The 123263-nt window shown below is 37.4% G+C and overlaps 15 protein-coding genes and 2 long non-coding RNA genes across 24 annotated transcripts; 10 read left to right on the plus strand and 7 right to left on the minus strand.

The window, feature by feature from the left end:
- The first annotated feature begins 9181 nt into the window (after window positions 1–9181).
- Window positions 9182–13513, plus strand: LOC112164243 (putative pentatricopeptide repeat-containing protein At1g12700, mitochondrial). 3 transcript variants are annotated; one of them, XM_024300467.2, is made up of 2 exons: window positions 9182–12680; window positions 12769–13513. In XM_024300467.2, exon 1 carries the CDS (start codon window positions 9368–9370, stop codon window positions 11306–11308), a length of 1941 nt encoding a protein of 646 aa, XP_024156235.1. In that variant the 5' UTR covers window positions 9182–9367; the 3' UTR covers window positions 11309–12680; window positions 12769–13513. The 3 variants fall into 3 exon arrangements, with proteins under 3 accessions (XP_024156235.1, XP_040361574.1, XP_040361575.1); XM_040505640.1 differs by having other exon boundaries at window positions 12863–13513; XM_040505641.1 differs by having other exon boundaries at window positions 12873–13513.
- Window positions 13514–14828: 1315 nt separating this feature from the next.
- On the plus strand, window positions 14829–19159 carry LOC112167618 (pentatricopeptide repeat-containing protein At3g22470, mitochondrial). Of its 2 annotated transcripts, none has more exons than XM_024304660.2 (2): window positions 14829–16693; window positions 18040–19159. In XM_024304660.2, the coding sequence occupies exons 1-2, from the start codon at window positions 15966–15968 to the stop codon at window positions 18077–18079; spliced, it is 768 nt and encodes a 255-aa protein (XP_024160428.1). In that variant the 5' UTR covers window positions 14829–15965; the 3' UTR covers window positions 18080–19159. The 2 variants fall into 2 exon arrangements, with proteins under 2 accessions (XP_024160428.1, XP_040361502.1); XM_040505568.1 differs by having other exon boundaries at window positions 18055–19159.
- Window positions 15546–15944, plus strand: LOC112164244 (pentatricopeptide repeat-containing protein At1g63400). The gene has a single exon (XM_024300468.1). The coding sequence runs from the start codon at window positions 15546–15548 to the stop codon at window positions 15942–15944; it is 399 nt and encodes a 132-aa protein (XP_024156236.1).
- An 11518-nt stretch (window positions 19160–30677) lies between the features above and the next one.
- Window positions 30678–32432, minus strand: LOC112164245 (histidine--tRNA ligase, cytoplasmic-like). Its single transcript, XM_024300469.1, has 4 exons — window positions 32364–32432; window positions 31659–31838; window positions 31323–31391; window positions 30678–30797 (listed from the first exon to the last, which is right to left on the minus strand). Exons 1-4 carry the CDS (start codon window positions 32430–32432, stop codon window positions 30678–30680), a joined length of 438 nt encoding a protein of 145 aa, XP_024156237.1.
- A 188-nt stretch (window positions 32433–32620) lies between these two features.
- On the minus strand, window positions 32621–33154 carry LOC112202730 (V-type proton ATPase subunit C-like). Its single transcript, XM_040505421.1, has 3 exons — window positions 33018–33154; window positions 32868–32936; window positions 32621–32679 (listed from the first exon to the last, which is right to left on the minus strand). The coding sequence occupies exons 1-3, from the start codon at window positions 33129–33131 to the stop codon at window positions 32635–32637; spliced, it is 228 nt and encodes a 75-aa protein (XP_040361355.1). The 5' UTR covers window positions 33132–33154; the 3' UTR covers window positions 32621–32634.
- Window positions 33155–38799: 5645 nt separating this feature from the next.
- LOC112166965 (ER membrane protein complex subunit 8/9 homolog) lies at window positions 38800–42950 on the plus strand. Its single transcript, XM_024303902.2, has 5 exons — window positions 38800–39100; window positions 39190–39336; window positions 39428–39487; window positions 42392–42555; window positions 42651–42950. Exons 1-5 carry the CDS (start codon window positions 38894–38896, stop codon window positions 42679–42681), a joined length of 609 nt encoding a protein of 202 aa, XP_024159670.1. The 5' UTR covers window positions 38800–38893; the 3' UTR covers window positions 42682–42950.
- Window positions 42951–43007: 57 nt separating this feature from the next.
- On the plus strand, window positions 43008–45151 carry LOC112166964 (pentatricopeptide repeat-containing protein At5g66520). The gene has a single exon (XM_024303901.2). The coding sequence runs from the start codon at window positions 43133–43135 to the stop codon at window positions 45011–45013; it is 1881 nt and encodes a 626-aa protein (XP_024159669.1). The 5' UTR covers window positions 43008–43132; the 3' UTR covers window positions 45014–45151.
- On the minus strand, window positions 45143–49913 carry LOC112164247 (oligopeptide transporter 1). 3 transcript variants are annotated; one of them, XM_040506635.1, is made up of 8 exons: window positions 49659–49913; window positions 48631–48745; window positions 47953–48389; window positions 47707–47804; window positions 46703–47275; window positions 46341–46608; window positions 46042–46224; window positions 45143–45952 (listed from the first exon to the last, which is right to left on the minus strand). In XM_040506635.1, exons 2-8 carry the CDS (start codon window positions 48728–48730, stop codon window positions 45332–45334), a joined length of 2280 nt encoding a protein of 759 aa, XP_040362569.1. In that variant the 5' UTR covers window positions 48731–48745; window positions 49659–49913; the 3' UTR covers window positions 45143–45331. The 3 variants fall into 3 exon arrangements, with proteins under 3 accessions (XP_040362569.1, XP_040362568.1, XP_024156238.1); XM_040506634.1 differs by having other exon boundaries at window positions 48631–48803; XM_024300470.2 differs by lacking the exon at window positions 48631–48745.
- A 1138-nt stretch (window positions 49914–51051) lies between these two features.
- Window positions 51052–54668, minus strand: LOC112164248 (oligopeptide transporter 1). Its single transcript, XM_024300471.2, has 7 exons — window positions 54574–54668; window positions 53539–53981; window positions 53344–53441; window positions 52522–53094; window positions 52159–52426; window positions 51891–52073; window positions 51052–51672 (listed from the first exon to the last, which is right to left on the minus strand). Exons 1-7 carry the CDS (start codon window positions 54647–54649, stop codon window positions 51052–51054), a joined length of 2262 nt encoding a protein of 753 aa, XP_024156239.1. The 5' UTR covers window positions 54650–54668.
- A 5442-nt stretch (window positions 54669–60110) lies between these two features.
- On the minus strand, window positions 60111–63930 carry LOC112201978 (oligopeptide transporter 1). Its single transcript, XM_024342904.2, has 7 exons — window positions 63661–63930; window positions 62689–63131; window positions 62491–62588; window positions 61715–62287; window positions 61360–61627; window positions 61092–61274; window positions 60111–60906 (listed from the first exon to the last, which is right to left on the minus strand). The coding sequence occupies exons 1-7, from the start codon at window positions 63734–63736 to the stop codon at window positions 60286–60288; spliced, it is 2262 nt and encodes a 753-aa protein (XP_024198672.1). The 5' UTR covers window positions 63737–63930; the 3' UTR covers window positions 60111–60285.
- Window positions 63931–74730: 10800 nt separating this feature from the next.
- Window positions 74731–77897, minus strand: LOC112164249. Its single transcript, XM_024300472.1, has 3 exons — window positions 77743–77897; window positions 75314–76198; window positions 74731–75154 (listed from the first exon to the last, which is right to left on the minus strand). Exons 1-3 carry the CDS (start codon window positions 77895–77897, stop codon window positions 74731–74733), a joined length of 1464 nt encoding a protein of 487 aa, XP_024156240.1.
- A 2707-nt stretch (window positions 77898–80604) lies between these two features.
- Window positions 80605–84526, plus strand: LOC112165936 (DNA-directed RNA polymerases I and III subunit rpac1). The gene is made up of 9 exons (XM_024302646.2): window positions 80605–80906; window positions 81084–81266; window positions 81799–81925; window positions 82032–82157; window positions 82275–82474; window positions 83184–83279; window positions 83360–83453; window positions 83635–83754; window positions 84312–84526. Exons 1-9 carry the CDS (start codon window positions 80733–80735, stop codon window positions 84413–84415), a joined length of 1224 nt encoding a protein of 407 aa, XP_024158414.1. The 5' UTR covers window positions 80605–80732; the 3' UTR covers window positions 84416–84526.
- A 1862-nt stretch (window positions 84527–86388) lies between these two features.
- Window positions 86389–87422, plus strand: LOC112164250 (albumin-2). Its single transcript, XM_024300474.1, has 2 exons — window positions 86389–86559; window positions 87027–87422. Exons 1-2 carry the CDS (start codon window positions 86389–86391, stop codon window positions 87420–87422), a joined length of 567 nt encoding a protein of 188 aa, XP_024156242.1.
- Window positions 87423–89290: 1868 nt separating this feature from the next.
- On the plus strand, window positions 89291–91626 carry LOC121053160. The gene is made up of 4 exons (XM_040519753.1): window positions 89291–89424; window positions 90559–90630; window positions 90752–90868; window positions 91410–91626. The coding sequence occupies exons 2-4, from the start codon at window positions 90574–90576 to the stop codon at window positions 91596–91598; spliced, it is 363 nt and encodes a 120-aa protein (XP_040375687.1). The 5' UTR covers window positions 89291–89424; window positions 90559–90573; the 3' UTR covers window positions 91599–91626.
- A 793-nt stretch (window positions 91627–92419) lies between these two features.
- Window positions 92420–94653, plus strand: LOC112168432. 3 transcript variants are annotated; one of them, XR_005800769.1, is made up of 4 exons: window positions 92420–92501; window positions 93185–93340; window positions 93456–93510; window positions 94253–94653. It is a non-coding gene; the product is annotated as an uncharacterized LOC112168432 (long non-coding RNA). The 3 variants fall into 3 exon arrangements; XR_002924233.2 differs by lacking the exon at window positions 92420–92501 and having other exon boundaries at window positions 92885–93340; window positions 93456–93553; XR_005800768.1 differs by lacking the exon at window positions 92420–92501 and having other exon boundaries at window positions 92885–93340.
- A 24144-nt stretch (window positions 94654–118797) lies between these two features.
- LOC121049298 (protein FAR1-RELATED SEQUENCE 5-like) lies at window positions 118798–119835 on the plus strand. Its single transcript, XM_040506024.1, has 3 exons — window positions 118798–118999; window positions 119100–119478; window positions 119658–119835. The coding sequence occupies exons 1-3, from the start codon at window positions 118798–118800 to the stop codon at window positions 119833–119835; spliced, it is 759 nt and encodes a 252-aa protein (XP_040361958.1).
- Window positions 119836–119997: 162 nt separating this feature from the next.
- On the minus strand, window positions 119998–120419 carry LOC112168470. The gene is made up of 3 exons (XR_002924247.2): window positions 120320–120419; window positions 120150–120232; window positions 119998–120065 (listed from the first exon to the last, which is right to left on the minus strand). It is a non-coding gene; the product is annotated as an uncharacterized LOC112168470 (long non-coding RNA).
- Between the last annotated feature and the right edge of the window lie 2844 nt (window positions 120420–123263).

Consider the following 123263-nt stretch of genomic DNA (forward strand, 5'->3'; position numbering starts at 1 on the left):
AACCCACATACCCACATTCATAGGCATCACCCAGAATTGCATGCACCGAAATTCAAAACCCAATCAATCACACCCAAAATTCAAGCTTACCTTCTCTTTTCTGTCTTCTCCCGAATGTCTTCTTCTTTCCCTTCTTCTTCTCTCTCTCTCTCTCTCTCTCTCTCTCTCTCTCTCTCTCTCTCTCTATGGAGCGAAGAAACATAGAAGCGAAAGATGAAAGCGGTGTAATCGATCTCTCTCTCTCTCTCTCGAATCAGTCGTCTCTTTCAGTTTCAGATTGGAAATCGCATCCTTCTTCCGCTCCCGTCGCCTAAGCTCTTCTCCCCTCTCTTTCTCTGTCTATCACTGTATGGAAATGAAACCATCTGTCTCTCTATCAGAGCGAAACGAAACCATCCCTAGCCACGTCTCCTCTCTTTTACTCTGCGTCGGCAAACCCCAGTTTCTAAGTTTCTATTTTCTCTGTAAATCATGGACAATATCAAGGGCAAAATGGGAAGTTCGAAAGTTTCCCCAAAGATGAACAGTAACACCCCTTCGCTTTATTAATAGAGATATGCATTCTGCTTTACCCTGTTTTATATATATTTAATAGCATCATAATGGTTGGTTTGTAACTACTTTTTCTCCCGATTAAAGCTCTAGTAATGTCAACATCACTTGCAGTTCAGTTGAAACTTTGTTAATACTTGGTTCCTTGTTATGATATTTTCCTTGGCCTTGAAATTGATGTAATTGAACCATTATGCATCACTTGCAGATTGTTCCAAGTTATTAGAGTTGACTTTCGTCGGAAGAGTTGTAGCACCCTGCAACAGGGATAAGTGCTGAATTGCTGATATCTATGGTGGCAGATTGTGCTCGTGCAACTTCGAAAGGGCATCACAGATTTGGAGGACATGCAGCTGGAAACAAAAAGAGGTTTGTTCTGTCAGATTCTGAAGAAAGGATGAGTTGGAGAGAGGAAAGCTCTCTGAAATTGACATGAAAAGAGAAGAAGATGTTAAACCATAATTACATGCTCACAACATATGCACATAAATCATAAAAGGATTAAGGCTTACCTTCAGCAATCATTGGCATGGATTCCATCTTATGCTGCAAACACGAACACTGAATATGGCCTTCTGTTACTTACCAACTTGCTTCTCAATGGACAGAACAATATGCAAAACGTCGGTAGTAATCAGGGACCAATTCATCTGTATATATAGGAGACTTAACCCTCAAGAAGCTTCTCATTAAAGCTATCCATATCGGTTTAGGTTTCCTAGTTAGATTCTTAATGTATCACAACTTGTAGCCTTCCTTGTAGACTAAGCAATAGATTACTATCCTTAATGAATTGATACACTATTCATTAAGTCACTAGTATTGATTTACTGTTTGTATCCATGTTAAACTAGGATTGATATTAAGCTAATCATCAATTACTTTATGATGATATGTGTTATGTCCATATTTGATCTTACAATCTCCCCTTTGGACTCACACATATCATGCTCGATGATTTGCACCAGAGAACATCAAAACCTACTTAACTTACTGAAGTGCGCACCAGATAACAAACTCAAATCGAAAATCCATTCCAACATGGTCAGATCACAGTTACTTATGCAGAGCAAGAAACACTATACATTTTAACAAAAATGCAGAGTTTCAAAACCACAAACATAAGCTCCTGCAATCCACATATGTCAAACCAGAAGTGATACAATATATGTTAATGTGTATCAACAAGTAAACATATATTAGGTCCTTCTTTATGTTTCCAAAACCAGAAACTCAAGCAAATTTATTGAACACTGATGGCTTAAAATTATTGCTTGAACCTCAACATCATGCTATACATGATTTAAGCCATCTGATAGCAAGTATGATATTCAAAACAAGATGATAGTTTCCAAAACAAAACAATAAAGCTGTAGCAAAATCATAACTGGAAATACCTCAAAATTTTATTGATAATAAAAACTGTCATTACAAAGAAGTTGTGATAAACAAAAATAAAAGATCACAACTAAAATACAAGAACTCAGAAAACCTTGGAATTTTAAATGCTCCAACTGGACTAACTCTCTACTGAACCTAAGCATCTAAATTAGCTAAAATTCCAATGCTTGCTGTATGTTTCTGGAATGCTGCTACTGACAATGCCTTGGTGAAAGGATCTGCTAGTTGTGAATTTGTGTCAATACTCAAAACAGCTATTTCACCATTCTTTACTCTTTCTCTAACACTGTAATACTTTAGATCAATATGCTTGGAATTATTTGACCTTTTACTGTTCTTGCAAAAGAAAACTGCAGCCTCATTGTCACAATAAATTACAAGTGTTCCAGCCACAATGTGACTCAATACTTTGGTCTGCATGAGAAAATTCCTAATCCAAAGTCCTTCACACACAGTTTCATATACTGCAATAAATTCAGCTTGCATAGTAGAAGTTGAAACAAGTGTTTGTTTCATGGTTTTCCAAGAAATAGCACCTCCTGCAAGCATGAACACATATCCACAAGTCGACTTCTTAGAGTCTGGATAATTCCCTGCAAAATCCGAGTCTGAGAATCCAATGAGTTTCAGATCCTCCACTTGCCTATAAACTAGCATGTGACTTTTAGTTCTCTGCAGGTATCTCAACACTTTCTTCCCAGCTACCCAATGTTCATGGCCTGGATTAGATTGGAACCTTGATAAAATCCCTACTGCAAAAGACAAGTCCGGCCTAGTGCAGACTTGTGCATACATGAGACTTCCTACAAGTCTGGCATAAGGCTTTGACTCCATATTTTCCTTTTCAACATCACTATTGGGACTTTGCTTCTTGGTTAACTTATCTCCTTTGGACATGGGACCTTCTCCAGCTGCACACTTCTCCATACCAAATCTCTTTAAAACTTTGGTAATATAATTGTGTTGAGACAAACCAAGTAGTCTCTGTGCCCTATCTCTTTTAATCTCAATACCTAGTACATAGGATGCTTCTCCTAAGTCTTTCATGTCAAAATTCTTTGAAAGAAAACTCTTGGTATCTTTAAGCAATTTAATGTTACTGCTAGCCAAAAGTATATCATCCACATAGAGTACCAGAAAAATAAAATTGTTCCCAACTGTCTTCAAATAAACACACTCATCAACAAGATTTTCTGTAAATCCAAAAGTAGAAATCACAGAATCAAATTTCTTGTACCACTGTCTAGAAGCTTGTTTTAGGCCATAAATTGATTTTCTTAATTTGCACACTAAGTTTTCACTTCCAGCTTGTACAAAACCTTCTGGCTGCCTCATATAAATCACTTCATCTAGTTCACCATTCAAGAAAGCTGTTTTAACATCCATCTGGTGCAGCTCCATATCAAAATGAGGCACCAAAGCCATGATTATCCTAAACGAGTCTTTTGTAGAAACTGGAGAAAAAGTCTCAGTAAAATCAATGCCCTCCTTCTGTGTAAAACCTTTGGCAACTAATCTTGCTTTATGTCTCTCTACATTGCCATTTGCATCTCTTTTGGTTTTGAAAACCCATTTACAACCTATAGGCTTCTGGTTGGGGTCAGGTTCAACTAATTCCCAAACTGCATTTTGACTCATGGAATTAATTTCTGCTTCCATTGCTTGTTGCCATTGATGAGATTCATTACTTTCAATGGCCTGATTAAATGTAGTTGGATCATTGTCCTCTGTACAGTCCATTTCAATTTCTGCTTCTTGCAGATAAATAATGTAGTCACTCTCTTCCCCCCCATAAGTTGGTTTTCTTGCTCTCTGTGATCTTCTAGGCAGAGCCACTGGAGGATTTTGAGGTTCAGTTACATGGCCAGTTACTTGACCAGATACAGTTACATGGTCAGTGACATGGGCAGTGACTTGACCAGGCACAGTTACTTGGTCAGTTACATGGGCAGTGACTTGGTCAGTGACATGGTCAGTGACTTGGTCAGTGACTTGGTCAGTGACTCGGTCAGTGACATGGTCAGTTACTTGGCCAGTTACTCGACCAGGGACAGTTACTTGGTCAGTGACATGGTCAGTGACATGACCAGTGACATGAACAGTTACATCTTGTTCTAAAGGCAATACTACACTTATATTCTCATCTGACACAATTTCCTCAAAATCTGAGGTTAAATCCTCAAGATTTGTATTGTGAACTTTTTCACTTAGAAACTTTACTTGATGTGTTTCAAAAATTCTAGGTGAATGATGAGCAGAATATAATTTATAGCCTTTAGATTTATCTGGATAACCTATAAAATAGCAACTAACAGTTTTGGGGTCAAGTTTATTCAAGCTTGGATTATAAATCCTAGCTTCTGCATGACATCCCCAAACATGACAGTGATGAAGACTAGGTTTCCTGCCACACCAAAGCTCAAAAGCAGTATTTTCTATGGCTTTGCTAGGTGTCCTGTTGTAAATATAATTTGCAGTTTTTAAAGCCTCACCCCACAAAAATTTAGGCAAACCAGTTGTACACATCATACATCTAACCATGTTCAAAAGAGTCCTATTCTTTCTCTCTGCAACACCATTCTGTTGTGGATTATAGGGTGTTGTGTATTGAGCTTTAATTCCATTGTCTTGCAAAAACAAGGCAAATGGACCCTTTTGTTGGCCGGATTCAGTGTACTTTCCATAGAACTCTCCCCCTCTATCTGACCTCACTGTTTTGATTTTCTTTTCTAGTTGATTTTCTACCTCAGACTTAAAGATTTGAAAGGCTTTCAATGCTTGTGCCTTTTCTGAAAGTAGATAAATATAACTGTACCTAGAAAAGTCATCAATGAATGTGATAAAATACACATTCCCACAGATAGTTTGATGCCTAAATGGTCCACATATATCAGTGTGTATGAGTTCTAATAAATTTTGGCTTCTATAGGCAGTCTTCTTTCTAGTATTAGTTATTTTTCCCTTAAAGCATTCAACACAGTCTATTAGATCAGAAAAATCAAGTTCATTTAGGATGTTGTTTTTCACCAAAATTTTCAGTCTCTCTTTTGAAACATGGCCGAGTCTTCTATGCCATAAAAATGCAGACTTTTCATTTAGTTTGGTTCTTTTAACACCTGTTAAAGTGCTACTACTGTTTGTGTTATTTTCAACAAGTAAAATTTCTTGTTGAGCCATTGAACAATTTAACTGTAAATAATCATTCATAATAACACCAAAACCAATTTGAATAGAATTTTTAGAAATAAGAATTCCATTACTATCCATAACAAGTCTACAACCAGATTTTACTAAAAGAGAAACCGAAACCAAATTCCTTCTCATGGAAGGTACATAAAAAACATTGTCCAAAACTAACAATTTTCCTAATCCTAAATCGAGCTTTAAGGTTCCAATAGCCTTTACTGCCACTCTCATGCCATTTTCCACACACAGGTTCACTTCATCACTTTTTGGGATTCTCCTCCTTATGAATCCCTGCAAAGAATTAGTAATATGAATAGGTGATCCTGAATCTATCCACCAAGACTGTGGTTCAACATTTATAAGATTAATTTCTAAAGAAAAAACTGTATTAGAAAAAATCTTACCCTTTTTGGCTAACCAATTTTTATAGCCAGTGCAGTCCTTTTTCATGTGTCCTACTCTTTTGCAAAAGTAGCACTTGAACCTAAATGGCCTGTTTTCCCTGGCCACTGCAGCTGTTGAACTCTTAGTTATGGCTTTGATAGGCTTGAGCTTATTCTGGGGCTTTTTCCTTTTAGGCTTCTCAATGAGGTTAATGGTTGTAGCAGGTTCCTTTTCTTCCTTGATCCTAGATTCTTCATCCACACAGATGGATATAAGTTCATCTAGAGTCCAGTTTCCCTTTTGAGAGTTGTAACTGGTCCTAAGATGACTAAAACTGTTAGGCAAGGAATGTAGCGCATAATGCACTACCTGCTCATCCCTAACCCCCATCAAGAGCTCCCTGAGTCTGCTATTTATATTGATCATCTTCATAATATGCTCTCTAACTCCCCCTGAACCCATGTACTTCAAATCATGAAACTCCTTGGTTAGCCTAGCAGCTTCTGCCTTTTCACTTTCTTTAAACTTAGCACCTATGAGTTCCAAAAAATCTGATGCTAGCTCAGGTTCTTCTATACTTCCTCTGACAGTCTTGGACATAGAGGTACGAATGAGGTTCTTAGCCATTCTATTGGATCTATGCCACTTCTTGTAAAGATCAGTTTCCTTCTTAGTGCTCTTTTCAGTTAACTCTTCAGGTTTGTCCTCAGTGAAGCAATAGTCTATGTTCTCATGCATTCCCATATAGTTCTCTACAGAATCTAGCCAAGCTCTATAGTTGGTTCCAGTTAACATCAAGACACTATTCAAGTTCATGTAAGAGTTACCTAAGGAGCAAAACAAAAATTCGTGTGAGTTCTCAATTTGTAAAGTAAATAACTTTAAGTTTTCTGTGTTTTATTTAGCTTTAAGCAACCAAAACAAGAACATACAGAAAACCTAAACAATCCATACTTGCATTCATATCAGTCCATAACCAAAAATAATGTTAAGCAACACTTTTGAGCATAAGCATAACATCCTGGAGTTCTTTATCAATATACCATGTTCAATGAAAACAAGTTATCCAAAGAAATTTATCCACATCTTTAGACAGAAGAAAAATTTCTAAGTATCCGTATTTATTTTCATCAAGCATGCATATTGCTGTTTTGTATTCTAAAATCATACTTGACCACTTCTTTGGAAGATAAAACTGAAGCATAGTTTTAAAACACAAAACACAATTTCAGTTTTGTTATTCAATCAGGTACTTGATTAGTTACCTGACCAGTTACTTGGTCAGTGACCTGGCCAGTTACATGGTCAGTGACTTGACCAGTTACATGGTCAGTGACCTGACCAGTTACTTGGTCAGTGACCCGACCAGTTACATGGTCAGTGACCTGACTAGTTGGTCAGTTACCTGATCATTGTTTTCTGCCAACATCAATGAAGAATGCTTTGTGCATCATAATCACTTATGCCAACAGAAAACCACAAAACCCATGAGCTTTTAACTTTATATTCTACCCAGATTCATCCTTGTAAGAAAATTAAGCTCTCGTATCTGTCAATTTTAATAATGTGTAAAAAATTCTGGGAGATTTTTGTTCTTCATGCAATTTTTACACAATCACAGATACAATACCATATCATCAATCAATTCAACATGCATATTCAAGCATAACCAAAATTGATTTGATTCCAAGAAACCACAGAACAATCAAGAAATTGTAAATTTCATCCGGTCACCATCTACTCTAACCTAACGCACGCCGGGAATGCTACTAGTGTTCTTGAGCACAATCAAAAACTCAATTATCATGCTATGAATCGAAATCAATTTCACAGAAAAACCTGTTTTTGCTTTTTCCCCAATTTGCTGCTAAAAATCACAGCGGAAGCGTGAATTTGATAATTAACCAGATGCAGCAATCGACTTAAGTAACTTACTTTGATCAGTTACATGGTCAGTGACTTGGTCAGTTACTTGACCCGTAAAGCAAAAACCCCTTCCTTTTTTTTTTTTTTTTTTTTTTTGTGTTTGTTTTGCAAAACCCTAAAACGATTTTGATACTTATGAGCCTATGCTCTGATACCAATTGTTAAACCATAATTACATGCTCACAACATATGCACATAAATCATAAAAGGATTAAGGCTTACCTTCAGCAATCATTGACATGGATTCCATCTTATGCTGCAAACACGAACACTGAATATGGCCTTCTGTTACTTACCAACTTGCTTCTCAATGGACAGAACAATATGCAAAACGTCGGTAGTAATCAGGGACCAATTCATCTGTATATATAGGAGACTTAACCCTCAAGAAGCTTCCCATTAAAGCTATCCATATCGGTTTAGGTTTCCTAGTTAGATTCTTAATGTATCACAACTTGTAGCCTTCCTTGTAGACTAAGCAATAGATTACTATCCTTAATGAATTGATACATTATTCATTAAGTCACTAGTATTGATTTACTGTTTGTATCCATGTTAAACTAGGATTGATATTAAGCTAATCATCAATTACTTTATGATGATATGCAGTGGCGGAGCCAGAAATTTAAGTTTACTGGGTCACAAAATAGTTCATAGAGTCCTAACGAAAACGTATATCAAATTTCTATGTCTATATAAAAAAAGCTTTAAAAATTACTTCAATAAGCTATTTAAAAAAAAAAAGTATATAATTGACAAAATAATTGGCTGAGAATTGTTATTGGTGCTAATATAATTTTTTTTAATGATTTGTATTAGACTTGAAAACTATAAGTACAAAGGAAATAGAAATCATTAAGTATAATGTGGAAAAAGTTTAAAAATTAGAGATACTATAATATAATATCGTATATTAGAATATAATATTGTATATATTTTTAATGGATATTAAATTTTTAATGAAAATCTGTGAGTGAAAAAAGAATCTATAAAGAGCCATGTGGGGATCGAACCCATAACACCATAGTGGGAAGACTTGCTTGCTACCAACTGGGCTAGGCAACCTTAATTGTATTTGCTCCCTTAATATGGTATATATCATTTTAACAATCAAAACTGGGGCACGGGACCCAGTAGGCCCCTGCCTCCCTCCGCCCCTGATGATATGTGTTATGTCCATATTTGATCTTACAGAAGAGTGTGGAATTTGCATGGAGGTGAACAACAAAGTTGTGTTGCCTAACTGCAGTCATTCATTGTGTTTGAAGTGTTAAGAGGACGATGATATCTCTATTCTCTACAAGGAACTGTCAAACGAAGAAGTGCAGCAGGGAGATGATGCGGAGACCTTGTGTACGTCCGAGTAGAATAAGAACAAAAAGCACAGCTGAATGAACAAAAACATGCACAAGGCATTACTGGTTGAACAAAAAGAACCGCCTTTATTTGTTTACATACTGTTGCATGCTTATATACCTAGCTCAACCCATTAGTAGATTAATTGAGTTTTGTTTCTAAGTTTTGGTTGACTCATACATAATTGATATTATTATTTTTGGGTCTTCACTATGTAGTTGCCTTGAAATGTTTCGACAAGGTTGTTGGGTCTTGGGAGGGAGTGTGTTCACAAGACTCTTTGCTTGTTTTGACATGCCAACCTAGAGTTCTCCCATGACATCTCTAAAATGTCAAACCCCTATTTCTTGACATTTTCCAATGACACAATCTCACCATCCATGAGTCATGATTTTTAGAATGTGCTTTACTTAATGGACCTCAACAATTTAGACTCGATTTTTTTTCTTGATTTTTCGATATTTTGACTTTGAAGGTCAAATAGTTTGTAGAGGTTGAGTTCTTGTGCTTCAAATGGCGGCACTATTGTATTGTTTTTGGTTGATATTTGCTTTTAAATGCTATGTTTTGCTCTGAAATTACTTGCAAGAAAAGTAGAGTGCCGATCGAGGTAGCTATACCCTACTGGGAAACCCATTCTTTCCTAGAATCAAGGTGCCACGTGGGCTTGAGAGCATTAGTAGGGCAACAAGATCTGAAGAGTAAAAAGATCGAAACCAAACCCATTCTTGAATGTGAAGATGATGCGCAAAAGAGTTGTGCTTTCTTGTCTTCCCTCTACTCATCCTGTTGCTGTTCCCCTCATCAACAATTTCATGGCTTTGTTTCATTCGAGACCGAGACAAACCCATCTAGGAAATCGACCTCGGGGCCCAAAGTCACCAATCTTGAGGATGCCTTGAAGGTGTTCGATGAAATGCTTCACTCCCGTCCTCTGCCTTGTGTTATCCCTTTCACTCAGATCTTGGGTCAACTTGTCACATTGAAACACTATTCTGCACCTATCCCTCTGTTTAAACAAATGCTTCTCTGTGGAATTGTTCCTAATCACTATACTCTCTCTATCATCATCAACTGCTATTGCCATTTGAATCAAATGGGTTTTAGTTTGTCTGTCTTGGGACAATTCTTCAAATTGGGTCTTCAACCAAATGTTATTACCTTCTCCACTCTAATCAACGGCTTTGTTCTCCACAATCAAGTGCCTGAGGCTGCACGAATTTTCACCAAAATGCTGCAGGCAGGTCATTGTAAGCCCAATGTGGTTACTTTTAACACTCTAATAAAGGGCTTTTGCATGATCGGAAACAACAATGCAGCTATTCAGTTACTTGGGAAGATGGAAGAAATAGGATGCGAGCCTGACACAGTTTCCTATAACACCATCATCGACAGTCTTTGTAAGGATACACTAATTGATGAAGCATTCAACCTCTTCTCAGAAATGATTACTAGAGGTATTGCTCCGAACGTTGTTACTTACACCTCTTTGATTCAAGGAGTTTGCGATATAGGCCAGTGGAAACAAGCTACAAGGCTGTTGGATGAAATGTTGAGTAAAGGTATCTTTCCAGATGTAGTCACCTTCAATGTCTTGGTTGATACACTTTGTAAGGAAGGGATGGTTGTGGAAGCCAAAACTGTGGTTGACATGATGGTTCAAAGACATGTTGAACCTACTGTGGTTACATACAGTTCCCTTACGGATGGTTACTGTTTGCGAGGAGAAATGGACGAGGCGAAACAAGTTTTCGATCTAATGGTTAGCAAGGGCTCCATGGTTAATGTTCAGAGTTGTAGCATATTGATAAACGGATATTGTAAGCAGAAAAAGATCGATGAGGCCAATAAGGTTTTTCAGGAAATGACTTGTTGGGAGCTTGTTCCTGATACCATAACTTATAACACTCTTATTGATGGTTTTTACAAAGCAGGGAGAATACAAGATGCAGAAAAGTTGTTCTCTGAGATGCAAACTTGTGGCCAACTTCCAGATGTTCAAACTTACACTATTATACTTGATGCCCTAGTTTGCAACAAACAACTTTCTAAGGCAATAGAATTGCTTAGAGAGATGAAAGACAAGAAGTTGGAACTAAATATTATAGTTTACACTGTTATCATTGAAGGTTTGTTGAAAGCTGGAGAAGTTCAGTCTGCAAAAGATCTCTTCTATAGTTTATCATCAAAAGCAGTTCAACCTGATGTGTGGACATATAGTATAATGATTAGCGGACTTTGCAAAGGAGGCCTATTAAGTGAAGCAGAAAATTTGCTGAGGGGAATGGAACAAAAAGGCTGTTCTCCAAATGATTGTACCTATAACATAATTATCCGAGGTTTTATGAATAACAATGAGATATCAAGGGCTATGGAACTTATTCAAGAAATGCGTGAGAGGGGATTCTCTGCAGATGCATCAACTATGGACTTGATTGTTGATTTATTGTCAAAGGATACAGTAGATCCTGTATTATTAGCATGGCTTAAAGATTCAGTCTGAAGTTATTTGAATATTTGAAATAACTAGGAAATTCGAAACTCCTGCAATCCTGCTCGTTTAGCAACCTTGGATGTTCTGTGAATCCTGTTTGTAAGTCCACCATTGAAACACAATATCAGTTCTTGTTGCACTCCAATTTTGAGCACATTTGTTTTCTATTCCATTGTGTGTGTGTGCGCGAGCGCGCACACGTGATAGACTGAATGTTTAGTTGCTGGCAATAAGAATATCTGCAGAAGTATTTCTCATTCAACTGGTAAGACAAGAAAACTGACATTGCATTCATTTCTCTCTTCTAATTCATCTGTGTTTAATATCTATGTCCTAAAGGGGCAATTGATTTTCACATTTTTGTTTAATTGTGAAGTATGTCCCAGAACCTATGACTTGTACATCAGTTTGCAAAACGAACATCCAAAAACTCTTTATTCAATAAAGGCCTATATTTTTAATTTGAGCATTTTGGGATATTCCCGGATTTATTGCTAATATTAGGCTCTTAGCTAGGAAAGATATGGATAACCCTTACCTTTTGGCAATGTTTCGGTTCCTTGATGATTGCTTCAGGTTTTTTATTATCATCCAGTGCATTTCTACATATTACTCGATCAATGCCTCTGCTTATGTTCAATCGATTATGGAGCTTGTGGAGTATGGTTTGCACAACCATATTTGTAGGCTGGAATGCAGATTTGTGAACGAGAGCAATAATACTTCTGTTCTGCTCTGGTTTATGCCTTTTGTTGAAAAGAATGGAACTGTTGAGCTGAGCATGCTAATTATGTTAGGCAATTGTAAACTTTAGTATGAGTAGTCACTCTGATCTAGAATTTCTAGTCAAGAAAGGAAAAGACTTGCTCGGTTGACTGCTTCATCATCACTGAACTATAATGTGGTTTTATTCTTTAGCAGCAGGCCCCAAATTAGGGATTGGAATAGGGTATTGACTTTCCATTTGTTTCATTTTCTCTAGTTAGGTATTTTGATTCCCTTTGCCAGGGTTTGGCACCTACTGATTTAAGGTCTGCCATCTCTATATATATAGAGTTTTTATATTAAAAATCAATTTTATCTCAATTATCATTTTCATCTTCCTCTCCTCTCATTCTTTCTTTACAAAAATGTTAACAAACGAGCACTTAATTTTCTGCGAATGTCTTTTTCTTGGGCATGTTTCATAATCTTGAAGTCCAATTTTTCAATTTTTAATTCTTCATCTGCGTTTATCTTTACATTCCATCTCCTTCTTAAATGTATTAATTTGTTTGACGTCTGATTTGGCTGTTGCAATGTGGTGGATTGGCAGACTTATCTGGATGGAAAGACGACCATGTCATTTACGAAAGGAGGGCCAGCATCAAAGAATTTTATGGTGAGTCAGGTTCAAAGTAGATAACTTTACTAATGTAGTAATTTATAGTCAAATGCTTAACATTGTAAATTTGGAAGTTCATCTGCAGTAGATGAACTTGTTTGCCCTTGATATGTGTTGTGCTCATATGCTTTTCCATTCACGGACGGGTGATATTTCCTTCTTTGTTGCAACTACGGAAGGGCATCACAGATTTGGAGGACAGGAAACAAAAAGAGGTTTATAATGTCAGATTCAGAAGAAAGGATGAGTTGGAGAGAGGAAAGCTCTCTGAAATTGACATGGAAAGAGCAGAGGAGTGTGGAATTTGGATGGAGGTGAACAACAAAGTTGTGTTGCCTAACTACAGTCATTCATTGTGTTTGAAGTGTTAGAGGACGATGGTATCTCTATTCTCTACAAGGAACTGTCAAACGAAGAAGGATATCTGTGTAGCAAGGAGATGATGCGGAGACCTTGTGTCCGAGTAGAATAAGAACAAAAAGCACAGCTGAGTGAACAAGAACAAAAAGCACAGCTGAATGAACAAGAACACAAAGCATTACTGGTTGAACGAAAAGAACCGCCTCTGTTTACATACTGTTGCATGCTTGAATACCTAGCTCAACCCATTAGCATGAGTGATATTGATGACTAGTAGAATTGAATTCTGTTTCTAAGATTCAGTTGACTCATTCATAATTGATATTATTATTTTTTGGTCTTCACTATGTAGTTGCCTTGAAATGTTTTGACAAGGTTTTTGGGACTTGGGAGGGAGTGTGTTAGACAAGGTCGTGCTCGTTTTGACGTGCCAAGAGTTCCCCACGACATCTTTAAAATGTCAAACCATATCAAAGGCCATATTTCTTATCAATGAATCATGATTTTTAGAATGTACTTCATTTGATGGACCTCAACAATTTAGACTAGATTTTTTTTTTCTTCATTTTTCAATATTTGACTTTGAAAAATCAGAAAGAAAAAAAATCAGATCGAGATTTTTTAGGTCAATCAATAGTAGAATTGCTTAAATATCATGATGTACTGATGGAAAGATTTTAGTGATGAAATAAAATTATATGAGTTTAGATACACATTTATCATGGTCTTGGATAATTTTTTTTTTTTGAGTCTACAAAAAAGTTAGGTCTGATTTTCACGGCATACAACATCTTTATGTGTACTTAGCATCGTTTGGATCACAACTCCACCGACTTACATTATCAAAATTGATAAATGTATAAAAGGAAGATGTTGGGGCTAACATTGAGCTGATAGGTTGAGAAAAGTTTGGCATAACATTTTTACGACAGTAGCTTTGTAGTGACAATATATAGTATACGACGCTCTATAATATTAAAGTCTTGAAATAGATGCTCATAAGAAATATGGGTAGTATGGAGGGAACCTCTTTTTATGCCACAATAAATCATCTGCAGTATTCCTCCAATCTCAGGATACCCTAAATGAGGCATATACCTAAGACAACACCCATAAAACCTATACAATGTTCAGTTGGACCATAGATTAATGCTCTAACAAATAAAGGACCTCTAATCTTCCTCTAGATAAACAGACCCTGTACAAAGTAATTATCATTTGATAATGGACTTTCAATGCTCAAGAGTGGATGAGATAAATTGCCTTCGAGGCTTATGTGCTCATTTGATCAAACCAGTTGAACATATAGAGTACTAGTTCATCATATTGCAAATAGATTTATTACCCTCTTTTCAAATTCTACTTTTTTATTTTTTTTTTCTTTAAAAATAACATGTTATGAGTAGGACAACTAAGATTAAAAACATCTTTTCAAATTCTATTTTATTTACTAAAGAATAACATACTATGAGTAGGACTCTCAGCTAAAATTAATATGTTTGTTTTTTATTATGAGATAAAGTAGGTCTATAGTTTGCTCAATGTAGATAAAAATATAAAACTCATATGTAGTTAGAGTTCCTTATAATTGCAGTTGTATCTGCCTAAGTTTTATCTGTTAAGCCAAGTTTATTGTATCTTGTATATAATTTTATGATTAAGGTCTAGGGGTTCTTTTACAAATGTTTTTGCAAATAAACGTGTGAAGTATAGTCATAAAAAAAAAAGTGTGAAGTATAAGAAATCCAAGAACGTCAAAATGACCCTTTCTTTCCGAGGATTGATCGAGGTGCCTCGTCGGCTAGAGACTAACGGCGTAACTGTTTAGTTAGCAACAAGGTCCGAGAAGTTAAAAGATCAAAACCAAAGACAAAGCTGAGAGCAGAAAACTCAAAGCAATTCTTGAATCTGAAGATGATGCGCAGCCGCAGCACAAGAGGTATGGTTCCTTGTGTTCCCTCTACTCATCTTGTTGCTGTTCCCCTCATCAACAAGTTCATGGCTTTGTTTCATTCGAGAGAAACCCATCTAGGAAATCGACCCAATATTATTGTGAGTAATGTTGAGGATGCCTCCAATGTTGTTCCATCAAATGCTTCACTCGCGTCCTCTGCCTTCTTCTGTTATCCCTTTCAATCAAATGTTGACTCAACTTTCCAAACTCAAACACTATTCAGCAGTCATCTCTTTGAATAGGCAAATGCTTCTGCGTCGAATTGTTCCTAATCACTATACTCTAAACACTATCATCAATTGCTATTGCCATTTGAATCAAATGGGGTTCAGCTTATCTGTCTTGGGTAAACTCTTCAAATTGGGTCTTCAACCAAATGTTATTACCTTCTCCACACTAATCAACGGCTTTGTTCTCCACAATCAAGTGCCTGAGGCTGCACTAATTTTCACCAAAATGCTAGAGGCAGGTCATTGTAAGCCCAGCGTGTTTACTTTCAGCACACTAATTAAGGGCTTTTGCAAGATGGGAAACAATTACTTGGGAAGATGGAAGAAAGAGGATGCGAGCCTAACATAGTTTCATATAGCACCATCATTGACAGTCTTTGCAAGGATACACTAATTGATCAAGCATTGACCCTCTTCTCAGAAATGATTAGTAGAGGTATTGCTCCAAACGTTGTTACTTACACCTCTTTGATTCAAGGAGTTTGCAATATAGGCCAGTGGAAACAAGCTACAAGGTTGCTTGATGAAATGTTGAATAAAGGTATCTTTCCAAATCTCTTCACCTTCAATGTCTTGGTTGATACATTCTGTAAGGAAGGGATGGTTGTGGAAGCCAAAACTGTGGTTGACATGATGATTCAAAGAGGTATTGAGCCTGATACGATTACATACAGTTCCCTTATGGATGGTTACTGTTTGCGAGGAGAAATGGACTAGGCAAAACAAGTCTTTGATCTGATGGTTTCCAAGGGCTCCATCATTGATGTTCATAGTTGTAGCATATTGATTAATGGATATTGCAAGAGTAAAATGATCGATCAGGCTAACAAAATTTTCAAGGAAATGCATCGTATGGAACTTAGTCCTGATACTGTTACTTATAACACTCTTGTTGATGGTCTTTGCAAATTGGGGAGAATACAAGAAGCAGAAAAGCCGTTCTCTCAGATGCAAGTTTGTGGCCTGCTTCCTGATGTTCAAACTTATGCTGTTTTACTTGATGGCCTGTGTAACAACCAGCAACTTTCTACGCCAGTAGAATTGCTTAGAGAGATGGAAGCCAACAGAATGGAACTCAATCTTGTAGTTTATAATGTTGTTATTGAAGGTCTGTGCAAAGCTGGAAAAATTGAATCCGCAATAGTTCTCTTCTCTGGTTTATCATCAAAAGGAGTTCAGCCTGATGTGAGAACATACAATATAATGATTGGTGGACTTTGTCATCAGGGTTTGTTAGTTGAAGCAGAAAAGTTGCTGAGAGAAATGGAAGGGAAGGGCTGTTCTCCAAATGGTTGCACCTATAACATCATTATCCGAGGGTTGTTAAATAACAATAAGACATTATGGGCTTTGGAAGTTATTCAAGAAATGGTTAAGTGGGGTTTCTCTGCAGATGCATCAACTGTGAAATTGATAGTCGGTTTATTGTCCAAGGATGAAGTTGATTTGAACGCTATTAAGCTTAGGTGCGTCAATTACTTCACCGCTCCAAAGTTTTTAATTTCAGTTGCTGTTTTTCATTTCACTTAATTAGATTCAGAATTACATATTGGAATTTAGACTCTCTGTGCTACAATATTGGATTTGCTCCTTCCACTTGCTTAGTTTGTTAGTGGTCTTGGTCTTAGTATTTGCAACTACAGTTATGACTTATGAGTTATGACCCTAGATTTCTTTTAATGGTCTTAAATCTAGGCTGCCACTGTGTAGTTAAGTATATGCTTCTCTGAAGAGAAAGCTTATACCTTGCACTTATTTGGGGCTTTAAATGATGATTTCCAGTTGAGTCTTTTGGTGTGCCATGGCAGCTAGCCACCTTTTTTTCTTGTTTGTTACTGTTTTAGGAAGGCCTTATAGTAGCTTCTCGGTTATCTACTGTCCCAGTTTCTTTGCCGTGAATGACGCAGATTTCTGCTGATAACTGCTTAAAAATTTCAGGTTATTCCTAGTATGTATTTGTGTAGATTCAGAAGTTTGAACAAGTTGGCTGAAACTAACTCTTGGAACTGAACCTGTAAGCTTGCTTGATTGGTAAACTTGAACCTGGCAGGCTGGGGAAGGATTCTTTGGAATTGTATAGAGACCTTTTAGAAGCATATTCAAGTATCATTTTGGGAATGTAACAGAACTTCCCTCTCTAATCCTATATATCCAATCTGACTTACTAACAGCGGGAGGTTCAATCCTTGTCTACATAGTTGACAGCAGGCATTGGAGTAAATTCTTAACCTTTTATAGTAAAAACAGGGTATTGGATGCCTCCAATTACTCATGAACATTATTTAGCATATTGTTGTTTGTTTGCATAGAATGGCTGGTATTATAATGTATCAAGTAGATTAAATTTGTATTGGTGTTGTTCGCAATTGATGTCGTGCTCAGTTTTCATATCCATTCATGTGCCAAGTACTGGGTATTGAGTTATAATACTGATAGTTGTGACTTGTGAGACCCTCGGAATCAGAGCCCTGGCCTTTTATTTAGAGAGAACTGAATCTGATATTTACTTAGACCTGTACCAATCTATACAATTCCTATTAATTACTGAGCTGTTAGATAGCGTGTAGAAAGCTTGACACATTGATGTTTGCATTATTCCCATGTCTCGGTAATCTGTTTGATGTTTACTTCTTCCACCTCATTTCCTGCTTCTGAAGTTTCTGACTTTGCATGTTAAATCTTTCTGTAATTGCATTTAAAATTTTCATATTTGCCTTTTTTGTATGAATCTCCTCTTGTTCCAGTCTAGATTCAAGGTTGAGCTTTTTATGTCTCACCTTGTCTTGCTTTAATTTGGAATAACTTGGTACAGGGAACTGCTTTACAGGAAAATGCCTGCCCCAATGTGGTAGCTGATGGATTCAACATTTGAACTCATGGCATTGCTTTGGATGATGCCCGCAGTTTGATGACTATTTAGATGATGATCATCTGTTGGAACCTGGGAACTGTTTTTTGTACTGGTGTGATCAGTTTCTCAGGTGGTATTGAAGACATGGATGGCTTGGAGTGCCTCGTTTCTGTTATTAGTGTACTTGCTACTTGCTATTTCAGCATGAACTGTGTATTATCATCCATGCTTTTGTTGGTATCTTTTCATCATTTCAGAAACTCATTCCCGGGCACCCAACAGCTAAACATTTTGCTCTTTTGTTTCTCTGACTTCTTTTATTCATTTCACTTGTTTCTTTCCTTTTCCAAGTCCAGGCGAACTGGAGGCGTAATAACACTATACTCTCACATCAAGATGATCACCACAGCAGCCTAAGTAATGCGGATGCACATAGGCAATCTTGACCCAAAAGAACTATCTGGAATTCTTTCCCACAAGAGGAGACAACTCGTGCACTGTCTCAATATGTAGTACAAGAAACCAGTTCTTTGTTGTTATATGTTAGCTTCAGACTTCACCCAAACCACACACTTAAATTGTACACCACACCACTCCTTCAGAAAGCACATGTGATCTATTGTCTAGTAGTAGCTAGGTCTTTATCAGTTGTTGACTTGTTGTATAAATAGCATCCTACTGTAATCAATCTTCAATCAAGCAATTCCATTTCTCTTCAAGGCGATGTCAAAAATGGAACAAGGTCGCTCCTGGAGGTGCGATCACACTTGGCCCTGGATTTGGATGAGCCTAAACTTCCCAAAGCAATTAGGAGATTTCATTGCCTGGAGCCTCGATTTGGGAATAGGAAGAAATCAATTCTGAAACTATACGTTTGGTTCTCTTCTCTTTATCAGTCACTCTGCTTCTGAAATTACTTCCTGGTGTTGAACTTTGGTTGAAGCGAATTCGAACAAGCTAGTGCGCAGTGGCTGTATGACCATGTTTTGTCTCTACACATCCTGACTTTGACATCTGATCTTGCTCACTCCTCTTGTATTCAATTATCATGTTTAAAACAAAGCTCCAGGACAACAATTAGACAAGCCTTAACTGTTTTGGCATATTTGTATCGGATATCGCTTGTGGTATAATATTTGCAACAAAATAAATTTTTGTAAGAAATTTATAATACAACCACTACTTCCCCCCCCCCCCCCCCCCCCCCAACTAAAAAATTATTGTGTAAACAATTTTTTTTTTTTTTTGAGGAGAAAATGAATTACAATAAGAAACCCCTTGGACAACCAAGGTTAATAGAATCTAAAAGCAGGGTGGAGGAGGCCGCATCTGGAATGGAACCGACCCAAATCTTGGGATTAGAAAGATTATGACCAGTCGAAGTGATGGCATCAGCAACGAAATTGGCCTCGCGGAAGATATGGGAGAAGGAAATGACCTCAAATTTCGTAGCAAGCCAGATTATGTCAGAGATCAAAGATCTGATTCTCCAAGGCGTGGCACAAACTCGATTAATACAGTTGATGATGAGGAGTGAGTCACCCTCAACTTGAATTCTTTTGATGTTTTGACAAAGAGCCTGGATGAGGACCATCTTTAAGAGCACAGCCCTCAGCAGTAGGTACTGAAGTGACACCAATCTTACGGGTACCAGCTAGGATAGGCCTCCAATTAGAATCCCTGATGATGAAGCCCGCAGTAGCACTATTTTGACCTTTCACTGAACCATCAAAGTTGAGTTTAAAGAGGCCAGCTGGAGGGGGTTTCCAAGTGACAGTACCGGTTGACGCAGATCCTGTCTTTGGAGCTAACTGATTGTTTCTTCTATAGTTGGACCCAATGGAGGCAGCAGAGAGAGTGATGTTATTTGGGGAAGCAAGATAATTGTTGAAAATTAAGTTGTTTCTTGCCCCCCAAATCTGCCCACATAATAAAATACAATCTTCAATAGTGGTAGCTGATTCCTTGTCAAATAGGTGGAGGACCCAGTCAGAGAGATCAGAGAAACTTGCTTGGGTAGGAATATTGGGAACCATACTCCAAATTCCGCCTGTAAAAGAACAGGAGTGGAAAAGATGGTTGTTGTCTTCCAAACCTGTTCCACAAAAAGATTTGTGTAAACAATTTTGATATCAAACATATTTGCTAATTTGCAGACAGATCACAGATGTAGGCTTTACCATGCGTATAACACATGTAGAAAAAACTAGTTCTTGAGATTAAAAAGAAGGGCTCTTAACCATTTATCTAATTTGGGCCCAACAAATGTCCACTTACTCTATTAAAAGATTTGTGTGCCCACTTATCCAAGTTAAATGTAAAAAGACAAGTTTGCCTTTTAAATAATTAAAAAGTCATTGGAGACTTTGTCTGAATCTAGTCACCGGTCACCCGAGGTTTCAAAAGAGGCCGCTGGAGACTTTTATTAACCCTCAATAAATTTTTATAAAGTTTATTGGGGGTAATAAAATGTTTACTGGGTTTTATGGGGAGAGGGGGGGGGGGGGGGGGGGGGGAATTAAATGTTTACTGGGTATTATTGGGGGGTATAATAAAAAATTTAATTTATTAGGGAGCAATAAAATGTTTACTGAGTATTATTGGGAGGCAATAAAGTTTATTTGGGGGTAGTAAAATGTTTATTAGGTATTATTAGGGGCAAATTTTTTTTGAGCTCTTGACCATCTACCCAATTTGGGCCCAACAAATGCCCACTTACTCCACTAAAAGATTTGTGTGCCCACTTACTCAATTTAAATGTAAAAAGATAAGTTTGCCCTTTAAATAATTAAAAAGTCATTGGTGACTTCGCCGGAATTAGGCCACCAGTCGCCGGAGACTTTTAGTACCCCTATAAAGTTTAATAGGGGCAATAAAATGTTTACTAGGTATATTTTTTTTTTTGGGAGGGGGGCAATAAAAGTCTATTAGGGAGCAATAAAATGCTTATTGGGTATTATTGGGGGGCAATAAAAAATCTATTGGGGGACAATAAAATGTTTACCGGGTATTATTGGGGGGCAATAAAAAGTCTATTAAGGGCAATAGAATGTTTACCGGGTATTATTGTGGGGCAATAAAAATTCTATTAGGAATGGGGGGCAATAAAAAGTCTATTAGGGGCAATAGAATGTTTACCGGGTATTATTGAGGGGCAATAAAAAGTTTATTAGGGGACAATAAAATGTTTATTGTGTATTATTGGCGGACAATAAAGTTTATAAGGGGTAATAAAATGTTTATTGAGTATTATTGGGAGGCAAATTTTTTTTTAGTCTCTTGACCATTTACTCAATTTAAATGTTAAAAGACAAGTTTTTCATTTAAATAATTAAAAAGTTATTGGAGATTTCGCCGGAATCTAGCCACCTGTCGTCAGAGGTTTCCAAAGAGGCCGCTGGAGACTTTTACTACTCCCCAATAAATTTTTATAAAGTTTAATAGGGGGCAATAAAATGTTTACTGTATATTATTAGGGGGCAATGAAAAGTCTATTAGGAGACAATAAAATAGGACGCCGGTCACCGGTTCGTAGGTTGCAAGAAGTTTGCAAAGAGGTTATCAGAGACTTTTATTACCTCCCAATAAATTTTTATTGGGGGGCGACAAAAAGTTTATTAAGCGTTATTGGGGGGTAATAAAAAGTTTATTGGGGGGAAATAAATCCGGACACCGGTCGCCGGTGACGGGATTCCGGCGGCCGGTCACCAGAGTCCCGTGAAGTTTCTCTCTATGTGACGAAGGGAGAAAGGGTAAAATTGTCCTAAAAGTAAACAAAAATTTAATAAAAAATAATTTAATTGGGTATTAGAGCAAAAAAATATGTAATTTATTGAATAAGTGAGAAATCTTATAAGATATTTGAGTAAATAAAATTAGTATAACTCAAATTTGAGTAAATTGACATTTTCCCAAAAATGAATCGCTATACATAGATTTGTGGCAATAAGAGGAAGGTTGAAAGATGTCTAATACACGTTTTGGCCAGCCAACCATCTTATTTTAAGGGCACAATGCATGACTCATAACTAATAAATGCTCGCAATGCATACCGATCTAAGATTATCGATTCAGGCAAAACAATTTCGCGACTTTCGAAATTTTTAGTTTTCGTATTGTAAAGATGAACTCGTACGCCATTGGCCATGTTGCTCACTTTTAAGAGCATAACATCGCCTCCGGTATGGACGCTGCCTAAAAAAACCTTTTTTATCTCTCTCCAATGAACGGGAAAGCTTATAGTCTCCTTAACCCATTCTAGATTTTTGTAGTCCTTCAAAATCCTCAACTCCATCGTTTGCGTACGGACATATGCCACACCTACACATCCATTTAGTTCAATAATGTCACCAATGTAGTGGTCCGTAATGTTATCACTAGGAAGAATGATAGATCTGAATCTCTCGTCTCTTACATCGAAAGCTACTAAAATAGTCCTCTCCAGTTCATCAGAGGGCGATAGTCGAACCCTGTCCACCCAATGTAAGGCCCCCTGGACGCACACGCTTCCGTTCTCAAAGTGGCAATTAAGAAGCTTTAGCGGGAGAGCATCATCATTGTCTACCTCTAAGAGCCTCCATGAAGAAGTAACACTGCTGCTGGAACCCATGGCCAACGTGATAATATTGAACACTATCGTACGTCTAGGCCTTTCGTTCCAAAACCTTTGGACTTGGAGAATTTTATATTCGTTCGTAACAGGACAGAATCCTAAGTGGTGTGAAACGTCGACACATCGTCCGGTAGGAGGGGAAGGCTGGGGAATAGTAATGGAATCTCGAGTGCTAGGATTAAATACGCGAATGGCGCGGTCAGGCTCACGCTCACCGTTCTGCGATGACATATAACAAAAGTGAAGGCAGATCAAGCCATTGGTGCGCTGTACTTCGTAGAGATCACTTCGAGTTGGTGCGGCAGTTTTAGAAGGTCGGTGGCTACAGCCTGTGATAGATCATTACTAGTACTTGTTTGGTGGCTGATTTGGACTGACAGCAAGTGTTGGTGGGCTCCGGATCTGTCCCAAACAGCGAAGAGGACTCTAGTCATCTGCTTGTTAGGGCACTGCTGGTAGTTTCGGTGGGCTGTGACCAGTGGCGGAGCCAGGATTTATAACTTGGGGGGGTTCAAAATAAGAAGTAAAAAAAAAAAAACCAACACTAAATAAAGTTAAGCATTCGACGTATATTGTGTAATCTCATTAAGAAAATAAACCATATATACATATACATAATGTAGATGTATACAAAACATTAAAGTCCTTTTAACACTTAAGGTTCATGCAACGTCCATTCTTTATACATTTTTGATTTGTTTCCTATATAGATTTAATCTCACTAATCGAATTCTTTTAAATTTTAGTAAATACTTAATGAAAAGTATTTTTTGGTAAGTACATAATTATCAGATTTAATTAACATTTATATCTCTTGTATTACAATATACTTTTGAGTTTTAGATTTATGTATTTAATATATAATTATAATTTGTTACTACATAAGAAGACTGAAGGGGGGGTCCAATTGGGTAAGATTGTGCAAGGTATATATGATTTCATTGAAATCATTCATTAATTAGCTTATCAGCTTAAGTCTTAGGGGGGGTCTGAACCCCTGCAGACCGAATAGTGGTTCCGCCACTGGCTGTGACAAAGGAAGGGTTGCGGAAGAGAGAAGACCATGGCTTACTTACACATCTGAAGCGCATCAGGGACTTGGCTGGTAGCCTTGGGAGTATTTCTGAGCATATGATTTCGCTTGGGAGCTCTGAAACTGAATCCTCACCAACGTCTTCCATGTAACTTAATATTGAGAATAAAGAACTGCCCTGCATGTCAAAATAACTAATGGTCAATCAGAAGACCAATGCTTCATGAGTTGCAATGCATATGCTATATATAGACTGTACCGGTCGTTAGGCATTCATAATAGAAATCTAAGGAATTAATTAGTTTCCTTCCTGTATGGTTTCTTTAGTCATTAGGGTTTCCTTGTTATTCTTAGATTAGGAATAAGCTAGGCTCTTATAGTACATTTATCCTTGAATTTTCTAAAGTTAAATAATATAATGGCTAAAACGTAATTACATAGAGCTAGTCTTCTTCTAGCTTCTCTGTCTCCGGATTGTTCCTTCACCTTTATAGGATTAGGGTGGCCGTTTGTGACGGTTTATATATCTCTCTCTAGCTATAGGACAAAAACGTTTTTCTTGACATAAATTAGGTAGAAGAAAATCACGCAACCCATTAAATCGAACATGTTTGAGCCTAAAAGCAATTTTGGCAGAATCCTTTAGTGGGTTCGAGCCAGCGGGCCGATACCTGCGGCCCAAAAATAAAACCACTCGGGTTTGGGTTGTAGCTTCGCCCATTCCGTGTTTCATAAGGAGACGAAACCTTATTGAAATCGAGTAGTAGAGACTAAACAGGAAACTTCAATTAAGAATCCTTCTGAGGCAAGGAGCAGTCGAAACCCTAAGGTATAAATACAGGGTTAAGCGGCGAAATTAAGGACCTCTCTTAAATCAACTGATCCCAGCGATTACAAAGCCTCCCTGGAGCAAACCCTCAACCTCGTTGAAACCCGGTGACCGCCCGCCAGTCCTAGTCTCCTCGCGAGCCGACTGTCAGCATCACCAGATCAACCCGGCGACCGTGCTTCCAGTCCTAGTCTCCTCGCGAGCCGACTGCCAGTACTACTGCCATCGACACAACCAGCGAAGCAAGGGTAACGCCCTCGCAACCCAGCGAAGCTAAAGTCACGCTTTAGCAAAACCCGTGCTTTCTCCAACTTCCCAGTGATTGCTCTGCTCAGCCCCCAACGTTGAGTATCGATTTTGGTGACCAAAGAGATCACAACTGAAGTCCTTATCCGTAAGGCAGAAGTCCTTTTCCGAAAGGCTAGAGAAGAACCCTGTGACGAGGTTGGTGCTCTCCTCGTCCACAGCGCTTGAAGAAGAAGTCAGGTCAAGGGACTACCCCAACGATTGCACCCCGCGGTGCTGGCACGCCTGCGCAATCACTCGCTCAAAAGAGACAGTTTGCACACCAACTGGTTTTGGAGCCAAACAGAACACACAGTCCTTTTTGGCTAAGGACGTCCTTACCTTAGCTTCGGAACGGATTTTCAGTTTTTGACTACTTTTCTATCACATATTCACATTTTAACCGTTCAGTTTTTAGGTCATAATATATAGATTACTTTTGCAAATTTTCAGCCAAATTGATAATCGTTAAGGTATTGAACTCGATTAAACCAATGAAAGAATAGAATCTGTCGAACCGGAACCATTCGTATTCATTACTGTAAATTGCAGTTTTGAATGCCTTAACGATCATCAATTTGGCTGAAATTTTGCAAAGATAATCTATACTGTCACGCCCCTGATTTTTAACATAAATAAAAATCGATATATAATCTCATAATTATACATGCGTGATCGTTCAGCCATCAATACAAAATACCTGAAAACTTTTTCCCTTTTAAACCAAGTACATACTGATACCCTGAACCCTCAAAGTTAATATACACTCACTCCACAGAGTTATATATTACACAAGCTTACGAATTAAATTGTCAACAGCAAAATAAAACGTAAATGCTCCTCAGAGCTTACTACAACGGAAGTCTTTATAACGGTAAAGTCACAAAATTGACTTCCTACAGTAAATGCTACCAGCACGCCACCTCAGGTTCAACTACGATTTCCCTGACCTGCAGGATTAACCCCTACACCATTTGAATGGTGTACCGGGTTACCACACAACAAACCCTGTAAGCTTTTGCAAGCCAGTATGAGTAACTCAAAACCACACATGCACAACTTGCCCAACGAGGAAACTCATCAACTCGTAAAAGGGAACACACACCCTGTTTTTCCAAAACACACATTCTTTTCCCAAAAGAAAGAAATACAAGTCACCCCGTGACCAAAAGCATAATAATTGAAACTCTGACAATTAAATATGATACACAAGTCCTCCCAAGACATTTAAAAGAAAGAATCCCCGAAACTCCCTTTTAAAACACATTCTCAAATCAACACAAGTCACCCCGTGACAAAATCATAATAATTGAAACTCTGACAATTAAATATGATACACAAGTCCTCCCAGGACATTTAAAAGAAAGAATCCTCGAAACTCCCTTTTAAAACACATTCTCAAATCAACACAAGTCGCCCGTGACAAAATCATAATAATTGAAACTCTGACAATTAAATATGATACACAAGTCCTCACAGGACATTTAAAAGAAAGAATCCCCGAAACTCCCTTTTAAAACACGTACTCATGAGCATCAGATAGCTCCCCGCTACCCCCCATGATGTACCATGGCAACAGACTAGAGCTCTAACTGATCTTATCCACAAGCCCGACCAAAGGCGTGGAGTCTCGATATATATGCCTGAGGTCACTCCTAGCAACCCCGAATCCTCGGACCTCCCCGGTCGTCAGATCAAAACCTTTCAAAACGATCACTCAAGACCAAAAGTTACTCAACTCACAAAAGGAGATGTCACCCCGTGACCTCCAATCATCAGACCTCCCCGGTTGTCAAATCAAAACATTAAGCAAGTCGCTCTAGACCCAAAATGTAAATCAAATCAAAAGGAGAGATCACCACTTGTGACTCCCAGATCTTCTAACCCCCGACCATTATATCAAAACATTAAGCAACTCACACCAAATCTTGACACTTTTCAAACAATAGGAATTCCCAATTCCTAAAACAACGTTTCCTGAAAAGTCAAGCCTCAAAACAATAGAATGAAACCCATCAATATCTATTGCTTAATTTACCCATCAACCTATAAGAATACACATATTTCACGTAAATATATATATATATATATATATATATATATATATACGTGGTCATTCGCTCAGGAATGCCACTAATACCAACTATAGTTTGCAGTTAACTAAATAACTCTCAAAACAATAATGGTAACTCCATTCGTAAATGAACGTTGTGAGATTACTCACCTTGAAACTCCTGCTACGTCTTCAATATAGAACAAAGCAGCCAACCCACCAAATAACCATCCAAAATACTTCGTCAAGTACCTATTCACATACGGTTCAACTTAGTAACGATTCACATTTGATTTAAGTCTGAAACCCCTGTTTTGAACTAAAATCCCCAAAGTGGCGCCAATCGAGGAAAAACCACATCCGAGACCTCCCAAAGTCTCCGGAATACTTCTACGATCGATATGTCCAAATCACAAGTCGATCGGAAGCTCGAATCCTCACGGATCGAATAAATCGACCGGTATGAAACTGTAAAAATCATAACAATTCCATACAAACTCCAAAATTTGCATATTATATATCGAAACGCTCGTATCAACGAGTAGAATATATATAATACCAAAAACAGTTCCCTACATGGCCGGAAAGCCACCAGAACACCGCCACAGGCGGTGCACGCTGACCAAAACTCAATATTTCACAAAACTCCCAACATCAAAGCTGTTCATCTAAGCATGCTTGTGAATTTTCATAACTAGCTCGAAGTCAGAAAATAAGCATAAAGGGTTGAAAACTACCTCACAAGCTTTGGATTATTGCTTAATCTGAGTTGAACCGATTTCCACGTAAATCGATCCAAACAAACACCACATATCAATCAGGGAGCTTTCTCTGAACTCAACCAAGTAAGCATGAAGCCACGAAGTCGCCGAAGTTGCTTTTTCCGGTCGGGTCCGAAAACACCAACTGCGCCGCCTTGCTGAGCTGTACATGGTGGATATCGCCGCTAGAGGATGCCACATAGACGACCAGACGGAGGAGACGAACCAGCTGACCAAGTTTCACGGCCAGAGATCGCCAGAAACCTCCTGAAAAGTCGAGTCGGGTCGCCGGCTTTAGGTCGGGTTAGGCGGAAAACTTTGATTCTGAAGGTGTCGACTGAGAGAGAAAAGATATTTCCGGAAATGGAAATATGAAATTATGAATGAATTTTTTGATTTTCTCTATTTATACTAAATCGGAAACTTCTTCCGATAGCCATAACTTTCTCATACGAATTCCGATTTCCGCATTCCATATGTCCACGAACTCGTATCGATACGCTCTACGACTTTTGTGAAGGAAGTTTTCAGAGAATCTTAACGTATCAAAAGTCAACCTTGAAACGCCCCTAAATCCACTCTTTTCAAATGAAAATTCATCCGAAACACTTCCGTTCCGTCCACGAGCCACGAAACCGTCCAATAACTATAAAATTAATTCCAGAAAATTCTCGGAAAATAATTATGAATTTCTGGGGTATGACATATACATTAGGACCTAAGAACTGAACGGTTAAGATTTGAATATGTGATCGAAAAGTAGTCAAAAACTGGAAATCCATTCCTAAGGCTAAGGTAAGGACGTTTTTAGCCAAGAAGGACTATATATATATATATATATATATATATATATATATATATATATAATCGAGATAGATTCAGAAAGTGACGTATGGTGCCATTATTGGACAGACGCCGACATGTGCTATTTGTGGGAAGGATTTTGCACTCGAAGAAGTGATGGTTACTCGCATGTGCCATGGTCACACTGTATCATGGAGATTGCATTGTCCACTGGTTTCACATTAATCATTTATGTGTGTTGGTATAGGTTTTATCAATTTATTGTATATTGACATTTCTAATACAAAATCTAGAGTTTTAGGTCTAAGTTAGAAGTGTGCCAATTATTAGAGTGAAGTCCTAGTTAAATGAAAAGAAAGTTCAATGACCCAACTGACTCTCTAGGTTACTTCATAGGTAATGCGTTGCATTTCATAAAACCCTTAGTCTAAATGCATACTGAGATTGAAGATTGTGTTGCAATCCTAGCAGAGTTTGTGTTGCTAAAAATTAAGCTACCACTACTAGAATTATGCCCTCAGACATCGGCCAAAAACCGATGAGAAAAAAAATCTCGACCGATGTCTTAGTGGGTGATGAGAAAGATCCGGAAAATCCAGACATCAGTTTTTAGCCGATGTCTAGTATCAGTATACACATTGGTTACCCATTATAAATCGATGTAAATATGTTTAAATTATAACAAAATTGTATGTATAACTATTTAAACCCTCATTTTATTGCCTTTAATGCTTAAAGAAATATAGATCCTACAACACAACTATGCATTTTAACATCGTTATTCATTTAAGAAACGATGACTGATACTGTTTCACACATCGGTTTTCTGGTCTTCATCGATGACAATACTTATACTCGACATCGATCTCTATCTAAAACACGATGTGCACTAGTTTGTGGCACATCGGTTCCAACATAATAATTCGATCTCTTGTGGTTAATGGGACATCGATTTTCATTTTGAGACTGATGTATTTCTCTCAATGGACATAAGTTTTTATGGTTATAACTGATTTAAAATTTATGTATAGACATCATGTTCTTTAGATGAGGATGATGTCCACAAAATATGTAGTTGCTGCTATAAAATGCAATCCACATTTGACAAGAGTAATTTGAATGTTGGGGTATTATCTCCAAAATCATTATCCTTGACAGTTCACAAAATAGGCAAAATAAAACCTCAATTAACCTACTACAAGGCTAGCCTAGCAATTACTATTGCAATTTTGTTTACAATTGCTGCAGTCACTTCATCTACTACAAAAAGGTTAAACAAAAGCAGAGTCTGTAAGTAGTTGGCCACTTCAATAATAGTTTGTTCATTGTCTTCCCATCAGAGATGATGAAGTCAACATCGTCTACTGGTAACCCACAGTAAGATATAATAAACACGAACCTCTCTGGTGATTTGAAAGGATTATGAAGACCATGTTTGGGATACTTGGACAAGCTCTCCACAAAGGGCTGCAACAGAAGTCCAAAAGTCAAAAAGAATTAAGTAAAGGTACAGATACAACCATACAATGAAATTGAATAAGTACCTAAAGCAATAGCATTAATAGATTTTGATAAAAAGACAGTGGGTACTCCAACATGTTCTAAAGTATGAAGCGTAGGAAGTGATAGTTGAAGAGGGAGCACCAATGAAGGACGTTCTTCACTTTCGATTTTCATAGGAAATGATTGTGCCAGAGCTGGCTGCTCCCTAAACAAGCCTTCAAGAATAAGTGAAAAAACCCCCAAAAGTGAGACAACTTTGTAGAAGTTGCTAGGGTGTACTTGCAAAATTATAATAATATCATGCATAAAAATCTAACTCCAGACCGAAGAACTTGCCAACCATAACTGTGTTCAGAAAGGTATAGACATAGGTGCAGAAAAGACAAGACTTATATGTTCACGATTTTGTAATTACAAAGGATCTTTAGTAACAAAAAAGTTTCAGGGAGTGATACATGTGAAATATGAAACCAATCTATAGGAAAGAAACGCATTGTGATCACTAAAAACAACCATAATTTGAAAAGAGCAGATAAACACAAAGCACAGCAAATAGGCAACAAATGAATTACAAAGCAACACACAACACTAACAGATAAACACAACTCAAAGCAAGCACATGTAAACAAAGAACCACAGAAACCAAGACATAAACATGTAAGCAAAGCACATGATGTGGAAGACATATGATTTTGAGACTTTACCATTTCTTTTTTTATTTACTCGAAAAACTGCTTGTCTAACTTGTTGATACTAGAATAAATAGTTCTGAATTTTTCAGGCGGCACTCCACATATTTCCAACATTCCATCCAACAACTTTCGATGATTTAACTTAACCTGTGCAAGAAACACCAATAGGCAATTATAAAAATAATCTTCAGCCAGAAGATTAGGCATAAGAAGTCTGAAAATTAGTCTAGAAAACACTTCAACCACAATTATAAATCAAATGAAGAAAACTTGTTATATTGGCATAGCACCTCTTACAAGGTGAGGACAATAATTATGTGGCAGTCCATCTCTACATAAAGGTGAAGGGTATCAAAATTAAATATAATCTTGCTTCCATATACATAGCACCGAGAAAAAATCTTTGCTTCAACTCTCTCTACTACTACCAGATTAAAATAATATCATTTTGTTGCAATGATGAATCAGGCTTTAATGTCTTTCCCACTCAAAAACTTTACATCAACTATATAGGTTTAACATGAACCATATCTGATATCAGTGACCTATCAATGTAAAACTAATATCCACAAGGAGCACTGGGACTATCATCCATTAAGTTCTTCAACTTAAAAAGAAACTTTGTACAAAATGATGCACATCAAAGGAGACAGCCTCGAAATAAAGAGTTACCTCATAGTCTCCAATATTTAGGTCATCAAGAAGTTTTGTTAGCACATAGACAGCCTTGAAATCTGGTACCTTTTAAAGGATGTGATGCCATTCATAGCAACATACCTAGCAAATGGAACAGTTAAATCATATCGCAGTGAGGAAAGCTTTCCTCCTTGTCAACAAGATAAAACACAAAACACATCAGATGTGCAAACAACATGGCTAAATATAGAAACACTGTCTAAAATGTTATGTTTCCATGCCACTTCACATTACATGAAGCACGACAAGCAAAACTTGCCAGGACTTCAAGTCTTCGATTGAATTGAGAAAAGGTGAGATAGAGATAATTACCTGGTAAGCAAGATCATAAATCAATTTCGAGTCTTCCCCATATTTGCCCATGAGAGTGTCTCTTAATTCAAAAACTGGAGTATCCAGGGCTGTGGCATCATGCCTCTTAAAAACATCTTCTATTATCGAAAATGCTTTCTTTCTTATTGTCATTTGTTCTTTTGCAAAGTCACGAGTACCCTACCAAGCAGAATAATATGTCAACATGTGCTAGTAACTCCATTCATTACAACCCAAAAATCAGTATTAAAGAAAAAAAATCAGCAAAGGCAACTAAACTACTAACAAACTGACAGTATCCTGTTAGAATCTACAGACAATTATTATAAGTTGTAGCTAGATCAAACTTATTTGAGAATCTACTACCAAATTGATAGGATCTTGCTTTCATAAGAGATACCTCTGTCGCTCAAAGGATAATGTCATAGTTGCCCAGATATGAATAATAGTCCCTTTCCATACTCCAAACCATCAATGACAAAAAAATAGATTAGAGAAAAAGCATTCAAGATACAAATGAAAGCAAGATTCTAGTAATGCAACTACCTTTGGAAGCTTTGGGAGTCCTCATTTAGTCCTATATGCTATTATTTGCTCTTTTCATAACAACAACAACAACAGCTTAGCTCCTCACAAGTCACAACAAAGAGGATGACCAGAATGACCCAAACCCGAATGTAAATGAAAATTGGTAAAAAGCATTACCTTGAGATCATCCTCAATCTTTGCAACTTGAGCATGAATGCTGTCAATAACCTCCTTCAAAGGAGACATTGTGGGGAACTAGGATTCATCCCAGACGAACCTAGCATGAGAGAAACTCAAAATTCAGTGGGTAAACAAACACACACAAACATTATGGAAAAGCTAATGATAAGTGATGTAATGAATACCTAGTGAGGTATGAATCCACTGGAACTCCATCCACGGTAAGAGAGCTACTCTCGACTCCTAAAACCCTCTCTAGCTCCTCGATCTAACGCCTGATCTTATGAGAAACACCCTCTACACAGTTGTTGGACTGCAAATTGCGGAATTGCAATGTCAATGAATAGATCGAATAACATTGAAATTGCCAGCAATTACATCTGGAAAATTCAATTCGCATTCAATAATAATATAATATGTATCACAACAGCAGCATTATAACACACTAAATAACAAAATTGAACATAGAGAGGCTGCAATTGGGAGGATGAGGAGGAATACCTTTAAGAGATCGTCGCTGAGGGAGAGAAGAGAATCGAGGGTTCCGACGCGGAGATTGGGAATATTGAACTACAAGAATAATGAAACAAGATTTAACAAAACAAACAAGAAAGGGGAGGGAATGGTAGTCAGATCTTGGAAACTAGTTACTCTGTAGAGGGGAGTGTCGAAGGAATGCTTGGAGATTTGATCCTGGAGGCAGTTCCATAAAGACGACGCCGAGTTTTGGACAGGCAGAGACACCACCCAGTACCTGCTCGCCATTCTTTCAATTTCTTTCCTCTCTCTTCTCCTCTTACTAAACTCCTATCTATCGCTGGCATTTGGTGCTCGAAGTCGCACCCACCAATTGAGGAGGATAGACTCCTTGGAGGGCGGTTGGGGTTCGGATCTCGGAGCAAAGACATGGTGGCGTTGGACGAGAAGCACCGGCAGAGGCGATGACGCCGGTGAGGGGACGGAGGCGGCTAATGAAGGAGAGACAGTAGCCGCGGAAAGAGAGAAGGAGGAGAACTCTAGGGTTTTAAGGAAGAGCGAGAGAGAAAGAGCTGAACCCGGAGAACGAGCTCAGGTCGGAGAACGAGCTCAAGGCGGCTCAGATCGGAGAATAAGCTCTAGGCGTTGAAGGAGGTGCTGGTGTTAATCATAGTTAAGTGAGAGTTAGGTTTGAAAGTTTCAGACAAAGTGAAAAAAGTCCAGTGTTGGAGGGAATGAAAGATTAGTCCCCCCGCGTTTCTAAAATTTTTAACTTAGTCCCTCCGCAAATTTTTCAAAATTTTTGAATGAGACTTTACACATCGGTTAATTTAACGACCGATGTTTATAATCACAATAGAAATCGATATTTCATAAACCGATGTTAGGATGTATTTTTTACATCGCGTGCAATTCCGACCGATTTAATAGTGGTGATGTCTGATGGCACAATTCTAGTAGTGTACGTTTCAATTTAGATTGTGTTGCAATCCTAGGATTGTTGTGTGATTGAATATGTCTTACTTGACTTCTACTTTTATGTTCTTTATTTTTCTGGGATTCATTGTCTCGCTTCAATCCTGAAAATTAAGCTGTTGAGTTTTGAAAAAGTTGTGGGTTTTACTGGATCAGCCTATTCACCCACCGTTGTTCTTCAACAGTGGAGAAGAACAACATCAGTGTGATCAGACAACTGTCTAGAGAGAGGTCTAGCAAGAATAGTCGAGGTCAGCGATTGTAAGTCAATTGTACTTGTATCTTTCCATTAAGTGAGTTGATTTTCATTAGGACCTTCAAGAGTTACGGCCTCACAATTATTATCTCATTTTGAGGGTTTTACTACACAAACAATTTTTGTGTGATTGAATCTCTCTTACTTGACTTCTACTTAATTATGTGTTCTTTATTTTTTTTAGATTCCTTGTCTCTCTTCAATCCTGAAAATTAAGCTGTTGAGTTTTGAAAATGTTGTGGGTTTTACCGGGTCATCCTATTCACCCCCGGGGCCCCCTCTCCAACCCCGTGGGGCTAGGTTTATTTCCATCCGAGTATTTTCAATGTGTCAATACTCGATGCATTAGAGAGCTGGCCATCATCCTCATCGATCATTGTCGAATTTCCCTAATCCTCCTCCTAGTTAAGGATCCTTTGCTTGCTAGATTTGAATAGATGGTATGCAGTTTATAATCTTTTAGTGGTGGTTTTGTTGGAAGCTATGTATAACTTCCTTCCTCTCTATTATCATGCATGTCAGAATCCCACTCCAATTTATATGCATGATTGAGGAAGAAGAAAGCTAGCTAAATTTTTCTACGTTTCAATTTTTGTTCATCTGCCTTTTAGTAGTACTACTTTCTTTCCGATAGTATGGGATAATGTTAAATTCATCGTCAATTTAAAAAGATTTGGATCCTTCCGGCACATTTTTGCTTTGTTTCCAATATACAGTTTCTCTATCGTTCATAAAACTCGAATACGAACATACATTATTACATCGTCGGACAAATATTAGATTTAGACCCCGAACCTTATATCCCCTGTTAGAAAACCTAATGAACAAGACATTACATAGAAAACCTTGTATGTACAACATATACACTTAAGTATAAGTATTTGTTGGAGTTTGTATTTAAAATAAGTTTAAATACTTATCCTATCTGTTTAGATTTATTTGAAATCAAATTAGGACAGTTGCAACTTGCAAGAAGTTATATATTTGAAATGGCAGTTAAAGGGTGATGGCAGTTTCTTGATGGAAGAAACTGTTATTACATTGCTATATATATAACGTTTTGGTCCCTTCTGATACACAATTTGTTCTCATAAATTAGTCCCATCCTCTTAGTAATACTGGAGGTGGAATCAGGAGAAGACTAAGATGAATGATTCAAGAGCATCATGTAAGATTCCTTCACATATTGTACAGTTTATATACATTGCAGATATCAGGAGAGATATGAAGTTTCAGTCCTATATTAGGATACAACTAGTATATCACTCCTAAATAGTTCATCCATATATTAGGATAGATATGTTTCTGCAATCCTAATATGCTTTGCGTTTACTATTGCAATCCTAAATAAAGTTTACGTATATAACATTGTTTACATGTGCTTTTTCTGAGATAGATTTATATCATTAGATTAGTGTAGTTCTAACATCCCCTGCTTAGGGATGCAGATGCTATCATAGATAGAGATACTAGTTATAAATAACCCCATTATATTGGCCTATAACTTACAAATTGACCAAATAACTAGTAGATTGGGGACGAAGGTTTGGAGCTTTTAATCCCAGCCAGCACCCTCTACAACTAAAATTCTAACGTCATGGTACGACACTCCATCCTAAAAGCAGAAGCTGTAATGGAATGAGCCGATATTGAAAAGAACCTGGCATTCATGAACGCCTCTCGAATTATATTTTAAGGTTCATTCGGATCCTGTACCATGCACCCTCTTTTTGCAGATGCCGACGACCTTTCAACCTTGTTCATCAAACAATGGGCGGAGATCTTTACTCCTTTGCCTCATTTGTTCGCACACCTCTGCCATATATATCAAGTCTTGGATCAAATGGATTTAAGTGGCGTCTCTCTTTTGCTCTGCTTGTAGAAGCTAATAACTTTTTGCTTCTGCCTTATCTTTGCGTGTTCTTATGGAATTTAGCTATATTTATGTAAACCTGTAGTGCACCAAAACCACGAAATTAGTAGATTCAGCTACCACGAATGATTTACAGCTTTAGTACGGGAATAACGTTTTGGTTCACTCGTTGGCGCGCTCTTTAGTATTAACTGTAGATGGTTCTAGAGCCTAGTGGCTCTTAGACCATTTTTTTTTTCTTCATTTTTGTAAAAGAGCCTAGTGGCTCTTAGACCATTCTTGAACAAGCAAACAAAGGGCCAGTTTTGAATTATTGTATCACTTTTAAATTTTTTATTTATTTTTTCATGAAAAAAGTTTTGAAACTTTTGTTAAAAATATTTGAACATAAAGAAGTAAAGAAATTTATTTATATAAAAAAAAAGAGTAAAGAAATTATTGCTATAACACAAAGACCAAAAAAAATAAAAAGTTAGTTGAGAAAATTATGTCCTGAATCATGATTGATGCGAAACAAGAACAAATAACTCATCTTTTTTTTTTTTAGAATGAAAAAAACTTTTTATTCCAAAATAACACGATTACATAAAACGGGAATGACCGATGGTGGACATAAGTTCCCCACTCTCCTCCCTAAGAACAACCTCATTTACGGGTCCGTCATCCACAATGACATCCATGAGCCAAACAGGCCCAACTCCTAACCAAACTGATCCGTAAATGAGGTCCTCAACTCGGGCTATAGCATAAGACCACTTCCGAGAGTCACGATAAATCCCTACGGCTAACATTACGAACAGCCACTTCCCCTTCATCAACACCGTGTCCCAAATCAACCAGACCACGTGCAAGAGCAAGTCACTACTACATTGACAACAAGAAAACACCGAGAGTAAATCTTTAGCTATAACTATACCTAGGTAATCCTTCAATTTCAATTCATTCGATATTATATTTATTTTTCATTAACCAATCATAAATGATAAATTATTTAAAATAGCTAAAAATGTTTGAGCGAGTTTTGAAAATTGGTCGCTAAAATAGCTTTTATTTTTCATTCATCTCTACTATTATAAATGGAGGCTCTCTTTTGGTGCCAAGGAGCTTCATCAAATTTTAAAATTTCCATAATATCCTTACATAACATAATTATGAAATTAAGCCAATAAAATATGAATAGACAAAAGTGTAAAATTGAAGAGTAACCAAACCACAACTATTCTATGTCGAAAAAAAAAAAAATAACCACTATTCTTTAGTCAACCCATTTTTCATTAACCTCATAATATCAACCGCAAAAAACGCAGACACATTGGGACAATTCTTAGGTTCGCCCCTTGGGTGAATGAGCATATTCACCCTCACTTGCGATTAACGTATAATAACCTTATAATTTTCTAATCTAACCATTTATGTCGTATAACGTAATATAAAGATTAGTTCTGTAAAAAATCAATCAAATTGAAGACTTTTTAGTTATTCATTTCTATGAAATACATGGACGGTTCACCATAATAGTAGTAAGTGTTGTTAGAACCATCAATTTGTTTGATTCAATTAGATAATTAAAAGATTTCCGATTAAATTGATTTTTTTACAAAAAATGATCTTTAAAGGCTAATCTAAGATTTGGACTGTTAGATTATAAATTTATTAAATAAAAATATTTTAATCGACAATAAGGAAAATATGCTCATTCACCTTACGGGTGAACCTAAGAATTGTCCGACACATTGCTAGTATTAATTAAGTCAATAATACTTGTAATAAATTTTCAAAGGGTCTTTCTAAATGTACCCAGCAAATTTTTATATAGACCCAGCAAATTTAATTGTTTATAAATATTTTTAATTAAACCACCTAATTTCCCAAACTGTCCTTATCTTGTACCCAACAAAGGACGAGTGCTAAGCCCATTGTCTCCCATTCAAACTTTTACAAGAGAATCAATCAAGGGAATTATAGGCACAACTTTACTTAGATGAGTTCGGCTTCACTGCTACCTCAGAATTTTCCATCGGAGAGACGAGGCTTTGGCCGTGGTTGGTGAGAGAGATGGAGGACAAAAATTAAATTGCTGGCGCTTGGTTTCGGGTTCTGGGATTTTGGGTGTGTTCGATTAGTACCAAAATGGGTTTCTTAGACCAAAGAATGGCTTGTTCTGGGTTTGGGTGTTATGGTGTATACAGGTGCCAAATGGGTTTCGGTGTGCTCTGGGGGGATTTTGCTATTGGAATCTTTTGGGTCATTTTGCTTGCTGTTTCAGTTCTAAATGTTACTCCTCTTTGATCAAAGGGTGATATTTTGGAAGACCTGGAAAATGAGCCGAAGAAGGATATGTTCATGTTATTTGTCGATCCAGAAGATGCACCGAATGAACCTGGATAAGTTGCAGCTCAACTTTGTTTTACTTTGTGTGCCAAGTACATTTTGTTAGTTGCTAAACATAAAGAACATTTTCTTAAGCATGCTCCCATGTTCGTATAGGTATGTAGATATCGGGATCGTTTTAGGAATTCCAGAAACTGCCGAAGAAGATTGGTATGAAGCTGGGAAGTTTTCATCGCCTCGTTGGCTTGTTTCTTTAGCTGGGTACAAGAAAAGGTTAATATGAGAAGTTAGGTGGTTTAATTAGAAATATTTATAAACAAATAAATTTTGCTGGGTCTATATAGAAATTTGCAAGGTACATTTAGAAAGACTCATTTTCAAAAACCTACTATTTGCCCTTCCCCTATTTATTAGAGTATTAGACTCTAATAATACAAAATATAATTTACAAAGGATGAAACGGTAACTTACACAAGAAAAAAAAAAAAAAAAACCTATAATTCGTGGAACACAATGCCTAGATCCCCAAACTCACAACAAACACTGAAATACTGGACTCTGCTCTCTTCTCTTCTCTCTCTCTCTGCAATTGAATTCAACTCGGGCGAGTGAGTCATGGGCGGCGAGTTGCGCTACGAGATCGCGCAGAACGCGTACATAAAGCTTGTGCTACACGCGCTCAAGCACAAGACCTCCGCCGTCAACGGCATCCTCGTCGGCCGCGTCTCCCCCAAAAACGACGTCGTCGAGATCACCGACTCCGTCCCTCTATTCCACTCCCAGCTTGGCCTCCTCCCCCAGCTCGAGATCTCCCTCATCCTCGTAAGTCTCACGATTTCAAATTCACACTTTTGCTTCGAATTGAATTGTGCGTCTTGATTTTTGATTCATGGTTTGATGATTGGTTTCAGATTGAGGAGCATTTTGTTACTAAAGGACTGAGCATTGTGGGATATTTTCACGCAAACGAGAGGTTTGATGATCATGAGCTTGGAAGCCTCGCCAAGAATGTTGGTGATCACATTTATCGTTACCTTCCTCAAGCTGCAGTGCTCTTGGTGTGTGATTTTTGTCTATTTATGAAGTTCCGGTTTTTCGTTTCGAGAGATTGGAGTTTTATTTTGTGTCTCTGCGTGTATGTATTTTCAGTTAGATAACAAGAAGCTTGGAGCTTTGTCAAAGACCAAGGACCGGAGCCCCGTGGTCCAGGTTGGTATCTTAGTGTGTATCATTTGCTTTTGTCTTAGTGCATGATATGCTGGGTGTTTGATTCTATTTTGTTTTCGTGTATGAACTGGGTGTAGTATGATGTTTAGTTAAAAATGTAGAGGATTCATGTGTGGTAAGCATTTCTAGGCTTTCTAGTGACTGTGAATGATTGAAGTTGATTGCTGGGATGAAGAAGATAATTGAATTATGTGTTTGTAGTCACATGAAACGTTTTAGATATCTTTTCTAGCATTTTGATAAAGTCCTCAGAGAGCTCAAGTTTGTCTATGAAGTGGATCCATAGACTTTCAGGTCAATCCAACGATAGGGGTACATGAGGTTACCTTTTGTCGTAAAAGCATACCTAGCTTTGCTCTTTATCTGAGCTAATGAATTCATATCAATCAGACAAAGCTATATTAGTGATACTGCTCTTCAATTGAGGAATCGTGTGGGTGGGAGGGGACTGAATCATTCATTCATTCATCAGATATGTCTTCTTCCGTGATTCATTTCGTATCAACTCTAATTAGTTATCAAAAAGCCTACTTTACAAAGGAAACGTCGTTTCCCCGTAACTGGCCGCATCGCTGTCACCTTCCCTTCTGCCCATCTGCACATTATAGTTTTCATTTTATTAGTTATAGTTAAGATGTCATTTGAAGAACATACCTTTTTGTTTTCTTGCTTTATCAGCTGTTGCTGAGATAGGCAATAGAAACAACCACCCAGTTCATAATTTTCCAATTTCTGATCTACACTCTATGTTATGTGGGCAACTCATATTTTTTCTGTAGATTTCTCTATAATATGTAAGATATATCAGAACTTTTCATAACAATTCTGTTCACTGCATCTTTTTTTTTTTTGGGTGAATTCTTTCTTGAAGTAGATGGGGCTATGCCATCAGTCGGCAGCTCCATTAAATCCCATGTGAAGCATGTTAAACCAAGCATATGCTTCTTTTACTATTTAAGTATTGTTGGAGAAGAATCAGTGGAGCAGATTACAGTAGTTCTTACTCATTTTAAAAGCATAAGCTTTTTGTTTTGCTCCTTTTTAGTATAAAATTCCCTTTTGGTTTCCCATTTGGGTTTGACAATGTAGGTTATATATGCCCAACCACTGAATTACCACTTTTTCTTTAGATGTAGTTACTTTCAAAGTTTACTTCTGTTTATTGTCATAAGAATTGTACAGACCAAAAAACAAAAATTGTCATAAGAATTGAATGGTTCAGACACCTATAGGTTCTATCTGCAATATTCATGGACCTTGCTTTATTCTATGCAACACAGCAGCAATTACAAGTTTCTTTATAGTAATGGTTTTAGTGTTGTGGTTGTGGTATTATACTCTTAGGAGTTTGCACCATAAAATATGCTGACTGTCTTGAGAAAAGGGTAATAATATCTGTTTTCTTGGGTAATGAATGGAATATTGAAAATACAAAATGATTGAAATATTTGAATTACATATAAGTGTCTATTGTTATTGTTCTTACTTCTCGGCAGTAGGTTATTTTGGGCAATGAGAGAGAGAGAGAGCTGTACTCTACTTTTGGTTATCATGACTTTTTGTAGTGGGGGCATTTTTTGAAGCAACACTAGGAAGCTACTGCCTCCTTAAGTGTGACATACCCTTGAATGAATTTGGTGTCATGAACACCAAACAAAGCCCTTTAAGGCAGGGTACTATATTCTGTTAGAGGCTGAGTGCTATTTAATCACCTTTAGAAATAAGGAGTTCAAAATCATATCAAGACAAAAGTAGTCAGATACCAGTACGCTAGCAGCTGAAAGTTTGTCAACAAGGAAACAGTAATCAGTAAACAATTCATCTCTTGGTCACAACAGGAGTGTTTCATTCCCCACTTTACAGCACATGATCAGAGGCTGTAATCTTATTATTAGTCTGATAACTTGATTTTTCACTTGAAGATTTTGGGACTGGAATGCATGTCTAATATAGTTTTAAAGCATTATTATTATTATTATTATTATTTTTATAATCTCTGCTCTTTGTATGCTTTAGGTGTTAGCTTGATATACATTGTTGGTTAATTCTTCAATAGTTTAAGCTTCTGAGACACTTGGGTATCTTACAATTATTTGATGGAAATCTATTTCTGATTTTGGAGAAGAGAGTAGGATACAATTAGATTCATCTTGCAGGTTACTTGATTGAAACCTTAGTGTTGTTACATCGAACAATCTAACACTGAAATCTCGGTGGTAAACTAGGACAGAACTTGAATACTGATTGTAACTATAGCAAGAGATATGATCCAGATCATCTTTTCTTTGTATATGAATTTCCTTTAACTATTCAGATTACCAGTTTTTTTTTTTTTGGTTATGAAAAATGAGCACTGTTAATGATATCATTGAATCAACAAAGTATTCTATGTTATTCACATGCCAACTAATAAAATCATCCATGTTCGACCATCCAGTTCAAACCTCTTATCCTAAACTCTGAGTCTCTCTTTCGCTTTGTTCGGTTTGATGACTAGTTTAGTATTCTGATCTTGGAAAATCAAACGAATAAAAACTAACAAACCAGTTTATTTAAGTTAAGAAAATAAAAAGACAGTATATGTCACTTGAGTGAAGAGCCATTGGTACATAAAATGACAACGATTGGTATTTTAGATGATCTTTCTTCTGTGGTGTGATTCACATGTTTCTTTATTGTTAGTCCTTCACATAGTTACGTGTCCAGATTATGCATATCGAAGCCATCTTTACCTACTCTCATCCTTCTCCTATATTAGCTTTGTTTTCTGTTCCTTTGTTTTACATGGTTTTGTTAATTTTGGTAATTATTTGTCATGGGAATTCTCCCTCGTAATTACTTTCAGCTTTTATGTTTCTAATCTTCTTTATTTTATGAAAAAATCAGCTTTACACAAAAGATGCATCGAGGATTTGGAAGCTAGTTGGATCAGATGGAAATCAGTTAACGATCAAGGAGCCCTCAGCAAATGTTGTTCTACTGGATCACATCTCAACTGAAAAATGGCAGGATGTTGTAGATTTTGATGATCACCTTGATGACATTAGCAAGTGAGTGCAATACAACAGCGTATCTCTTATCCTCAAGAATTTTCTTTCACGTTTAGGGATCAAAATTAATGCTGATTGAAAAATTGATGCAACAGGGATTGGCTGAACCCAGAGCTCTTCAAGTAAACTAGGCATTAATAGCTTCATCCTGGGCATCAGAGGACAAGGCACGACTGGTCAAAGAAATCAGCTAGACCGACCTGAAGCTCATTGGTTTCTTGTTTTCTGAGAATTTTTCGAGATGTAAAAAACTGGATAACCGAACAAAATGTCTCTGAACTCGAATGGTATATTTGTGCCTCAAGAGCATTTCAATTGTAGCCTATGGTTGTAGAACTGAACAAAATGTCAAAAAATGTGACAAAACTTAGTAGCTGGTGAAAGGTTTTGAGTTTAATTCCTTGGTGTTATGTTAGCAGAATACATGTTAATGCTGTGTGTCCGACGGTGTTCCAATACTCTAATACGCCGTCGTTTTAGACATAGTTTTACAATGCCCAGTCCTTAAAAGGCTAGAAGGCTAAAAGCCATAAGGCCGAAGCTTCAGAATTCAAATTACCGTTGGTCTCAAGTTGAAATGCTTTCAACACTTTCCCTCCATCTTCCTCCTCAGAACCACACGCAGTCCCTAACTTCACAAAACCTCACACCCCATCATCATCATCTTCTCCACACCTTCACCTCCCCATTTGAGCTCAAACAACTCCATGCCCACCTCATCAAAACCAACACTCCCCTCTCCACCCTCCCTCCCACCCGAATCGCCTTCGCTTGCTCTCTCACTCCCAGCTTCTCCTACGCCCAGAAACTCTTCCAACACCTCGAATACCCCGATATCACTGCCTGGAATTCCTGCCTGAAAGCCTTCGCCGAAGGCGATGAGCCCATTGATGCAATGCTGCTCTTCCATCAGCTGCATTGCTTCAATGTAATTCCTGACAGTTTCACTCTGTCTTTTGTTCTAAAGGCCTGTACCCGCTTGTTGGATTTTCACACTGGTAGACTGCTACATGGCTATGTGGAGAAGCTTGGGTTTCGGTCCAATCTGTTTTTGATGAATATGATTCTGAATTTGTATGCATTGTGTGGGGAAATTAGGGATGCACGGCTGATGTTTGATAAAATGCCGCAGAGGGATGTTGTCACGTGGAATATAATGATGACTCTGTTGGTGAAGAGAGGTGATATAGAGCAAGCTTATGATTTGTTTTCGGGGATGCCGGATAGAAGTGTGAGGTCGTGGACGCTGATGATTTCGGGGTTTGGTCAGTGCGGTAAGCCTAAGGAGGCGATTCGTGTGTTTTTGGAGATGGAGGAGGCTGGTGTGAGGGCAAATGAGGTGACCGTAGTGGCGGTTCTTGCGGCTTCTGCTGATTTGGGTGACTTGGATTTGGGTAGGAGAGTTCATGAGTACTCGAAGGAAAGTGGGTTTGGAAGAAATGTTTGGATTTGTAACACGCTGATCGAGATGTATGTCAAATGTGGGTGTTTGGAGGATGCTTGTAGAGTTTTTGATGCGATGGAAGAACGAACGGTTGTGTCGTGGTCAGCTATGATTTCAGGGCTGGCCATGCATGGACAAGCTGAGGAAGCTTTGAGACTTTTCTCTAACATGATTCAGATAGGGATGGAGCCAAATTATGTAACTTTTGTTGGACTCCTGCATGCTTGTAGCCACATGGGGTTTGTTGACAAGGGTCGTGACTTCTTTGCCAGAATGACTGCAGATTATGGTATAGTTCCGAAAATTGAGCATTATGGTTGTATGGTTGATCTCTTAAGCCGCACAGGGCTCCTTCAAGAGGCTCACGAGTTTATCATGAACATGCCTATCAAACCAAATGGTGTTGTGTGGGGAGCTCTCCTTGGTGGATGCAAAGTTCACAGAAACATTGAACTGGCTGAAGAAGCAACAAAGCACCTTTCTGAATTGGATCCACTGAATGATGGATACTACATTGTTTTGTCAAACATTTATGCAGAAGCACAACGGTGGGAAGACGTGGCGAGAGTGAGAAGACTAATGAGGGATCGAGGAGTGAAGAAGACACCTGGCTGGAGCTCAATCACGGTAGATGGAGTGCTTCATGAGTTTGTTGCTGGGGATGAAGCCCATCCTCAAGCCGAGGAGATCGACCAAATATGGGGAAAACTACTTGAAAGATTGAAGATGAAGGGTTATGTACCCAACACTTCAGTTGTTCTACTAGACATGGAAGAGGATCAAAAGGAGAAATTTCTCAATCGCCATAGCGAGAAATTAGCGCTGGTTTTTGGGCTGATCAAAACGAAACCTGGAACACCAATTCGAATTATGAAGAATCTTCGTGTTTGTGAGGACTGTCATGCTGCTTTGAAACTTGTATCAGAAATTGCCGACAGAGAGATAGTTGTGCGTGACCGAAATCGGTTCCATTGTTTCAAAAAAGGTTATTGTTCCTGCGGGGATTACTGGTAGTAGGTCGTAGAAAAGTATATTATACATTTTAGCTAACATCATTGTTGTCATTTGTCAAAGAAATTGGAAATGTAGAATTGTATGCTACTCTTTTCAGTAACAAAGCATGATTCCAACACTAGCTTCAAATAATGAAAATCAAACAATTTATTACTCAGAGTAAATCAAAATTATGAACTGTACGTACAGCTTCATGTATACCAATTTGCCATAGCTGCACAGCAATAATCATCATCAACAAAAACTAGATTCTAGTTGAACTGGGCTACGATTTGAACGACTAGATGAGCTCAACTTTTCCAGCAGCTCTGAAGTGTGTCAAAAAACTGGACACCCTTTGACCACTACTCCTGGAGCTGTGGGGCACTTGGCCAACGGACAATGATCAGTGCTGTCCTGACCCCACCATTTTGGACCATTAATACCGTTACTCTGAAGGGTGAAATACACAAGAACTGCCGTGAAGGCCACACCGGCATCCAAAGCAGCTGATAGGATATAGTTATGCCTAGCCCACCATGCCCTGTGTTGTCGATAAACATAGAAGCTAAAGAAAATTCCGACTGTGAACCACATCAAGTAGTGGACAGCTTTAGCTGGTGGCATGACTGCTGTGGTTCCAATGATGATAGGCATGTTTATGAGCTTAATCCACTCTAGCTTGGGGAATTTGCGCGATAGGAGCCAAACTGGTATAGGTGCAAGTAAACCAAGTAGGAAGAACCAGTTCATCTCCGGGTAGTTTCCATGCTTAGTGAACATTCTGAGAGGGCCTATAACTCCCCAAATGATTGAGGCATTATAGAAGACCTCATCACTAGGACATGTCCATGGACTTCCCTCTGGCAGTTTTGATGGATCACAGATGTTCTCAACAGTGTTGAGAAGCCACCAGGATGTGCTGAAAAAGGTACTAGAAGCGACCAGTGTTCCAGCTAACTGGAGAAAGGGAAATGCATAGTTGCATACCAGTGATTTATCAGAAATACAAACAACATGAGCAAAAGTTAACTTATTAATACCATTACCTGCGCAATAAACATGGACTTGGGAGGGATCTTCATATAGTGACCTAATTTGAAGTCACCGAGAAACATGAGTGCTTGTGACATGCTGATATAGCCATATGTTTTGAAAGTCACATTGGCAAGAGGCTTCCCAGGATAAAGATACCCAATAACCAACTCTGTGATCACATTGAGCCCCGGTTGCTGGGTAAACGTTTCAAACAGAAATCACAACGTTATTAATTGCAGTTCTCTCCCAAGAAATTGAATTTGCAGCCTACTGTGGGGAACATTCATAACATATATTTAAATGGACATACCATGTTTGTTGTGGCTTGAATAATGCCAATGGGTAAGGTGAAAGTTAGTGCAATGGCACAAGCCAGTAAGACTCCCCACCATGGAAGTTGGAGCTGTTTCCCAAAACCTTCACAGACCCAGATGGAAAGGCCAACCATTAAAGCAAGCATGATGTGAAACCACCATTGTGGGACTGCCTCGTAGTTCTTCTTCATCAACCGTGTGTGGATGTCCCCAAGCTGATCTTTCGCTGCAGTAGAAGTCTTTTTCCACATATCCCAGATGTCTCTGTTCATGAATATGTCCCATAAAGGAGAAATAAATAATGCAGATTAGTTAACAGTCATGTCCAAACTAGGAGAAAGAAAAAGAAACAACTTACTTTCCATGGAAGAGTGCAACATGTGAAATAGTTGCTGTCAGACCAGCAAAGCTCCACCCATAAGTCGAGGCAAAGTACATAGAGAGATGGAGTTTACTGTAACTGTTATACTCTTTCAAATTAATATCGAAAGTTTTCTGGTCCAGAACTCGGGAAACATTATAGCGTTTGCCAGTGGAGTCGAAAGTAGAAGAAGAAAAGAAGGGAAACTTCTTGGCATCTTTTACATTGGACCAATAAAAAATGGGGGTAAGAATGTAGAAAATGAAGACAAAACCAGCCAACATGTTCATGAAGACAAAACCGGGTGTGGCTAATGGGCTCTTCAAGAAGCTAGCAACAGTTGACCAATCAAGGCCAAACGAGCCAATGCCAAGGCCATTGAGGCCGGAACCAATCTGTTGGGCGGTGACGGAGTCCTTCCATATCCAACAAACAAAGGAGAGAGCGCCTATGGAGGGGAAGAAAAAACTTGGAATAATATAATAAGCGAAGCTGCATACAAATACTAAGCTGAAGTACTGCAGCCTAGTACGGCCTCCCTTTGGTCTCATTTCCCATTCATGAAGCGCCCTGTCATTACAATAAGTTTATTGACAACTAGAAATATCCAACATCTCAAATTTATTCACTTGAAGAAAAGCTATTCTAAATTTTGAGCAGCTTATAAACTGATCTGCTCATATCAGAAATTCGAAATTCGAAATAAGAATATATAAAAAATTGATCTTTCTCCACCCAATGCCAATTAGTGATTCTACATGGTACATAGCGGTCAATCATGAAAAAAAAAGAATGAAAAAAAAAAAACCAATAGTCAAGGATGCTAGCAACTATTACTCTATCAGTAATGTCATATCCAATACCACATGTAAAATCTCGAGCTTCTTATCTTCCCCATCTAGTTAGTTTCGGACTTTTGGGGTAGAAGAGAGGTCAATTCTACGATCTAACTTCAACAGTTTCAGTATGATACATAATGGGAATGAGAGTGAGAAAAATACCTGAAAAGAGAGACCTGAACCAGATTGTCAGGCCACCACATATATGGGGAATCAACAAGGTACTTTCTGAACAACCCAGCCCACCCATATCCAAGCAACTGAAAAGTTCACACATACAAATTGAAAACATATACTCCACAACTTCACAACACTAGAAAAAAAAAAAAAAAAAAACTTGCAACATAATTCAAACATGGATGGATCACATTCAATAAAAAAAAAAAATAAATAAATAAAATAACTTACTTGAGTGCTTTGGGCTAACAAGAAGGCTGCCATAGGATGCATGCTTCTGCGGTAGAAAGCCTTCACAATAGTGATAATGTTAACTGCATAAACACTATTTGATCCTGAATTCGCAAAGATGGTGATCAACACATGCTCTTTCAAGTTGAAAGGTCCGGGGTTGAATGAAAATGTCCGTCCCATAACTCGGAATTGTTTTGTTGGGAGAGTTTTAGCCATCAGTTTTCCGAGAGGGAGGACGAGGATTTGTGCTGAGACTGAAGAAATGTAGAGCTGGTTTTGGCGGTAACCAAAGAACTGGTTCAAAAAGGCAAGAGTGCAGCATGACAAAAGGCCTAGAACCCACGTACGAAAGGTTAAGGCGGGAACTGAAGGGTCGTCGGTGATCGGAACTGTTAGCCTCACCTGCTCAATTGGGCTGTCGTTGAACTCATCATCTGTAACAAATTCACAAAACTGGTGATCAAAGTGTTCAATTGCAATGATGCATTAATATTTTGTTCAGAAAAAAATAATACGTTAAAACATTTATATTTTAATCGTTTTTTATTTTTTTTGAGGTAAACCGATCCTTTCAAAACTATAAAATTTGGAAGACAATCCATTTTTGCATGCTAGGCCGTGTGTTTCATTACCAACCATGCGTTGAGGTAATCCCAAGATTCTAGAATGACTCACCTAATAGTTTTGTATTGTGGTCTTCTGTCTCATTATTGCTGAATATTTTGGTCAATTTGGCTCGGTCAGTTGTCAATCTTGTATTCGCCGCTGGATCCATTGCGTTACTCTCTCCCTTTTCAAATGAGGATGCTTAATCTTAATTTATTGATGTTTGTTGTTGGTTGTAATCCCTTAGTAGGGACAGTAATTGTGGTTGATTAGTAAAAATTGTTTATTGGAATAGAGAATAGGAAAATGCCCTATGGAGTAAAGGGAAGGCTTAAGTTCAAAATTAAAAATTTCTTTTGATAAAATAAAAAAGTAATTACTTAAGATATACACAATACTATTCTAGGTGATATAACATGTGGAAGAATTCAGGTTAGAGCTAATTGAATTTGGGTTGGGTTCATACCGGGAAAGGCTCACCCAACCCTTATAAAACTGGTTGAGCTAGCTTCTTCTAACTTCTGCGCAAAAAACAAAAAAGAATTGGTTTTGTTGGAAGATTCGAGATCTCAAGTTGACCCGCCCCGAAGTTTTACACCTATGGGTAAAAGAGGCTACTCTCATGTTTGTTGTTTATATGGAACGTGATTACAAGTTGGTCTTGCAACATTTGCTACACCATGGAAAAATGCATCTTCGAGTAAAGTTACTCGCCTTCTCTCTATCTGTTATCATTGCCCCCATGAAGATAATCATTTCGACTAAACCGGTTGGTTCAGGCCGGGTATATACATCATCATCAATTCATATTTACTTTCTCATACGAAAAGCAAATACACATCAAGTATCCAATATATCATGTTAGCCGGGCTCCCGGGAACATTTATCCGGTAGAATAATTCTGATAAAATATGGACAATACGCATGTAAACACATTATTAATTTCTTCTCACATGCAAAAGAAAGAACAAATAATCATGGTAAATACTTAGTTTTATGAGATCCACTGCAGTTCTTAAATTACCATATGCACAATCAAGGACATTTTTCTGCAACACAATGTTGAGAACAAAGTAGTACTAGCCAGAGAGACTTACCAAGGACGTCGATCCTTGTCCCACCAGGAATAGTTGCTTGGGAGTCTGGACCTTCGACAGAGACTGTCATCCTTCTCCCCTACGTATACAAGCTCTCTCCTTAGAGAATAACAAAATATAGGACGCTAATTCTATGCCTTGCTAGTTAGTTGTTTTTTGCCTAGTTTCCTACTTTGTTTCCCTGCAAAAGCAGTCTATTGCTTTATTAGATGAAGCACATATACATCAAATTTCCAAAGGTTTCAGATCATGTAAACTGGGCAGCTAGCTAACCACTTTATTTATAAACCGACGAGACCTGATCGACTACACGTAAGTAGGTTTCTGGTCTACCGGAGATCTGGTCAGCGAGGAAGAGAGAATGAAAATGTGGTCCAAATGGTAACGCTCTTTCAAAAACCCGATTTTGTGGCCTAGGAGTTGGTTTGTAGCCTAAACTCTACTGTATTGTAATAACGGTCAAAGTCACAACCATCTAAATTTGGTTACATTTGTGACGTGGACTCATACACTTGGGGATTTTCCACATGATAAACTCGGCATTGTCGTCCACAAGTATGTCAGGAGTTAAAAATCACATGCAGCTTTGTGGGTGTTGTTAATTACTACATAAAAAGGGTTTTATGTTTAACAAACTCGGTTATTGCGAAGAATTCTAAATGTAAGAATCACATGACATAACGTCAGAAATCAGATAGATTTACTTTATCCAGGCTCATTATATGTGATGCAAACCATATCTGTGATTAAAAGTAGGTTGGAGTGAATTTTTACCCTAATACTCTCTCCTCTGCTATTGGTAATAATCAAACGTTACTTCTCATTATCAAAGGCTTCGAATAATGAAAATTAAGCTAAGTTCTTTAATTTAAACTAGATGGGTCCCACACACTGTGTGTGAATAATTGAATATATATATATATATATTAAAAAAAAAAGAGTGGGATGTTTTTTTTTCTTATAGTGGGTAGTTTTGTTTTCAGGTTTTTATTTGTTTCACTTAAACCGTTTTCTTTTTCTTTTTTCTATTTTCTGTTTATTTTTTAATTTGACTATATTACCCTATCTATTTTATGAAGTTTTCTAATATTTTAAGAGTCATTTTGATTTTTTTCTGTTTTGACTAACAAAATCTCTTTTCTTAATAATATTATAGATAAATAAATAAATAAAACAAACTATTCGGCAAATAAAATAAAAGAAAAAAACTATTCGGCAAAAAATCAAACTGTCTAACACATGCAAGAGCTTCATTTACAAAAAAAAAAAAAAAAAAAAAAACAAACAAACAAACACATGCAAGAGCTTCTTCTTCAGCAAACTGCAAGACAAGATTCTAATGACTAAAAATAAATGGGGTTTTTGTTTTCTTTATTATGTGCACCCTTCGTTCTCAAAGAACTGGGCACCCTTTGGCCACTACTCCTGGTGCAGTAGGGCAACGGGCCAATGGGCAATGATCATTATTATCAAGGCCCCACCAGTTTGGCCCTATAATGTCCTTACTTTGAAGTGCGAAATATAAGAGAACTCCTGCGAAGGCCACACCAGCATCCAAAGCAGCTGAGAGGATGTAGTTATGCCTAGCCCACCAGCCTTTGAACTTACTGTACACATAGAAGTTGAAGAAGATGGCAACTGCTCCATATGTAATGTAGTGGACAGGTCCAGCAGGTGGAATACCCTGAGCTGCTCCAATAATGATAGGCATGTTTATGAGCCTAATCCACTTTTGATTTGGGAATTTCTTGGAGAAGAACCAGACTGGAACAGGCGCAAGTAAACCGAGGAGGAAGAACCAGTTCAACTCCGGGTAGATGCCTTTGTTGGCGAACATTCTGAGCGGGCCGACAACTCCCCATATGATTGAAGCATTGTAGAAGACATCATCGTCGGGACATGTCCATGGACTTCCATCCGGCAACTTTGAGACATCGCAGATGTTCTCAATGGAGTGGAGAAGCCACCAAGATGTGGCAAATTGGACACTAGAAGCAATTAGTGTTCCAGCTAACTGAAGATACAAAAAGTTAATAGGAAAACGAATGAGTATGCTATGAATGATAAAATAATTTTCATATGTCAAATAATCTATCATGTTACGTTGTTAAAGTGTTATTCTGAATCATAAATTATCATATAAAACATGACAAGAATTTGGCTAGAGATTTAACCCTATAAACAATTCACATGAATTTTGCTACGATATAATTGTATAATTGTATAACTAACCTGGACAACAAACATGGATTTTGGAGGGATCTTCATATAGTGACCCAATTTGAAGTCAGTAAGAAACGAGAGTGCTTGTGACATGCTGATAGTGCCATAGGTCTTGAAGGCCGCATTCGCAAGAGGCTTGCCTGGATAAATATACCCGATAACCATCTCTGTAATCACATTAATCCCAGTTCCCTGCAGGATTTGAACAATTAATTACAACTCACTTGGAGGAAATTCACAATAAGTTGTGAATGACAACATCGTTGCACAAATGTACCGTATTTGTCGTGGCATTAATAATGCCGATGGGTAAGGTGAAGAACAATGCAATGCCACAAGCCATTAAAACTCCCCACCATGGAAGTTGGAGCTGTTTGCCAAAACCTTCACAAGTGAAGATGGAAAGACCAATCATTGAGACAAGGATGACGTGAAACCACCATTGAGGGACTGCTTCATAATTCTTCTTCATCAGCCTTGTGTGGATGTCATTAACTTGAGCTTTCACAGAACTAGCTGTCTTTCTCCACATGTGCCAGATTGTTCTGTTCATGTACATGTCACATAAGAAAGTAAGCAATGAGGAAAAAAGATAAATTTCAAGCTCTTGAATTGAGTGCTGTTGGTGAAAGCTGCTTACTTTCCATAGAAAAGTGCAACATGTGAAATTGTAGCGGTGAGACTGGCAAAGCTCAGTCCATAATTGATGGCAAAGAAGGTACTGAGATGGACTTTGCTGTAGCTATTATATTCTGACATATTAATGTCGAAACTTTTCTGATTTAGAATCCTGGAAATGTTGTAAGTGTTTCCCATCGCATCGAAAGTATGAGAGGAAATAAGTGGGAACCTCTGAAAGCCATATGCATTGTTCCAATAAGCAATGGGGGCAGCAATGTAGACAATCAGAACAAAACCAAGTAAGAAGTTAATGTTGGCAAATCCTGGTGTAGCCAATGGACTGCCTAAGAAACTAGCAACAGTAGACCAATCGAGTCCAAACGAGCCAATACCAAGTCCACGGACTCCGGAACCAATCTGTTGGGCAGTTATGGAATTCTTCCATATCAAACAAACAATGGAGATAGTAGATATGGAGGGGAAAAGGTAAGCCGGAACAATGTAGTAAGCAAAGCTGCATATGAAAACCAAGAAGAAGAATTGTAGCCTTGTACGGCCTCCCTTTGGTCTCTTTTCCTTTTCATGCAATGCCCTGAATTTGAAAGTACGAATTAGCAGTCAAAAGTGCTTCTATAACTGAAAAAGGTTTTCTATTTATGCATTTCCCAGGACAAGTCAAAAGTGCGTGGTTTTTGGTATAATGGTATTATAGAAGCAATAGTTGGGTAACTCCCACTTTTTTTAGAAAGGGGTAACTACATCTTGAATATCGAAGAAGCGCATCAAAATTTATTTATGCTTCTATTAAAAGCACTACTACTGAACTCAACTCGATGAATACCTGAATAGAGAGACTTGAACCAGATTTGACGGCCACCACATGTAAGGAGAGTCAACAAGGTATCTTCTGAATAGGCCAGCCCATCCGTACCCAAGCATCTGTTAATTTCAGAGTGGAAAACACGGATTGATCAACACATGCATATTTACAGTCAAATTACCAAAGAAACTCTGGTAACTATAATTTACGATTTACCTGTGTGGTTTGTGCTAACAAGAAGGCTGATGCAGGATGCAGATTCCTTTTGTAAAAAGCCAGAACCATTGTGATCATATGCACAGCATAGACACCGCTTGCTCCAGAGCTGGCAAATATGGTGATAAGCACATGCTCTTTCAGATTGAAAGGCCCCGGATTCATCGAAAATGTCCATTTTGTAAAGGGGACCCGTAATTGATTAGTTGGGAGGGTTGCAGCCATCAACTTCCCCAGAGGGAGGACAAGAATTTGTGCTGAGACTGATCCCACAGAGAGCGGGTTTCGGCGGTATGCGAAAAACTTGTTGACAAAGGCAAGAATGGCGCATGAGAGTATGCCCAGAACCCACGTCCGAAATGTCAAGGTTGGTTGAGAAGGGTCATCGGTGATCGGAACAGTGAGCCTGACTTCCTCAATAGGGTTGTCATTCACTTCATCATCTGCCACATGAACACAATGACAACACTGCAGATTAAAAAAAAAACATACAAAATTGCTTCATCTTAGGCAGAAGTGTCAAACTAGAACTAAAATCCCATAAAATTTACAATCTTTGGTGTCGGCTGCATATAGGCTTTTTCATATGCATGTACAAAACCCCATATACAACACCGTCACTTAAACCCCATATAATCAGACTTGCTGAAATTGCAGTTCAGAAAAAACTAACCATCTTTAATCTCAATCATGAATATATTTAGCTACTGCATATAGATAATCTACATATGCATATACACCATAAACAACATGTACACTGTCACTAAAACCCCATATCAAGCTCGCAATTCTACATAAAAGTAAACATCTTTGATGCCAGTCATGTGCATAACATCTTTGATGCCAGTCATGTGCATAGACATAGAAACAGATTCCACCAAGAGCCTAAATTTGGAACATGTAAGAAACATAAACAAAATACTCACCCCATAAAAGTTTGGTTAAAGAAAACAGATTTTTCTGCGTAACATCTTGAAACGAGAGTTCATATAAAAACCAAATACATACATATGTATCATGTATGTATATACTCACCAATAACGTCAATGTCAAAGTGATGCTTCTTAGAGAGGTCTCCTGGAGAAACTCCATCGTCAACCAAACCTGTCATCTCTGCCTCTCTCTCTCTCTCTCTCTCTCTCTGTTTGTTTTAGAGAAAGAATGCCACGAGCACTATTTAAAAGACAACATGAATCTGCTAGTGGTGTTTTGTTTGGTGGTTTCTGAAGTTTACACAAGCTTGCTATTATATACATACTGTCCTTCATACAAATATAGCAAATTGTAGCCTACTCTCTCTCTGTCTCTCTCAAGAAACCGGTCTTTGTATTGTGGTCAATTTCTAATTGATTAGTAATTCGACTCATTTAAGTTATGAATCCTCCTCTGCTTCTAATTCTTGTTCTTGCTTGAAACCAAATAAGAAGTTAATAAATAAAACTAGGACTAAAATCTGGTAGAATAATAGGAAAAATAGTCTAGAGTCCTTGACTGGTCTGTTTGGCTCTAAAGACCAAAACAAAATTAACTGCTAGATTATGGATTGATTAAGCCAAACTTGTTGAACAAATTAGTGGTTTATGTATGGACTCCCAAAATTTGGGGGTGGCAGCTCTGTGTGATTGAATTGGAAATAAGTGGTAGTTAATTGAAATATGAGATTATGTAAAGGTTGCGACTATTGCCACCCTACCATTTTCTTTGTTCACCCTACATTCTCATTACACCCTACATATTAATTTCAATTATTAAATTTACTTATCTAACTCATTTCTGTTTCCAGAAATATCCTTATATGACATATCTAAATAAATAAATAAATTAACGAAAATCTTTCATTTAATTTATACCAATAAAAAAAACTAAAATATATTAAAGTTTCCTAACGAAATCATAATCTGATTTACTTCCAACTTTTTCATTTTTTCTTTCAGTTTCAATGTTCGTCTATTTCAATCCATGTCAAAAGATTAGTAAGTTAATAACTATGAGCAATGAAGAAGGGATAAGGGATTGATTTTTTTTTCTTTCGTGTTTTAAATTTATACTTTCAATGTTCACAAAGGGTATTGCAAAGATTTTGATGAAATTAACACTAATAATTTTGTGAACTGAATAACGAATTAATGTTGAGGAGGCAACAAAAAGACAAAAAAATAGTAATAAATTTTAATTTGGGTGGAGAAGATGAAGATTGATGTTATCCAATGAGAAATTAAGTAGTCTTTGTATGTAATTAATTAGTTATGTATTTCGTTTTCCTATAGATTTGTGTTTAGAAAATTAGTGTACTTATTAGTTATTTTACAGTTGGATAATATAGTATTTCAATAATTCAAATGTCTGTAAAGTGAACTAAGAAAATTATAGGGTGGCAATAGCCGCACCCTTATGTAAATGTGGGACTTACGAGAGCTGTCATAACTTCCTAATCAAGTAGGTGGCAAAGAATAGAGTTGTGATTTGTGAATCTATTCAAACCAGGAGGACCTGAAAAATATAATTAGAAGATAACTACGTATTAATTAATGACATGATGGATACATTCATTAAGAACTTAATTAATTTCATGATATGAACAAAAACTATAAGATTCTAAGAGATTCTAATTTCCTCGATCATTAGAATAAATTGGATATCGTCTACAGTTGTACACCGGACTAGTATAATCCGAATCGGATTGGTATACCAGTCCATAAGGGTTTTCATAATTTTTCAGGTACCCAACCAGTCCATAAGGGTTTTCTTTATTTTTCAGGTACCCAATTACAAATTAATTATTATCATAAAAAAATTACACATTAATTATATATGGGACTTTGCCATACCAGATTCCACTATCTCGATCAGAAATTTGAAGTCAAGTATCCCCATCCATGCACCCAATCTAGGACCATTAATTTCAGTTCACATATTTAACATATTGTGTACCAAGTTGCTAGTCCATAATAGGCATGCAATAGCCAACAAATTAATATAGGGGCCGTGAACACTTACCCAATTTCAGCTTGAAAATTGCCCACTTGCTCCACTAAGAGTTTTCTAACCCCATTTACCCAATTCAACATCTACTGACAGTTTTGCCCCTATTAATCAAATTGAAACTCACAGATCTCTCTCCTCCCGGACTCTCTCTCTCTCTCTCTCTCTCTCTCTCTCTCTCTCTCTCTCTCTCTCTCTCTCTCTCTCTCTCCAGCCGGTAGTGGCGACCACGCCTTCAACACCTTCTTTGTCGACCTCGAGCCCGGCGCCGGCTAGCACATCCCAAGCCCCATCTTCGTCGACCTCAAGCCCACCGTTAATCGCCGAACACAGTTCTGGTGCCAATCAATGATCTGGTACCGATCACTGATCTGGTGCCGACCACCCGAAATCACCGATCACCGATCTGAAGCTCCCATCCCGCTGCGGTGCCGGAACCTCACCAAACTGAGACCGGTCGGAGATGGGCTGCAAGTGAGCGACTGGAGAAGACGAAGGCGGTCCGGTCGGAATCATGCCGGAATTGGGCTGGAGGAGCATGGGTGTCCACAGGGGAAGCGTGGGTGGCCGGAGAAAAATTCTGATGTTTTTTTTTTCTTTTTTTTTTCTGATTTCGATGGGAAGAGCTCTGAGAATGGGGAAGGAAAAAAAAGACAAAAAAAAAGTGAACGTTTACAATTGAACATAGAAATTGATCAATTGTGTCTGTAGTGTATTCATTTTGGTTCACTTGAAGGCAATAATATGATTATTGGAGGACAATAATATGATTATTGGAGGGTAATAATATGATTATTGGGGCAATAATATGAGTATTGGAGGGCAATAATAAGATTACTGAGGGGCAATAAAATGTTTATTGGGGCAATAATAAAATTATTAGGGGGCAATAATAAAATTATTTATTTAGATAAACCTCCGAAATCTTTCAAAATTCAAAACATTTTCATTTTTCACTAATTATTGATCCCCGATAACAAGTTTATTTATTGGGGGGCAATAATATGATTATTGGGGGTAATAAACTCAGACGCTGGAATCCGGTCACCAATTCGGAGCCGGATTCAGGATTCCGGTGACCGGTCGCTGGATTCCGGTCATTGGTTGCCGGATTCCGGTCGCCGGAGACCTTGGCCGGCCACTGGTCACCGAAGCACAGCAAGGTGGAGGATGACTTCTCTCTCTAAGTGAGAAAGAAGGGGAGGGCAAAAAAGTCTCAAAAATAAATAAAAAGAATGAAAAAAGAATTAATTGGGTATTAGGGAAATAATCTCTTAGAGTGTTTTGGGTAAATGAGGTTAAAAAACTGTTGGTGGAGTAAGTGGGCAATTTTTAAGCTGAAATTGGGTAAATGATCATTTCCCCCATTAATATATATATATATATATATATATATATATATCTTTATTAATTAAGTCAATTGTGGGGAGGGATGGTTAAATTTTTGATTATGTGTGGTGATTTTAGCAATTCTTCTTCTTTTTATTTTTTATTTTTTTTATTTGTTCCTGAACAATGTAGTGGTCAAAAATCATGTCGAGGAAGAAAATAAGGAAAAGGCAACGGTTATCTAAAGTTTGGCTTGCATGATAATTGTGTTGTTTCATTTGTTCCTCTGGCTTCCCTACAAACAGAGTTATGATAAAGTCGAAGAGAAAACACGTGACCAGCAGGGCAAGTATAAGGACCTAAGTATCTACGTACGTAGAAGGTACAGGTTTGATCTTTGTTTCAGGTTTTATAATGTACTACCCTTCCTGCACGCGCGTGTGCGCGTGTGGAAGGGCCACGCTCACGCATGTGGAAGAGTCGCACTCATGCATGCAATTAGTTTCATTTTGTTAAGCATTAAGCATACATACTGTCTATCACTTTTGCTATAATTGTTTTAAAGTTATTTGTTTATTTACTTGGTTTGGTTTTTAAAATGTCTTTGAATCTTTTTACACGCATTGACAAATGGTACTTCAATCCAAACTCAATACCCTCTTGTCAAGACTCTGCTTAGTGCTTATTTACTTGGGGTAGATGAAAATTGAGCCTCACGGAGTTGAAGTAGATGGGATACTTAATCGTATTATGTATGGTCTGAATTGCTGCTAATTGCATACATTCTCAATATTTCGTCAAATCACTAATTTTTATTGTTTTCCCACTTTACGAATTGTGTGATTTCTTACTATGCTGAGAAAAGGTGGGTACATGAAATGAGTTGATGTGCTTTGAATCTTATTAACTTTACGTAAAGCCTTCACCTCAATCAATTGAGATAAGGTGACAATTGTTTTGGGAAACACCTTCTCTTTATTTTTATTTTTGTCTTTCCATGGCTTCCTTGAGTAAGATATAAAGATTTTCAGTAGTTCCTGATCGAGAGGTGATTGGAATTCATTAATACAATTTATGCTCTATGTTTCTCTATCTCCGGAAGAGCTTTATGCATCGATGGGCCGACATTAATTAACAAAACCATCCCATCCTAATCCCAAAATAAGTACAGAGAGCTTAAATTTTTAGACTTGATTTGAAAACATAGACGGCCTAATAACTTGGCTCCGTTGTTTTAGACTTGATTTGATACAATGATATTTTACAATGTATGCAACTATCTCTTGCAAATTTGAGGAAAGAATATATAGCAATCACATGTGTTTACTTTGACAATACAGTGTTTGTAACAAAAATTGATTTTTCGTTTTTGGCTTTATTTACTGAAAATGGAAGGACAAAAAAAAAAATTTGAGGCGAAGTTAATAGGCTGTCTTAATGTATAGGAACATAGTCGCCTAAAATCCTGAGTTTTAATGCACCCAAAGTACTAAATCAACAATATAGTGAACGAAAAGTAAGAAAACATTGATGGGTGAAATGTTAAGAATAGAATAAAAAATGACTTTACAAAATGATGTATAATCAAATAGCCAAGAGGGCATTGAGTTTGGATTGAAGTATCATTTGTCAATGCGTGTAAAAAGATTCGAAGACATTTTAAAAACCAAGCCAAGTAAATAAACAAATAACTTTAAAACAATTATAGCAAAAGTGATAGATAGTATGTATGCTTAATGCTTAACAAAATGAAACTAATTGCATGCATGAATGTGACTCTTCCACACGCGTGAGCGCGGCCCTTCCTCACGCGTGTGCAGGAAGGCTAGTATTAATAAACTAATGAACATATGCTGCTGAAATGTTATGATTCTATCTTAATTTTTACATGGACTATCATTGTTGTATGGGCCTATTTAGGCTTTCTAATACATGAGTCCACTATTTCTAGATATTTTCTCTGCTTAAATAGTCAATAAGACTCGCAACGAGATCATCGAAGAATTAAACCAGTCTTATTTGCTTAGTTTTTTCCTCTTTGTTTTTGTTCCTTCTCCTTTGGAAGGATGTCATTCGTGGGCTTGGATCCTGGGGATCATAACATGAAATTTGGAGGCATATGCAGCATTTGTGGTGGGGTATTTAAGAGTTTTTACCGTATCATACGATAATTCAGATAGTAAGTTTGAATACTCTCTCATCTGTCATAGGCAATAATCAATAGTTACTTCCTATTATCAAAGACTTCGAAAAATGAAAAATAAGCTAAATTCTTTAATTTACGAATTTATTCTGCAAAGAAAATCGTCGAACTGTTTAACATGTACAGGAACTTGTACTTTAACAATCTGCATGACTAGACTCTAATGACTAGAAATAAATAGGTTTATGATTTCATTAGTATGTGCACCCTTAATAACAAACATACCGTAGTTCTCAAAGAACTGGGCACCCTTTGGCCACTATTCCTGGTGCAGTAGGGCAACTGGCCAATGGGCAGTGGTCATCATTGTCAAGACCCCACCAGTTTGGCCCTATAATATTCTTACTTTGAAGTGAGAAATATAAGAGAACTGCTGTGAAGGCCAAACCAGCATCCAAAGCAGCTGAGAGGATGTAATTATGCCTAGCCCACCAGCCCTTGAACTTTCTGTACACATAGAAGTTGAAGAAGATACCAACTGCTATCCAGGTAATGTAGTTGACAGATCTAGCAGGTGGCATACTCCCAGTTGCTCCAAGAATGATAGGCATGTTTATGAGCTTAATCCACTTTTGATTTGGGAATTTCTTGGAGAAGAACCAGATTGGAACAGGTGCGAGTAAACCGATGAGGAAGAACCAGTTCAACTCCGGATAGATGCCTTTGCTGGTGAACATTCTGAGTGGGCCGACAACTCCCCATATGATTGAAGCATTGTAGAAGACATCATCGCCGGGACATGTCCATGGACTTCCATCCGGCAACTTTGAGACGTCGCAGATGTTTTCAATGGAGTGGAGAAGCCACCAAGATGTAGCAAAATAGACACTAGAAGCAACTACTGTTCCAGCTAACTGAAGACACAAAACGTTAATAGCAAAATGAATGAGTACAATATGAATGATAAAAAAATGTATATATGCCAATGCCAGATAAGTCTATCACATTACGTTCTCATAGTGTTATTCTTTGTTTAGAGAACGTGACCTATAAACAACTCACATGAATTTTGCTATGATATATTATTATTATAACTAACCTGGACAATAAACATGGACTTTGGAGGGATCTTCATATAGTGACCCAATTTGAAGTCACCAAGAAACATGAGTGCTTGTGACATGCTGATATAGCCATAGGTCTTGAAGGCCACATTCGCAAGAGGCTTGCCTGGATAAATATACCCGATAACCAACTCTGTAATCACATTAAGCCCAGGTTGCTGCAGGATTCGAACAACTAATTACAACTCACTCAGAGGAAATTCACAATAGGTTATGAATGACAACATGGTTGCACAAACGTACCTGATTTGTTGTGGCTTGAATGATGCCAATGGGTAAGGTGAAGAACAGTGCAATGCCACAAGCCATTAAAACTCCCCACCATGGAAGTTGGAGCTGTTTGCCAAAACCTTCACAAGCAAAGATGGCAAGACCAACCATTGAGACAAGGATGAAATGAAACCACCATTGAGGGACTGCATCATAATTCTTCTTCATCAGCCTTGTGTGGATGTCACCAACTTGATCTTTCACAGCACTAGCTGTCATTCTCCACATATGCCAGATTGTTCTGTTCATGTATATATCACGTGAAGAAATTAAGCAGCAGAAAAAGATAAAGCTCTTACAATAAGTGCTGTTGGAGAAAGCTGCTTACTTTCCATGGAAAAGTGCAACATGTGAAATTGTAGCAGTGAGAGTTGCGAAGCTCAGTCCATAACTGAAGGCAAAGAAGGTACTGAGATGGAGTTTGCTGTAGCTGTTATATTCAGACATATCGATGTTGAAGTTTTTCTGATTTAGAATCCTGGTAATGTTGTAGGTGTTGCCCATCGCATCAAAAGTATGAGAGGAAATAATTGGGAACTTATGAGCACCATATGCATTGTTCCAATAAGCAATGGGGGTAACAATGTAGACAATCAGCACAAAACCAAGTAAGATGTTAATGGTGGCAAATCCGGGTGTAGCCAATGGACTGCCTAAGAAACCAGCAACAGTAGACCAATCAAGTCCAAATGAGCCAATGCCAAGTCCATGGGCCCCGGAACCAATCTGTTGGGCAGTAATGGAGTTCTTCCATATCAAACAAACAATGGAGAAAGCAGATATGGAGGGGAATAGATAAGCCGGAACAATGTAGTAAGCAAAGCTGCATACGAAAACCAAGAAGAAGAATTGTAGCCTTGTACGGCCTCCTTTTGGTCTCTTTTCCTTTTCATGCAATGCCCTGTATTTCAAAGTACGAATTAGCAGTCTTCTATGACTGTCAAAAAAGCATTTTTGTTTATGCGTTTCCCAGTAAAAGTCAAAAGTGCTTTTTGGTATCACAGAAGCAATAATTGTGGTAACTTCCTCTAGAAAATCCAAGAAGCCTATCAAAATTTATTTATGCTTCTAACAAAAGCACTACTACTGAACTCAATGAAATACCTGAATAGAGAGACTTGAACCAGATTTGACGGCCACCACATGTAAGGAGAGTCAACAAGGTATCTTCTGAATAGGCCAGCCCATCCATACCCAAGCATCTGTTAATTTCAGAGTGAAAAACATGGATTAATCAACACAACATTTACAGACTTACCATGGAGCCAAATCACCAAAGAAACACTGGTAACTATAATTTACCTGTGTGGTTTGTGCTAACAAGAAGGCTGATGCAGGATGCAGTTTCCTTTTGTAAAAAGCCAGAACAATTGTGATGATGTTCACAGCATAGACACTGTTTGATCCAGAGTTGGCAAATATGGTGATCAGCACATGTTCTTTCAGATTGAAAGGCCCCGGATTCATTGAAAATTTCCATTTTGTAAAGGGGACTCGTAATTGATAAGTTGGGAGGGTTGCAGCCATCAACTTCCCCAGAGGGAGGACAAGAATTTGTGCCGAGACTGATGACACATAGAGCTGGTTGGTGCGATAACCAAAAAACTGGTTGACAAAGGCAAGAATGGAGCATGAGAGTAGGCCAAGAACCCATGTCCGAAATGTCAAGGTTGGTTGAGAAGGGTCATCGGTGGTTGAAACAGTTAACCTGACTTGCTCAACAGGGTTGTCATTCACTTCCTCATCTGCCACATGAACACATTGACAATATTGCAGATTAAAAACATATAATATTGCTTCATCTTAGGCAGAAGTGTCATACTAATACTAAATTCATTAACCATCTTTGATGTCAACTGCATATAGACTTTTATGCATATACAAAACTCCATATACAACACTGTACTTAAACCCCATATAATCAAGCTTGCTGAAATTGCAGTTCTTCAGAAAAAATTAACCATCTTTAATCTGAATCATGAATATAATTAGCAACTGCATATAGATATGCACATATGCATATACACCATCAACAACATGTACACTGTCACTAAAACCCCATATCAAACTCGTAATTCTACAGAAAAGTAACAGTATCCTTGATGCCAGTCATGACCATAATATGCACATACACAGATACAGATTCCACCAAGACCCAAAATTAGGAACATGCAAGAAACATAAAGAAAAGCTTCACCCCATGAAACATAACATCTTGAAATGAGTGTTCATTAGAAACCCAGATGCATTTATATATATATACATGGTACTCACCCTTTACATCAATGTCAAAGTGATGCCTCCCAGAGAGGTTTCCTGGAGGAACTCCATCCTCAACCAAGCCTGTCATTCCTGCCTCTCTCACTTTCTCTGTCTCTGTCTCTCTCTAGCTCTTTGTGTTTGTGTTAGAGAAAGAATGCCACAAGCACTATTTAAAAGACCACATGAATCTAAATCTGCTAGTTGTTTTTTGTTTACACAAGCTTGCTGTGATATACAGACTGTCCATACAAATATAGCAAATTGTTGCCTACTCTCTCTCTCTCTCTCTCTCTCTTTCCTTTCAAGAAACCGGTTTTATTGTGCTCAATTTCTAACTGACTAGTGAGTAATTATTTACGTTATGAATCCTCCGCTGATTCTAGTGCTTGTTCTTGCTTGATACCGAATAAGAAGTTAATAAACAAAATTAAAACTAGAAACTGGTAAATAGGAAAGAGAACCTAGCTAGCCTTGACTTGTCTTTTTGGCTCTAAAGATCAAAACAAAATTAACTATTAGATTACTGATTCAGCCAAACTTGTGAACAAATTAGTGGTTTATGCTTATAAAAACAAAATTAGTGGTTAATGTATTCCCAAATTTGTGGGGTGACAGCTGCTTGTGATTAAATTGAAATTAGTGGTAGATAAAATGGGACATTATGTAAAAGTGGGACTAATGAGAGCTGTCATAACTTCCAAATCAAGTCAATTCTCATTCATTCTACTTTGGTAGTTGGCAATAGAATAGAGATGCGATTTGTGAATCTATTCAAACCCGGGAGGGCCTGAAAAATATAATTAGAATAACTACGTATTAATTAATAACATTGATGAATAATATCTTGATTAAGAATTTAATAAATTTCATGATACAAATAAAAAGATAAGATTCTAAGAGACTCAGATTCCCTCATTAGAATAAATCGAAGATCGGGTACACTGGAATAGGTACAATCCCAAAACACATTGATACAAACATTTTTAAGGTTCAGACCGGACTCTTTTCTAAAGAATTATATGGTAGTTAACTCATCAACTAATGGCCCATTAATACTAAATTCGGAAGATCCCTTTGTAATGTTCTCTTTAGAGTTTAGACGTCATTGTTGTATTGGAGAAGCCCAAAATATGAATTTTCTTCATTTTCTCTTTAGGGTTTTCTTTTCTTTTTCAGTTACCCACTTGCACATTATTGCCATATATACCAGATTCCACTATTTCAGAAATTTGAAGTCAAGCCATATATCAAGGACCATTAATTTCAGTTCACATCTTTAACATATTGTGTACCAAGTTGCTAGTCCCCAGTAAAAATAAAAAAAATTAATAAACTAATGAACATGCTGCTGAATTTTGGTTTTGTAGTGGTTCTGTGTATTTGGCACTTCAGAAAGAAGGTAAAATATGTTGGAATTAATGTTTAACTGGCCAAAATTTATCAATTGATTAATTGACAGATCATATATTCCGGTAAGGTTGGGTTAGGTTCTATGTTTAATAATGTGCAAGAGCTAATTTAGATCTTATCTTTCAGTGAGCTTAGTTCAGGTTCTATGTTTAATAATGTGCAAGAGATAATTGTTTTGAGAAAGGTTTAGGGTTACATATAGGCCACATAGAGATCCTTGTATCATTGAGATTAATTGGATCCCATTATACTGGGTTGAGTGAAAATTAATACGGATGGCTCTTGGAGGAGTGCCTCAGGTCAAGCCACACTACCATAGTCGTTTTGGGATTTCAAATGTGCATTTCTTGATTGTGTTTTTAGTTCTAATCTTAACATTTCAAGTTCAATGACAGGTGAGATAGTGGTGGTTATTAAGGTAATTGAACTAGCATGAGTTTGAGATTGGAAACATGTGTGGTTGGAGGTTGACTCAACTCTAGTTCTTTATTTCCTTAAATCGCCCAATTTGGTGCCTTGGCAACTTTGAGTGGAATCAGGCAATTGTTTGCACCCACATCTCTTAAATGCAATTCCGATGCTCTCATATATTTCATGAAGGGAACCAAGTTGCAGATGCTCTTGCAAACTTTGGTCTCACTTTAGCCAGTATGGTTTGGTGAGACTCGCCCCAGAATTTTGTTGCTTCTCTCTGGCCTCTGCAATAGCCAATAGGGAGCTTCTATTCATACCTCCTAAATTGATATTTGGACCTCCCCTTCTAAAATTCGTACAAAACTTCCAATCTTGTCCTTTTTTTTTTTCAAGCACAGAATTTTTATCCAGTGCACATCAACTAGTAATTTCTTTTTTCTCATCACTTAAAACCCAAGTCATAGCCAATGGTGTTAACTTGTAACCCTAGATATTCTTATGAACCTCCTTCTATTTCTTAATATATCATGCAATTTAAAATACCACAAGAGAACTATTATCAAAATCAATTTCCGTAAACCTTAACCAGGCTAGCAACATAGTCTACTCTAGCAAAAAAAAAAAAAAAAAAATAAAATAAAATAAAATAAAATACAAGCATGAAAAGAAACCAAGATAAAAATTGACATTACATATGAAGTGAAGCAATTAAGCCAAACCGGAAACAAAAAGAATAGGCAATAGAAATTGTTTTCCGATCATTATTTTCTCGATTCTTCTTCTTTATATTTTTTGTCATTTCTTCCGCCATTTTTTAATCTTTAACATTCTACTTAATCAAAGTTGCCTTGCATCCTTAGGTATGGCTGCAAGAGAATGAGGGAGAAGAGAAGGTGCAGATTTTATTTAATTTTTTTTTCTTCATAATATTGTTCATTTTTTTAGAAGGGCAAAGTTGGATATAAAAACCTTCAAAAATTGTTGGAGGTCCAGATAACATTTTAGTAGGTATGAATAGAACTTCCCTAGCCAATATTTGTCCTCTCACATTCAAAAAAAGTTATTATATATGATGAGTTGATCGATGATCAAGTGAATATGACCGTTCATTTAAATCATAGTGTTTATTTGGACAACCAAGTGATCACAAAATTTGTGGCGACCTACTCTTAAATTTAACATAAAAATATTGACCAAAATACTTAACATACATTCTAAGATTTAAATGTAGGTAATCACACAGATGACCAAGTAATCGGATAGATCTTGCAAGTGCCACTAAGCAATTGGCATTGCTATCTTTTTTTGGGTCAAAGGTGAATGCCCCATGCTATAGCATGATATCTCTCCGGGGTTCTTTGTTTTTCTATTGATGGGAACTGGGCACTTGGGTTGAGTGCTCTATCTGCAAATATAGTCAAAAAACTCAACTTCTGTTGTTGGCAAAGACAATGGGGATGAAGTTCTGAGGGTATGGGCAAGATATGAGGCTTCATTTTCTTCCATGATGTCAACGCTGCTCAGAATTTGCGGGTCACGAAGATCATTATGCATGGGGATAAGATTCTATGATGTCAATGATTGTCTCACTTATTTTGTTTGTTGGTGGTGAACTGGTGATCATAGTCATTAATTTTTGGTGAGGACTATGATGCTTATCTCCCTCACTCTCTGCCTCCAATAATACCCATTGATGGCTCAGTGTAACAATGCACTACTAATAAAGACAGATCTATTTCTTGAAACTTTAGCAAGACAACATCAAATGCGCAGAAAATATGACATAATGATGACCCTCATTGATTCGACCATTTATGTACATATTCCTCACTGAATTTCGGCCATACATTTGTATATTTCACCTATATGCTCGTACACATATTTTGATTCGAAGAGCAATACCAACTTTTCTTTTTGGTCCGATATCATTCATGAGACTTCCTACCTCGCGCAAACATATATCGTTCGATTGTGACCACATATGTGATATGTCCGCCTTCTAGGAATCCCAAAATTGCTTAGAAGAAGCTTGGTTGCTTAGTGGAGAGCTAGACATCAGAGATAGTGGAGAGCTAGACACCACGTCTTCCCCTTGTGCACATATCTTTCTAAATTATGAAAAGAAGTATGTAGATCATTTCATTACAAAAGACAAAAATAATTCTAACTTCTCAGTAACAAAAGTGTAATTCTGCAATAATCTTAAAAAGTCGCAGTTGTCGCTAAGAGAGAATAGCAAAAAACCCTAAGAGAGAAACTCCACTCGTTCGGCTGCACCGCCATGCCTGCGCTAGCCTCTGGCCTCGCTAGAGTGCGACGAGCGTGGACGGACGGGACTCGTGTTGCACGACTCAACGTTTGAGTGGCGGGATCACAAGGTGTGGAAGCACCCACGAATAGGTTGGAGGAAGGATGGTTTGGGGATCAATGCCAGATTGGAAACAATCTGGGTTGTGGAAGGATGAATGGTTTTGCAGGTGGAGGTGCCCGACAACTTGGCGTGGGTGGGTGGAAGCTTTCTTGGGCGGTCTGTGGCGACGGCTATGGTTGTTTGATGCGCGTGTAGTGATGAATGGGACTGCTATCGTAGATCAGGTGTTGGTGCAGCCCAAACCAAGATCTATCCTAGTCCTTTGGGCTTCAAGGATTCAAGGGTTAGTCGTCGTCCATTGCCGGAGATGTAGCGGCGGTGTGGAGGAGATGCATAGCCGGCGGCATTAGGTTTGGAGGTTCTCGGGCAGGGGGCATCCTCTTGATTGGGCTCAGTGGTGGTCTTGGGCCACGTACTTGGGCTCTTGTTGGGTTGCCTCTAATTTTCTGTTTCCTTTTTTATTTTTTTATGTAGTTGGTTTTTGTGTTAGGTCTTTAATAAACTTCTACTTATTGGTAGAGATAGACGTGCTATATAAGTTCTGGTATGTGCACTCAACGTGTCATGTCTGCTCTAATGAGGTGACAGATTCCTTGCTTCGTCAAATGGTTGTAGCCTCCTATTAGCATGATGAAACTAGGTGTCACTGGTAATACTTTCTGGTGGCAACATAGTGAGAAAGGTGATATTAGTGTATTATGGCTTCGATGAGCATTATCTTTCTGGTATGTCGCCAAAATTGTAAAGCAAATAAAGTAGTCAATGTTGTACTCTTTGCTAAATGATGTTTGTTAGAATACATAGGTTATGTCGAGACTCTTTATATTATTTCGGGAGGTTCTTGTAATATGGAATTTAGGTACAATCTCCCTCCCCCCCCCCCCAATGTATTTTGTGGTTTCATTAATGGTAATGACTTGAGGACTGCCCTAGCCATCGAATTAAGAAAAAAAAAAAGTAAAGAAAAAAAGTGTAATTCTAACTAACTACATTTAAAGTGGAAAATTGCGAAGAGTCTTCTGTGGACCAAAGTCCACCTGCACCAAGCCGAAATTCAACGCGTGAACGATAGGCGTGGTAACTTAACCGCCTGGTTATGCAGAGAACCCAAATTCGCTGTTAGATCGCAAACCCAATCCGCCCTCTGCACAGAACCTCACTGCCAACATCGCTTCCCCATCTCCATCTACAACAGCACCACCTCCAAGGTCGATGAGATTGTCAATCGTGCCTTGAACGAAGGCAACCTCTCTCTATCGTTCAGTTCAACCACGATCTCAGCTTCGACTCCCTCTCTCCGCCTGACCAGATATACAATCGTTGCCACCACAACAACCATAAATTGGACAGCCAAGACTTTCGAACAGGAAGAAGAGATGTGACCACTACAAGCTTCTCCGCTTGAGTAGTCGAGATTTTGTGCCCTAAAATTAGTTCTAATATGTTGTTAGTTATTATTATCTATGAATTTAATCAGGATTTGATTTTAGGCAATTGGGTTTTGTTTAGTTCTAGGATTTTGTATATAGTAGCTTTGGATATTCAAATTTGCGTAGAATTGTGTTGTTCTACAGCAACTTGAACCATGGAAGAAGAAGATGAGCAATGGCAGCACAGAGGATTCTTTACCTGTGGCAAAGCGAAGAGCAATGGTAGCACAAAGGATTCTTCACCGGAAGGGGAATTCATCTGGGCTTAAGAGAAATAGGAGAAATCAAAACCTGATGAAGTGAAGCCTAGTCTTCTTGTGAAAGCTTCATAGTTGAAACGTAATGCTCCAGAGAGTACTCAAGTCGACGACCGATATCCTCCGCCGCACCCTCTTGCGACACCTCTGCCACTGTGTCTCAACCGACGAGTTAATTGAAGTCACATTCCATCAGATCATTATTTCACTCTCCACAAAACCGCGCGTGAGAAGCACGTGTTCAATTTGACCGTGGTCCACCTGGACCATGATCCACACGGTGCGTTTGGATGAGAAAATTATAAAATCCGTAAGAATTTATAAATGATGGAATATTTAACTCTATCAATCTAAAATTCCATTAATTGCAATTTCTATTGTTTGGTTGCATATATTTAGGATTTGAAATGTGTAATAAATTAATAAAGTTTAAAATAAATAAAAAGATAAAATAGAAAAAAGTCGTGTTTTAGAAATAAAAATTGAATACTGCAAATGAATTCGTAAATGACACCTATTTTGGTGGAAATTGAAGTGAGAAATTTAAATAGCGAGTTCCTTCGTTTTTTTCCACAGAGAAATTTAAAATTTCCAATCTGATAATGCCAAACGAGGGAATTGGTTTTTAGGAATTATGAAATCCTCACTTTCAATTAAATTCCATCATTTTTTCCCTCATCCAAACACACTCCGTAGAATTTTCAGGAAAACTAGGCTATGATATGAAAATTAGATTTTAGTAGGGTTTTGTAACATTTCAAATTAAAAGAACGGGAGAGGATCCTCTCCTAAGTTATGTTTTTGCCTGAGCTTCCTGAGTTTTGAATTAGCTGAAGACACGTGGCTCTCTCGATTCTAATGGTCTACACTTCCTCTTTTTCTTCAGAGCCACTATGTTTCTTTCCTTTCTCTCTCCTGTTCTTCTTTCCTACGCTGTTCTTCTTTAAAGAAAGTGTGTGTAGTGCAAATGCTGCCATCGTGATCTGCAACAAGATGAGAAGATGGGTTTTCAATTGATTTTTTTTTTTTCGGGTAGATAATTTTTTGCGTGTTACGGTACATCTTTGAATATGGGTTTTCAAAGTTCAAGTGAGAAGATGAACTTGAACCCACCCTTTATAGTTGCGATTTGACAATGGAAGGCAATTGAAGTGTTTGAGGGTCAGGTCTTGTAGTGAGAATTTCAATTGGATGGCGATGAGAATAGCAATTGGGTCAACTGGACTAGAATGGGACAATGAAAAACTGGATTTTCTGGAAGGGTTTTTGTTTTCCAGTTTTTGGGTTACCTATCTACTTTGGAGATTCATAAAAAGAAAAAATAATGTGTTTTTGCTATGTGCTGTGAATATGTGATGAAGCCACTTTTTCTTTTTCTATAATGAAAGGGTTATTGATGCTGAAATTACAAAATGGATGTATGTAATTCTCAACTAACGGAACTGATCAATATGTCAACAACTTTAGAAATCAGTCTTAGGAGTGCAGGCCAGTTCGCACCCTAATACAGGATAGCAACACAACTTGAATCCTAAACGAAACTGCCGATCAATCTTAATAATTCTAACGATGTTATGCTTTACTCAATTAGCCAAATCATTCAAAGTAAACTCATCACACATAACACAAGATCTGTTGACGCAGTAAAACCCTCCAAAGAGGTAAACAACTGCGGGCACTATGCCGGTGAACAATCCACTATATGAATATGAAAGTACATAAAGATCTTACACAACTCATCTACTAGAACCAATCTAGTGGGCAGCGGTGTCTCCTCGTCTTTGCTACTTCCAAATCAGCGACCTTGTTCTCCTTTGTCAATCTTAAGATGGCACAACTCTCACCTCGGTTGTCAATCACCTTAAGGCACAAATCATGCATGAACTACCAACACACATGAAGCATAAAACCAGAAAACTTTTTGATAGAAAAAGTTTGAGATTTGATAATCCTTCAAGAGCTAAACAAGGAACAGCTCATGAAGAATTCTCAACAACAATTTTGGCTCAATACTTTCTGAGGATGAAAGATCAGAAAGCTTTTTATAAACGTAGTAGTAATTTGTTTTCTGTTCTGGTGCACAAACCTTAACAACGTGAAAAACACACACATATATATATATAAGATATGAATCAACTAGGGTCTCCTAGGGTTTCTTCTACAGAAAGGCTTTTCAAAAGAGGTTTCAAAAGAGGTTTTTATCCATGGATTAAAATCAGACATTTAAAAGGAAAAGCCCATAAACCAATTTAAGAAAGTTTGAATCCTTTGGATAAAACCTTCCAAAAATTCGCATATCAACACCTTAGGATTGAAAAGATTTTCGCATCCTACAATAGGATTTAAAGACAAGTTCAGTCCTAACCACTTGACAAGCATGCACATGTATGCAAGACATACCTGATTGATGAGAGTTGTGCCTGAAGCTTGAAGCATTCCATTCTTTCAAGGATCCAAGAGGAGAAAGCTATTACAAAAAACATGACTCTTGGTTGTTGCGCTTAGGAAATGCCAATCAAATAAATATTGCACTAACAATCTCCCCCTTTGGCATTTCCTAGGCAAAACAACATATACATTTAATCATACACAATAGTTGATCCTATACTACCATGACCAATAAATATGAACTTCCAAGTTGTAATCTGCACACAAAAAACATAACACCCTTGAAGAACATGTATGGTTGAAGTAGTGTAAGCATAAGCATATGGAACATTAAGAACATTAAACTTCCAATCTCTCCCCCTTTTTGCCTGGAAAGGACAAAGGGACCAAAGCATATTGTGCATAAGATTTCACTCCCCCTAAATTCAATACTCATGTATTGGTAGCAGCGGAAACAAACATTAATCAGGGGGCTAGGAATAAAATGTCAAACTGATCCTGCAATAGAATTGAGCCTCCAAACACCCTTGAATATCAGTATGTTATGACAAATTTCAAAAGATCAAGAAGAATAGTGTATATGTTTGAACCAAGGTAACCTGCACTTTGTAGCAGACATAATTAAGAAGAACCAAGCAAAGATGATGCATGAGACAGACCATTACCACACACAGAGCAATCAAGCAGAGCTTTTCCAAGATAACATCAACATGAACACTTCTCAAGAGCATCAACCAGCAGATTTAAAAGAGAGCAGGTCTCAGTAACGAAACACTATTTATTTCAAAACCAAATTGGTTTAGGGTACTAAAAGTGCTATGCTGAAAAGTGAACCCAGATCATCAGAGGCTTTAGAGAGAGTATCACTAAAAGGCACAATATATATATAAATGGAGACATGATCTATGAGGGCGCATTGAGCGTTGAGCAACTGATATACATTTTTTATTTTTTTTTGTTGCGACCCCCGCTTTCCTTTTTTCTTTAATTAATTTTTTTTTTAACAGAAAGATCATGAGTCAAACCATCCCCGTTTCGACCTGAAACACACTAGCTTTACAAGGCAGGTGTTCTATCTACATTTGGAGATAGCCTGACTTGCCTAGACCACCACCGTTTCGACCTGAAACACTCTAGCTTTACAAGGCAGGTGTCCCATCTACATTTGGTGGTAGACTGGATGTCTCCTTAAAGAACAACTGGTGCCATTACAAGAGTGATAACTCGGTCTGCATACCCCACTCAACATCTTAGGTGTGCAAGTGCAAGAGACAAAGCAAGGCTTCAGTTGCCATAAACACAAGAAGGGAGGGAAAAGAATAGGGTTTAATTCTGGACCTTTAAACACTCAAACAGCAAGAACATATCACTACAGGAGAAGGCCAAGTGATTTAACTAAATCTCGGTTCATGAGTTGCTCTTGAGGTGATAATGTACGACAATGCACATATTAGGATTGCAACAGAACACGCATCCTAAACTAGGATTGAAATAAACCTGGAATCCTAAATGCAGAAATAGCAACACATATGCAGATAGTCAAGTAACTCGAACCTAAATGAGGACAACAATGATCAAATCTATACTACATGCAAACACACAGCTGCTACAAACACAAGTTAAAACAGGAAACCAACTTTGACCACAAATTCTAATGAATCTCTTGAAATTGTCAACACATACTTGATACAAGGGCATTGAAAGTTGGCATTCATTTAACATGAACTCAAGTACAAGAGAACTTCTTTGAGCACCATTTAAAACACCACATGATATGTTCATATTATTAACCTTACCTGTCAACTTACCACAAGATAGATTGGATTAACCTGATTCACACATTCAGTAACACCATTGTGAAATTTTCCAAGACATTGAGTTGTTGATACCAAAGTTCCAGACCTTTTTTTTTTTTTTTTTTTTTTTTTTAAACTTTGGCAACCTAGCTTTCTTTGGAAATTGAGCATCCAAGCATTCATCCATTAATCCTGCAACTCAACACTCTCAAACAGAAATACCCGTGAGGCATGGTATGGTATGATATAAAATCAAAACATACACTTCAGTTTTTTTTTTTTTTAAAATAAAGTCCCTACAAAAACAAAACCCAAAAAGAGAAAAGAACATCCATATAGAAAAATGCAGAAATAAACACAAGCTACTAAGATCTTAGGATTGAAAAGCATATTCAGTCCTAACAAACCAGAAAATATTAGCAATAAGAAAACTAATGTAAACAGAAAGACACTACTCCCCCTATATATGTGCTTATGATGGAAAAATCATGCTATTGGCAACCAAGAATATATTTTTCACAAGCACATATTGGAGGAGTTCACTTACCTGTATGTGGAAGCTTAGAGAGATGAGGTTCTTTTCGTATCCAGACTTGCTTCATCTTGGGCACAGGTGAGAATGGAACCGAAACAAGTCTTGCTATCTTATTTACTTCTTTCAAAAGAGATTCCAGCTTTTCTTGAAGATGTTCTTTCTTTTTGTTCATGAGTGGCTTCTTGTCATTCGAAGAATTCTTTCTTAGTTGATTGCACCTCGGTCTTATATGTCCTCTCTTTCCACAATGATGACACACATGCACAAAATTTCTTGGCTTATCATTTTGCTTGGGTGGAATTGGGAGAGAAGCTTGAGAACTGGATTGCATAGTGGCCTTTACAAACTTCACAGGTTCAACCTTTGATGTGGATTCACCCGTGTATCCCAACCCACTTTTGTCACTAGCTTTCTTTCCACTGGTTAGAAGATTATCCAACTTTTTGCCACTTGAGAGGATACAACCAGCCTTAATCTTCACCTACTCTAGCTCACATATTAAGCATGCCTTCTCATTTTTCAAAACTTCCACCTGATCACACCTTTCTTGAAATTTTTGCTGAAGAGATTGAAAGTCATTCACCAGGGACATTCTCACTTCATTACCTACTTCTAACTGGGATTGAAAACCAGCTTCAATCCTATTGATATCTTTCTTTAAACTCTCCACCAAAGCAGTCAATTCTTGATTCTTTTGTTTCAAAATCTCAGAAGCATCTGACAATGCAATGTATTGCTGCAAGACTTCCTCAAGATCTGGTTCATCACCTTCAGCTCCTTCAACAGTTGTCGTCAAGCCAACCAAAGCCACTACACTGCAATCATCATCTAATGTTGAATCAACATCAGAATCTCTGTCACTCCAGGTCACATTCAAAACCTTGTTTCGACTACCCTTAGCTTTCCTCAGGGTATTTGCACATTCAGAAGCTATGTGTCCAAACCCTTCACATGAAAAACACTTTGGAGCATTGTTGTTTCTTTTTTCATGTGCTCTTTCAAACCTTAAAACCTTATTACCCGGCTTTTATTTTATTCTTGTATTCTTGGAGCTTGAGTCAAACCTTGATTCACTTCTTTTGGATTTCCTATCCTTGAGAAATTTTCTGAATTTTCTTGTGACAAGATCAATTTCATCTTCATCAGCATCCTCTTCATCTGTTGACTCATCTTCAATGTCTTTCTTCACTTTAAGAGCTATGCTTTTGCTCTTCATTTCATCAGGGAGTTCCATCTCATATGTGGTTAAGTTTCCAATCAATTCTTGCAGATTATAGGTATTCAGGTCCTTCGACTCTTGAATGGCTATCTTCTTGGAATGATATTTCATAGGAAGAGACCTGAGTATTTTCTTGACTATTCTGTGCTGAGGTATGAGATCTCCTAAGTTGAAACAACCATTCACAACAACACTGAGCCTAGCATAGAAATCAGCAAACTTGTCATCATCACCCATCTTCATATTTTCAAATTGCTGGATAAGTTGCTGAAGCTTGGATTCTCGAACAGTTGTAGTGCCTTCATGAGTAACTTGGAGAATATCCCATGCTTGCTTTGCAGAGTAACAATGAGAAATAAGCTGAAATTTATCAGAGGATACCGCTGTGAAGATAGAGTTTAATGCTTTCTGATTATTTGTACTCTTGGTATTCTCATCTATAGTCCATTCACTCATCGGCTTCTTAACTTTGGCTTCAACAGTAGAACTGCCCTCTCCAATCTCTTTTGTGTCAACTTTTTCAGTCTTAGTTGGATACTCCCAACCACTTTCAATAACAGCCCATACAGCTACATCCTTTGCCCACAAAAAAGCTTTCATCTTAGCCTTCCATGCTGCATAGTTGGTTTTGTCATCAAGGAACGGAGGGTGACTTGTTGACCCAGCTGCACGATCACTTATACCTTCTATTCTGTTTCTTTTGAGGATCTCACTAAGTCCGTCTAGTGACCTGCTCTAATGCCAATTGAAATTACAGAATGGATGTATGTAATTCTCAACTAACGGAACTGATCAATATGTCAACAACTTTAGAAATCAGTCTTAGGAGTGCAGGCCAGTTCGCACCCTAATACAGGATAGCAACACAACTTGAATCCTAAACGAAACTGCCGATCAATCTTAATAATTCTAACGATGTTATGCTTTACTCAATTAGCCAAATCATTCAAAGTAAACTCATCACACATAACACAAGATCTGTTGACGCAGTAAAACCCTCTAAAGAGGTAAACAACTGCGGGCACTATGCCGGTGAACAATCCACTATATGAATATGAAAGTACATAAAGATCTTACACAACTCATCTACTAGAACCAATCTAGTGGGCAGCGGTGTCTCCTCGTCTTTGCTACTTCCAAATCAGCGACCTTGTTCTCCTTTGTCAATCTTAAGATGGCACAACTCTCACCTCGGTTGTCAATCACCTTAAGGCACAAATCATGCATGAACTACCAACACACATGAAGCATACAACCAGAAAACTTTTTGATAGAAAAAGTTTGAGATTTGATAATCCTTCAAGAGCTAAACAAGGAACAGCTCGTGAAGAATTCTCAACAACAATTTTGGCTCAATACTTTCTGAGGATGAAAGATCAGAAAGCTTTTTATAAACGTAGTAGTAATTTGTTTTCTGTTCTGGTGCACAAACCTTAACAACGTGAAAAACACACACACATATATATATAAGATATGAATCAACTAGGGTCTCCTAGGGTTTCTTCTACAGAAAGGCTTTTCAAAAGAGGTTTCAAAAGAGGTTTTTATCCATGGATTAAAATCAGACGTTTAAAAGGAAAAGCCCATAAACCAATTTAAGAAAGTTTGAATCCTTTGGATAAAACCTTCCAAAAATTCGCATATCAACACCTTAGGATTGAAAAGATTTTCGCATCCTATAATAGGATTTAAAGACAAGTTCAGTCCTAACCACTTGACAAGCATGCACATGTATGCAAGACATACCTGATTGATGAGAGTTGTGCCTGAAGCTTGAAGCATTCCATTCTTTCAAGGATCCAAGAGTAGAAAGCTATTACAAAAAACATGACTCTTGGTTGTTGCGCTTAGGAAATGCCAATCAAATAAATATTGCACTAACAGATGCCCTTTGTTATTTACTTGTTAATAGTTTTTAGGCAATGGATCGAACCACTGGACATTGAATAATCTTCACTTCCAAAAGCGGAGAGAGAGACTGGGCACTTTAGAGTTTAGAGAAAGAGTTTCCCGAATACTTTTAATAAAAAGAAAATAGAAAATGAGTGAAAATAGAAGGCAAAAGCAATATGAGCCCTTAGAGGAGAAGAAGAACAGCGAAGGAAAGAACAACAGGAGAGAGAAAGGAAAGAAACATAATGGCTCTGAAGAAAAAGAGGAAGTGCTGACCATTAGATTAGAGAGAGCCATGTGTCTTCATCTAATTCAAAGCTTAAGAAGCTCAGGCAAAAACATGGCTCAGGAGAGGATCCTCTCCCTAAAAGAATTGGGCACCCTTTAGCCACAACCCCTGGTACTGTAGGACAACTTGCCAAAGGACAGTGATCATCATTGGTCAAACCCCACCAGACACCGGTCCGAGCTGAATCCTTGGATTGAAGAGTGAAGTATAGTGGAACTGCCATAAGAGCAAGTTCAGCGGTATCCATTTGCCCGGGCAAAAGCTGGGAATGATGATGTGTTGACTAGCCATTATCAAAAACACTCCTCCACCGGTTGTGTTTTGACCAGCTATAGTTTGTCTTTTGATGACCCAGGCCATGAAAAAAGCCAACAGACTGACTAATTTCTTGACCCAGCATGCCCAGCTGCCAGCATGCATGTGAGCTGATGTCAGCGACCGAAAGTAGAGAGAGACATAGAGCAGAAGATGCGTGCAGGCAACGTCTTCTGCTCTCATTGGTGCGCACCAATGAGAGCAGAAGACGCGCCGCAATTGCTGACCGCTGCTGGAATTCGATGAACAGTATCCGATAAACAGTAAAAATAAACAGTGAAATTACACACACACAAAAAAAAAAACCATTACTGAACAGTGAAAAATGAACAATGAAATTATATGAACAGTGAAAAAATGAACAATGTTGACCAGGCAAGAAAAAAACGGGTGGAAATCCATGTCCAGTGGCAGTGAACAGTAACTTGACTGGTCGAATTCTTGACTTTTCGACCTTGACATTTCTTGACTACGGGTGAACTAGCTCTAAAGGCAACTCCGGCATCCAAAGCAACTGATAGAATATAGTTATACCTATCCCATCATGCCTCATATTTTCTGTAAACATAGAAGTTGAAGAAAATTCCAACTGCCAACCAAGACAAGTAGTTGACAGCTCTAGCAGGTGGCATGTCACCTGTTGCTCCTAGGATTATAGGCATGTGTATGAGCTTAGACCTTTTATAGGGAAATTTGCGTGGGAGCAACCAAACCGGAACAGGTGCAACTAAGCCGATGAGGAAGAACTAGTTCACCTCCGGGTGGATGCCTTTATTGGTGAGCATTCTGAGTGGACCTATGTCTCCCCATGTGATTGAGGCATTGTAGAGCACATCATCACCGGGACTTGTCCATGGACTTCGCTTTGGAAACTTTGATACATCACAGATGTTTTCGACATCTGCAGTGAGAAGCCACCAAGCTGTTGCAAAGTATACAGTTGAAGCAACTAGTGTTCCAGCCAACTAAAATGTAGGAAAATGAGGAATAGATAAAGTGATTATAACTTTTTATCAGACATAGCCTCACATAGGACAACCATATTCTTGACGTACTCTGACAACATTTTGACTACTTTGAGTTTGAGTGCTCGTGAGATGAGTACTTCCTCTTTCCATTAGGGGTTAATAATGCTCTAGTTGCATCTACTGCTCAACTTGCGGCTAGTGCAGTAAGTGGATTAGTGCACTTAGTTGATAATATTGTAATTCTTGCATTTGAGCCTACTCGTACAAATGTTGGAACTAGTATGGATAATGAGAATTTATCTCTTCCAATTTGGCATGACATGGTTGGCAAGCAGCATGTTGTAGAGAGCCTTTTCCATATGAGGTGACGAAGTTTCAAAGATGATAAGTTTTGTGAGTACACTATAATTAAGCAACTGAAGAAGAAATCAAGTGAATCAGATACTCCTGCTAAGAAGTTTCAAGTTAGATACCCTTCGAGGAATATGGCGCCCAACGTGAAGGTTAATTTTTTCTTTTTCTAGTATTTTTTTTTTTTTTTGAGAATTTTCTCTTAATTTCCTATGTTGCTCTGATTTCTTTATTTGGTATTAGTCATTCAATCCTGTTTTTGTTCGAGGGGTTTCAGTTTTAATGTTTTGCCCTATTTTTGTTTCTCTTAATAAACTTTACTCGCTTTGTTGAGTTTCATTAATAATAACTAGACTCCAATCATACTCTATGGGTCTGGATAATTACGTGGGAAGTTATTCCATAGAATGTTGAGAAAATTGCTGCACATATTTTGTTTTTGATTTTTGATTTTTTTTGTTAAATTTTTTTCGTTTTTCTTTTATTTGTGCATTGACCATTTTGTTTTTTTTTTTTTAATATTCAGTTCAAATGTTTTTTAATATTTGAGGGATATTTTGGTAAAATTTTTCTGTTTTGGCAGACAAACTCTCTTCTCTTAATAATAGTATAGATAATAATAATAAAACTCAACATGTTATAGAGCTTAGTGCCTCAATCATTACACGTCCACAACGAAATGCATGATTTAGGCCTTTTATGCATAACCACGCTGAAAATGTCACATCAATGCTTGTCTTTAGATATCGAGGATAAATCAACTCTGTAAACTACGCACCCACGAGCAAACCCGAAATTGATATCGATGTGACATCAATGTTTAAATACTCTAGAAGTAATCCAATTATGATGTAACCTTCTTTGCTTTTGCTTAATTTTCATTAACATCACCAGACTTAGGTATGACAAATAGATCTCAATGCATTGTATTAGAAACCAAACTGTTGCGGTCCATCGGTTCTTAGATCATCTGCACATAGACAAGCATCATGAACCGAAAAGGTTGCACAGAAGTAAGGTCTAAACTTCTTCTGTTTTTTTAGAATAGATACCCTTTATTAGTCCATAAAAATAGACTACATTTTGTCTGGTTATGGAACTACTGCCAGGAATATTAGACATGTTAATTACTGGACTATCATCCTCGATGAAACACATGAGCCAAGAAGGCCCAACTCCGAACAGGCCTGAGTTGATTCCACTCAGAAATGGGCCGCACTGTTAATCAACCAGGACTTCGGCCCAAGTAATATCAACAGGCCCAATTTCCTCTTCTTTTTTTTCTCTCTCTCCCTCTCTCTCTTCCCTAAAACCCTGAACCTCAATTAAATTTTGCAATGGCCTCCCTCTCTTCCTCTGCAAAACCCTAAACCCAAAATCAATACCAGAGCCTATCTGTCTTCGTCTGAGCTCTGTAAAGAGAAATTGGCAGTGAAGAAGCCAAAACGATGTCGTCCAGTAACGAAAATACGACCTCAAGCTCTGGGTCTGAGCAATCAGATTCTAGAAACGACACACTGGATTTCATAGAGAAGCTCTCAGATGTGCCAATGGGGAAGCTACCTCCACACATCGATTTCCAGAGGACACGTGTCGATTGCAAGGCTGATGCTCCCATTCACGTAAAGTTACCTCCTTTCTTTCTCATTTGTACAGTTTTGCAGTAATTATCTACAACCCCATGATTTGTCTGAGCTCAATTTTGTGTTGTTTGACGAGGAAGTTGGTACCTTTTTTGGGTTTGGTTTGATTTTTTTTTTGTTTTTTGTTGGGTTGTTTTTGATTTTGGGTTTTTGCAGACTGATACGTTTCAATACTCTGGTGCTTATGCATCGATGGGAGTGGATAATAGCTTGTTGGATAGCTTCTCGAGCAACTTTAGAGTTGAGGTGATTCGTCTCGAAAAGGATGAAATGGAGTTTGATATGATTGGTATTGATCCGGCTATTGCCAATGCGTTCAGGAGGATCCTCATAGCTGAGGTTTGTGTTTTGCTTTTTCAAAGATAATCGAAATTCGTGAGTCGTGATGAGAATTCACAGTAGTTTAGTATTGTATATTGAGTGCATTCTGTAGTTTGGTGAAGAAAAAAAGAAGTTGTACGATCATTTTGTATACTCTTGCTTTATCTTGTATGATCATTACAAGTTTTCCTTCTTTGAGTAAAAACAGAAACAGAACATAAGCTGTTTGACTATATGTAAGGTTTTTGTAGTCTAATAGATCAATGAAGGGTTGATGTCAGTGTTGCCTATTAAAGAAAATTATGTTCTCATCACTTCATTTTTTTTTAATTGTTAATGTGGTTTAAGGGAAAAAAAACTTGCTTGATATTTTATTTTTCCCTTCTAGACCATTCTGACCTTATTTTGAAATATGTATCTGCTTCTCTTAGTTTTTCACCAATTCTAGGATGAATCTTAAGTGTGAGTTTCAGTACTGCTTTGGAGTTGGAAGAATATATATATATATATCAATGATGATCCTAAGTTTTTTTAGTTGATACAAGTGTAGGTTCCCACGATGGCTATTGAAAGAGTTCTTATTGCAAATAATACATCAGTAATCCAAGATGAAGTCCTTTCCCACAGATTGGGTCTTATTCCAATCAAGGCTGATCCAAGATTGTTTGAATTTACAGGTTTGTTTGATATTTCTTTTGTTTCTTATTAAAATAAATTCTGTTTTGTTGATGCTCTCTATAATATTTTGGTGTTGAGTTTTTCCCCTTCATTTGTTCTTGTTAGAAAATAATGCGGCAAATGAAAAGAACACCATTGTTTTTGGGCTCAAAGTGAGGTGTGAAAAACAAGGTAAACGAAAGGGACCAAAACGGGAGGGGCAAGAACAAGATGGACAAACACGTATCACAGGTATACTTCCTGTTCTTTATAGGTGACCTAAAAGTACTTGTGTTTTCCTCACATGTTTATAAATCTTTTGTGGATTATTTTCTTCATGTTATGAAAATTTTGTAATTTGTGAAACAGTCAAGTCAAAAGATTTGGTTTGGTTGCCAAATGGGAGTAACTTTGCCTTGGAATCAGAAGGTTCAAGTTCAAATTCATCCTCAAAACCAAAAACCTACACATCATTTACTTGCAGCCAGGATTCCCTGCCAGAATTTTCATCCAATCCAGTTGGTCCGACAGATGGAGATATTACAATTGCTAGACTAGGCCCTGGCCAGGTAACCCTTTTACCTGTTTTATAGGTCTAGCTATTCCTCAAAAGGCATAGATATTACTTTTGTTATGTAAGGCCAAGTATTGAAGCTGCAGCAATTGACTCCAGATATTGTTTGACTGAATGTGACTGCAAGTTACTTCAAAAGAGCGAGGGTAGTATGATTTATACTGTAAATTGTCAAGTGGTATTTTGAGTATTGATCCTGGAGCCATTGACTCCAATTGTTGTTTGATTAATGTAACTGCAAGTTAGACAAGAACAGTTTGATTTGAATAACAAATAGTATTATTTCATCAGAGGCTAGTTGGAGCTACCGGCTCCAATTAGTTTTTGACTGAAATATAGATGTAGAAGATTAATCCTAGCATCAGTGGTGGAGATTGGGGTGGTCACTCAAGAGGGTAGGCCAAAAAGACTAGTTCAGGATTTTTTATCATTCTAATTGTTAGTGTCATTATTTCAAAAAAAAAAAAAGTTTCATCATGTTTAGTAAGAAATGTCAGGTCCATTGTTTGCTCCCATAGTTCCATTGTAGCTAGGTATTTTCTAGAGTTTCCTGTCTCCTAGACATTGTAGGCAGCAGCCCCCAGTTTCGAGCCCAGGTCTATAAAGCCAATCTGGGGGATTCCTGGTTATGTTCTTTCTAGTAGTGAAGAATTTTATTGTATTGTTCTTTCTTCTTTGAACTGACATTACGTACCTCTTCTTAGGAAATTGAACTGGAAGCACTTGCTGTTAAGGGCATTGGCAAAACACATGCAAAATGGTCCCCAGTTGCCCCTGCTTGGTATAGGATGCTTCCGGAGGTATAAGGGGATGTGATATTATGTGATTGCCTCTAGAATTAAAGATTATTCAGAATAATAAACTTTTGGTTTTTGTTTAGGTTATCATTCTGAAAGATATTGAAGATGAGCTGGCTGAGAAACTTGTGGCAACATGCCCAGTCAAGGTGTTTGATATTGAAGACATTGGCAATGGTAACATGAGTTTCCTATTATGCATTTCTTCTCCCATTGTTTAAGAATACAATTATGTGTTTTTGTCCCATTATTTCAATCCTTACAAGCATTACCTGTTAGATTTGTACTTGTTTAGATTACATTTTTTTCTTTTTTCTGTTTGTTCATTGGCTTGATCAAGTATTTGTTTGCTTATCAGGTAAAAAAAGGGCTACTGTAGCTAGACCACGAAAATGCACACTGTGTAGGGAGTGCATCAGAGAAGGGAAGGGATGGGAGGATTCTTTGTCATTACGACGTGTCAAGGATCATTTCATTTGTAAGTACTATGTGTTTTTTTACTAAAATGAAATTGATATAATCTACTTGATTTCTGGTTATTGATGGGTGTTCTAAAACGGCTTATTCCTAAATAGTTTCAGTTTTGATGTTTGATTTGTATATGATTACTCAAAATAGAAATTGTCTGACTTCAATACTTGGATTCTAATTTCAGTCAACTTCTTTGTATTGCCTTAGCCTTTTTCAATCAACCATCTGATCCCAGAGACATGGGTATTTGATGATTGATTCCAAATCGCTTGAAATACAGTTAATTGGCTAACACACTAACCCACATCAAAGGCCATCAATTGATTTGCTTTTTGCATTTGACAAGAGGATATAGTACTAGGCTTGATGATTTAGTTATGATTTATGAATCTGTAGAAGTCAGAAATTGGATTGATGATTAGTTAGGAACTTGGCTTTCTTCAAAATCATGTAAGCAGATAATATTTGAGGAGTCATGTAGATCCTCTACGAGGAAGAAGTATCAATGTACATAATTTGTTTCTATGGCTGTTTTCAGAGTTCTAACTCATTTTTCACTCACAGTTACTATTGAATCAACTGGGGTATTACCACCTGAAGTGCTATTTACTGAGGCTGTGAAGATACTGCAAGACAAGTGTGAACGTGCTATTACTGATCTTTGTTGATCATGCCTGTATTTCTTTTGTGTAGACGGAAACTGAAGCAAGAAAAAACTGATTATATTCTGATGAGATCAAAAGTCCACTGCTTTTAACATTTATCTATTTTCCATTTATGATTTTTTATACATCCCAAAGGCTGCAGACGCCATATCCATCTCTGATGAAAGAATAGGGCAATTTTTCTAGTTTCAGCACAACAACATAGTAAAAGGAATTAAAGCAGACAATGAATCCAATAAAAAAAATATGAATTATTCTCTCATTAATAGAACAAAGTAAATTAGATCGTTTTATCAACAGAAGTGTGGTCGTCAGCATTGTGTTTTCCTATGAGGAAAAACTCATCAATGGAAGCGGGTGCAAAGCTTTAATTTGATAAAAATCTTGAAACAGAGGTTGTATAAGCTTGAGATATAACATAGCAAACATAGCTCGTTTGTAAGTTATCAAAATGCTTCAAGAACATTCACAAAATCTTAGATGAAACTGATTAACGTCTTTTACCACACATGGTATGAAAACAACGGGGTCTGCATATAATTACTCGACCTCACGAGTAAACATAACAAAAGTTGAGGATAATGTGTAGCATACCGCGGGGTTTAGCCTAATTCTGGGGTCAAACACCTCAACTTTTGAGTACAGCTTCTGAAAATTCATCCTATATTCCTATATATTGGAGGAGGTTGGTATATGCTGAGAGTTAATAATACAATACTCGAGTATAAGGTAAAGCATCGATCTGTTTCATGTTAATTTATGGCTTTCTCAAGCAAAGCATTGATCTGCTCCGTTTCTTGCACCAAGTGCTTTGTTGGTTCTCATCTTTATTTGAATAGTTCAACGAGATTCATTCATTTAAGTTCTGATAGGCCAATGGCATGATTTCATTTCATTGATCTCATATTCCAGAAAGATCAAAGATCATACGTACGTACACATATGCATGTATGTGCCTCAGTACATATCTCACATTTGCATGCATGCAGTCACTTTAAAATATGCATGCATGTTACAAGTGTTGATATATATAGAAAAAATTCTGATAGGAATGAACTTCTTCTACCTTAATAGAGATGTAAGTACGCGCTATCCATGCACATGCATGCTTCTATATATTATGCGAGAAGGAAACTAAGAACCTAACTTAGCGTCTCAGTTAGTTTTTTTTTATTGATAAGGTATCAGTTGGAAATGAAGAACCTCATTTTGCTTTAATATTCACTTTGTCCTTGTCAACATCATTGTGGACGTAGAGGGACGATGCCACAATGCTATATATTGAGGCCTCCCTAGATCTAATTCCTTCATCGAATGTCTTTGCTGTTCTCTCTTCTATCAAATACTAGAATAACATCTCTTCGCTCTCAGTCTCTATCATTGGTAAACAAAACTCTGAAAATTGTATCAAGTTTTCGTTTTCAATTGATATTCCTCTATATAGATTTGTTATGATTTTATTTAAAACACGTACTCAACTCTTGCATGGATCCCTATTTGCTGCATCAAATTGACCCACTCTTTGTTTCAGCCAGGAGAAATGACATTGCAATTTATTTACAGGTGAGAAGAAAATGTCGATCCCGCCGAATTCACTATGGAGAGGATGTGCAGCAAACTTCCCTCAACCTGTCGATGAAGACGACGTGCGTGCAGCTCAATTTTTGGTGGAAACTGTTTATTACTTTAATTGCCATATTGCAGATCCCCTTCTGGCTGACATCGAATACAGTAGCAGCAGTGGATAAGGAGACATACTCCACCATGTGTTCCACTGGGATCTTACTCCCTGTCATGAGGTCTTTCAACATGGCTTCCAAGCAAGGCGTCAAGATAACACTCCCGACGAGGTCTACTACAATCTGGCTCACTACATCCGTCAGGGAGGTAGGCCTCTTGATTCCCGACGACCCACCACCCACACCTTCATTAGCACCACGCTCGACAGTGCATGGCATCCCACCGTCACTGAGACTATGAGCGAAGTATGTCGTTACGAGATATACGTTCCAGGTGGCATTTGGGTTGCTCAGACTCTTGGTGATGATCATAATGCCAAAGACCAAGACGAGGTGTGCTTTGTTGCTGGCATTGCCCCTCAATACATTCGGTCTGCTCAACGCTTCAAGCTCACTTCTGGAGGGGCGGTAAGTACCCCCTTACACATTTATTACGTCAGTATTTCTCAATTTGTATCCATTTGAATAATAATATATATAGTTCAAATTAAGTGAAAATTAATTGAGGGCTTACATACATTACAACACTTGACTTGCAGATCACGGGAAAGACTAGATGATATATTAGGATTTAGGAGTAAATAAGAACTTCAATACACAATCGCATCCACCACGGCTTCTCAACATTCGGGGCCCAATATTTGATCATCAGAATACAAATAATATGAGCGAGCCTCTAACTATTAGAATTTACCAACCCTCCGTGCGAGATAAAAGAGAAGCCAACTCTACCACTACCACCGATTGGTATGCTGGCAATGTGGCTAACTGTGGGAGCTACATAACTGCTGCACTCCGTTCGTCTCGTGCAAATGAAGCATAACCATTCATGAAGAGCGAGCATCTGCTATTGAACTATGCTTCTGACATGCCAGACCACAAGGTGGTGCCGCTTCTTATCAGCAATGGGTATCTATCCCTCGCGGGCAAAGCCTTTGCATGCAGAGCATGGAATAGACTGTGCTTTTGGGTCTCATGATGGAGATGAAGCCTTCCTCTTCTCTGGGAATCTCTGCGCACCGATTAATTACTCACCAGGCACCCTAAAGGGCTTAATCACCAAACCCCTGATGACCATCACTGCCATGTTCCCCTTCTTGAAAAAGAGGGAGTTTAAGAGCAGCATAGACGCCGCGTTTGAGTCAACGAGAAAATATGAAGCGTATCTCTTCAAAGACGACCGGTATGCTCTTATAAACTACGGTTCTGAACTTCTGATAATCCCCGCCTCATCCACGTCAAGCTCATGGCTGACGGCTTCCCCGGTTTGAAAAACACCATCTTTAAAAGTGGAATTGATGCAGCGTTTGCTTCGCACAGGACTGATGAGCCACACCTATTCAAAGGTGATTCCTGCGCACTTTTCAACACCACAAATGGCAACATCATTGGTGGAGTGAAGAAAATAGTTTCCAATTGGCCCTCTTTGCAACCCATCTTGCCTCGCAAAAATCGTGGACTTGAGGTCGTTCCCAAGGTTGACCTCGAACTCAAATGTTCGATTCTGTAATTAGGGAAATTATAACATGGTCCCGGACCTCACCTCTTTGCAACCCTTCCTGAAATTAATTATGATTATATATCATTAGGATATAACTTGATTATCTAATTAATAATCATTATGTATTTATTGGTTTTCTAAATGTACAAGGTTGTATGTGTTTGTTGGCGTGATGGACTTGGGTTGTCCCCTAGCCTATGTTTCACCACATATCTGATCGATGTATATGCTTGTAATTTGTTGGGTCTCAAGGCAGTGTCTTGGGCTTCTGTATTCTAAATATTAATGAAAACATGACTGCCAAAGAAGAAGAAAGGATTACTGCTTGTCCAAGTTGACTGCAACACGGGAGCGAACCCCAACTGGAATTTCGATCCAAATCTGCCTCATACTGGAAGGGCGTGCTTTCTCAGTATATTGAGAATTAAGAATTGTCATATCTTGGTGTTACTTACCACCATACCTTGTATTAGGTTGTGTAGTGATTACCAATGTTTTAAAACGCTAAGGCGTAGGCTGAGGCGTTTTCCGGTAAGCCTCAGTAAGGCGTTCGCTTTGAGGCATAAGACGTAAGTCTTACGTATAAATGACCTATATTGATATAATTATTACTCTTATATGACCTATAAATAACCAAGAATTAAAATATAACAATTTGGGCAACATATCAGTTATATATATATATATAAAAGTAGCTATCAACCGAAACCACACTATGCCAAAAAAGCTATCAGACAACAGAGTTCAGACGACAGAATGGTCAATTTCTGTCGTCTGAGTGTTTCAGACTAAACTCAGACGACACATAAATTAAATGTGTTGTCTGAATATAATGAGAAACCATGCTTGTTTCATTTTGAAGGTATGGTCAGACTCAGACGACACTTAAATGTCGTCTGAAAAGATGAAAATTTTCTTAGCAGAAAGTTTAGATTTCCCTCCAATAAGATTAAGTCTTTTTCCTCCCAAATGCCCAAACCCTATCGGTGACTAGTCAATGGAAAACTATTCAGACAACAGAGCCAAGAAATTCTGTTGTTTAAATAAGGTGAGTTTGACTTTTTTTTATTTTAAGTCTCTTTTGACATAGCACAAAACCTAGCTTCGTGTTTTTCATTCCCACAAACATTACCTCCATCTAAAACTCTCTTAGCAACCAGAAACTCGAAGCTCACAGCATCTGGAGGAAAACTTAGCCATCTATACCTCTCAAAAATCGGCCATCTCTCAAATCTAAGAATCCTTACCCAAAACGCGAAGAGAGGTGAGAGAACCCTATTTTCTGGGTTGCAAGTCAAAACGCGAAAAGCTCCGTCACTCTCTCTTCTGGGTTTTGTCGCTCCATCGCTCTCTCTCTCTTTTCTACACTCTCCGTTGGCCAGTCGCTCTCTCACTATTCGACAGGCTCTCTCTAGATCAGTCGATTGACTCGATTCTCAGTCTCTCTCTGGCCAGCTCTTTAGCTCTCCAGCTCGGAGGTAAACTCGATTCTCAGTCTTTCTGGGTTTTACTCTCAATCGAATTTATGGGTTTTAGTCTCACAATCTCACAATTTCTGGGTTCACACTTTTCAGGGCTTACTAGGTTTGATTTTGGGCTGGATTTCTGGGTTTGATTTTGGGTTGGGTTTCTGGGTTCAAGGCTTCAAGCTCGGTGATTCTTCAACCTCGAAGCTTGGTGATTCTTCATTCTTTAAGCTCGATTTCTGGGTTCAAGTGGTGATTCTTCAAGCTCGATTTCTGGGTTTTGGATTCGGTGTTTCTGCAAGCTCGGTGAGTCTTGTTAAGTTGCTGGGCATTGAGTGATTTCACTGATTTGAGTCATAATTGAAGTGATTCTGGCCTTCTGCAAGCTCGGTGAATGTTATAAACTTAATTGAATTGTAGTTGTGTATCTCATAGTCAAGCTTTGGATTTTGGACTGTGGTGTTCTGATTCATGATTGTTGGAGCTGTTTTGGACTTTGCTTACTGCATTGTTTTGAGATGATGATATTTGTCCTCTGTATCTATTTTGGATGGGAATTGAATTAGTTGATTAATTGAATTGCATCTGTTTTGGCCTCTGTGAATGGGAATTGTATCAATTGATTCATCTATTTTGCATGATTAGTGATTGATTACTGCCTATGCTCAGTTTTTAATTATGCTCTATTATGGACTTTTTGAGTTTTTGGTAATTCATTTAAGTTTTGAATTAGGCTCAGTTTTGGTAAACTGAATTGCATATATAGAAATGGTCAAATGGCTGATTTTGTTTTTGTTTTTCATAGAAATGGTCAATTGCATATATTGAATTAGGCTTAGTTTTTGTTTTTCATTCCCATTTGTTTTTCATCTCTAAGTTTGGTGTGGAGGGTTTCATTCCCATTTGTTTTTCATCTCTAAGTTTCACTATGTTATATTCTGACTAGTAAGAGTTAGCAATTGCTCACTGAACCTTGTTCTAATTTATCCTGGCACTTGTTCTTGAGGGTTTGGGCTTTCTGCTAATATGGCTCTTTAGTTGAAAGATATTGAAATTTGACATTGAGTGATAGAATTCATATAAAGCACCTACTGAGAGGGTTAAAAGCTGTTTTGTTAATCCTCTCAGATCGAAACAAGAATTCTTATATGGATAGATGCAAAAGTGTTCTGACTGGATAATTCATGCATTGGGTCTTCAAATTAGTAATTGAACTAAGAATCTGAACTTTTCTGTAATTTTCCCACTAATTTCCAACTCTTGTGAGTGTATTTTTGTCTTTTAAGATTTGTTCTGCCATCTATGCCGTCAAAGTTGTTGATGCTAATATCCCCTATGCACAGATTTCTTGCTTTATCAGTATTTTTTTTCTTTTGTTGGGTACATTTATATTGGGATATTCAAGTCATGCCATTACTCATTTTTTTCTTTCTTCATTAGCTTATTGCTGAGAAAATGCCAGAGTTGCTGGATTTTGATAAGGATCTTATTCATTTGGAAGCTGCCTCTAAGGTGAATTATATTGCTAGAATTGGCTCTTCCTGATGTTATTGTAACTTTAGTTAGTAATAGTACATAGCTGACCCAATAAATTTGTTGCTTCTTTAATTTGATCTTAACATCAAATAATCAGATTCCATTGAAAGCTTTAGCTGAAGAAATGCAAGCCGTGAGTAAAGGTCTTGAAAAGGTTGAGCAAGAACTTGCTGCTGCTGAAAACGACGGTGTAATCTCTTCTGGTTTTCGAAAGGTGAGAAATACGGAGGGGTTTCCTTTCGTAATTAAACATTATATACAAGAATTGAAAAAGCTATCCCCTTTCTGAATTGACTAAACTACAAATATATACTATCACTTGATTATTCGGTTAGCAATTAAAGTGTGATCAATACATCTTGTTCCTAGGCTGTGGATTCCTTGCCCACTCTCTGTACTATTCTCGTCTTTGCAGTGATAAAGTATTTGTTTCTTCTGAAAAGAAAAAATCAGAAAAAAGGAAAAAAATCAGAAAAAAGGTCATTCAATACATCTTGTTTCTGATTAGGCATAATGGGAGTCTACTCAGCCAATTTATACTAAATGGGTTGATGGTGAGGATAAGATTTCCCTTGCCTAATATGTTTGGATTTTTAATGCTTATTATAACTATACTAGCTGCAGTCCATTCCTTTGCTGCGATCAAAATAACTTGTTTGTGATCAAAATTCAAAAGCTTACAGAAAGATTCCATTAAAGTATGTTGGTTCAGTTATAAGGGATTTAAATTGATGAGAAAATTTCATCTTCTAAAGGAGAGGATCATGGAATGGAAAAAGAAGTATTTTGGGGTGGAAATGGAAAAGGAAGTGGAGGAGAAAATCAAGGAGATGAATTTGTGTCTTCATGAGGGTTGGGTTTTATTTTTGCTCTTCGTCTTCAATTTGTGTCTCAATCTATATGGGTTGGGTTTTATCAAATTCGATTTTGTTCTTTACATATGACTAATTTGGGGTTTTGGTGATGCAGGGGTTTACGATTTTCATATTGGGTTTGTCTTGAAGGAGAAGGAAGGCGATTTTTGGATTTGTGTTGAGGAGAGCAGGAGAGCTGCAGGTCAGATACTGAAATACCACCTATGAGGTCTTTTTTTTTTTTTTTTTTTATCCCAGAAAATGTGTCAGTTTATGATTCACTTTTAGATGTGGATGTCTTGCACTGCTTATAAAGATGTGATCTTTATATGAAGGTTGTTTTGATTCGTGCTTCAATAGAGCAAACGATTTATGACTTGCAATAAGAAATGCCATTGTTTGCTGCAAGTTGATTTGCTAGAGAGATGATAGCTTTTGCTTCAAAATGTAGATTTGCCTATGCTATGTTTTTAAAAAAACGTAAGAATGTAAAACATTAGAAAAGAAAAATTATAGTTGCAAGTAAATTTTCGATGGGAAAGAGGCAAAGAACTAGTATTTCTATTCCCTAAAACTGATCAACGAATAAGTTTATATGTGTAATTAATCCTCTTAGAATAAATACCTTTCCTTTTTCATTTTTTTTTGTAACTTAGAGGAAGTATTAAAACTATGCAGTTTCGAATAATAGTGCATACGTATTAAGGTTTGTACTTGATCATAAGTCTACAATCAGGAAACGGTTTAATCAAGAACAGAACACTGGACGAATAGCCCATTTTCTAGGTTCCTCTGGAATTTTAAAAAACATTTGGAAGTATTGAACTATCCTCAATCTAAAGACCTATATATTGAGATCTCCAGTACGTATCCTCAACTTTTCCAATATCTTCATTGTTGATAATCATTTTTTTTATAAGATTGTTGATTATCAGTTGATCCCACTGTTGTAGGAGAGCATTGGTGGCAGTCAGATAGGCTCTGCAAATCAAGGTAGTCCATACAAATTGGTTGATATGATCTGGTATTAATATTTGAAAATTTTGATTAATGTTTTGTTGATACTCAGTAATCCAATGTTTTGCTGAACAAGTAACAAGCAACAAGAAATCTCATCACTTTTGTTCTTGCTTTTTTCCATTTTTTGCTGATACTCAGTAATCCAGGGTTTTTCCACCTATACTGATTTGAAGTGCAATTTTGTTTTCATTCAAGACCTTGGTTCACAAAAAAAAAAAAAACCTTTACTTTTCTAAGATCTTTGTTATTTGTGACTATATAGATTAGATTGCAGCAGAAAATAATTAGAATGCCACAAAAAGAGCTAATCAATTGATACTCCTCGAGCATAGCTTAAAGTATTGGGTACATTTTAGTTTAGTTTTGTGTATGATCAGCATGATGCCACTGCAAGTAAGGGTATGATCATATTTGAATTGTGTGTTTGCTTTTGTAAAAATTTTGGTACTACTAGATTTGTTATTCTCTATTGCACATAACTTTTAATACCATTCTATAGTTGTCACTATACTGTAAAAGTATGATAGCTGAATTGGTTTCAAAGTATTATTTCTTTTATAACATATTCAGCACCTGTTTCCTCTTCCTTTTTTTTTTTGTTTTTTTTTTGCTTTCTCTAATAACTACTTACTTGCATTATTATTCATTATTGACAGGTGATACCCACAATGGCAATCGTTTGAATACGAGATATCCAGCCTTTACAGACTGACCTACAAATCAAAGGGCGAGTCTGCAAGGTGTGGAGAGTGAAGAAATACAGACCTGTTCCTAGAAACAATGGTCTTCAGTTTGTTTTAGTTAATGAGAAGGTAATAGCTACCATTCCCTTCACAATCTAATTATAGCAGCAACTCATTATCATACCTCAACAATTATCATCATTCAGCTAACAGATACTTTTTATGTCCCATTTCTCTTACACAGAACGAGGGAATCCAAGGATCTTTTCTAGAAGCATACTACACCACAATAAGGACTGGTATAATAATCTGAAGTTTACCTTATCTATTCGAAATGAGATGGTACTTACTGTTTCAATCGGTTTCTAATATAACTTTTACTTGCCCAAGTTATTTCAGGTAATTGATAATAACTTTTACTTGGTGAAATTAAAAGCATGCCTCCAGAGTTTTTGTTGTATCTTTAGGATTATTTGTGATAAATAAAGACAGCAATGTATGAAGTGCTTAAAGCTGTTGACTATGAGTATGCATATAAACTTTGTTAATTTTCGCTTCTTTTACTTGCTACCTATTTACCAATTTCTTTCTCTCTCGTTCTGTTGGTATCATATGCCAAAGCTATTCATGTGTTATTTGATGTGCAGATGTTTGAGTTCTGTACTTCTGTATATATGTTTTTTTTTTGGGTCCAGGGCATAAATGAAAAAAATCTAAGAGAAGATTTGCATTTGTTGCTTTAAAGCGGTTTCCCTTAACATGATCTCTCCTTCAAAAGAGAAGAACATAGTGAAACTAATCCATATTAATAGTCTGTGAACTCTATGTAGCATGTTTCAATGAAATGATCAATTTTGATTAAACATTAAAACTAATATACATTAATAGTCTCTTTGAATCTGCACTACTGGTTACAAATTTAGTCTCTTTGAATCTGCACTACTGGTTACTAATATATATAAATATCAACTCCTTCCAATTCTGATTAATGTTGTGAAACATATCCATTCACATTAATTTGTATTTTTTTAATACTTGCAGTGGGAAAGGAAAGCAAATCACTTCTACACACAAAAAGACATTGATCAGGTCCGGGCCGAGTGGGCAAAGTATGTCAGCCAATTTCAACAAAGCTAGTGTGTCGAGAAGATTCTAATTTTGGACATGCATCATCTATAACCCATATTAACTAGTTATGCAGTTGGTCTGAGTATCTATTTTTGGCCTGCAAGTACAGTTTATGATCAGTAGTATGAGATATCAATGTTTTTTGGGTTACATTTGTTGATCATGCCAACTGCTATGGGTTATTGAAGTGATGTTTATTAAGTTTAGCTCCATGATGGATGTATGTATAGCTGCAGGAACAGATTGATCAAATATTAGTATTTTTGTGAATGGATTTCATATTTGATGAATGCATTGTGTTGTTCCCAGATTTACATGATTATGGCACAACAGGGATACGAGTATGACATCTGGAATAGAAAGCAACAACAAAATAATGTTGTTGGACGCGTCAAAAGAGCAACAGAAACAAGAAAAAATGTGTTCATATTTGGACACTCAAACAATAGATAATTGTCGTCTTCATGTCAAAACAAAGACAGAGTCGAAAATGAAACAACATTTAACCGTCGCTCAAATTAGCTTCAAGCAACAAATAATTGTCCTGTCTGTGCTCTTCAACCTTCAGTTAACTGTTGTAGAGTATAAACCACAACAATAGATAAATGTAACCTTAACAACTTTTAAATCACACTTAATTGTAATTCCAAGTTATATGCCACAACATATAACTATTACTATAAGTTAATAAAAACCACAGACAACTGTTATTTATATTCCCTTTAAACGTCATTTAACTGTCATCTGTGACTAAAATCAAACGGTAAATAAATGTAGTATTAACTAAGTTCAATGTGCACTTATCTGTGACTATAATGCATATAAAACAACATATAAATGTTATCGTAGACGACTAAAGACGATAGATAATTGTATTATGAACTGAATAAGAATGATAGTTAACTGTTATTGAACTAGAATAAAACAACACTTAACTGTTATTATAAGTCCATTCAGACCACAGAAATTATAAGGAACTGTTATTTGTTTTTAGTTCACACGACATTTATCTGTCGTTTGAATTCACTAGCCTCATGTCTCGATTTCATCAGACAACAGAAGACCTAACAAATTTCTGTAGTCTGATAAATAAGACGACAGAGGAAATCTGTCGTCTGATGCCCCAAGAGACGGCACCGTACTAGACAACAGAAATTTTTTTAATCAGACGACAGATCTCCTCTGTCGTCTGATTGATTTTCTGGCATAGTGCCAGCACAACAATCACCAGCCCATACCTTTTCAGAAACATAACAATCTGGAAACAAGTCAGTGCATTCAAGCAATGATACAATCATACAAAGCAAGTCTATGCATTCAGTCAATGATCTTGGCAAAGAGTCAATTGAAATCTGGGCAGCGAATTTGAAGAACACCAAACAACATATATGCATTCAGTCAATGATACAAAGCAATTCCGAATGAGTTGTAAATCACCTTAATACAACAGTTCAGCCCCGGTCTTTTCAACTCCCTGATTCAAATATGAATCACGTTTGGTCTTATGATGATCACTAATCTTCAGATGAATGGGTTCTAAGATTTAGTATTTCCTGCAACAAATTGAGATGGCTCATGTTAACCACTCTAGGCTATCAGTCTATCACTATCCTATCCTTAATTGTAACAGACTAACAATCAACAATCTTATATGCACAAAGCAAAGCCTAAACATTCAGAGTATGAAAATCAATTGGAATCATACCTTCAAATCTTTAAACATTCCTGCGAATCGAACTCCAAGTCTCCAACAATCGAACTCCAAGTGCGAAAGTAGTCTCTGTTAAAGCCAAATCATTCAGAAAACTAATGGGTTCAAAGAGATTTGTATGATCTTGCAGTCTTGCTGCCTTCTGGAAGTTCGGCGCCTTTCACCCCTTGGTCACCGCCTCAGAAGCCTTGTCGCCTTATCAACGAAACTCACTCAATTTAAGGGCTGATTTCCGCTTTTTAAGCCTCAGGCGCGTTTTTTAATTCATTGGTGATTACCACCATGCTTAGTTAGTATATACTGTTGATGTAACTAGTCTAATTATAGAGAATGGTCATTAGGAAAAATATGGTGATAGGTATGGGCTTGTTAGGAGAAGGTGTGTTGTACCTCTCCTTATATATGTGTAGCCTTACCTCTTGGAAAAATATATAGAAAATCATCTTAACCATTTCTTCATGGTATCAGAGCAGGATCCATTTCCAGCTTGACTCCTTCTCTTGTGTTGTGTCTGAAACATGGCTGAGGGAGATAGCTCCATTTCCTCTTCCTCTACACCCAGAATTTCTGAGAGTGATTTAAACCTAAACCGACATCTATGTTCAGTGTTACTCAATGAGTTCAACTATATATCTTGGTCAAGAGCAATTATTCTTGCTCTTGGAGGAAGATCCAAGCTCGATTACATTAATGGTGACATTCAAATCCCACCACCTCTATCCGCTGATTATGAAGCATGGCTTAGCAAAGATCTGCTAGTCATGTCATGGCTCCTAAACTCTATAGAGCCATCTGTTGCTGCCATCTTTAGCTATTCTGAGTCTTCTTAGCATATTTGGAAAGCTGTGAAAGAGATGTATGGTAACCAAAATAATTATGCCAGAATTTTTCAACTTCAAAGAGACTTCACCAGTCTCAAGCAAGGAGCAAACTCTTTTGTTCATCATCTTGGCAATATGAAAAGCATGTGGAATAAGGTAAACATCTACAGACCTCACACCACAGATGCAACTATTCTACAAAAAAGGGTTGAAGAAGATAAAGTGTTCCAGCTCCTAGCTAGTTAAGGACCTGAGTATGAAGATCTTTGTAGCCACATACTCATGAGTCCTGAACTACCATCCTTGACCAGCATCTGCTGATTCAGTGCATATACTAGCGTCTCACTCGTAATACAACACGGTCATCAAGTTTAGGGAAAATAAATTAAGCTCCAAGTATCGTACCCAAGGGAATAGGGAACCCCACTTAGTTACGGACAACTAAGCACAAATACAAATTATCCTAGCAACAAGTATCCGAAATTGTGAAGATAGACTAGCTTAAACTAAATTTGAGAACCGAAAATAGAAAATTGCTAAAAATGAAAAAAAAAAAATGCAATGCTAAAGTAATTTGCTAAAAATTCAAGACAAGAGAGTGTTGGGTGGTAGGGAGGCTCCGTCACCCAAATCCTATGTGCCGGAAGCTAATCTAATGTAGATACAAAATTCTTGATTAGGCGGTAGTTATATCCTAGGTTGTTCAAGGCTCAAGGACCATATATTCTCAATTATGGTATTAATGTGCCATTTCAAGGGTCACACAAACTCAATTAGAGAGAGTTAGAGAGGTTCAAAGGTCTCTAACTTGCTCTATTGGGCATAAAGCTCAAGAATTAGACCACTAAACGATTCACCCTCGCAATCACTTGGCGGGTGTAAATCACCATGCTTATAACCTCTACAATACCAAATTGAGGGTTCTAGCTTAGGAATTAGAGGGGGTCAAGCCTCTAACTCCGTCCTAGACATGCTCAAAACACATATCCTAGAGTTGACTAGGCTCCTAGACATGCATTTCAACCCAACAAAAATTGATATAAGCATCCATCAAATTAAATTGCATCAATCCATTAAAATAGGCATCCTTTACATAAAATTTGGGCTAGGGCACACAACCCTAGTCCCCAACAAAATTTCTACTCACTATCTACAAATATATACATCATCAATTCCATCAATTTCATACAAATAAAAGAGGAAAAGATATAGAAGAGAGAGAACAACCAAGACAAGCTACGAATGCTAAAAAGCATACATAACAAGTCTTGGGATTATATTTTCTACCTTTTACCCAAGTGGTGATTAAACCCCTTATGTTTGAAGTGCTTCCCCTTGAATTTTGTGAAATTGATGAGAAAATGAAATTTTGGTGAGGTGGATCTTGGTGAGGAGAAAAATTTTTGGTGAGGAGTTGTGGATCTTGGTAAGGAGAAGAAATGGAGAAGGATGAGATTTATGGTGTGGTGGTTTGGTATGGCAGAAAAGGAAAATGGGAATTAAGGGTGTAGTGTTGTAATAACCTAGTTTTTTTTTAATCAAAGCAAATTTGGTGGCAGACACCTTTGATCAAGTTGGGTGTATTTCGTATTTTAAGGGGTAGTGGACCAACCACATAATTAGAAAGACCTGTGCTTTTTATCTTACATGATTATGCATAAGTGGAAGAACCATTCAAACAAGTTAGCAGGCAAAACTTCTTTCCCTCTCCCTTGCGCGACAGAAACAGAAAACAGAGCAAAGGCTCTCCGGTCTCTCTCTCCCTCCACCGGCCACCAAACGGAGTCGGACCACCTCCATTAGCTTCGTATCGGCCTTACGCAGCTTCTAGAGGCAGCCTTGTGCCGCGAAACGGCTGCCAGCGGCGGCGGGAAGCTCCTCCCGGTTTGAGTGCGTTTTGGTTCCAAGCTCGATATCTCACGCTACAGGCCACCAATTCTCTTGATTCTTGACTCATTAGACTCGCATCAACTTTCTGAACGATCACCAAGAAGTACCGGACCTGGGTATATCGTTTTCATGTCCATCGGAGCTCAACCCGTTTAGATTGAAAAATAACACTTCGATCCGGATATATCGAGCTACAGACCATCATTTATGGTGATTCTTGAACTGGGGAGCTCGCCTCGAGTTTCTGAACAAATATCCAGAGGAACCGAAGCGAGTTGTTGAAGTTTTTACGTGGATCGGAGCACCTGCCTGATTCTGGAATCTTTCCGGCCACTGTAGCTTCTAAGGTAGATTTCGATCCCTTCCAGATGTTTTCTATTATCATGCCTTTAGAGTTTTTTGATAAGCATGTTAAGATGAAGAGGAGCAGCCCGGCCCCGACACCATTGGTGGTGGTCGGCGGCGGCTCTGCCATTAACTCCGGCGGCCCTTTCCGGCCACCTCCGGGGGTTACAAGAACAGTTTCTGTGCATTTTTAGATTCTACACTTCAATACGATCATTTCGATATATTATACGAAATTTTTGGATATCATATGATTAAGTTATGAATTTTTACGTTTCGATCGTTCGATTCATGATCTGTGAAGATCGGACCGTCCGATGGACTCATAGTTTTGATATGATGATTGTATGACCGTCCCAGTGACTTTGTGTGGTCATGGGAGAAGATTCGACCGTTGGATCTTCTTATAATTGTAAAAAGATAATTCGAAAGGCGATTCGTGAGAATCCGACCGTCGGATTTTCGTATAAGTTTGTGGAGATGTTTGTAAGGGTGATTCAAGAAGATCCGACCGTTGGATCTTCGTGATAATTTAGGCGGATGATCCTAAGGTCGATCTGTGAAGATCTGACCGTTGGATCATCGTTTTGTTTCGATCAGACCGTTGGATCATCGTTTAATTTTGATCAGACCGTTGGTTCGTCGTTTAAGTATGTTTATGAGTTGTTGGCTAAGTTATAATCATATTGGATTAGGTGATCGACGGATTGATTTGGCGGACGATTCGTGAAATCGTTGTTTGAGTTGTTAAGAAGACGCAGCTGTATTAGGGGTGAGTAAATCACACATGGTTCATTTACGAACCGAAATTCAGTGATTTATATTCGATTGTGAATTTGTGGAAATTGTTTTTAAGAAAATAAATATTTGTTTTAAATTATATGGACTTGTTTAACTACGGTCCATAGGTAAGTAAAATGTATTTAAACTATAAAATGAATTTCTTGATTTTTGTTGCAGTGAACTATTGTTGGTATTAGTGGTCATTCCTGTGAGGGTGACTACGTGTATGTATATATATATATATATATATTATTTTTTTTACGTGGAAAACATATTGGATGGTGTGGCATTTGGGAAGTGTGGAATTGATTTGATTGATTTACCGTTTCAAGCATTACTCTTTCAAAAATATAAATTATAGTATATTGTTGAGTTGATTTTGGTGAAGAGTAATTGAGTAAAGTGTGATAATTGAGTCGTGTGGATTGATTAAATGATAGAGTCTAGTACTCTTATCACATTGATGATTGAGGCAGTTATTATCGTAGGTTTGAACCTCGGCCGAGGTGACAGGCTACGATTCAGTTAGAACTCTAGTCTGTCTGTCATTGTACATCTTGGGGGATAACTGCGAGTTATCGCACCCTTGGGTGCAACGTACTGCTTGGGGGATGTCTTTGTGTTATTGCGCCCTTGAGTACAATATACTTCTTGGGGGATACAAAGTATTATTGCACCCATGGTATATTTTTAGTGTAAAAGAAAGTGTGGGGTTGTTCTTTCTTAGTCGTTCAGTGGAACTTGAATTGATAAGAAAAGTTTTGTCGTTTCTTAGTGATCATTGTGAGATGTGAATTGATTGATGCTTGAAGTGACGTTATGCACTTCAATTACTTATGCTAAGAAATACTTGAGTTGAAATTGTTAACTTAATTGTGCAATTCTTAAATTTACTCATACGGGCTTTCAAAAAGCTTACCGAGTTTTGTGTTGTTGCAATCCCAGTACACTATTCAAACGGTGTAGCGGATAATCATACAGGTCAGGAGAACCAGGGCGGTGATCGTGCGGTTTAGAGTATTAGTATTTGATTTACATCATTTGTATTTGTGAGGTAAGTTATGCTCTTTTGAGCCTTACAATTTGATTTGGTGAGAGTGTGCTGTAATAAATAACTTGAGGATTTGGTTTATGTAATATTGACTGGTGGGAGGTGTGTTTATTTTTGAGAAAAAAATTCAGAACGTTATTTGTAATTGTTATTATTCATGTTTCAGATTTGATTTGGTTATTCAAAATTTGGGGCGTGACAAGTGTAGTCTCGGCATAGAAGAGGAAGAATGAAAAATGGAATGGGTTAATTCTCATTGTGTGGGTCTGGTCATGGTATATAGGAAGAAGGATAATTGGAATGGGATTATAATTGTGTGTGGTTGTAGAGGAAGAGAGAAGAGATAAGTGCCACGTGGCACCACCAGAATGGAGGAGAGAAGAGAGAGGAAGAGCAGCCGTGCATTGTGCAATTATGCTGAAGGCTGACGTCATCATGACGTCAACATGATGTCATGATTTTCTTTTGGATAAATTTCAGTTTAGTACCTTGTGGTTTGGAGGTAACATCATGTCAGTCCCTACTCTTTCAATTTGATCAGCAACACCCCTGTGCTTTCAATTTCAATCAGCCGTGCCCAAATTTTACTGTTCCGTCCAATTTGAATGTTAACTTTAACTGGATTGACAAAGTAAAATTTGGACGGAACAGTAAAATTTGGGCACGGATGATTGAAATTGAAAGCACAGGGGTGTTGCTGATCAAACTGAAAGAGCAGGGACTGACATGATGTTACCCCCAAACCACAGGGTACTAAACTGAAATCAATCATTTTCTTTTCCTTTTTCTTTTCTTCTCTCCATTTTTTTCTTTCTTCTTCTTTTCCGTCTTCTTTCTTCTCTCGTCACCACGCACTTCCACGCATACTCTTGAAGGCAATTGAATTCCGCTCCTTTGATGCCGTTGACCACGGTTGACTAGCATTGACTATTTCGTCCTTTTGTCGGAAACTCCAATTTCACACAATTTTCTCTAGTTTCCGCAACTCCTATTATTTTCTACAAAATAAATAAAAATGGATTAATTACATATTAATTGACATGGGAATTAGCTTATTTATAGTGTTTTAGATATAATTACATGCATATAAATGCGTATAATCATCTGCTCTACCATTCAGCATGAAGAGACTAAGAGGAAGGTCATGAATGAAGATTCAAAGACGTCTGTATTGATAGGAGCATTTTAATGCGATGTTTTAATAGTTATTTCCTCATATTTTACTTAGTTATTTCCTTAAATAAATAAATTTTAATTTAGTTTTTATTTTCTAGGTACATTGGAATAAATGAAAGAGAAATGACAAAAAATGAGGAGTCCTAATGACAATAGGATACCTGGGTGGACTAGGAGAGCCCAAGAACAAGCTCAAAACGTCATCTACAAAGGTGATATGGATTGGGAGTCATTTTTGGCAAGAAAAGATGTTTAAAAATCAAATTTTGGGTCATTATTAAACACAAATTGATTTTGGCCGAATTTCAAGAATATATATGGATAATGACATCTCAATTAAATCCTAAATGCATGATTGTGGCCAAAGGGAGATTTCGACATATATGGAAGGAGAATTTCAAGGGATTGCAACAAGTAGAAAGGTTGAAAACAGGTCCAGCTACATTCCTTGATCTCCACATTCATTCTTGGCCAAAATTGAGGAGATAAATCAGAAAATAATCATGCAATTAATGCAAAAATAATCTCCCTAAATCAAGGTGTTAAATTGGAGGCTTCTCATTGGTTGGATGACATAGCAAAGTTGACATGGAATTATCTGATTGACGAATGCTGTGTGGATCAATCTTGAAGACTTGGAGACTAAGTTGTCATCCTCCTATAAATAGGAGCATTCAAGACCACAACACCACCACAACACACCACAACAACACACCACAACACCTCTCTCCCTCAGTAAATAAACATCAGAAAAACAAAGAATAAAAATATATACAAGTAAACACAATTAGGGGGTTTTAGAATTATAAAATTAAAATTAAAATAAATAAAATAAAGAAAATGTAAAAACATATATGCAAAGGTGGAACGAAAGGAACAAAGATCAAAACCACATCCATATGAATGAAATCCAATCACAATTCCTATAGTTGATCTTCTATGTCATGAGAAAGAAGTTGACCATGTGAAACGTTAGAAAGCAAACGATTTTCCATATTTTACTTTCCTTCAATAATTAATCTAAGTGAAAGCACCTAAGTCAATCCTATTGAACATGCAATCATAGTCTAGAAAGTTAGCTAATCAAGAACACATTCAATGCATGAAGCATAGAGAAAGGATGTCAACCAAAGTGCACAACTTAGTTATGAATAAGCTCACCTATTTGCAATCCTCCTTAATTGATTTCGACTTTTGTCCAAACCCTTCACTACTTAAATTAGCTCCAATTACATGCATATATCCTAAGTTGGCCACCTAAGAACACATACATATAAAAGTTTTCTGTAATCCAAAATCAATCAAGCAATCTCACATAAGCAACATATCAATCAACATAAAGAAATCGTAACTTTATTTCAAAACATATAAATGGGTTTTAAACTTTGCCCTTAACGTCATGTTAACTAGAATTCATAATTCTACAAATCAAACAAAGGAAAACAAAAGAAAGTATGAAATATACCGTGAAAGATGGATGACATGGCCTTGAGACGAAGAACTCGAAGATCCTTGAAAGCAAGCAACCTTCTAGGGACGACTCAAGGGTGGATGGCGGATAGGATCTTGATGTATTGCATAACTTCTTCTCCTCCTTGGTTGAGACGCAGAGCTTCTGAAGACTAGAGAATGGAGAGAATTTTTCTGATGTTTATTTACTAAGGGGGAGAGGTGTTGTGGTGTGATGGTGTGTTGTTGTGGTGTGTTGTGGTGGTGTTGTGGTCTTGAATGCTCCTATTTATAGGAGGATGGAAACTTAGTCTCCAAGTCTTCAAGATTGATCCACACGGCATTCGCCAATCAGATAATTCCACGTCAGCTTTGCTATGTCATCCAATCAATGAGAAACCTCCAATTTAACACCTTGATTTAGGGAGATTATTTTTGCATTAATTGCATGATTATTTTCTGATTTATCTCCTAATTTTGGCTAAGAATGAATGTGGAGATCAAGGAATGTATCTGGACCTGTTTTCAACCTTTCTACTTGTTGCAATCCCTTGAAATTCTCCTTCCATATATGTCGAAATCTCCCTTTGGCCATAATCATGCATTTAGGATTTAATTGAGATGTCATTATCCATATATATTCTTGAAATTCGGCCAAAATCAATTTGTGTTTAATAATGACACAAAATTTGATTTTTAAACATCTTTTCTTGCCAAAAATGACTCCCAATCCATATCACCTTTGTAGATGACGTTTTGAGCTTGTTCTTGGGCTCTCCTAGTCCACCCAGGTATCCTATTATCATCAGGACTCCTCATTTTTTGCCATTTCTCTTCCATTTATTCCAATATACCTAGAAAATAAAAACTAAATTAAAATTTATTTATTTAAGGAAATAACTAAGTAAAATATGAGGAAATAACTATTAAAACATCGCATTAAAATGCTCTTATCAAATTCCCCCACACTTATCTTTTGCTAGTCCCTTAGCAAAATCAAAACTAAGACACAAACTTAGACTCAACCAAAATTTAAAGAAAGAAAGACTCAAACATTACAACATACAATGACTCTATTGCCCTTCAACATTTTGTCTCATAAATCTCTTACTTTCACAACATTAAGATTAACACTCAACCAAGAATCAATGTTTAGGCATTCGAGAGTTAATTAAAACACATAATCCACACATACACAAGTAGGACTTGGTTGTAACAATGGTGATGGGATGGGGTGGAGCTCAGCATGTTTCAGGCAAGTATGATCTATATCCTCACAAGATATATCTACTCTTTCTTCTCTCAGATCAAGGCAATGCTTAAAAGCTTATAATCACTCAATTATATGTGAGAGAAAATATTTTGAGGCAATTAAATAGCTCACATATACAAGAAATGAAAAACACTTTGTGAATATAATTTTTTCAAAAGATCTCATGAAGGATATCAACTACTTGCACGAATGGACCCAAGCTATAGGTTTAACTCTTGTAACTCATCTCCACAGATCAAAGGTTGTCCCATCTTAAGGATCAAGAATGTCTTATTAAGGGTTGTAATGGGGCCAAGGATCAAGGTTTTAAGAAATGAACGGGTAAGGAATTTAACAAAGTGTCATAAAAACCTAGCAGAGATCATGTACATGTAGAGACTTCTAGAAATCCACCAAAGCAAAACGTCACACCCAAAGAGGCGAAACAAAAGGGCCTAATGTCTTCATGTTGGACCCAAACTTCATTCTAAACTTCCCTTGAATTCTTGTGAACTGGACAAAGACCAAATTTTTCAATAGTGGGTCTTCAATTCAAAGCAAACTCCAAATTCACCAAGTACGGGGGACTAAAATCGATAAACATATTTTTTTTCTTTTTCTTTCTTTCTTTTTCTTTTCTTAACCGTACACTTTTTTCTTTTTAACTTTCTTTTTCACGGCTTTCACATATTTTTTCATGGACAAGTCTACCCCCACACTTGAACTTTCACCTCTTGTCAATCTTCATCCTTGCCACCCTCATAAAGTAAGTCTCAAAAGATAGCTCCACTAAGTTTTTAGAACAAAGGGTAGGATAACTATACTAAGCTTTTGGGGTTAAGGATTTTAAGGGTGATGAAAGAAAAGGCTTTCAATTGTAGGTTCAAAGGTGTTTATCTAAGGGAGCGAATTCTAGCATTCTCTAGTCCATCAAACTTAATCTATGGCAAGCAATCAATCAAGATGAAAGAATAATGAGATCATCAAAACATCGCCAAGAAAATAAGAATATATTCTTTTTATTATCACTTCCAAGAAAAGGGACATGGGCTCAAATATCTCACATGGGCTTTTATGAATCAAAACTCATCCTAACATGCTCATATTCTATACCAAGGTCACGAAATCTATATCCACTACACATGCATACACTTTTCATATATCTCAATTAACCAAATAATACCATTTAAAATCATCTCAATATTGTGATCCTCTCTTAGCCATAATTTCAGAGATATAAACTCATCCTAGACATTTGAAAGGGCATCCTATGACTCAAAAATAAAAACAAAATTAATTAAATTTTTTGTTGACATTTTTCCTTTTTCCTTTTTTTTTTTTTTTTTTGTATTTTTCATTATATAGGACTCAAAATAAAAGACTAAAATATAAATCCCTTCCCCCACACTTAAATATTGCATTGTCCTCAATGTAATCAATTAAAAACATGCAATGAAACAAGTAAGCATAGATAGAAGGCATTTACGAAAAAAAGTCTAAAATAAAATAATAAAAAAAATTAAAAATAATAAAAAGAAATAGGGAAAGAGAAAGCAAATCTGTGTTTGAAGACTGCTTCACAGCTTCTTCTAAATTGGGTTGCCTCCCAAGCAGCGCTTGAATTTATTGTCTTTCAGCCAGACAGTACCTCCATTAAATAAAGTTAGTGACTATAATTAACAAAGAAATACAAAATAAAAAAACAAGTAACTATGAATTACAAATTACAAGTAAAATTAACAAGTACATTGTACATAAGACACAAGTTAAGTACACAAGTGAGTATAAAATGTGAAAAGTATTTTTACAAGAGTTTTTTTTTTTTTTTTTTACCTTAGTGTATCACAACATTTTTGTTTGTTATAAATATTATTGATATCGAATCTAATTCCAAGCGGTAAATCAAGTGGACGTGCGGCCCAAGTATAGTCGCCTAGACACAAAGTCCCTTTCACATCCTTTGGGCAACCTTACTGAAATGGCCAGGTGGGGGAGGACGAACACAAGAGGAAAAATCTATTTTGGCATTAGCTACTCCCACATAGTGGTTTAGGCCCATTTGCAAGCACTTCTAGGTTCAAAAACCCATCATGAATGTTATCCCCTTCCTAGACACTATTCCACATAGGCTATAATTACTAAGATGAAAAAGGTCATAAGTGTGAAGACAGTTCAACAAGTGTTAATAAAGGCCGCCCTCAACCTTAAGGGACCTGAACTAGGTACCAATAAGGGGTTTAGGCCAATATTAACAAACGCGACTTCACCTATTCCTCTCAATTTACAACTTACAATTAAAATTCGTGTTCAACAATATAAAAAAAACATCCTAGTTAATATAAACTAAGTTTCGAACAATTTATATACATAAAATATAAACAAAAACAAGTGATTTTTCAATCCCCGGCAACGGCGCCAAAAATTGATAGCGCTCAAAGTTAGCGCGCGCCAAAAATTGACACACTAAAAATCATGGACATCTGAAGCTAGAGCTTTTGTAAGTGATCTTAAGCTAGCTGAGAAGAAATCTTATAGAGGTAAACGCCCTGATCTCCACTGCACTTATTGTGATCATCCCGGACATCTAAGAGAGAGGTGTTAGATACAGCATCCTGAACTCAAACCCAAATTTGAGAAGCAAGCTAGAGATACCAAGTTCTTTCCAAAAAAATCATGGCCACAAGGAAAATCATGTTGCTTCTTCCGCTGAGGGATTACTAAACTTCACTGCAAATCCAGCTCCAGTGATAAATGAATTTGCAGCCTACCTCCAACTGAAGCAAGGAAATGAACAAGAGGCTGTTTCTAAAGACTCAACAGCCTTACTTGGAAAATTTGCTAGTTTCCTAGTAGAAGCAGATGGAATAACTCCACATGATATACCAGGTATCTTAAAAGCTTTCTCTACAGCCTTACATGCAAGTAGTATGAATGATTTTTGGATAATAGATTTGGGTGCCACTGATCACATGACAAACCAAAACTCTAAGCTTCAAAATTTTGAAAAATTGTCAACTCCTTCTCATGTGTCTATTGCTAATGGTAGAGGTGTGCCAGTTTTAGGAAAAGGGAAAATAAACATTCTTTCATAAACCATAAAGTCCACAGCTTTGTATGTACCATCTTTTCTCTTCAAATTAATGTCAGTTGGAAGGATTACCAATTCTCTAAGATGCCTTGCCTAACAAGGTTATTTTCCACGATCTTGCCACCAAGAAGCAGATTGGTGAAGGTTTTTATCTCAATGGACTGTACTACCTCTTAAAGAATTTAGAGTTCCCAAAGTCTCCCAAGCTAATCTTACTGTAGCTCAAGAACATCAACTATGGCATCAGCGTTTGGCTCATCCCTCAGAATATGTTTTGTCTTCTGTATTTCCAAATCTGTGTAAAGAACCTTTTGAATGTGAAATATGCCACCTAGCTAAGTCTACTAGACTTCCTTTTAGTTCATCTGCATCTCGAGCTAGCAATCCTTTTGAAATTGTATACTCTGATATCTGGGGACTAGCTCCTCTAGATTCTTTTGATGGTTATAAGTACTTTGTTACCTTTCTTGATCATTTTTCTCGTGTCACTTGGTTATATCTTCTGAAGCTTAAGAGTGATTTAGTGCCTGTCTTCAAGGATTTTCATAATCTTATCACAACAATGTTCTCAACTAAAATTCACACTCTTTGATCAGATAATGGCACCAAATATATGTCCAAAATCATGTCACAATTTCTGAGCACAAATGGCATCTTACACCAGACAAGTTGTGTAGGAACACCACAACAAAATGGTGTTGCTCAGAGAAAAAATAGGGACCTCCTTGAAAAAACAAGATCAATAATGTTTCAAATGAACGTCCCTAAGAGATCCTGGCCGGTCTCAAGGAGTACTCACTGCTGCATACCTCATAAACAGATTGCCAAGTAGAGTCCTTAATTTCAAATCACCCTATGAAGTTTTGAAAGGAAGAAAACTTGACATTACACACCTCAAAGTCTTTGGTTGTGTCTGCTATGTGCATGTACAATCTGCTGATAAATTAGATCCCAAGGCTACAAAGTGCATCTTTTTGGGATATTCATCTACTCAGAAGGGATATAAGTGTTTTGATACAGACACGAATTGATCCAAACACGAAGAAGCTGTTTGTATCAAGGGATGTTCGATTTGTTGAAAAAGTTCCTTTTTTTAGTGCTCCTGATTCCTCTCCTCAGGGGGAGTTCTTTCTTAATTTCCTCTCTTTACCAATTTCTGGATCAACCTTAGAGGATAGCAGAACCCCTCAGTTGGATTTACCAAGAGATGATGTTGCGATACAACACATGGGAACATATCTCACTACTCCAAACGGACCAAATACATCATCTGCTTTGGAAACCCACTCTTCTCCTGCTCAGGACAATGGTGTCTATCAAAATGATGTCCTTGATGACCCAGAAGAAGTTATTCCAGAACTAGGACCAGCTATTCCCATTCCAAGAAGGTATCCTACTCGAACTAGGAGACCTCCTCTCAAGCTGCAAGACTACAAAGTGTACACCACTAAGTATCTGTTGGAGAACTTTGTATCTTACAACAAGATCTCAGAGGCTCATGCTGCTTTCCTCTCTGAAATCTCTAGTGCATCAGAACCTAAAAACTATCAAGAAGCCAGACAACAAAGTGTTTAGACTGCTGCTATGAAAGAAGAACTGAGAGCTTTGGATGAAAATCAAACTTGGAGCGTGGTTAAACTTACTGAAGGAAAAAGAGTGGTACGCAGCAAATGGATCTTCAAAACAAAGTTCAAGTCAAATGGAGAAATTGAAAGACACAAAGTTCGGTTAGTAGCAAGAGGATTCATGCAGACTTTTGGTGTTGAATATAAGGAGACATTTTCTCCAGTTGCCAAAATGAAGACAGTTCGATTTCTCCTATCTATTGCAGTTAATAATGCTTGGCCATTATATCAGATAGATGTAAAAAATGCTTTTCTTCATGGAGATCTTGAAGAAGAGGTCTATATGCAGCTTTCTCCAGGTCATCCCCAAGAAGGTGATCCTAGTTTGGTGTGTAGACTTCACAGATCCTTATATGGATTAAAACAGTGTCCTCGAGCATGGTACTCTAAGCTCAGTTCTGTTCTGGAGGCAAATAGTTTCAGGAGAAGTAGTGCAAACTCATCTATGTTTGTTCGAAGTGGTAGGTCGGGGAGATTAGTGGTGCTTGTCTATGTTGATGATCTTATCATTACAAGAGAGAATGAAGAAGAGATTGACACTCTTAAGAAATCCTTGCATCATAAAGTTGCCGTTAAGGATTTGGAAGTGTTGAAGTACTTTCTTGGTATTGAAATGGCCACATCTTCCAAGGGACTATTTCTCAACCAAAGAAAGTATTTAATGGATCTTCTGGAAGAAGCTGAGATGATGGATAGCAAGCCTCGTGCCACACCTCTAGAGAGCAAATTGAAACTAAAACTGGAAGGTGAAAAACTTAATTAGTAATATAGGTGAGTATCAAAGACTTGTTGGAAAGTTGATCTACCTCACCATTACAAGACCAGACATTACTTTTGCAGTAAGTTTGGTCAGCCAATTTATGCATGCACCCACTGAAGCACATCTGCAGATTGTCAAAAGAATTCTCAGATATCTCAAGGGTTCCATTGGAAGAGGAATACTAATGCAGAATAATCAACATACAAAGATAATGGGGTACTCTGATGCAGATTGGGCTGGAAATGCCTGTGATCGGAAGTCTACCACTGGTTATTGCACTTTTGTTGGTGGAAATTTAGTGTCTTGGAAGAGCAAGAAATAGACTGTAATTGCTCGATCGAGTGCTAAGGCTGAATATAGGGCTATGGCCTCTACTGCTTGTGAGTTGATATGGTTGAAATATCTCCTAGCTGATTTAGGAATCAACCATGATCATCAACCTATTCTTATGTTTTGTGACAATCAAGTAGCAATGCACATTGCAGCCAATCCAGTTTTTCATGAGCGCACCAAGCATATCGAAGTAGATTGCTACTATGTTAGATCTCAAGTTCAGAACAAGGTGATTGATACTGTTTACACTCGGAGCCATGATCAACTTGCAGACATCTTCACAAAATCTCTTCCTTCCGTACAGTTTCTCAGGTTGCTTTCCAAGATTGGATCCATCAATCTTTTGGATCCAGCTTAAGGGGGAGTATTGAGAATTGAGAATTGTCATATCTTGGTGTTACTTACCACCATACCTTGTGTTAGGTTGTGTAGTGATTACTACCATACTTAGTTGTGTTCGCTCAAAAATCGTCCCGGCCTCGTGTCACTGGGCCGAGGGCTTCTTTGGCTTACACGTGTCCTTTTGGAGTGGTGACGTGTGCGCGGGCGTGCCAACTCGCTGCCGGTAGGCCAAGCGAGGTTTTGTTCTAGATTATAGATCTTGCGCCGATCTGACTTCTGATCAGTTGATTGTGGACCGAAGAAGGATCGATCTCGGCCGCGGGGTTCTCTCTGCCTTGAATGCAAGGACTTTAGCACAGATCGACCTTATCTGGCCGTAGTGCTGTGTAACTCGGTGATTGAGGTGAAAGTGAAGTGATGATGATTCTTTTTGTGATTTTGTATTTTGTATAAAGTAAATAACGTAAAGTAAACGACAGAAAATAAAAGTGCAGGTAAGACAAAGTAAAGTGCAGGAATGTAAAGGTGCAGCAAATAATGTGTAGGAAGATAAACTGCTTGAATGTAAAGAGCAACAAAGTAAAGTGCAGGAAAGATAAATACCAGTAAAGAAAGCGATAAGATAAACACGTAAAGATTGATAAGTGTTGCTGAAATGTTGAAATGTATTGAGATAAAATTTGTGTAATCGCGTAGAGCGTTTGGTCGAGGACCTCTAACAATGAATCCTATGGTCCTTTTTATAGTGAAGCTAAACTACTGAATGAAGGAAAAGAAACAATTTCAGCCTTTACAGTTAAGACCGTATTAATTACAAATAGAACAGTGTTCATGTTTGTGATATCGTTATCAATGATTGATTTTATCATGAGCAATCAATCAGGTCTTGTAACTGATGATTGGCAATAACACCTCCTAATGCTCATTCAAGTTAATTGCCCCAAACTTCGGTAACGTTTCTCCTGACAATCAACCTCTTTGATGTGTCGCGGCTAATTAGCCGCGGTCATTCCTTATGACTTGTGGGTCATTTAATCTCTACCGATTTAATAACGGCCCTTTGCACACATTATTTTTGGTTATCAATTTGACAATAAACATTTAATGTGCCGCGGCTAATTGACTGCGGTCCTTCATTAGCTGCAGTCCTTCATTAGGCCTTGTGGGCTGGGTCCACCTATTTGCTACGTGGGCCTTGCCAAATATAGGTTCAAACAGAGCCCCCTAGTCCCTTGAGCTTCGGCATAGATGCCGAGTGGTTAAGGGACTAAAATATTGTTTCTAGAAAAATCTCTTGGCAAGGTTCACGCATTATAGTGTTGGTGACATTCGTCACGCAACAGCCACTCACCGCGGCTATTCAACCGTTGGTTTCACAATCCATTAAATTATGGACATTTAGCTATGATCATTTGCTAGCCGCGATCATTTGATAGCCGCGGCTATTCAACCGTTGATTTCAAGCTTACTCCTTCAAGGCCATTTAACCATGATTCATTAAATTATGGACATTTAGCCGCTGTCCTTTGCTAGCCGCGGTTATTCAACCATTTAACCATGATCCATTAAATTACGGTCCTTTGCTAGCCGCGATCATTTGATACCCGCGACTATTCAACCGTTTGTTACTGTTATTTAATTGTGGCCCATCGTCGCTGCTGCCATTCAACTACTGTCCTTTTCTATGTCGCGGCTAGTGATTGAATTCGTGATATATATGTAGCCCCTCCCTAATTCATTGAGCCTTGGCTCGAGCCGAGTGGTGAAGGAACTAGTAAACAAAGTCGGCCTCATTGTCGAATGACGTTCAAATTTTTTCCAACCGTGATCATAGAAATATTTCGGCCTTACAGTGTCATGCCTACCGATCAATTACACGACTCCTAAAAACACAACTTTTCATTTACTTTATTTTATTTTATTTTATTTTTTGCAGAAACTAAAGCAAGAAAACAAAAATGTAAAAATCTTGTGTGCCGTTATGGAGGTGACCAACAATGTTTCACCCCAAGTTTTGAACATTTTATATTCTCAGCATGAATTTCAAATTTTTCAAGGACGATCTTCATTGACCAAAGCGAATGATTGAGATTTATTTTCTTTTCGGCTTTCATGTGAGCCAAACTCTCATTGTCTCCATGCGTACTCGTCTGATCAATCATGGTAATTAATTTTAATTCAACTGGCTTGATCAAGTCAGCTTTTTGTCCAATAATCATGTCAAAATGCATGATTTCTTGGATCAAGTAAAGCTTATGATTTACTGCATTGTGATTAGTTTCTTCCGACCCAATAAGCATATCTCTTGCTGCTTTAAAATTGTGATCTAGTGCCTGAGACCCATTTGAGTCGGCTTTGTCTCTAACAACTATATCAGTTTGCACGAACTCGTCACATGTGCCATGTACCATATGATGGTTAGTTTCCTTGAGGTTTTCTGGGTCTCCATACCTTTTGCCTACCGTATTTCTCTCTTCTTGTAGAGAAATAGTAGGTGGCCTAATCTCTATTTGATTGTTGTATAGTTCTTCCTCGTGGAGATTATTTTGAAGTATGAGACATCCTTTCTCCTCAAGCATCTGGGTATCTTTAAAGTACTCATCAACCTCTCCTTGAAACCTCCATACCAAATTGCCTGGTCGAGTCTTCCATTTCGTAAATTCCCTGTCGTACAATTTGTAGTACCTTTTCTACCACCTTTTGGACATCCTTTCCAAGTTAGCAGTCATCTTTGGCCTCTTCCAGTTGCCTTAGTACATTCTTTTCAATTCGCTGCTTATCATACAAATACCTTTGGCAAATTTCCCAATATATTTGTACTGTGAACGGTTGGTTCAAAGGTGCTTCATGGATATCATTGTCATCATTAATACACAATTCTGTAACCATTTGACCATAGTTATTACAGGACTCTGTGCCCGTCGGCGTGCTCGTCGTTTTCCTGTTAGCATATTGGTTACTAAAGTTACATTGAGATTGTATAGTGGGCCTTTGTTGATCCCAAGATGCATGGCTATTTAAATCAACAAAACTTTGATACATGACATAGCTATAACTACGATCATAACCATACAATTGACCATGGTCGATCACATTGGTCATTCTTATCAATTATCAAATCATAGCCATGTATATATGGCTCATAAGAACTCATTCACCAAGTGTGGTCCCACTGGGCGTGCCAAAAGATGTTCGCTCAAAAATCGTCCCGGCCTCGTGTCACTGGGCCGAGGGCTTCTTTGGCTTACACGTGTCCTTCTGGAGTGGTGACGTGTGCGCGGGCGTGCCAAGTGTTGCTGAAATGTTGAAATGTATTGAGATAAAATTTGTGTAATCGCGTAGAGCGTTTGGTCGAGGACCTCTAACAATGAATCCTATGGTCCTTTTTATAGTGAAGCTAAACTACTGAAGGAAGGAAAAGAAACAATTTCAGCCTTTACAGTTAAGACCGCATTGATTACAAATAGAACAGTATTCATGTTTGTGATATCGTTATCAATGATTGATTTTATCATGAGCAATCAATCAGGTCTTGTAACTGATGATTGGAAATAACACCTCCTAATGCTCATTCAAGTTAATTGCCCCAAACTTCGGTAACGTTTCTCCTGACAATCAACCTCTTTGATGTGCCGCGGTCATTCATTATGACTTGTGGGTCATTTAATCTCTACCGATTTAATAACGGCCCTTTGCACACGTTATTTTTGGTTATCAATTTGACAATAAACATTTAATGTGCCGCGGCTAATTGACCGCAGTCCTTCATTAGGCCTTGTGGGCCGGGTCCACCTATTTGCTACGTGGGCCTTGCCAAATATAGGTTCAAACAAGTTGATATATACTATTGATGTAACTAGTCTAATTATAGAGAATGGTCATTAGGAAAAGTATGGTGATATGTATGAGCTTGTTAGGAGAAGGTGAGTTGTACCTCTCCTTATATATGTGTAATCTTACCTCTTGGAAAAATATATAGAAAATCATCTTAACCATTTCTTCAATATACAAGCACAATGTTGTTTACTAAAGTTCTTCTTGCTTTTAATTATTTTATGCGTCTTATAATTAAAAGTACTATATCTCCTTATCTTCGTATGGATGATCTGGGATTCCCTTACCTTCGCCATGTTTAACTCTCTTTCTTGGTTGGTGTTGGGTTTGTTTTAACATTGGCTACTATATTTGCTACATTCCTTATGATGCAAACGCTAGTCGCTATTACTTGGACATGATGTTACAGGGGTTATTTGGTTTCATTACGAAGCTGGGTGCTGATGGCTTCTCTTGGTAGATAGTGCAATTTTTTTTTTTCCTTCCATTGTTTTGCTTTGCAAGCTGTTTAATTATCTGGAAGTTGGGAAAATTTGAGGTTCTGCTTCAATTTTTTCACTTCCTTTTGTCTTTCTTTCTAGCTTTTGGGGTAAGGTTTATGTACCCCCCCTTCTTTAGGTTGTATTTTCTTTTTATGTTCTTAATAAAATAAAAATAGGGGGACGGGCGGTGGGTTCCCAGAGTGTGGCAAACCATTCTCCTTCGGGATAGAGGGTGGGACTTGTTCCCTACATCGTTTGCCTCCAAGGAGCTAATATCGCCTAATCCCTTATTCATTAAAAAAAAAAAAATACTAATCTACTTGTTTCTTTGACGGGTAAGATCAACAAGCTAAATAGGTTTGTATAATATATTAGACTGTATATATGTATGTCATGCAAATGATTTAAGAATGAAAGTACTAGAATGGCCTAGAGGGGGGGGGGGGGGTGAATAGGCAAGTCACTCCTAAATGCACTCAATTTTCTGAACGTTTCTGAGGGATTGAAAAGGCTTGCTATCCCTAACCAATGAGAACAGAATAAATGAAATTAACGTGTGCATAAAGAATAAGAACAGAGAACAAAAACACAAAGATTGTTTACGCAGTAAAACCCTCAACGTGAGGTAAACAACTGCGGGGCCTTAACTCTTGAAGGCCAAGTGCTCAAGCACACACTAAAAGATCATAAACAAATTACAAGGTATACTTACAACCTCTCGGATAACTCTGGACTTGGTTACCTCTAGCTAAACTCTTCTTTAGCCCGGTTGAACTACCTCACACCAATTTGTCTACAGCTTCTAGATGTGCTTCACTCGTCTTGAATACTTCAATCTTTAATTCTTGAACATGCTTGATTCCCAACTGAACTCATAGGACATTCGAACATGTAGAATGATATGAATGATTTATGAGTGCATTCTTGACTCGTAGATTCACTTTAACATGGAACAAATGAACCAACGATCAAGACACGGCTACAAGTAACTTTTTTGTCGTGGAAAGCATCAAACCCAAGAACCTAAATGTAGAGCCTATATATGCGTCAAAATAGAACTCCCCCTCAAACAATTAGGGTGTGATTAACTCTATTAAAAGCAAATTGATACCTAATAGGAATCAAATATCCTGAAAAGATAACAAGACACAATAAAGATTTTATCTTAAATAATATATATATATATATATATATATATATATATATACATATATGCTCTAGATAGCACACGTCCAAATCAGAGACTTCACCACAATAAAAACACTTGATATGGATTTCCTTTAAAAGACTAGCCAACTGGACAACGTACCAAGCAAGGACTCAATACAGACTACTAAAGGATTGAAGTACAACTATCAATCCCAATACTCAGTTATGCAAAATGCAATGAATGAATCTTACCTGAAATGTCATACGAGTCAGTTAGGGTCATGTCTCGCTCACCAATCTTGAACTTCAATTCCATTCTTCTCAAGTACAATTCTTAACATAGGACTCAGTAGTTTTGTATAGGGAATGCCAACAATACAAGTACCTATACTAACAAAGAACAAGCAAGAAATCACTCAGGCCGATGAGTACACAACCATTTTTTATGAATCATCTTTTCCCATGCTGGGATTTGTATCATCATCGTCTTCATCACCGGGAATATTCAAACTTTGGTTTTGTTTAGGTTATAATACATTCTGAAAGATATTGAAGATGAGCTACCGAGAAACTTGTGGCAACATGTCCAGTCAAGATGTTTGATATTGAAGATATTGGCAATGGTAACATGAGTTTCCTATTATGCATTTCTTCTCCCATTGTTTAATGATACAATCATTTGTTTTTGGGAAAATTCTAGTATATGTTGACGTATGCCATACATCAAGTTTTTTGAATATTTTAGACCGTTGGATTTAATTAAAAGTTGAATATATCTGACGGTCTGAAATATTCAATAGTGGTAACCTGCTTACCAGGTAACCTGTATCTATTTTTTTTTTCTCTTCTTTTTTTAAAGATTCCTACTTACATATAAAAAAAAAAAATTAGAAAACCCTAAATTGAAAAGGAGAGGAAGAAGATTAAAGGAAGAACATTGTCCCGTCCAGATTACTCGTCCATTTTTTACAACAGTCATTCAATTTCTGTCTAATTTTGTTCTAAGAGAAAACCCTAATTTGAAGAGGAGAAGATGATAGGAAGTCAAAATGCTTGACGAGTTCAGTTGTGATTGCACCAAAACTTCTCATGTGCCGGTAAAAAGGAAATTTTGATTCGCAGCAGTACGGTGTTGTCTGTATGTTTGAGATTGTTCTGTTGTATGCAAGCCCGTGTTTGCTTCCGGTGTTTTAGTTCAGGTGGCTAGCATGGTGGAATTTGGGTGTGGGAACTGTCATCACCCTTCCAGTAAGTTTTTTCAATTAACCTCACAAGATTTGGTTAGCATGTGTAGTCATATGAATGATGTTCCAACTAACTGGAATTATGCATGATTTGGTGCGCAAGAGTTTATAAATATCACCATCATTCACTCACAAGATTTGGGTGTGGGAACTGTCATCACCCTTCCAGTAAGTTTTTTCAATTAACCTCGTTTTGCTTCCAGTAGATGCGATTGGTGTAAACATGTTTTATTCTAGTTTTTGGATTGTCTTAGTTTCCAGTTTCCCTTGGGAATTAAGTTTTCTTTTGAATGACAAGGAAACATCTAGCATATATAGGAACTTATCCTAATCTAGTATGAATAGAATTATTAAGTTCATCGGGAAGACACAATAAACCATTCGTTGAACCATATATCTTGAAGTAGTCTAGTCGGGGATTTATAGTCTAGTTGGGGATGAAAGGGAGGTTTTAACTCCAGGGACTGCTCAAATCTTTCAAAAGGAAAAAGAGAGTAGCAAAGCTCAACTTGGTCAAACCTTGAGAGAATTTACTGGGAGCCTTACTAAAATTTGATGGAGGAGCCTTACTAAGATTACAAGATTTCTAGGTGGAGCCTTACTAAGATTACTGGGAGCCTTACTAAGATTTCTAGGTGGAGCCTTACTAAGATTGCTGGGAGCCTTACTAAGATTACTAAAATTATATTTATCGGTCTTAACCAAAGGCATGGCTTATAGGGCTTCTAGGCCATGCTGAGATCATTTCTATAGTAGAAGTTCAGGGCTTTGGTATTAATATTTTGTTTCCAGAGAGACACTGATATTGGATTGGTAATTAGTCTAACAGCTAGGGTCAAGTAACTGAGTGGATTCTGTTTAATATAAGCTCGAAATAAACTAGGCAAAACGATGTTGAGGATGGATTGGATCGTAACGTAACTCCTAAATTTATCAGTAACAAAACATGAAAATTCCCCATAATGCAGTAATTGGATATGAGGTTTAGGGTTTGGACATGACAAGGAAAATTCAGCCAAGTTAATAGTGCTTTGTTTTTTTGTACTTCATCTTCAAATCGTTTTGAGTGAACATTATTTCTTCTATTCATACTAAGCTTAATAGTGGCCATTTTTTTGCCGGTATGAGAAGCACTCAGAGATGTGAGGGTATGAACAGCTATATGAAGGGTTATTTGAAAAGCGGTGTGAAATTATTTGAACTTATTCCGGCACTTGATAGGTCATTGTTACGGCTTAGGAACAAGGTTGTGGAAGAGGATTTTAAGTCCAATAACTCTAGTCATGTCCTTACTTCTTCACTTCGAAAATTGGAAGATCATGCAGGTATTATTTTCACTTGAAGATTTAGCATCTACTTAAAGATTTTAGGACACATAACTTTATTCATGTATTTTTTTTTTTTTTAACATGGAACATCATGCAGGTACCATGTTCACTGATAGTGTGTTTGAGCATGTACGTAACGAGATTGATGGGATCGGCGATTTAATAACATCTCGAACTATGGTGTTTGGTTCAAGTCGTGTATACTTTACATCTAGTTACAATGACAACAAACAAGAGATTGAGTACACGACAGTTTACTATCCTGATGAAAACAATCCTCGTATGGAGTGTTCATGTAAGCTGTTTGAATGCGAAGGCATTCCATGTTGTCATATATTTAACGTTATGAAACATGAGCGTATGAATGAGATTCCTTCATCCTTATTAATGAAGAGGTGGACGAAGTCTGCAAAATCTGATATGCAAATATCAGTTCATGGAGACAACGTCCCTAATGAAGCTATAGAATTTGCCAGGTACATACTTCATTTAATTATATTGAATCATTCTTCTTGTTTTACATTAACAATGTCACTTACTTTTCTTTTCTTTTTTTAACAGCACATTATGATTAGTTTTAGGCTCGTTTGTGAATCTTAACTGATGTCTTGTTATAGTGTGTTGAACAATCAATAATAAATCATATATCGTGCAGGTACGGCGATTTAAATTGTTTTGGAAGTAAACTGTGTTTTCTTGCATCGAAAACAAAGGAGGGCACAGACATCCTAAACAGAGAATTCATCAGACTAGAGCCCATACTATCAGACTTTTGGAAGCAAGAGAAAGAAAAAATTGTTACTCCAGAGCACTGCAGTAATATTATAACATGAACTATCGGGTAGACTTACCTTATGTTGAAAGCTAATGGAAGCACTTCAGGTAATGAAACGACAAAAATGGCGACCTAAATAAATATCCACTTATCAGTCAACAGCAAACCTGTACGTGTGTGTGTAGATATATATACAGACATACTGCAATAATACTAATTCGAATGGCTTCTTCAAGTGTACTTCCAGGTTCACTACTTCCATTTGAACTATCACCAGTAAAGAAGCCTCTGCAAAAATTGTATTTATGCGATCATAGCACATTCTAAAGAAATACCGGGGGAGTTAGCCAAATTAATCTGGAGGTTGAATACCTGATCCAAACAACATATGCAACAATGGCAGCAACCATGAATCCGACAGCACCCATGAAGGTAGCAACCTCCTTTAAAAGCACCTATAAAGAGTCCTCTATGGTTTAATATATCGTGCATTTAAAATTAAGAGAATAAAATCTGTTACAACAATAGTTGAGTGAGCTGACCTGCAAGTGGGTTTTATTCTTCCGTTTCTCCGTGTCTTTTGAATCGGCGCTAGCCCTGAGCCTTCCCAATTCAGTAAATTTCCCTACCCCAGTTACCTGATAAAAGCAACCCTTAGTGAAAAAGGAAAAGTACAAGCCTACCAAAAACAGAGAAGCAACAAGTCTCAGTTTCTTACACAGAAGCCCCTACCTCTCTCCGCTTTGTTGGACCCAATATGCGCAGTCCTCTTCCGCCCCAGAAGCCCCAGAAGCCCCTTTCAATTGCTGCAATAGAATCACATTCAAAAACCAACGAACTAACCAAAATCAACTCCAATTTACCGAAAATAGACTGCAAACATATACCAAAAAGCAAGAAATACCTAACGAGCCACAAGATTTCGATTGCAAGTACAGAAATCGAGTGCGACAAGCAACTGATTGCTAAGCAAGAAGTCGAGAGAGCAAGTGAGATTGGAGGAGGTATTTGGGGCTGAGGTGTTAGGTTTTTTGATTTGGGTATCACGGATTTTGGGCCAAGATTGGTTTCATAGGAAATGAAGCAGGATGTGAGAGGCTAAGAGAGAAGGAAGACGAAACGGATGGCGAAGGTACGATTCAGATTTGGTTGTTTGGTGTTTAGTATGTTTTTTGATCTGGTTTTTGAGGGTGAGAGCGACTGGAGGAGAGAGGAAGTAAAAGATATAGAACGAAGAAAAATGACAACAAAAGAAGAAAAAAAGAAGAAGCAAATAATCTGAGAGCCAAAGATTAACTATGGACCAAGAAGGAAAAAGTAAGAAGGAAGAAGGAAGAACTAAGAAGGGCTTGGAAGAGAAAGGGAAATAGAGAACCCAATCCTCAGGTCGGAAGGAAAAAAAAAACTTAGTTCAGTTTTTAATACTTTATTATTACAAGTTTTCAGAACCACTTTACTAATAAAACAACGAATGTGTTGCTATAATAGTAAAACTTCATATATTTAAGTAAATTTGCAGTGAGTCCTTTATGGTGTAATAAGGTTGTCTATTTTGTAATTACTGTCCTTTAGGAGTTATTTACTTATTTGACAATGTTTTTTCTAGATTTTACGGCAATTGAGGCCCAAAGTAATAACCAAGGTTGTATTTGTGGTAATTCTTCAATATTACAAGTTTGACAGCGAATTGTTGTAGAAGCAGTAATCAAACTCTTATTTGTGGTAATTTTTTATATTACAAGTCTGAGAACCATTTTACTAATGTGACAACGAATTGCTGTCAAAGTGGTAAAACTTTATGTATATATTGTAAATGAGGCGCGAGTTCTTAATTGTGTATTAAAGTTCTATATTTTGTAATTAATACTTTTCTTGTGTAAATCTTATCATCCATGAGAGAATTACTCGTTTGACAATGCATTTTACTATAGATTACAACAATTGAGGTATAAAGTGGTAATTATGGTTGTTTTTATGATAATTACATGAAATATGATCCATTTACAAAAAAAAACGATCCACTTACCAATGCTACAACAAATGATTTGTTTATATGGTAAATAATCATATTAGACCTAAAACTTTTCAAGTCCTTATTCTTGTAATCCAGTTGTTCTTTTTGTAATTAGAGTCCTTTCTTTTGTAAATTATATCATCGATGAGGCATTTTACAACAAAAGACCACATTGGACGTATTTAATGATAATTATAGTTGTAATAAAAGTAATTATTATATTTACGATATTTATTACAAGTTTTTGAACGATTTACGTATAAAAGAATAAATGAGTACTTAGTATGGTAATTTTTTTTTTTTTAAGTACACATGTCAAATTATAATTGGATAACCTGTTGACCTGTACAACAGGTTTCACCAACTAATTTAATTTAATATATATTAATTAAAAAGTTGATGTATGACAAACATCAACACACCTTAGACTTCCCCTTGTTTTTGTCCCATTATTTCAATTCTAAAGATCACTACCTGTTAGATCTGCACTTGCTTAAAGATTACACTTTATCTTTTTTCCGTTTCTTCACTGGCTAATTGATCAATTATTTGTTTCCTTATTAGGTTAAAAAAAGGGCTACTGTAGCTAGACCACGAAAATGCAGTGTGTAGGCCGGGAGTGCATCAGAGAAGGGAGGGGATCGATGGGAGGATTCTTTGTCATTATGACGTGTTAAGGATCATTTCAGTTGTAAGTCGATCATATGTTTTTCTTACTAAAATGAAATTGATCTATTCCCTTTGATTTTTGGGTTATTGATGGTTCTTCTAAAACAGGCTTTAATCCTAAAAAATTTCAATTTTGATGTTTTGATATGTACATGTTTTAATTCACCATGTAGAAAATGAGTGAAAATCTCTGACTTCAGTACTCGGATTCTAATTTCAGGCAACTTCTTTGCATTGCCCTAGTCTTTTTGGATCAATCATCTGATCCCAGAGACTTGGGTATTTGATGACTGATTCTAAATCATTTTGAATATAATTATTTAGCTAACAGACATAAACCCACATATTTGAAAATTCTAGCCATCAATTGATTTGGTTTGTTCATTAGACAAAAAGAGGATAGTAGTTGTGGCTTGTATTTGAGTTTAAGATTTTGTAACATGGTGATACGTGAATCTGTAGAAGTCAGAAATTGGACTCATGATTAGTTATGAACTTGGTTTTCCTCAAAATCATGTAAGCAGATAATATTTGAGGAGTCATTTAGGGTGATCTATGAGGAAGAAGTATCAATGTAGCGCAATTTGTTTCTATGGCTGTTTTCAGAGTTCTCTCATTTTTCACTCGCAGTTACCATTGAATCAACTGGGGTATTAGCGTAACCTGAAGTGCTATTTACTGAGGCTGTGAAGATACTGCAAGACTAGTGTGAACGCGCTATTACTTATCTTTGTTGGTGATGCCTGTATTTCTTTTGTGTAGAAGTGTAGAACTGAAACAAGAAAAAACTGATTGTTATAGTC

Source organism: Rosa chinensis, chromosome 5 (genome assembly GCF_002994745.2).
Source record: "Rosa chinensis cultivar Old Blush chromosome 5, RchiOBHm-V2, whole genome shotgun sequence".
Lineage (NCBI taxonomy): Eukaryota > Viridiplantae > Streptophyta > Magnoliopsida > Rosales > Rosaceae > Rosa > Rosa chinensis.

What these genes read in the sequence shown, in the direction of transcription:
- LOC112164243 (XM_024300467.2), top strand. Translation starts at nt 9,368, where the DNA reads ATGTTTTGCTCTGAAATTACTTGCAAGAAAAGTAGAGTGCCGATCGAG.
- LOC112164244 (XM_024300468.1), top strand. Translation starts at nt 15,546, where the DNA reads ATGGAAGAAAGAGGATGCGAGCCTAACATAGTTTCATATAGCACCATC.
- LOC112167618 (XM_024304660.2), top strand. Translation starts at nt 15,966, where the DNA reads ATGGTTTCCAAGGGCTCCATCATTGATGTTCATAGTTGTAGCATATTG. An exon ending in TTGAACGCTATTAAGCTTAG is followed by an intron (nt 16,694 to 18,039) that starts GTGCGTCAATTA and finishes AACTTGGTACAG; the next exon opens with GGAACTGCTTTACAGGAAAA.
- LOC112164245 (XM_024300469.1), bottom strand. Translation starts at nt 32,432, where the DNA reads ATGTCTCCTTTGAAGGAGGTTATTGACAGCATTCATGCTCAAGTTGCA. An exon ending in AGATTGAGGATGATCTCAAG is followed by an intron (nt 31,839 to 32,363) that starts GTAATGCTTTTT and finishes TCTGCTTGGTAG; the next exon opens with GGTACTCGTGACTTTGCAAA. An exon ending in TAAATATTGGAGACTATGAG is followed by an intron (nt 30,798 to 31,322) that starts GTAACTCTTTAT and finishes TTTCTTGCACAG; the next exon opens with GTTAAGTTAAATCATCGAAA.
- LOC112202730 (XM_040505421.1), bottom strand. Translation starts at nt 33,131, where the DNA reads ATGGCGAGCAGGTACTGGGTGGTGTCTCTGCCTGTCCAAAACTCGGCG. An exon ending in TCGACACTCCCCTCTACAGA is followed by an intron (nt 32,937 to 33,017) that starts GTAACTAGTTTC and finishes TTATTCTTGTAG; the next exon opens with TTCAATATTCCCAATCTCCG. An exon ending in TCAGCGACGATCTCTTAAAG is followed by an intron (nt 32,680 to 32,867) that starts GTATTCCTCCTC and finishes CGCAATTTGCAG; the next exon opens with TCCAACAACTGTGTAGAGGG.
- LOC112166965 (XM_024303902.2), top strand. Translation starts at nt 38,894, where the DNA reads ATGGGCGGCGAGTTGCGCTACGAGATCGCGCAGAACGCGTACATAAAG. An exon ending in TCGAGATCTCCCTCATCCTC is followed by an intron (nt 39,101 to 39,189) that starts GTAAGTCTCACG and finishes GATTGGTTTCAG; the next exon opens with ATTGAGGAGCATTTTGTTAC. An exon ending in ACCGGAGCCCCGTGGTCCAG is followed by an intron (nt 39,488 to 42,391) that starts GTTGGTATCTTA and finishes TGAAAAAATCAG; the next exon opens with CTTTACACAAAAGATGCATC.
- LOC112166964 (XM_024303901.2), top strand. Translation starts at nt 43,133, where the DNA reads ATGCTTTCAACACTTTCCCTCCATCTTCCTCCTCAGAACCACACGCAG.
- LOC112164247 (XM_040506635.1), bottom strand. Translation starts at nt 48,730, where the DNA reads ATGGATCCAGCGGCGAATACAAGATTGACAACTGACCGAGCCAAATTG. An exon ending in CCACAATACAAAACTATTAG is followed by an intron (nt 48,390 to 48,630) that starts GTGAGTCATTCT and finishes AATTTGTTACAG; the next exon opens with ATGATGAGTTCAACGACAGC. An exon ending in TGTTAGCCCAAAGCACTCAA is followed by an intron (nt 47,805 to 47,952) that starts GTAAGTTATTTT and finishes TGAACTTTTCAG; the next exon opens with TTGCTTGGATATGGGTGGGC.
- LOC112164248 (XM_024300471.2), bottom strand. Translation starts at nt 54,649, where the DNA reads ATGACAGGTTTGGTTGACGATGGAGTTTCTCCAGGAGACCTCTCTAAG. An exon ending in GTTCAAGTCTCTCTATTCAG is followed by an intron (nt 53,095 to 53,343) that starts GTATTCATCGAG and finishes TTTCAAATTCAG; the next exon opens with GGCATTGCATGAAAAGGAAA. An exon ending in TTAATGCCACGACAAATACG is followed by an intron (nt 52,074 to 52,158) that starts GTACATTTGTGC and finishes CAAATCCTGCAG; the next exon opens with GGAACTGGGATTAATGTGAT.
- LOC112201978 (XM_024342904.2), bottom strand. Translation starts at nt 63,736, where the DNA reads ATGACAGGCTTGGTTGAGGATGGAGTTCCTCCAGGAAACCTCTCTGGG. An exon ending in CTTTGACATTGATGTAAAGG is followed by an intron (nt 63,132 to 63,660) that starts GTGAGTACCATG and finishes TTCATGTGGCAG; the next exon opens with ATGAGGAAGTGAATGACAAC. An exon ending in AGTCCATGTTTATTGTCCAG is followed by an intron (nt 60,907 to 61,091) that starts GTTAGTTATAAT and finishes TTGTGTCTTCAG; the next exon opens with TTAGCTGGAACAGTAGTTGC.
- LOC112164249 (XM_024300472.1), bottom strand. Translation starts at nt 77,897, where the DNA reads ATGGATACCGCTGAACTTGCTCTTATGGCAGTTCCACTATACTTCACT. An exon ending in CCAGGGGTTGTGGCTAAAGG is followed by an intron (nt 76,199 to 77,742) that starts GTGCCCAATTCT and finishes GCATTAGAGCAG; the next exon opens with GTCACTAGACGGACTTAGTG. An exon ending in TCCAAAAGAAGTGAATCAAG is followed by an intron (nt 75,155 to 75,313) that starts GTTTGACTCAAG and finishes AAATACCCTGAG; the next exon opens with GAAAGCTAAGGGTAGTCGAA.
- LOC112165936 (XM_024302646.2), top strand. Translation starts at nt 80,733, where the DNA reads ATGTCGTCCAGTAACGAAAATACGACCTCAAGCTCTGGGTCTGAGCAA. An exon ending in AGGCTGATGCTCCCATTCAC is followed by an intron (nt 80,907 to 81,083) that starts GTAAAGTTACCT and finishes GGGTTTTTGCAG; the next exon opens with ACTGATACGTTTCAATACTC. An exon ending in CTAGACTAGGCCCTGGCCAG is followed by an intron (nt 82,475 to 83,183) that starts GTAACCCTTTTA and finishes ACCTCTTCTTAG; the next exon opens with GAAATTGAACTGGAAGCACT.
- LOC112164250 (XM_024300474.1), top strand. Translation starts at nt 86,389, where the DNA reads ATGAGCGAAGTATGTCGTTACGAGATATACGTTCCAGGTGGCATTTGG. An exon ending in AGCTCACTTCTGGAGGGGCG is followed by an intron (nt 86,560 to 87,026) that starts GTAAGTACCCCC and finishes CTGACATGCCAG; the next exon opens with ACCACAAGGTGGTGCCGCTT.
- LOC121053160 (XM_040519753.1), top strand. Translation starts at nt 90,574, where the DNA reads ATGCCAGAGTTGCTGGATTTTGATAAGGATCTTATTCATTTGGAAGCT. An exon ending in ATTTGGAAGCTGCCTCTAAG is followed by an intron (nt 90,631 to 90,751) that starts GTGAATTATATT and finishes TCAAATAATCAG; the next exon opens with ATTCCATTGAAAGCTTTAGC. An exon ending in TCTCTTCTGGTTTTCGAAAG is followed by an intron (nt 90,869 to 91,409) that starts GTGAGAAATACG and finishes CATCTTCTAAAG; the next exon opens with GAGAGGATCATGGAATGGAA.
- LOC121049298 (XM_040506024.1), top strand. Translation starts at nt 118,798, where the DNA reads ATGAGAAGCACTCAGAGATGTGAGGGTATGAACAGCTATATGAAGGGT. An exon ending in AAAATTGGAAGATCATGCAG is followed by an intron (nt 119,000 to 119,099) that starts GTATTATTTTCA and finishes AACATCATGCAG; the next exon opens with GTACCATGTTCACTGATAGT. An exon ending in GAAGCTATAGAATTTGCCAG is followed by an intron (nt 119,479 to 119,657) that starts GTACATACTTCA and finishes TATATCGTGCAG; the next exon opens with GTACGGCGATTTAAATTGTT.